The 114,222-nt window shown below is 56.3% G+C and overlaps 6 protein-coding genes across 11 annotated transcripts; 3 read left to right on the forward strand and 3 right to left on the reverse strand.

The window, feature by feature from the left end:
* The first annotated feature begins 2,985 nt into the window (after positions 1 to 2,985).
* LOC134504331 (tumor necrosis factor ligand superfamily member 10-like) lies at positions 2,986 to 11,664 on the forward strand. Its single transcript, XM_063313490.1, has 5 exons — positions 2,986 to 3,732; positions 7,475 to 7,621; positions 8,125 to 8,161; positions 8,366 to 8,476; positions 8,929 to 11,664. Exons 1-5 carry the CDS (start codon positions 3,460 to 3,462, stop codon positions 9,372 to 9,374), a joined length of 1,014 nt encoding a protein of 337 aa, XP_063169560.1. The 5' UTR covers positions 2,986 to 3,459; the 3' UTR covers positions 9,375 to 11,664.
* Positions 10,931 to 27,732, reverse strand: CLCN5 (chloride voltage-gated channel 5). Of its 3 annotated transcripts, XM_063313487.1 has the most exons (13): positions 27,586 to 27,732; positions 18,778 to 18,931; positions 17,089 to 17,240; positions 16,574 to 16,673; positions 16,304 to 16,494; positions 16,061 to 16,183; positions 15,600 to 15,806; positions 15,323 to 15,403; positions 14,628 to 15,170; positions 13,987 to 14,173; positions 12,483 to 12,881; positions 12,145 to 12,361; positions 10,931 to 11,192 (listed from the first exon to the last, which is right to left on the reverse strand). In XM_063313487.1, the coding sequence occupies exons 2-13, from the start codon at positions 18,911 to 18,913 to the stop codon at positions 11,102 to 11,104; spliced, it is 2,427 nt and encodes an 808-aa protein (XP_063169557.1). In that variant the 5' UTR covers positions 18,914 to 18,931; positions 27,586 to 27,732; the 3' UTR covers positions 10,931 to 11,101. The 3 variants fall into 3 exon arrangements, with proteins under 3 accessions (XP_063169557.1, XP_063169556.1, XP_063169558.1); XM_063313486.1 differs by lacking the exon at positions 27,586 to 27,732 and having other exon boundaries at positions 17,089 to 17,271; positions 18,778 to 18,897; XM_063313488.1 differs by lacking the exon at positions 27,586 to 27,732 and having other exon boundaries at positions 17,089 to 17,848; positions 18,778 to 18,877.
* Positions 27,733 to 32,665: 4,933 nt separating this feature from the next.
* LOC134504427 (regulator of cell cycle RGCC-like) lies at positions 32,666 to 36,354 on the reverse strand. 2 transcript variants are annotated; one of them, XM_063313631.1, is made up of 5 exons: positions 36,246 to 36,352; positions 35,136 to 35,294; positions 34,533 to 34,622; positions 34,074 to 34,136; positions 32,666 to 33,455 (listed from the first exon to the last, which is right to left on the reverse strand). In XM_063313631.1, exons 1-5 carry the CDS (start codon positions 36,265 to 36,267, stop codon positions 33,448 to 33,450), a joined length of 342 nt encoding a protein of 113 aa, XP_063169701.1. In that variant the 5' UTR covers positions 36,268 to 36,352; the 3' UTR covers positions 32,666 to 33,447. The 2 variants fall into 2 exon arrangements, with proteins under 2 accessions (XP_063169701.1, XP_063169702.1); XM_063313632.1 differs by lacking the exon at positions 34,074 to 34,136 and having other exon boundaries at positions 36,246 to 36,354.
* Positions 36,355 to 37,173: 819 nt separating this feature from the next.
* On the forward strand, positions 37,174 to 41,995 carry LOC134504278 (ras-related GTP-binding protein A). The gene is made up of 10 exons (XM_063313412.1): positions 37,174 to 37,344; positions 37,620 to 37,653; positions 37,738 to 37,837; positions 38,291 to 38,357; positions 38,632 to 38,854; positions 39,443 to 39,538; positions 39,925 to 40,047; positions 40,546 to 40,637; positions 41,188 to 41,303; positions 41,537 to 41,995. Exons 2-10 carry the CDS (start codon positions 37,627 to 37,629, stop codon positions 41,632 to 41,634), a joined length of 942 nt encoding a protein of 313 aa, XP_063169482.1. The 5' UTR covers positions 37,174 to 37,344; positions 37,620 to 37,626; the 3' UTR covers positions 41,635 to 41,995.
* An 8,333-nt stretch (positions 41,996 to 50,328) lies between these two features.
* Positions 50,329 to 78,364, forward strand: KLF8 (KLF transcription factor 8). 3 transcript variants are annotated; one of them, XM_063313551.1, is made up of 5 exons: positions 50,329 to 50,413; positions 74,148 to 74,685; positions 75,419 to 75,521; positions 75,674 to 75,810; positions 77,726 to 78,364. In XM_063313551.1, the coding sequence occupies exons 2-5, from the start codon at positions 74,184 to 74,186 to the stop codon at positions 77,905 to 77,907; spliced, it is 924 nt and encodes a 307-aa protein (XP_063169621.1). In that variant the 5' UTR covers positions 50,329 to 50,413; positions 74,148 to 74,183; the 3' UTR covers positions 77,908 to 78,364. The 3 variants fall into 3 exon arrangements, with proteins under 3 accessions (XP_063169621.1, XP_063169622.1, XP_063169620.1); XM_063313552.1 differs by lacking the exons at positions 50,329 to 50,413; positions 77,726 to 78,364 and adding exons at positions 68,913 to 69,456; positions 76,771 to 76,840; XM_063313550.1 differs by lacking the exon at positions 50,329 to 50,413 and adding an exon at positions 69,003 to 69,456.
* Positions 78,365 to 85,365: 7,001 nt separating this feature from the next.
* Positions 85,366 to 98,435, reverse strand: LOC134504248 (Krueppel-like factor 5). Its single transcript, XM_063313364.1, has 4 exons — positions 98,015 to 98,435; positions 89,559 to 90,456; positions 88,162 to 88,221; positions 85,366 to 85,571 (listed from the first exon to the last, which is right to left on the reverse strand). Exons 1-4 carry the CDS (start codon positions 98,180 to 98,182, stop codon positions 85,393 to 85,395), a joined length of 1,305 nt encoding a protein of 434 aa, XP_063169434.1. The 5' UTR covers positions 98,183 to 98,435; the 3' UTR covers positions 85,366 to 85,392.
* Positions 98,436 to 114,222: the final 15,787 nt, after the last annotated feature.

Genomic DNA, 114,222 nt, shown 5'->3' on the forward strand with positions numbered 1-114,222 from the left:
CCAGCTGGATGTTGGGGCAGGAGGGGGAATGATTTAAAAAAAAAAAGTTGCCTGCTTTCCAGTCTGGTGGCTAGAGATCTGGCACTGCTGCTGATCTTGGATCAGTTCTACTGACAGGACAGCAAAGCAAATCCTATTTCTGGCGATCTCTCCCCCCACCCCGAAAGTGTTCTGTGCCAAAGGCAGCCCTTTTACCAGAAGAAGCCCTACTCCAGATGTTGGGCTTTCAGCCAGGGGCACGCTGCAAGTCATGCTTTTTTTGGATCAGCAGAAATGCCCGTGGTTGCCTTGCAAAGCCTAGGGGAGGGGGTGGCTGCAGGGCATGCTGGCCCAGGCTGAGATTGGCCACAAGCTGATGGAGGAACAGCAACCAAGGAGAGAAATAAAATGTTTTCTACTTTAAATGGCTTTAGTGCTGCTTTATTGTTATTTTACAAAGGTATCCCACCCTGAGATCCATGGGTTATAACTATTTAAAGACATAAACACATCGGTCTGCAAACAGCCACTTATCATGGTAAAAGAACAGCATTAATCCACAAAGGTGAGCAAACTTCTGTCTTATAAAAACATTGGCAATGCCAGCGGTGTAGTTTTAAGCCCCACATTGCTTCTGGCTGTTGAAGAAAGAAAAGACCTCGGTGTAGTCTATTGCTGCATCATGGCCCTCAACTGAAAACAATAATAACAACAAGTAACAATATACAGAATAGGAAAATAGGCTGAAAAGCTTTTGAGGCAGGCACGGAAACAGGACATGTACTAACTCTGCCCATTATTGTTTTCTGTAATGGAAGGAAAAGGGGTATGGAAAAGACATGTTTTCATTTAATTTTCATCCATCTATTCCCCAGCTGGGGTATAAACTTACTTATGTGCATTCATAGACACAGCCCAACTGAAATTACTACACAGCAGTTTAGACCAGAGTGAATTGCTTTGTGTTTCGAGTTCCAGTCTATCCTTTGGGATCTGGTGCAAGAATTTTCTTCTGGACTGTCTCATTCTGAGCTGCAGCCCTGCAGTTGATGGCCACCACCCTGATGGCCAAGAGTTGAGCATGTGCTGTGCGGATAAAGTTGAGGCTGAGCTCAACTCCGGGGAAAGTCAGGGATGTGTCTGTGCAGTTTTCTTTGCTGCAACCCAAAGACACTTTGCTAGGCCTTCTTCTGGGATGTTTTTTCAACTTCCAAGTCTAGCCTACAGGTAGTCCTCATTTAATGACCACAATTGAGACTAGAATTTTGGTTGCTAAGCGAAGCCAACCCAATTTTATGACTTTTTGTGTTGGTCATTAAGTGAACCACCATGGTTGTTAAGGTGAATCATGCAGGTCCCCATTGATTTTACTTGCCAGAAGCCAGTGGGAAGGTTGAAAATGGTGATCACGTAACCACGGGATGCTGCAATGGTCATAAATGCAAATTGGTTGCCCAGTGCCCAAATCGTGATCACATGATTGTGGGGACACTGCAAAAGTCTTGTGAACACCAGTTGTAAGTCAGTTTTTTCAGCAGTGTTGTAAGTCTGAACCATCACTAAATGAATGGTCATTAAGTGAGGACTACCTGTACAGTGCTGGGATTCTCTGGAGGTCTCCCACCTAAATGCTAACCAAGACTGACCCTGCTTAGCTTCTGACCCCAGACAAGATTAGCCAGATTGTAGTACTGCAAAATAAGCTTTTGAGTTAAGTTGAATGCAAACCTGCCTCCAGGAAATGCAAATGCAAACCTGCCTTCATTTCTGGGGAAAGAAAATTTTTCTGGACCCTGAAAAATTCTGAAGAAATGGAAGCAATTAATGAACTGGTATGTGGTGCAGGTCACAGGGGGTCAGAAGACAATCCTGTACTGCTCACCTAGACTCCCTCCTTATGTTTCCCTGCTCCTTTCCTACTTTTTGTCTGGAATCAGCCTCCCCAAGGAATTCCTACAACAAATGCCCCCGGGGTCAAGGCAAGACTGCCCTAACCACCCCTCTGATCGGTGGAGAAGCTAAGCAAAGCTGGGCTGGGCCAACAGCCGGGCCTCTTTCCCTGAGGAGCCTGCCCGGCCCAGGTCCCCCCAGGCTCACCTCCGTCCTCCTTCACTGGCAGGAGGGAGCTTCCTGCCCTAGTTTGACCGGCCAGTCCTGCTCGGGCCTGCCAAGATCCAGCTCTGCATGTTGGCTTCTCCGAAGCTGCGCTGCCCTTTGGATGTGTCCATGCCCCCTGCAGCAAGGAGGCATCCTGTGGGCCTGGCCAAAGGATTTCTGCTTTGAGGATGTTTAGCACCACTTGGCAGCAGATCAGCTGTCCAGGCAGGGTGAAACAGGTGCAAAGGGTTTGTCACTGACCAGATGTGGGGACAGATGCTTCTGGGGCTGCCCAGGGCCCCAGTCCCTTTGCCAGCTCTGTAGCTACCTGGGAAGAACTGGAAAGGGACATGATGGGCATGTCTTTGTTTCACTTGGCTGCTTTGCCAGCAGAGGAGGCCATGCCTTGGGGCCATGGCCGGGGTGGGGGGAGGGGGGCGTTTTCAGGAGAAGGAAACTGCCCCCTTGCTTGGGGAAAGGCCGGTGTGTGCTGCTGGGGTCCCTGGGGCTCCTGCTGGGCAGCCCAGACTGATGGCTGTGTGCCCAGAAAACTCCATCCCATCTCTTCTACCAGATGCCCAAAGGACCCTCAAGTTGGGGGGCACAGTTGTCAGCCTGCATGGTTGACAGCTGGAGAAAAAGGGCTTTTCTTGGTGCTCTCTGGGCTTGGCTGTTGGCTTGCAGACGTTTCATTACCTGACCAGGTAACATCATGAGTGCAAGCGGTGCGGGATTTGCTCCCTGTGTATATAAAGTGGCTTGACCTGCCAGTGTTGGTGGGGGGTGGTTTTCTCCTTGGTAGTTCCTTGATTGGGGTATTTTTCTGCTTGATTGTTTGCCTGGTGTTAATCCCTGCTTATCTGGGTGTTGGCTGCTTTCCTCTTAAAATTCGGGCGGGAGGCCCTCGGCACCCTCAGACTCACTACGGGACCCTCTTGTCGGTGCCCACCTCGGCCGGCGGGAGGGGGGCGGCGAATCCATCGGCTATTTCAATGGCCTGCTTTTGTCCGGGTGCCGCGGGAGGCGCCGGGCGTCAAGGGCGATTCGTTCTCGCGGCTCTGTTGGGCATCCCGCCCGGCCGTTTCTGGCGGCTCCTGGAAGGCAGCGGCAACCGAGCGGGCCGGAAGAGCGCCGGAGCGCAGGGGAGCTGCAGAGGCTCCCCTTTTGTTTATCGGACGGCCCGACCTTCGCCCCCGACCCGCCCTCCGCGCGCTGCCAAGGAGGCGGGTCCGCCAGGCCGTCGCCAAACAGCCTCCCCGCGCCCTGCGAGGGAGCGCCAGAGAGCGAAGCCGCCCCTCGTTCGCCGGGCGAGCGCCACCGTGGCCGGGAGCTGCGCTCGCTCCTTCCCCGTCCCGTCCCGTCCCGTCCCGTCCGTCCCCGCGCATGGCTCCGTGGCGCGGCGCCGAGCTGGCCCCAGCGGCGGCCCCCGCGGGCCAGCAGTACTTCCGCTCGGACAGCAGCGACTCGGCCGCCTGCATGCTGGGCACTCCGAGCGGCGCCGAGGGCGAGCCGCCCGCCCGCCTCGAGAAGCGCCGCCGCCGCCGCCGCAAGCGTTGCAGCCCGGTCTGGCTGGCCGTGGCCGCCATGGGCATCGTGGCGCTGCAGATCGCCTCGGCCACCGGCCTCTTCGTCTACTTCACCATGTCCATCGCCAAGGTAGGCGGGCGGGGGGGCGCTCCGGCCGGATGTCGGCGGAACAAAGGGCCGGCCCGGCGGCCGCTGCAGACTTGCTCCGGAGCAGGAGCGACCGCAGGAGTTCGCCTTTGGAAGGCCCTGGGCCGGGGGCCTCCGGCACCGGAACCCCGATGGCGCGCCTCTCCTGGGCTCCGCGGCGGGGGCGGGGCGGGGGGTGATGGGCTCTGGGCGAAAGCGCGGGCGGCCACAGAAACGGGCGGGAGGGAGGCGAGCCGCCGCGCCGACAGGAGCGGGGACGGGAGGGCGCTCCTCTCAAGAGCCCTTGGGCCGGCGGGGCGGCGCGCCCGGCTACTCAGCCGCAGAAGGGATTGGAGCGCAGGGGAAGGCGGGTTCGGGTTTCGGCTTTGTCGGGATGGTTTCCGGGTATCCGTACTCGAGAAGCTCTTAGAGTTACGACCTGCAAAACGTTGTGGCAGGAACCAGACGCCAGCACAGATGTGTCAAGGACAGACCCTGCCAGACCAACTTAAGCAAACAAGCCAACGGACCAACTCTGGGGTGTCTTTGTCGCTCTGCTTTGTCCACGGATGCTGCAGACATTTCCGGCCGTGGCGATACCTTCGGGCAAGCGCTCTGTGCTGTGCTGATTCGCTGTCCCTGAAACCTGGGCTGGGTGATCGGGGGACTCAGCTGGTACCTAAGCCAGCCGACCGCGATATGCCCAGAGGCGTCCTCAGACCGGAGAATGGAGTGGGTGCTGGAGGACTGGACCCTTCTCCTCGCAGTACTTTCGCTCACAGCTTGGAGGGTGGAGGTGCATTGCAGACCTACAACTGGCATTTGCTGCAGGGAGCCGGCTAATGCCCTGGAAGCGATCCTGATAGGTTAGCAAAAGCAAGAGAATGAGAGGTAACAGAGGAGCGCAAAGTTCTCTGTTCAGGAAACAAAAATGAAAGGCAGCGTGCATGTGGGGGAGCACCAGCCTTGGCAACTGTACTCAAGGAAAAGCTCTTGGAACAGCAGCTGGCTGCCAGCTGAACATGAGCCAGCAGGGTGAAGTGGCTGCAAAAAAAATAAAAAGCGCAAAAGCAGTTTTATCATAATAACAGAAATACGATTTCCAATCTTGTAAAGCAGTTGCTTCATTTACTCTGCTTTGCTTGGAGCCCATCCCTTCGCCTTCCCCACTGAGCAGGGCAATGAGGACAATCAGGGGATGGAGACTGGGTGGGAGAGAGAAGAGAGGAGCTGGGCACTTTCAGCATTGAAAAATGATGCCTGGGGGTTGGGAGGGGCATAACAGTCCTCTTCAGATCCCCAGAAGAGGTCACAGGGAGAAGGTCAAGACCTGTTCTCTTTCATTCCAGAGTGGGAGAGGCAGAATAACAGCAGTTACAGGAAAGCAGATTCCAACTGAAAGTTAGAAAAAAATTCCTAACAGTGTAAGAACCATTTGACCGGCACCATGAGCCAGAAGTGGTGGGCTCCCTTGGCTAGATGTGTTCCTCCAGCCCATCTGCTTGCGATGATTCAGTATGGATTCCTGCCCAGAGCAGGGATCGGGCTCTGTGCCCCACCCCCTGCAAATCTATTCGATGACTCCAAGCTAATCAGAGCGCAAGTGAGCACTGACAAACATGGACTGGTGGCTCCAAGGGCACAGATAAGGAGCACAGTAGATTAGGGGTCATGAATGATCCCTTCCTTGGCTTGTACAACCCCAGGAGCCCCTTTCACATCTTCCATGACATGCTTCTAGCCTGATCTTTGGCTGCTGGAAGAAACATGGACATGGGTTCCAGTGCAAAACTGTTTATGAGAGAGACTTGGCCTAGTCCCTTAGCAACACAGATCCACCGCCCTGGTCAAGGAGGCCTGACTGACATGTGGGTGGAGTGGGGGCTCCATTAAGAGGGAGGAAGGGGGTACGAGCTACTTCTCCACTGGTTAATGCTGAAGCCTGCAGGTCCAAGGGGGATTTCCACTGCCCAGTGGAGCAGACCAGTCCTGTGTCTTGAGAGCCTGGAGACAGGGGAGCCCGGGGGGGGGGGGCATTAGTTAGGGCAGGGCTGAGGGCTGCCAAGGGGGCAGCCAGAGCATTTGCAGTAGCCTCCAAGGGGGTGTTCCGGTCAGGCTGGAAGGGACTGAGAGCCACCGCTCAGGGCCTCACTTCAGCAAGGTGCTCAGCCGTAGCATCAGACCACCTGCATGTGGGGCCATGGTGTTCAGAGGTGGCCACATTGGGGCAAGCAGGAGGCCAGAAGCAAGTCTTCCTCTTCAGGCACTGGGCCAGCAGATGGCCCTGTGCTGGCCCCTGTGGGTGTTGCTCCAACTTGGAGGGAAACTTTCGGTTCAATAATTAACCTTGCTGGGAAAGGCAGTTCCTTGTCATTTCTTACAGCCTGCCATTAAAACGTTTACAGACCTTCTGAAAGAGAAAATTGCTTTTGCCCAGGTGCAGGGTGTGTGTGTGCTACGTGCACCCCTTTCCCCCCAGCGTGTGGGGCATGGAGGGCTGCATGGCTGCCCTGCACCCCAGCTCGAAGGGCCTGCCAAGGAAAGGGTGAAAGCTTCGCAGGCAGTTGTGCTGGGTGCCAGTTCCACGGCCCTTTGTTCACAGTGTTTACAACCTTCTGTTGGGCCTTCTCCGCCCAGCCCTTAATCCCGCTATCACTTGGGAGAAAGCTGGCAAGAAGTCTGCATGCGTGCGCTTGTTTCATGAAGAGGGAAGGATGGGTGCGGCCAAAGTTTCCTGAATTTAGCAATTTCTGGGCTTAGTTTGGTTTCATTTTCTCGTAATTGCCATGCCAAGTCTTTGAGCTGCATGAAACGTCTAGGAGAGCCTCTCCTGTGGAAAGCCACCTGCCTTGCTCTGTGGATGTTGAGCACTCCTGGCCTTGCTGGTCAGCTAAGAGGCTGCAAACCAAGGGTGGCATTTCCCCCGCCATCTGTTGAGTGGAACCAGGAACAGCATTTACAGCCTGCTGTGGCCTCATGAGCTTCAGTGCCCTTGGGGGTTAAATGCACATCCTGCATCTGCTAAAGGGTTGGGAAGCATCCTGCTATGAGAAAAAGGGGGTCATCTTCTCCATGTGCCCCTTGTCACTTGGTGGGGATAGGCTGCTGGGCCAGGCAGTCCCTACCTTTCTTTGGGGGATCCCTTAGGGGCTCTGGGGTCCCCTTGATTTGGGGGGAGGGGTTCCTGCAGGAGCTCTGGCCCTAAAACTGTGTGCCCCCTGGCATCGCCAGAGCCCAGCAGTAGTTGTGCATGAAGCCCCGCTGGCTTGCGCTTCCCTGTGTTTACAGCTGCTGTTGTTTCACAACGCCTGACCCAGTCCTGGTCCGCAGGCTGGGTGCCCGCCATGCTGACTAGAGTGAGTCACCACTGGGGCATTTGGGCTGGGCTGCCTTCTCCTCGACTGGCTTGACCAAATGGCCTTTTCTTTCTTGCCCACTGGGCAAGGGAGAGGAGTTCATGGCAAGGGGAGGGAGACTCGAGGCCCCCCAGGACTCCTGTTCCCCTGGGGAATGGCATGGGCAGCTCCCGTAATGCTGACCCCAGTGAGCAAAGGTCTCTGCCACAGACATAAATCCACATCCTTTGACGGGCACCCTCCTAGCAAGGCTGGCATGGTGCATCTCCCGGTCTGAACCGGGTATCTGGAGGCCACCTGCCAGAGCAGTGGAAGGCCACTCTCCCCACCTGGCAGCTGCTACTACCTGGGTGCCCCCTCCCCCCTGACCCATCCCCTCTCTTTCCCAGCTCAGGGCCCAAGCCCACGGGAACGCGGAGGAGCTGAGGTGCCTCCAGCTGCTCAATAGGCTGCAGGACGTCTCCGAGGTGGAGGATCTGGTGAGCAGCCAGCCATGCTTCAAGCTGGCGCTCAGCATCAAGGACTACGTGGCCATGGTGAGCCTGTGAAAGGGAGGAGCCAGGATGCTTCGGGATGCTTCCAGCACTTGACTATTCTTTTGTTTCTGCGAGCCCAAAGTCTTGAGCCCAGTCAGGAGGGCGGGTTGTGGGGCTGCTGAGGGGCTGGAGGGGTAGAAGAACAGCCTGCTGAAGCAGGGGGGCAGGGGACAGGCCAGTCCTCTCCGGAACATGCCCAGGCAATCGTTCGCGCTCGGTCTGGGCATCACGCCCCACCCTGTCCTGTCCATCTCTTCCCCCCACCAGCTTGGATCCATAGCTTTGCTCAGTCCAAATTCACCTCCATAAATAAACAGGGCAGTGAATAAGTGGGGGCAGATGGGCAGTGGCAAAATTTAATAAATAAATAAATAGTAAAGATGGCTTCTGCTTGTCCTCCTCTTTCTGCTTGGAGGCTGGATGGGGGGGGGGCTCAGGATGACCCCAGCTGGTGGGACCACTGGACCCTCGACTCAAGTCCCCTCATCTCACTCCCCTTCCAGGTCACTGATAATGCCATCCGAAGGAGCACACCAAAGGGTGAGTCTGGAAACGGGGAGCAAAACCACTGCACTGGACTTCGAAGGGGAAGGAAAACATGTCAGGGTGCAAAATAATGGGCAGGTTGTTTGGAGAGGGGACCCTGCAAGGGAGCAGTGAAATCGCAACTCCCGAGGCAGGCAAGCAGGCCCTTCTCTCCCACTCCCTCTCTCATTCTGCTGCCCGGGGCCCTTTCCTTTGCAGCAAGTGTCTCCGAAAAGCAGAGAAGCTCCAGCCAGCCACTGGATAGCAGGCAGCTGGGCAGCCGGCCCTTGGCACATCTCACTCTCAGGAGGCCAAGCCCTTCCCAGCCGGGTGAGCCTGCAGGGGAGCTGGCCCTTTCCATGGCTTGGGTGCCATACCTGGGGGGTCATGAGTGCTGCAGGGCTGTGTGGGTTCAGCTGGGCTGCACAAGATCCCAGCAGCAGCCACTCACCAAATGCACCTTCCCAGTTGTTCCTTATTGGTGCTCCTGGACCCTTCCTTTGTCTGCCTCTCCGCAGCCCCAGCCTGGCAGAAGAAGAGATGGCAGGTTCCTTAATCCTGGGGTGTGTGACTGCAGCAGGGCCTTTGCTCAGCCCAAGAGGGATGGAGGGAGGGTTGCATGTAAGCTTATTTCCTGGAAAGGCCACGAGGAGGCTGATGGATCTTCCTTGGCTCTTTGCCTTTGATTGTGGGAATACAGCCCCTCCCGGGAGCCCCCCAGTCATACATCCTGTGCATCCTCTCCACCCTCCCATTATGACTTTCTGGCGCTTCCCCTCCAGGAGGGCCAGGACCGGTGTTCCGGGACCCGCAGCAGTCTTGCCAGCACCCCATCCTCCACTGGGCCAGTAGGACCATGCACGCACACCTCCAGAACCTCACCTACCAGGACGGGCAGCTGAGGGTGAGCCAGGCGGGCAAGTACTATGTCTACGCCCAGATCTACTTCCGCTACCCCACAGAGGGTACCAATGCCCGCTCCCTGGGCCACCAGCTGGTGCAGTGCATTAATCTCCAGAGCATTTACGGGCAGACCATCCTTCTGCTGAAGAGCGTGGGCACCAAGTGCTGGGCACAGGATGCGGCCTACGGGCTCCATACCCTTTACCAGGGAGGCCTCTTTGACCTCAAAGCGGGTGACAAGCTCTTTGTGTCCGTCTCATCACTGGACGTCAACTACAACGATGAGGCCGGCAGCTATTTCGGTGCCTTCCGACTAGATGTGTGACGACGGGGGACTGTTCCCTGCTGGCACACAGACAGGAAGCCTCAGTTCTGGGGCCTGTCCCCCAGGCGGAACCCCCAGGGGATGCCCATGTCTGTATAGTTGTTCCTTTTCCTGTTACTGGTAGTGACCAAGCTGCCCTGGAAGACAAGGGGCAGGACCAGGGATCAGCAGCCCTCCTGCTGGCAAAGCGAACAAGGCCCTCTTGCCTTTTGCAGACATTGTGAGATTGCTGGAGCCCCATTTGCTGTGAGCCTCCGCTGCGCCTCCTGGGAAGCAGCAGGTGCAGTGCATCCATCTCCGGAGCATTTATGGGAAGATGCCCCATTACAGCCATGTCACCACAGCAGCCAGAAAGGCGAGGAAGCTGAGCCAACCCGTCTCTGTCTGGGCAGGCCAACTGGCAGCTGCCAGGCTTCCAAGCTCTCCTGGATGTGCTCCATCCTCCTGCTGCCGACCCACCTTCTGGTTACCTCTACCTGGCCATCTTCCCTGCCCTTCCCCCCTCCTCCAGTCATTCCAGCTGAAAAACATGGGGCTCCTCTTTCACGCGCATGTGGAGCAGCCAGCCAGTTCCCAAGACAGACTCCTTGTGTGCACTGAGCTCACTATCCATGTGCCTTACAGGCAGCCCAAGCTACTCCCACTCCAGGAGCAAGGCAGCCATTCACAGCACAAGAGTGTGCAGAATGTAGGTCAGTGTGTCACCAGAGTGAGCAAGCCCCCTGCCACAGAGAAGCAGGCCCACACCTTCCCACAGCCTCTCTTCGATGCCAGTCCTCTTGCTGCAGACACGCTGGGCGTGACCCTGAGCATGCCATTGTGCCTGCAGCCACAAGCCCCTCTGCCCACTTGGCGATGGGGCAGCAGCCCCAACACGCCTCCCAGCCCTTTTGGGGAAGACTGATCTTCAGGCCTCTGCCTTCAAAAAGGTGTGCTCGAGTTGGAAATCTGGCCTTCCTCCTCATGTGCAATTCCAATTTCAGCAGGACTCCCCAGGCCGCATTGCCTGCTACATGCCAGGAGCTGCATTCACCCAACATGGTGAGGGTTAATCTTGGCTATATTTTTGTGGCTCAGCATTTTGCATGACCCCCACTGCTTGGTCAGGGTCCAGTGCACTGCACACACCTTGGCCATGGATTAATTTAGTAGACTGCATTGTGTGAAGGCAATACACCAAACTGCCCCTTCGGAATGCTGAAAGGGTGGGGAAGGGTGACCCCCCCCCCAGTGACCGTCCTGTTGCACCCAGAGGCACAGCCCAGGCAGCATCCTGCATGTCTGGCAGGTGTGAGCCCACATCGGAACTTCGGCACCATTCCTTGGGGCGGGCGGGGGGAGTGCTGCAGCCAAAACTGACCTCCCCAACCCACATTGATTCAAAGAGCACCACTTCCTCCCCCTCCCCTCCCCGGGGTTAGGCAGGAATGACCCTTAAAGCAGCAGCCACAGTTATATCATCTCTTTACTCCAGAGTGGAATCTCCTTCCCAATGCGGCTCCAAAACAATTCTACGATAAGTCTGTCCTTCCCAAGAGAAGATTAATTTCCACAGATTATATAGTGCAATTGGTTATCTTGTAGAAAAAAATAAAACATGATTATCACTTGCTCCACACGGAGAAACCAAAGACAGCTCTGGATTCTCAGTAAAAAGAGAAGCAAAACGGGGTCCGTCCAGCCAGGCTCCGTGGGGTGGAGTGGAACCTCCCGGCCCCTCCCAGGCTTCAGTTGAACAATATGGAGTCTGGATCCTGGTTTGCCATTTGTGCTATGTGCTTTAATACATCCTTTTTGGTAATAATTCCTAGCAGCTTCCTGAAAAAAACAAACAAACAGAGAAACAATTGACCTAAGTGGAGAACGGGGAGAGACAGCCTTCTGACCAGCTTCCCCCCTCCAAATTCGGACTCGGCCACAACCGGGACCTTTTAACCCACGGCCTCAGGAGAGGAGCAGCTGTCTCATTCCCAGCGGACGGAGGGAGAGACGACTCGTGCCAGGGCGCTTTTTCCACCCAGCCTAGAGAAACACCCCCTCTGAAGGCTCTCAGTCATCGGAGCCCCTTCCGGGCACCAGGCACCAGGAGAGAGGCTTTAACTGGGGCCTGGGCGAGAATTCAAGGCCTGGTGGAGGGAGAGCCACTCTGAGTCTTCCAAATGTAGCATTTTAAAGAGACACCAATCTGGGTTCCCCTGAATTCCACATCAGCTCTTCCAGCAGTGGGGAGAATTTGCTATCCTACATGTATACTTTGTATATATACAATATATTTTTTCATTACTGCTAATGAACGGTCTTGTCTCAGTTTCCTGAAGCCTTAAGGCAACTCCAAAGAGAGTCTCAAAACCAGTGAGGGTCCTGGAAGGGCAGGGGCAGCTAAACCAGTTCTACGGCCGGGGGTGTTCTACCCCACTGGGAGAGCTATAGAGTGGGGCCACTTCACCTCCAGCAGTGTAGGGACCAGGAGGGGCCGTGCCCCAAAGCTGTGGGGCTGGCACTGGCCACAGTCGGGCAGACAGGGACTCACTGGTTGTATCATATGTTCTATTTACTCATTGGCCACCCCGATCTATTATGACTCTGGGCGTTCATCAGGCAAAGGCAGGACTTCCACTACAAAGCAACGAATACACCAGAGAAACACGGCTCCCCCACCACACTAAGCCAAAACAAGCAAACCAGCAGTGGGTTAGTGTGATGCGACAACAAGCAGGTTTCCTGTCATGCAAGGGACCAAAGCCCAGCAGAGGGCCCTTCCCCTTCTCACCCGTTGTGTGTGACGAGGCACTGGCGTAGCCCAAGTTTTCGGAAAATGTCCACCACGATTTCCATGGGAGTTTGGTCTGTCACAGTGAACGGGCTGAGGTCAAGGATGCTCCGCAGCTTGAGCATGGAGGGGGAGCAGGGGGGTAGCGGGGGGTGGTGGTCCGTGAAATAAATAACCGAGCTGCTGACAATCCCTTCTTGCTTCTTCCGGGCGCTTTCTGTGGGGGGAGGAAGAGGATGAGAAGTGGGGGTGCAGCCCATACCAGGCCTCCCTGGGCATCCAGGAGACAGAAACGACCCCGCTTGGGGCATTTCCGGGGCACTTCTCTGCTCACTCACCGATGGAGATGATGAGGTCTCGCCTGAGGACGAAGCCAACAAGGCGCTGCGACTCTCTTGACACCACGACGGGGTAGCCGCTGTAGGTGGTCTCACGGATGATGGCCTCCACGTCCTCCACCCTCATGCTGTCCTGAGTGAGGACGGTCAACGCGGGGTCATTGTGCCGCGGCCGCATGACATCCATGGCCAGAGTCTTGTGGGTGAACTCCTCCTTGGCCTCCAGGAAGGGGTAGCCGTTCAGGCGGATGTGGGCGTCATAGATGCCCTCCCGGCCAATGGCATCGGCCACCCATTTGCTGGTCATGGCAGCCGCCATCAGGGGCACAATGTACTCCAGCCCTCCCGTGAGTTCAAACATGATGACCACCAGGGAAACCGTCATGCGCGTCACTCCTCCTGGAACACCCAAACGGCGTGTGAGGTGAGCAAGACCCTCGCCTGCTCTAAGGCTTGCCCTGGCACGCCATTCCAGCCTCCTGTTTTGTTTCTGAGGGCGGCCTCAGGACCTGCTGCAATAACCCCATTGGCAATCTTCCCAATCGTGAATTCCCAGCTGTATTTCTTTATGAATAAGTTTTATTAAAAGAAGAGTTTACAAGGATTTAAGAAACAGAAGAAGAAAGAACAAGAAAAAGAGTAAAAAAGGGTAAAAAAAAAATTGAAGAATAAGAAAAAAGCAGGAAAAAGGTATCTAAAGAAGCAACTTCCGACTGTTTGCAGCAGTTACAAACATAGCAATTGCCATCTCCACCCTCCCTTGTTGCCTATCACAGTTCCATTCTTCCCATAAACAAACCTTTTTAACCAATAAATTGTGAAATCAGCAGTTCATTTTTATCCATTTTCAGCAAAAAAGTCTATAAGGGGTTTCCAGTAACCCCCAACTGCGCTTCAGTTACCAAAAACATAGTGGAGAGCCAGGGCGTCCCAGCACTCTTAGCCTGGGAGGTGCCTCAGTGGTCAGACCATTCCCTGGAGCCAGGAGCCGGATCTGGCCAAAACACTTCTAGCTGACCTTTTATTTCTCAAAATTAAATTGATTAAAACCCAGTCATGGGAAAAGATTGGCACACAGGCTCTTTGGACCTCGGATAGCCCCTACTGGAAGCCCTCTTAACAGGAGCTTTGTTTCTGTCTCAGCAATGGCAAGGAAGGGGGTACAGCTCAGCCAAAGCAGCTCCTAAGCTCATCTTCCCCAGCTTCGGTTCCTGCTGGCTCTGCGGTTGAGCTCGAGGCCAACAACAACCAGTTGGAAAAGCCCCTTCTAAAGCACTCGGGAACACTTAGTTCCAGCGCAGAAGAGCAGCCACATCTGCTATGTTTAAATTAATAGAAAGAAGGCGGGCTTGGGAGTGAGCCGGAAGCCACTTGCTCCCCATTCTCTGCCACTCTGAAGGGTTTGCTTGGGGGGGACTGGCCAGCCTGGGACTCTGGGGCAGCTGGAAGAGCACCAAACCTGAGCCAGGGTGCCCACCCTGTGACAGACTCCGCGGCTACTCACCCAGGCAGGCGGCAGCCCCCACCATTGCGTAGAGGCCGGGCGTGATGCAGTCGGCGCCTTGGCTGCACCAGCCCTTGAAGATCAGCCAGTCGTGGTGGTAGAAGGCCAGCTGCTCCATGCCCACTCCCAGCAGCCGGCCTGCGATGGCCCCCACGGCCATGCTGGGGATGAAGAGGCCCGACGGCACCTGCGTAGAAACCCTCTCAGTGCGGCCAGACTGACACTGGAACCCTCTCAGTGCAGCCTGGAAGCCCGGCCATAGCAGACCAAGCTCAAATGGCAGGCCCAGCCTCAAGCTTCTGGGTCAGCAGGGGAAGGACAGTGGCCCTGCGCAAGATGCTGCATGGTCCTGCACAGAGACGCACCCTGTGGAAACCTCGGGGATCTGACACTGCCTCTCTCCACTCCGGTTCTGCCACCTGACTGAGCTCCTCTCCTCTCAGGATGTTGGAATGCTTCCTACCTCCAGCCACCCAGCCTCTGCCCTAAGGCACCCAAAAGCTTCATGATTCAGGAGGGGGACTGGGGCGGGGCCCATGCCCCCCAACCGGCCTATCCTCGCTTCATGCTCGGCAGTCCCCTTGCCCCCTCCCTCCCCCGGAGAGCAAACCTCAGCGGCTGTGGGACCATCCCCGCCTCACCTTCATGCCGAAAGTGAAGATGGTGATGAAGACCTTCAGGAGGAGGGCCAGCACCAGCTGCCACATGGCCGTGCGGACGCCTGCGCCAGCAGCCCGGTGGGGCAGGTCGTCCCCTTTGGTGCCGTTAGAGGCGCTGAGGTAGTCGCAGAGCTTGGAGGAGTCCAGGAGGCTGCAGTCGTTGAAGAGCTCCGAGATCAGCTCGCTGGTACTCATGCGGGTGTATTCATTGGGAAAGGCCAGCAGGGCGGTGAGGCCGGTGACCACCATCACCTCCGCCACCGGGTACCAGCCCAGCCTGGTAGTCTTGCGCCGCCGGCACCAGGCAATGTTACTGCGGATGAAGAAGGCCCCCCAGAGCCCCCCAAAGATGCCCAGCAGGACAAAAGGCGCCAGCTCCAGCAGGTGCCAGGGGCTGTGGAATTCCACGTAGAAGAGCACCAGGCGGCTGTTCCCAAACGGGTTGATGGAGCGCAGGGTGAAGGCCGCCACCAGTGCGGCGAAGAAGGAGCGCCACAGTGTCTTGAGTGGGAAGTAGTAGCTCACCTGCGTCAAGGCAGAGGGAGGGGCGGGCTCAGCTGCTGGGCCCTGCTCACCCGCAGCCCAAGGACTGCCATCCCCGTGGCTGTCTGGGCATCAAAGGCAGCAGGAGAGCCCCAGCGGGGAGCAGGCCAAGGGCAACCCTGAGCTTTCTTTACCTCTTCTAGACTGAACAGAACGCCTCCGATGGGCGCGCCAAAGGCCACCGACACGCCAGCAGCCGCAGCAGCCGACAACACCTAGATGGAGGACAGCCGTCAGCAGCGCCCCTTGCGGTGAGACAGGCCAGAAGCAGCCGCCCATTTCCTCTTCACCTTTCAGCTTCCTCAGCAGCTTCCTCAGAAGGTGCAGCCAGCTGTGGCCATCCCACCCTCCCCAAGCATGCCTGCCCGTGCCAGGTCTGTGCCAAGTGACGAGCCTGGCCCCAGAGCTCACCTCCCGGCGCTTGGCCTCGTTCTTCCTGTACTTGGTGAAGAGGTGGCAAAGGATGTTGCCACAGCAGCAGGCAACGTGGACCAGGGGACCCTCCTTCCCCAGGCTCAGGCCTGACGAGACGGCCAGCACCAGGGTGACAGTCTTGATGAGCAGCGTCCACTTGCCCAGGTAACCTCGGATGATGAAGCCACTGAGGATGGTTTTGATCTGGAAGGCAACGAAAGCTGCTGGGGCGGGGAGGAAAAGTGTTTTGCCAAAGAGCCCATCAACTTCCTTTGCAAACCCTAAGAGTGCAGAACCACTTGGGAGTGAAGCATGGGCCCTGGGCGAGAGGGGCATCATGTGGGGCAGAACAGGAAGTGGCGGGGGGGGGGGTAAAAGAAGGCAGTGCCCCAGAACCTGCCATGCTAAAGCTTGAGCAGACCCTCCCTCACCTGGAGGGGGGCCGAGAGCGGACTCACCTCCGGGATCCCTGAGCCACAGGCGTATGGCGCAAAGCCCCGGACAAGCAAAACAGCCAGGAAGGAGAAGAGCAGCGCCCAAAGGACGTAGATGAAGTAGTTGAGGGCGTAGCTAAGCGCTCCCTGCAAGGGCAAGAAGCAGCGGGTGGCCCGTGAGGCTGGCTGGGCCGATCCGCAGGGCCAGCCCGTCGCCTTGAGCAACAGGCCCCGCTCCCACCTCCAGAAGCCGACCTAGATGCACACCCCTTCCTCTCTGCCGGTCAGCAGCTGGGCCCAGGTCCTCCACTCCGGGCACTTGTCCCTGTCCTGGAAGGTCGTCTCGGGCGAGTTCCAGCAGCAGTGCTCGTGGTTGTACCAGAAGCCATTCAGGCAGACCCCCTCCTTCAGGTCTGTCATCCAGTGGGCGCTTATGTCGATCATGCCAGCCAATGCCCCTGTGGTCAGAGATGGGAGGGTTGTGGGGGGGTGCGACCAAGCCCGCCCCCGCTCTGCCCAGCAGCACCGGCCGCTCACCTGCAAACAAGCCGATGAACAGCATCAGCAGCCACCCCGAGAAAGCGTCGCTGACGCTGTGCACCAAGGCCCACGTGGATTCTTTGCTCCTGTTGGCGATCTAGGGAGGGGGGGGCATTCAGAGGCAGTCCTCTTCCGTGCAGCTCTGTGTCTAGCCCCCGCACCTGGGACCAGGGTGCTCTGGGAACGTGGGAGAAAGGTCTCTTCCCAGGGGCCACGCTGACGGTGAGCGAGTCACGTGGCAGCGCTGAAGCCAGGACAGACTGGTAGCGGCCTGCTCCCCTCCCTCTGTGCCCACTCTCAGCCCAGCATGTTTCTTGGATGTAGGCCAGCCCCCCTGACCATTTCCGGTCCCTGTCAGAGATTGACCTTTTCCCAGCTCTGAGTCCCGGCCGCTCTGGGATCAAAACATGACTCCCACTGAAACACAAACCTTTGCACGAAGCTGCAGAAGCCCCTTCCCCACCCACGAGGGCCTGGAGGGCAACAGGCCCACCTGGGCAGCCCTGACTGACCTCTCGATGCCTGTCTCGGTCCCGAGACTTCTCGCGCACCCAGTCAATGGTGTTGAAGTCTTCGTATGTCCCCACGCCGGGGAGAGGCACCTCCAGGAAGTCCATCACCTGCCTGGCCCCATTCATCCCGCCTCCATTGTACGAGGAGAAGCCTGCCGGGGATCGCGAGACGCCGCTTACCTCCTTCGCGTCCCCACAGGACGGAATGCAAAGTCCCAGGAGAACAAAGGCGTTTCAGAAGGCGACGACGGGGCAAGTTAATCTTTAAGCAGCTTCCCAGGGAGACGGAGGGGAGGACTGATAAAATGGCTGCAGAAAAACTGCCCAAACTTCACTTCACTTGGAGCCAAGACTAAGACCACCCTCCATGGCAGGTTATTAAAATGAGACCTGGCTGCTGACAGCCCTTCGTCCCGGGGGGCAGGGGGTGGGGGGGCAGGCAAGCAGTCACACCTTTCCTGCTGCCTTCCAAACTCCAGCTTTCCTTTCCACTGGAGCCCACGGGCACACACAAGAAGCCACAATCACTGCTTCAAAGATGGGCATCAGGATGTCATCGCATAACGGATACAATTACGTGGTATTAATTCCATCAGAGGTGACAGGATGCCTCGCTGTTCAGGCTCAGATATTTTCACTCTAGATGTCTGCCCCAACCCTTGCTAAAACTCACTCCTATTCTAATGGGCAGGAAAAGATAATTGGGTTGGGTGGCCCCATTACCTTTCCTTGCTTGGGATTGCTCGGAGCAGAAAACCCGCTCCGATGTCATCTCGGCCTGTGTGGATCCCTGCCAACGATCAGACCCAAACGGAAAGCTTCTGTCTGCAGCAAGCTCTCTGCCACTGGGTTCAGCTCCCAATGCATCAGGCTGAATTTTGTTTAGTCTGAAAGCTCACTCCTTCATCATCTTAACATTAACCAGTCTGGTGGAAAGACTCACTCATTCTGTAAAATCTATAGAGTTCCAAATCATTTGGGATCAGCTGTTAGGGAAGGCAGAAAAGCCAGTGTTGCATACATCTTAGCCACTGGTCCAGGACTTCCCTGTTCAACTTGGAGCAATATTCAGGGTGGCTCTGGGGAATCTGCTGCTCTTTGGAGCACACCAAACACAACGCTACTGTGGTTTGTAGTGAACAAAACTGCAAATACACCCTGGGGGAGTCACTTGCGCCAACCACACCGGTGTAATGTGGTGAGCCTCTACTGCAGGTGATGAGGATGCCATAAATATCACCAAATCTTCAAGCTGGAGAGGAGCTAATAGGTCACCTAAGTCCCAGCACAGATTCCTAATTAGGAAACCTCCTGACCTCTGCTTAAAAATTTCTGCCCAAGGGAAGTCCACTACCTTGGTAACTGGAACCCCAGTTTGCATCCACCCCTCCCAAAACTTCGAGAAACAACTGCTCGATCCTATGTGCGACAATCCTTCAGGCACACATATAAGCAATTCCCTGGGCCAAACCTGCATTGGCCCCTTCAGCCTCTGCCTCCCTCCCTGGCTCTGCTCCACCGGCCAGCGTCGGAGATGGGTGCACAGGGGCCTCAAACTGCTGGGGGTCGGCTGCTCCTCTGCTTTGAACAGCTGCCGTGGCTTGGCTGAACCCGGCACAGGCGCGTGGCATCAGGGGAGTGCCCCAAATGGAGAAGCAAACGAGGCACCGCCAGCCGGCCCCGAGTTACCTTCCATCGCCTCTCTGTCCAGAGGAGGAACGTCATCAGCCATGGAGAAATCCAGCACCCCCCCTGCAACCTCCACCATGTCTTCATCACTGCTGCTGCCTTGGAAACTCCCATGCCGGAACCCTTTACTGTTCATGGCCAGAGGGCGCCAGACCTGCAACAGGGAAGCAGAGGTCACTTCCACCTGCACTTGCACCCCAGCGGGTCACGAGAACATAAGCTGTGCCTGCTGGATCAGACCCCTGGCCATCTCATCCAGCAGCCCGATCTGCAGTGATCCACCACTTTGCATTGTGCACCAGTTGCGCCCGTTCCTAGATTGAGGGGCCCTACTCATGGTCACTTACGCTTTGGTCACCTCCTGGTTGGACCACTGCAATGCGCTCTATACGGGGCTGCCCTTGAAGAGTATCCGGAAACTTCAGCTGGTGCAAAATACAGCAGCCTAGACAGTTGTGTGTGTTTCTAGTAGAACACACATTACACCTCTGCTCTGTGAGCTGTACTGGTTACCAGTCTGTTTCCAGGTCCAATTCAAGATGCTGTTTTTGACCTTTAAAGCCCTACGTGCATGGGACCAGGCTGAGGGACCGCCTCTCCTCAATTACATCTGCCCGTCCCACCAAATCCAGCAGAGAGGGCACATTACGGGTTCTGTCATCTAGGGAGCTACATTTGGCAGGCCCTAGGTGGCAAGCCTTTTCTGCTGTGGCACCTGCGTTGTGGAATATCCTCCCCCAAGGCAAGGCTGGCTCCCTCATTTTTGACTTTCCGAAGGTCTTTCAAGACCCGGTTGTGCCATTTGGCCTTGGGACTCCAGGGGACTGGTGAACCAGCAAGGTGGCTCCATTATTGTTAACATCCCTTTGCCTACTATTTCTTTTTAGCTTTGTTTTTTATGGTTTTTAATGTTTTCAATAATAATTGTTGGTAATAATTTTTTTTTAGCTTTGTTGTACGCTGCCCAGAATCACTTGTTTTGAGAGATGGGTGGCTACATAAATTTGTGAAATAAACAAACAAACTGAACCAGGAAGCCCAAGAGTCTCCCAGCAAATGGCCTTCAGAGGCAGTCCCACCACCAGCAAGGCTAAGAGCCACGGATCCCCAGGACTATAATTGGTCCAACCCGTTTAAAGCTAGCTAAGCAGGTAGCCAGCAAATTGAATCTCATGTTGTGTAAAAATAAAAAAAAAATCCTTTCCTCTGTCCTGATTCTTCCAGGATTCACTTTCATTGGGTGGCCTCTATCCTAGTATTTTGGGAAGGAGAAAACAGCTTCTCCTTGTCCCTTTATCCACCCCTCCTCTGAACCTTCTCCAGCTCCACTAATCCTTTTTGAGGGGCGGCACCCTTATTGTCCCTTCCCTTCCCACCTCTATAGGTCCCTCTCTCTCTCGTGGCATCAACCTGACTTGTTCCTGCAAAACAAAGGATAGAGAAAGATACCCTGAATTGTGCAACACATCTAGGGCAGCAATTTAAAGTACAGTATTTACGTTAGGGGAAGGCAACTTTATCAGCAAATTTTAAATTGTGTGGCTCTCCGGCCAGTTTTTTCAGCTTGTCTAAATGAGCTTGGGGGCGGGCATTTCCAAGATGTGGCATGTGAGGCATCTCCACCAAAGCCCCCCCCCCCATTCTTCAGGCACGTTAACAGCACTGTTTGGAGGCATTTAAAGGGTACCTGCGGGAGCTCAGGAAGCATCTCGGAGAAGTTCACCCAAGGCCACAGAGGCAAGACAGGGGACAAGAGACATCCTCATTGGCGAGAACCGAAGAGCAAGGGCTGCTTTGCCACCACAGCATTGTGCAGCCCAAGACGAAGAAAAAACGCGGGGGAGTGTGCATGTGCAGGCTGGAAAGCCAAACTCGCTCGTACAGTTCTCTCGAACACCCAGCAGGACACGCCCCCCCCCCATTTTGGAAATACCTGTCATCTGCGGCAGGCCAAAGTCTACACAAGGCTGCCCCCGAGCGGCGGACTGCAGGCCCAGGGTCAAACATGCGGCAGGGTGAGCAGGAAGCAGGAGGGAGGGGCTCCCAGATATGGGCTCCGTATAATGCAAACAGACACCCCCCCCCAAAGCCCGCTGCGAAGGGGACTGGGCAGGCAGGGCAAGCGAGCAGTACAGCGAGGGGGAGACCTGGAGCCAGAGAACTGGCTTGTGGTGGCTCCCCACAACTGCATCCCTCCCGCTCTGAAGGATTGCAAGAAACATTTTGCGAAGCTCACAAGCAGACAGATATTCAGCTGGTCACAGGCCTGACTGCAGCTATTAAGCAGGGGGGGCGGGGCATGGAACAGCCGGCAGCCTGTCCCCTTCTCCGGGCTTGGCCGGACACCAGGCCAGCAGCACCAACTGCTCTGCGATCGTACAGCAGCACCCTAGCCGAGACGCTCCAGCCGCGGGTCGGCCTGCGGAGGGCGAGCAAGTTCCAGGCTCAGGAGGTGGCCAAGAGGGGAAGTTTCACCGGGAAATAACCATTTCATCATCACTGGAGGGGTGGTTGGATGTTGTCTTGGCCACTTATGAGGCATAAAGTTGCCTGCAACTGGGAGAGCACCTCATTCCCTCTCCAAGGCCAGGAGGCACGGAGGCGTGCGGGTGTGGGGTCAGAAGGGCTCGGAGCAAGAGCCCAAGCCCCTCACCCTGCTGCAGTGGCCGGTTTCTGGGCCTAGCAAAAGGGGGCTGCAGCGCCTCCGAGAAGCCACTCCAACAGCGAGGCACGGCTACAAGGGGTGACCCGATCATCCTAACTAGTGACGTCCCCCGTTCTGCCCTAGCCCCTCCAGAGCGGCAAGCAGGCTCAGAGCAAGTCCTGGTCCCGGGAGCTATTCTCCGCCACTCCCTGTTGCCCACAGCTGCAGCTCCCGGGCTGGGGGGTCAGGGGGGCAGGCCAAAGGTCCCTTAACTGACACAAGATGGACTTACAGCGCAGGACACGGCTGGGCCAAAGCCGCTCCAGAGCACCACAGAAAAAAACCCGTCAGGCTCCGGAATGAAGCCCAGCCAGGAGCCAGCCAGACACAGATGCCTCCCTTTGGTAGTCCTGGACGTGGCTCTTCTCCTCTTTTATCTCCCCAAAACATCCTGACTTCCAGCATGCATGAAAAGCGCCAAACTCAGACACCGAAACGGCTGGATGTCCAACACTGAAACAGTTAATCAGCCCTTCAGCGGGGTGTGTGTGTGTGTGTGTGTGTGTGTGTGTGTGTGTGTGTGTGTGGAAGCGTACCAGGAAAACGCCGTTCCCTCCCCTCCCGGAGGGAGGAGACGTCTGGGGGGTGGGGACATCCTGTTTCTAGGAAAGGCAGCTGCCTCCAGAAATACTGGCCAAAGGGGCTCCCCAATTCGCAGCGGGGACCTTTAGGGGGTGACATGGCTCCTTGTGGCTCCTTCCCAGTGGAAGCGCCCCTCTCCGCCTGACTCCCCCCTGGGACTGGCTTAGTTGTTAAGGCAAGAAATTCCTTTTAAAGGGCCAACTCACACAACTGCTGGGGTCAGCAGGGCCTTGGCAGCAGAACATGCAAACCTTTGCACTTCCAGCGCAATTTCGCAATAGGGGTGATCTGCCAAAAGCATCCGATTGGAAGTGGCTCACTCACTGGCCCACCCGCTCAAACAGCTGCAGTGCCTCTGTAGCACTCACATAAACAGGCTTTGAAACAGCCATCCTATATCTACCTACCTACCTACCTACTCATCTAGGGAACCTGAGCCAGAAAATCAGAATTTTGGCTGAGGACCCTTTTCAAGCTCAGGAGCTCTACGGCCTCATTGCAGATCAAAGTCCACTGCTATCAGTTTGTGCATCATAACCTCCCCCGCCCTACCAACACATGTTGCAAGATTCTTTTCTGTGGAACAGATGCCCCACATGTGCTGGCCTATGGCACTAACAAACACTGGTTTGGTTTGACCCTGGAAAACTCGCCCATGGACTCCCACACAGAGAGGCCCTCTTCAGCAGTGCCCCACCTGTAACCTCCCAAGTCGATGATGCGTTTCAAGCTGCCCTAGCTACTAACCCTTCACTGGGGGCTCCGTCTCTATCCCCATGCCCGAGAGCATTTGGACCCAGACTGGGCAGAAGCATTTCTCCAGTCCCTGAATCAGCAGCTGAGGGAAAGGGCTGGGCCGGGTTCAAGGCTGCTTTGATATGCACAGAGGCAGCCAAAGAGGTCGAGCAAGCCCAGAACCCCACCCGCATCACAGCTAAGCAGCGTCTCTCTGTTCACAGCAACCCTTTCAAAGGCACTGCCTGCTCCAGAGGGACCTTTCTAAGACAAGGCCACCAAGGAGGGGCGGCAGGCAGGTGGGCAGATTTCTGAGAGCAAGTCACGTCGGTGAAGTTTGAAAGTGAATGCTCCTACGGAATACAGGAAATCCCAAAGAACCCAGATGATTCTCTCTTGCCCCACCCCACTTCCAGGGCCAAATGCTTCCCGGATTGCTTTCCCACACACCGGTCAGGACCTCTGAAGAAAGGACGCTTTGTTTGGTTTGCAACAACTGCGGCTGGACAAGTTCTTGTGGGCTGGCATATCATTCAGAGTGACTGAAAACCACAACGCAGGTTTCAAAGTTTTCGGCCACATTGGACAGAACCTGCTCTGGGAGGCAGGAAGCCTCCGGCGAAACGCTCATCAGGGTCTCTCTCCCGGCACACTGGTGCCTGCTCTGCAACGGAAAAGCCCAGCCAAACCTTTCCCGGGTGGGATACAAGGAAGAAGAGCCAAAGGAACATTGCCAATCTGCCAGAGCCTTATGGCAAAGGTGCTAGATGTCACTGTTTCAGTGCAAGACAAGAGAAAGATGCTGCTAAGCCAATCCCTGCTGTGGCCCCACCAGGAAAAGGCTTCCAACTTCAGGGCTCACTTGGTCTATGCCACCAGCTGCTCCACACATCCTAGAGGGTCTTCACCAGGCTTATCTGAAAGTGCCCAACTGAACCTGACATCCTTAGCGCACAAAGTAGGTTTTCAACTGTCAAATACGACAGCACAAAAAACATCAGACAAGGGGCAGCTCCTTTCTCAATTACATTTTTCAAAGAGTTCCCTTTTTTCAAGGGTAAGATCTAGAGATGCTGCACTGCAAGCCTGCCAAGACCAACAAGGAGTGACATCTATCAAAGGGGTCCTGGGACCTGAAAGATTGGGAGAAGGAAGCCCACCCAGTGAACCCGGGGAAGCCATGCTGTTCAGGTGGGCTGCTCCCTGGAAGACTCCAAGGGCCCATGAATGTTGACCTTTCCAGCTCTGCTGGTGCCATTAACCCCTCACCCACCCCATTCACATCCTAAGAAACAGCGTGGTGAGAGGAACGGATGACTCAAGAAGCTTGGTAGGCTGAAGAGCATCGGAGGTCACTAAGTCAGAAGCTTCCAACTGATCAAAGAGACCGAGGCAAGCAAGATGTGCTGAGGAGAAGCCAGGGACCTTTTCTGTACTGTGTGAACCCCCAGCCAGCCATGCAGAATCAGGTGCAGGAAAAGAAGAGGCCTTCAGGTGGCTGCAAAGACCTTCCCTTGCTCTGTCTACCAATCCAGAGCAAGTAATCAGGAACAGAAGTCACAGGCGCACACTCAGGAATCACAGGAGAGCACAGGCCATATCAAGCTCTTGTTGTGAGCTACAGCTACAAGAGCAGATGCTTAGGAGCCCAGGGCATATGGCAAAACAGGGTGCCCACGAGCCTGGCTTAAAAATACTGGGCAGGGTGCTCTGCTTGCACAGCTTCTCCACCTGCTTTTCTAGGGTGGGGGGTGTCTTTGCAAGATCATGTACAAAGGAAGGTCACTAAGCTGTGGATACCAGGCTTGGCTTCTTCTCCTTCTCTGATCTCTCTAGCCAAGTCCACCTAAACCCCAACATATGTCGCCATTACAGTCTACGTACAGCCTCTGCTTAGTGCCTGGATTCAGTTCCCATTAAATCCACATTAAAACAGCAGGTAATCTCAAGATCACATGCCCACACAGGTCACCATGCTAACCATGTACAAACACTCTGGATTTGAGCCCACAAACGGAGCAAAAATACCCAAGGGCAAAACAGACATAAATCAACAGGGTCAACAGCATACTCCGGGCTTGCAGAAAGGCTGATTCTCATGGCCAGGGAGAAGCAGCTGGGCCCTCAAACAGCTCAGATTTAAGCATATTGATGTCTGAAGAACAGTCAGCCTGAAAACTTTCCATCCAAAGCAGTGGCTTGGTTGTCAAGGAAGGGGCTGAGAAAGCAGAACAGAAAGATTGTGTCCCCACAGAGGCAAATGAGCTCCGAATGTGCTTTCTGTGAAAATGCCTGGCTACCTCCTCCATGGAAACTGGGAGAACCAACTTCCTTCCTCCGTGCCGAGCAAGGCCAAATCTACATTACAGCACATCCGCCATGAGTCAACAGGGACCAGCTGAGGCTTTGCGACATTCGCTTCACTCGCCTAGATATTTCTGAACCGAAGGTACAAGTTGCCTACATCTGCTCAGGGAGCTTCAGCGTCTCCGCAAAGGGCCCAGGAGACAGATTTCACAACTTCATCCGGACCCCAAGCCAGGCTTATAGACTTCCCAGTCTGTAAAGGTTAAGAAGAAAAATACACACGAACCACGCTGGGAAATCTTGAGTAACTAAGTCCATGGAGAAAAGTGGATTCGCTCTTGGTGCGCAGGATGCCAGTTAGGCCCCTCTATAGTCCGAGGCTGAACACTTCCACCCCATGCCTGCTTGTGCACTTCCAGCAACAAACTGGAGCAGCTGCAAGAAGGGAGAAGGCGCCACAGTTCAGGGTCTGCCAACAGTGGCCGAGATAGCTGCGGGGCTGCCTGCATTCCGGAGGTGGGAGCACATTCTGGGCACCAGCTGGCCTTGGGGGTTTCTGACCCTTGCAGCCGATCAGCAACACTTGGCAAACTGAGCCAGAAACAAACCGCATCTCAAAGGCCCTCGACAAGAGCTGTCTTGGATCTGATCAAGGGGCTGCTCACTCACCGCCACTCCCCAGCAGTGGCCAAAGGGGTGGGGGCAGAGCTCCACATTTCAGATGGACGCCGGGGGTCCCTTTTGCTACTAAGAGTGTAAGGCAGGTCCTGCTGCTGGACTGACCAAAGCCCCTGGCCAGAGATTTGGCCCCACTCTGGCCAAGCCCCAGGAGGCCCCTGAGCAAAGACAGGGGAAAGACCAGCCTCTACCCCATCTCTCCAGTAACCAACATCCAGAGGCTCTGATGCACCGAACTCCCTGTAGACCTGAGTGGCTGCAAATTCCATAAGCTGCTGGCAATGCTGCTTCCTTCTGTTCATCTTGAGTCTCTCCCGGTGAATCACTGTGGGCAATTTAAATATTCCCAAGCTGCAAGAAGAAAAACCTTCCACCAGGTCATTCCTACTTATAACCACCTCATCTTTTTTAATAAATTGGGAAGCATCCCCAGCGGGGAAGATGTTCTTCATCATCTGGGCTGATCAGGGGCCCAACCATCTGGGGAATCACAGAACTGCCCGTCTGGTACAGAAGCTCTAATGCTGGCCCTGGGAAGGCAGCCCAGACATCGGACCTGGTGAGGGAACTATTTGTACACAGAATGCCAGAAGATCCGAACAGAACTCGGGAAGACTCTCCTCAGCACAGTCTTTCTTAATCATCCTCCTCTTCATCCACCTCTAAGGATTGTGGGTGGCCAAGTTCTGCCCCAGGCTGTAGATGCACCGGAAAACAAAGCTCCCAGACTGGTCATTAGAGAGCCAGCATTTTGCTCAGAGCACAAGGCAGGAAATGAATGGTACCAAGACTGTCAAGTGAAGCCAGATCACGTGCTAAAACGAAGCAAAGCAGAGTAGCCACCTGTCCAGGACAAGAAGCGGGGTGAAGGCATCACCAACCTGCAGCCTCACTCAGCATTTTGACACTCTTTACTCTTCGTACGCTGCAAAATGGGAACTTTGGTGCCAGGCCTTCCAGGGCCAGCAGAAGAGAGCCCGGGCAAGGCCACGCTTGTTGGGTGATGCCAAGCAGCAGCCTTCTTGACCAGGACAAAGCTGTGGCAGCAGCCCCACTCCTTCCTGCAAGGAAGCAGCCCAGTCGCTCGAGGCGCTGGCCTGCCAGCAGAGAGGAAGTACTCAGCCCGCAGTCCTCCAGGGACAATCCGGCCTTCTGGGGAGGCTCGGAGGAAAACGCGAGGGCGCCCCTGGCCTCAGGGTGCGTCCGGCGGGAGCTTCGCCTTGCTCGCCCTGGGAAGGAAGCAGGTAGCCCAGCGAAGCCTAGACAGAGATCGCCGCGCGCCAGCCAGCAGGACCCGCTCCCGGGGAAGGCAGCGCCGGGCGTGCGGGCAAAGAGCTCGGGCCTTCGCGGGCTCGTCCCCGCGGGAAGGAACGGAAGCGGCGGCGCCCGACCGGGACCGTTTCACCTCTCGCAGCCTCCCCGGCGAAGCTCCCGGCAGCCCCCTGAGAAGCGCCCCCCCGAGACCGCCCTCGCCCTCCGGGGTTCCCGCGGCCCAGACCTGCCGCTGGAGGGAGCGGGGTCCCCGAGGTCGCCGCACCCTGCCTCACCGCCACGGGGCCCGGCGGGAGGCGGACCCCCCAGCAGCCCCCCGGGACCCCCGGCAGCCGGCCGGGACGCCTGGCCCCTCAGGCCCCGCCGCCCCCAGCCGCAGGAGGCTTGGGGGGGCGCCGGCAGCCACTCGTCCCGCCCGCGGTTCAGGGCCGCTGCCTCCCGGGCGCCGGCGGTCTCCCAGGCGGGAGCGGGCCGCCGTCCCGGCAAGATGCGAGAAGAACCCCGGCCGCGGGCCTCCCTCGCCCCCTCACCTGCGCGGGCCGGCGGGGCTCCCCCTCCTCCTCTCCTCAGCGGGCGGGCGGACACTGGCGAGGCGGGGGCGGCGCCATCCGGACGTGCGCGGAGGGGCGGGTCATGTGACTCCCGGAACGGCCGTCTCCCGGGCCGCCGCGGAGCGAGGGGTGGTGCCTTTCCGGCGCGCGTGCGCAGGCGTGCGCAGCCGCAGTCGGCGGGAGAGGGCGGCGCCCGAACCGCCATCTTTGTCCCGGGACGCGTGCGTCGCCCCGCCTCCCGGCTGCTGTCGAGGCTGGTCCCGGGAGGGGCCGTTCGCCTGCTGCCGATGACGCGGTCCCGCAGAGGTGTCCCCAACCCGGCGCCCCCGACGGATCGTACAGCCGCGCCCGCCCGGCTCGGTCCTTGGCGGGCGCTCGCTCCGGCCAGCCGGGCTGGGTTCCCTCGGGCGGCGGAACAGGGGATCCTCCCTCCGGGCGCCCAAGCCCGGCAGTCCCGGAGCCTTTCCCCAGCCGCGCTGGCGGCCGCTTCTCGCCCCGCTTCCGGGGCCGGCGTCTGCGGCCCCGACCTCTGCAGCGGCGCTCGAGGCTGCTCTCCGCCGAGCCTCCCTCGCCTGGGGAGCGACGCCCCCAGGTGCCCCCCTCGCCCGGCGCGGCTCGTGGCGATGGCTGCGGGGCGCGCGCGGGAGAAGCCAAGCAGAGGCCGAAATGCACGGGCGCGATTCTCAGTGCATTTCCCCCATAGGCTGACTGAGAAATCTAATTTTTACATTTTACTACTGCCGGTATGCCGCGGAGATGAACCGGGAGGGACATGTTATTGTCTGCTCCAGTCCCGCCTCAGGCATGAAAGCCGGCTGGGTGACCTTGGGCCAGTCCCTCTCTCTCAGCCCAGCTCACCTCACAGGGTGGTGGTTGTGGGGAAAACAGGAGGAGGAAGGGGTATTAGGTATGCTCGCCACCTTGAGTTATCTATAAAAATAATAAAGGCAGGATGGAAAATAAATAAATTTCCTCACTGGTATTTTCTTTTAAGAAAGGATTATGCATGAACCCTGCACAGCTCTTCCTTGTGGCTGCTACTTGATGGGAGGACTGAGGAGTTGCACAATGCATCTTGCAACTTCCTGGCAGCGTCTGGGCTCCTTCCTTGACCACAGAGACTGAGGTCACCCAGCCACTGCTGCAATGGGCTGGTTACATCCTTGAGATGGGAGCCCAAGACAGTCCTAATATGGGTGGCCCTGGATTGCAAAATGGGGTAAAGACGTCTCCTGCTACCCAGGATGGTGCCAAGAGTTCTGGGAGGACCAAAACAAAGCAACCATTTTCTCACACATTGATCAGTGTTTCTCAACCCAGAATTCCTCAGCCAGCATGGCTGGCTGAGGAATTCTAGGAGTTGAAGTCCACCCATCTTAAAGTTGCCAAGGATGAGAAACACTGCTTTGGAAGCTTCCTCTGATGTTCTCCTTCTGAGAGGAGATGACTTGCTTACAAGTTTTCAAACTAGGGTTGAGCAGGAAGGCGGTTTCCTCTGGTCGGTTTGGATTGGCACTATTTCAGCTCCCAATTCTTCCCCCAACAGGACATCTTCCAGCAGTCTTTAACTTAAAGCTGCTGTCCTGTAGATGAAGAAACTCCCTCCTAATATCTTGGGATTTCAGAGAGGGAGGGGGGACGATGCAAATACTGTAGGTATTTCCAAGGCCAGGCATGGCCACCACGTCACTCCAAAGTCAAGAACACCATGCTCTACATGGAACATTTCTCTGGAGTTCTCCTTTGAACCAACGTTGAAAGCCACTTCTCCCCCTTTCTGTCTTTCATCTTCAGATGGAGTTAGAACTAATAAACAGGCAGCCATCTCTGCCTAGCACCAGTTGAAAAACAGGCAGCAGCAAAGGGAACATCCTTCCCCAGCTTGGGAAGGAAGCAAGCTGAAGGGCTGGCTTTGGGAGGGGATGTGAAGAATCCCCCATCCTTCCCAGACATGATCAGGATGCAGCCCCTTCGTACACCCAGGACAAGAAGCCACAGGAGGGGTCTCAGCCTCCCCCTCTGGCACTGCTCTTCCCAAGCTGGACCTGCTAAGAGAGGAAGCTCCCGTGAGGCAAGTGGTTTCTCTGCTGGGGTGTCTGGAGGCTGAAGGAAAATGGTCTGGGAGCCTTCACTTCTTGACTGTTGTTTTCCAGGAAATGCCCCAATGAATCCTGAACCCAAACTTTTTCACTCAGATGGGACTTGCCGCGTGACTTCTGGCTTCCAGCTTCCACGTCATTCACGATCCTCATGTCCTACTTCAGAAAGGGAAATGCCAGAGAGAAAGGAATTGAAACTGCAGCCTCGGGGAATTTTCAGAGTCCCGCAGAGGTCACTGCACACTCCCCCCTCTAAAACTTTTCACAGAAAGCTTGTCGTGTTGAACTGCAAGAACTCACCACAAGACACAGCAATGGATTACCAGCTGAGCCAGGGAGGTGGCTGGCTATTCATGCTTACTAGCTGTGATAAGTCCATAGGCAGCCCATGGGTGTAGGTGAGTGTGCACACATGTGCACATAAAGATAGTGGGGAAATAAGCAGGGAAGACCCCTACTTTGAATCTTGGGTTAACTTAATGTTTGGGTCTGAAGTTCTAGGAACGTCCTCCCTTAATGAAATTCTGTTTATGAATTCACTTGAAGCACAGGAACCGGGTTCTCCTTAGAGGCAAGCAGCCCCCTGCAGGGCAGTATTAGTGACCCTGGGGAATGTGAGGCTGGGGACTTGTTCTCCCATGCCCCTCTCTGTGATCTGGAAGAGGTAGCCCCAACCATCTTGGGGACAGACAGATGGGACCCTTGTCCTGACCACCCGTGCCAGAGTCATCTCGATGGCAGACCAGCAGGGCCGAGGCTGGCCTTCTTATACACACAGGCAGGGAAGTGGCCCAGAGATGTGGCTGCCAAGCATGGCTGGCTGTTCATTATCCAGGGATGCTTCAGAAATGAGGTCACTGTCTCATGAAGGAGAAGAAAAGGTGGAAAGCTGGACAATCCACACCACCCAGACCCATCAGAAGAAAAGCTCTCTGACCACTTTCAGCCCCTCTGCTTGGATGTCTCAGCCAGAAGGTGGTGCTTTGGCACCGAGCTCAGCCATTGGGCTTAGACACCAAGGTTTCTGGCTTAGCATTTCTGTGAATCAGCCACTTGGGGGTTGTTCTGCACCCGTGGCTTAGGATGATGCATGAACAAGCCACAATGTCCTCCTCCTTTGAATATTGCAGCCCTGTGAGTCTGAACACAGAGCCCTTGGGATGGCGTGGGAGTTGGCAAGGTCCAAAGAACCCTACCTGAGAGATCTACCAAACTCTATGATACTTTTGGAAAGTATGTGGGAGACTTCTAATAGTTATTTGCTTAGAAAAATCCAATGTCAGGACATAAGCCATTTCCTTCCGGTCCTAGAGGTCCATTATGACTACAGACTGAACCTGGGGCCAACAGACCCCCCCCCCATGTGCACGGGGGGCCACTGCAGCCTTGTTACCAGGGCCTGCTGCCTGAATGGGTTCCTTGGGTCCCCTTGAAGGCCATTCTTTGCTGGGACAGCAGAGGGGAGTGAATGCCCCCCCCCCCAGAGCCCTGACTTCCAGCGCCTGAGGCAGACCAACCTGGTGAGCCCTCCTAAGTCTCCATGGGGCCAGCCTCCTTCCCAGCTCAGTGGATAACTCAGTGGTGAAGAGGAGCTAGTTCGAAGAGGAGCTGGTGCTTCCCCAGGATGCCAGAAGAAGCACCAGCCATGGGTCCCCCTCTTCGGCAGCCCCAGGGCTGGTGGGTCTGTCCTCCAGCTAAGGCAGTGTTCTCCTGGTGGGGGCAGCTGCAGGCTGCGGGCCTAGAACTTCTGAAGGCAAGGGCACCGAGAGGCGATCCTCCAGGCAACCACCACCTTCCAATGCAGCCCAGCTGCAAACAGAAGCTGAGCAACATCTCTTCAGGCTGAAGCCACAAAGACCGGCCGGAGAACCACTGGCCACCTTATTCCTTGCGGTGGGAGCACGTGCAGCACCGGAGCCCCCTGTTCCTCGCTCATGCTGAAATAGGACAGTTGCGGGGCCGGAAACCACCTTGGAGCCCTGGAAGGCCCCGGGGCAGAGGTGGAGCCGGGAGGGGCCTCCACACGTACACACTTGGGGGTTCGGCAGGTTGCCAGCGCTCTGCTGCTCTTGCCACGAGTGCGAGAGGGCGGCGCTTGGAGAGCCGGAGCAGCTCCGCGCCGCCCGTTGGCTGAGGAAGTGGCTCGCCGCAAGCGAGAGCAGCACGGAGCCGCGCTTCCCCGCCGGCCGCCCCCTCCTCGCCCTCCCACGCGCTCCCACGGCGTCCCTGGCTCCCGCGCAGCTCCACCGCCTCAGGAAAGTCTCCAGTTGAGGCTGAGCACTTTTTAAAGCAATCTCCATTAGCGGTCAGGCAGCATTCCGAAAGATATTCCGGGCACCGGGAGCCAGGGGCTCTGCCAAAGGAGTGCTGTGTGAGCACCCGGCAGGCGCTGCTTCTGAGAAGCGGTTTGAGAAGCAGCGGCAGCTGGCCCAGCCTTGGCATCAGCGCGGAAGGCATAGTGGCTACAAGTGGGTGCCGCACACAGCCTAGCAAGCCGAGAAAGCTCCTGGGCTCAGCTGCAGGTCTCTGGAGCATAGAATTAAAAGCAGCATTAATGGCGAACAGGGAATAAGAACCTCTTATGATTCCATCTTATAATTCTGCCTCCCCCCAATTTGGCAGATTTCTGCCCTGTAGGGTCTGACTTTGACACCACGCTTCACTCGGCTCCTTGGGCACTTGTGGCTCAGCCGGCTCCAAGGAAGGGGGCACCTTTGGCCATCACAGAAGAAAGCCAGCAGGCACTTAGAGTACAGATCAGCCTTCTGGCTTCTAGCAGAACCATCTCTGCCAGTTTCCCATCCACTTACAGTTTGCATTTAAAGTTGCAAGTGGTTTAATTTTCCTGCAGCTTAAAAACTTTAGATACATGCTCACTTTTCATTTCTATTGTCAGTGTTTATTTCTTTGCCTGAAGTGGTCACCTATGAACTCCCCTACAGCAAACAGCACAAAGACAATAGCATTTTATTTACATTTATTTAAAATATTTATACAGCCATCCATCTTAAAACTAGAACTTTAGGCAGCTCACAACCCTAAGATAAAATAATATACAAAAACTAAAAACAAGAAACAATAAAACCCCAAACCGGGCCCAACCCAACTGCCCCGATGCAACCCACAACACTCTCCCCCGCCCCCAGGGGAAAGCTGGCTCCCCACCCTTGCTCTGCCAAGTGGGCCTTACAGAGCTCCATGCAGAAGCAAATGCAGCAGCGGCAGCAGGCAGACTCCTCCCATGAGACCCCCCTCAGAGTGCAGCCAAGGGAAGGGCTACTTGCCACAGTCCTGCACCAGTCCCTATGAAGGGAGGTTCCCCCAACCCAGGTTGCGGTCTGAAGCACGGGGCTCAGAGAAAGGTGCATCTTCTCAGTGTAGGAGAAAGTCTTTTGAGAAGTATATACATTTCAGAAAATAGTCCATGCTTTCCCATCAAGGTGGAATTTTAAAAATAAATCCCATGGCAGAACGTCATTGGGATTGGGTCTTGTTAGTTTTCTCCTTTGACTTCTGGACTTAAAGTATTTTGGAGACGATTGCGACACCCTCAGCTCCTCTCCTGCAGAGAAGCCACTTGCAAAGAAGGCCAGCTTTGGGGAGAGCAGCAAGAAGCCATAGGAATTTTGGCAGGGGGCTTCTGCCAGGAGAAAAGGGCAGGTGGCCCATTCAGAGAGACATTGGCAGGCAGGGGATGTTCTAGTATGGATTTTCATCTTGAAGGGTGCAGGAGGAAAGCAGGTCACATTTCTGCAAGGAAGGAATAATATGGGTAAAACTAAAAACCCTACACGCCCTCTCCCTTTGGTCCTTCCCAGGCCTACTCTATCAGTCAGATACAGAGATACTACTAATACCCAGGCCCTGCAATCTTCCAAGATGCACCCAACTCTTCATCAGTCACAGATCTCAGTATTAACTGGCAAAAGTGCATGTGGTACCCCTTGACAATGCCTCACTGGCAGGAGGATTCCTACTTCAAAACTTCAGCCCAAATTATAATCTCAGGTACCTTTCCCAGCACATCAGGAGTAATTGAACGTGCACAGGACAGACCCACCCAGTTCTTGCATAGGACAGACCCACCCAGTTCTTGCATAGGACAGACCCACCCAGTTCTTGCATAGATGGTGCTCAGCACAACAGGAGGGTCCTTGATCAGCAACTTGATTGAGAATGAGCCAGATAAGGCTGATCACAGGAAGAAGGGGGCTCTACATCTCTTAATGCCCAGGGATTCTGTGCCAATGCATCTGCAGCAGCTGCACCCAGCGCTTCTACCCAGAAGGTGCTCTCCAGAAGCCACGCTTGACAAAGGAGGAATCCTGGTCCTTTGGGCTTCCTACAGGGGCCAGATCCCCTACCTACCCTCCAGGATCCGGTCCAGGTCTGCAATGAACTCTTCCAGTTCATGTGTGTCTCCAAGCTTGGCTACAAGACAAGAGGTACAAAACTTTCAGCTGGTCTGTTTCCCCATCCTCACAAATCTTGATTGAACCAAAGATCACAGCAGATTAAAGATTGGAACAGTTGGAGCTCAGGAATACCAAAAACATGCCAAATGAAGCCTTCAGTGCTGGTGGGTTTTATTATCTCTTTGTCATGAAGGCCCACACAGGCTGGCAGAATAGGAGGATCAGACTGCCAAGACAGCTGTCCAGGGAGACAAATGGGTCCCTGGGGGAGTTCTTTTGACTCCACTCGGGGGCCTAGCAGTGCCAGGGGACAATGAAAGATGCCCAAATTGCCTATACATGCAAACACAGGTCACACTTGTGGCATCAAGGAGTTTGCCCACACCTTCTCCCTTGAACTTGCAAGCCTTACCTGAGGAGCAAGGGGCATCCGTGGCAGCCGACAGAGCATTGAGGTCTTCCTCGCTGGTGTTCAGGCTGCTGCCGAGAGAGGCGCTCTTGCCTGCAGGGAAGGCAAAGAGAAACCCCCCTCAGCTCACAGGACTTCCCTGCCCCACGCCCAGGGGGGCTCTCCTCAGCCCAATGGCTTGGGGGAAATGGGCTCTCCTCAGCCCAATGGCTTGGGGGAAACCTGTGTTGGAGTGGGAAGCCCAGGGGCATAGCAGCTCATTAGCAGAACCATTTTGCCCAGCCAGAGAGCCTCTGATCTCATCACCTGACTCAAACAGCAGTTAGGGGAAGTAAAGAAACATCAATCATTTATTGGGCTTGCCTCTCTCCTTGCTGACTTCAGTAGCGAATGCATGAACTGGGCCACCAACAGCAAGGCAGCCACCTACGACATTTCCCTGGGTCGTGGAATGAGGCTGCCGAGAGTAAGAACCAGAACGGGGTTGTTTCCACAATCCCGGCAGCAGCACAAAACCTGAGGAGGGCAGAAGCAAGAGGGGTTCCCTCTCCTCCCCTCACCCCCATTTCTCCCCTGGATGGAAGGACGGAAGTGGTGGGTGCTCACTTTCTGAGTCGTCGATGCCGCTATCATACATGCTGGATGAGACCTTTTTCTTTAACTCCTCCAGGTGTGGCTCATACTGAGAAAAGACCCTTTTCTCAAAGTCCTGAACCACGTGGTCAAACTCCACCAAGAAGTCATCCAGGGAGTTGTTGGCCAGCCCTGCCAGTAGGGAAACCGGGTGTTTCAGGATATTCAGAATTCCTTCAGGACCCTCCCCACCACCTTTGGTACGAAGTCAGGGCATTCTGGCCTCTTTCACTTTGCCGGCTTCACTTCGCTTCCCTGCAGGAGGATTAGCAAAGCGCCTGTGAGCAACAAGTGAAGGAGCAGGGCAAAGATGTGAGCTTCCTGGTGGGAAGAGGACGTAGAAGAGTTAGCGTTTTCATGGCACCGAGAACAACCGAGTGTCCTCCAGAGAGTTTTAGGGCAAAGCCTCCATGGATTAATCAAAGCCAGCCAGTCAAGACTGCTGGGGGGTGGGGGGGCATAGCAGAAGAGAAGGAGGGAGGGCAAGAAGCAGGCATGCTGAAGGGGAAGCTGCAGCCAGGCCAGCACCGGGGGCGGGGAGGGGGAGAAGCAGGGGGCTTTGGGACAGGCAAAGCCCCCACCCCACCCCCGCAGCTCCAGCCTAGAGAAAGCAGCCTCTTCGGCCTTCCGGTCAACTCCGAATAGCGCAAGGAGGCGCTTGGCTGCCACCCCCACTGAAACAGGCGTGGGGGGTCAGTGCGGCTGCACCCCCTCCCCAGTGCCACCCAAGGTCCGAGACCAGATGCTCAGCTGGCTGTTGAAGGCACAGATGAGGCAGCAGGGAAGCCTTCGGGGGTCGCCGCAGGAGAGTGTAGGTCTCCAACACCACGAAGGGAAGCGGTAACGCTGGTGGGTTTTCAGAGCGGAATCGGGAAAGCCCCCGTGCTGAACTTTTGCAGCTAGCCCTAGCCGGGTGCGGGGTTGCTTACCGGCAACGAGCCAGCGAGAAGAAAAGCGCGGTGTTTAAAGACGACGAATGTATAGCGGACTTATCCAATAATTGTTTTTAAAGGAACATCTGCCGGAGAAAGCCGCTTCCTCTTCCAGCGGGACCTCGTCCTTCCTACCCCGCCCGGCGCTTACCTGTCTCCGCCGCTGCCTCCATCGCCCCGCGGTCCGGAGCAGCCCCGCGGTTCCCTTTTCTTCCCCAGGTCCCGCCCCCGCGACGCCGGGCCTGCCAATCGCCGCGAGGGGGCGGCCCCCCGGCCAGCTGTTCGCCGTGGCCCGCGCAGCTGCCCTCTCGGCCAAGGTGCTAGGCCCTGGGGAGGAGGCGCGCCGGGGCCGACCCTGCGCCCGCTTCTTCGGAGCAACATTGCGGGGCGACAGCGGTCCGGCGCCTCCTCTGGGGTTCTCAGCTGGGCCTGAGAGGGGGCCGGCCGGCCCGATCCAGCTCCAAGCTCGCGCCTTCGCCGCCGGGAAAGCGTCGCTTGCCGGCTGCTCAAACCGCGCCAACCCCCGCGGCCCTGCTGCGGCGGAGCAAAAATGCGCGTCTTCCCATACCGGGAGTCGAACCGGGCCGCCTGGGTGAAAACCAGGAATCCTGACCGCTAGGCCATTTGGGACACTGTGGGAGGTGCCGCGCCATCCCGCCCCATCTCCGCGGCCCACGTGCCCCGCCGCCGGCAACGGCGCGGGAGCTCCGCCCTTAATGAAGCCTCCCCCTTCAGAGGCAGTGTGCCGTTAGCGCCGCCTGCGGGGCTGCAGGGAGAGAACGCTGATCTTGGCTTCGACCTCGCCGGACGCTCCCGAAATGGCCATGGAGCGGCCGCAGGCGAATCCTCCTAGCCGAGTCGCACATCCCCACGCTTGATGCGATGGGGTGACTGCAACTCCCATCATCCACAACCAGCCCTCGGCCGACGTTCACCTTCCATCGGTCCGGAAGAGCTGGACGCCCTTAAGAGGCATGGCTTCCGCGGCTTCGATCGGGGGTAGCTCTAGGAGCAGCTGCCTCTGTAGTCAGCGAGCCGTCCCATCACCTGACCGGAGGAGGGCGGAGTCTTCGGCGCGGTTGCGGCTCACGTGACTGTTCCGAGGTGCCGCGGTGGGCTGGGCTGTCCGGAGCCGGGCGAGCGACTTACGCAAGGCTGGGGCTCTGAGGCCTACGAGGGGCAGGACGACGACGACGCGGAGCGGCTGCTGCACCCGCGCCTCTCGGCCGCAGGGCGAGTTCGGAGCACAGGTGGGGGGCTCCGTCCCGGCCCGCTGCTCTGCGCCTGCTCAGGGACGCTCTTGCCCGTAGAAGAGGCCGCTCTCCCCCTCGGTGTAGAGGGCCTGGCCCTTTCTGGGCGCCCCGTCCGCGGGAGGGCCGTGGGGAGGCCTCCGGGGAGACCGTGTCCGGCCGCGGGGGGGAGCGCAGAGCGGTCCGGGCGGCCTTGGGGCGTGACGGGGAAAGGGTCTCTGGGGAGGGGCTGGGCCCGTTGGGCGCCCGCTGACCGCTCCCCGCTGTCTTTGCAGGCGTGGGATGCCGAACGCAGCCATGAAGAAGAAGGTAAGGCGCGGCCTCCGGGTGGGGTCGGGCGGCTCGATGTTCCTCCCACGGAGGCGAGCCTTGGCCTCTTCTCTCCCCGACCAGGTGCTGCTGATGGGGAAAAGCGGGTCCGGCAAGACGAGCATGCGATCCATCATCTTCGCCAACTACATTGCGCGGGACACGCGGCGCCTCGGCGCTACAAGTAAGGTCCGAGGCTGCTGCCTCTTGGGGGAGGCTGTTGTGACTCACGGGGCGGGGGGGGGGCGGTGTTGCCTGGAAGCACCAAAGCAGGTGGCTTCCCCTCTTTCCTGTGTAAATGCTGCAAAATCAGCACGGTGTTGAATCTCCTTAAGAAGGGTGAGTAAAGCACCTTCCGAATCCCGTGCTGCATGGGTTTTTTTGCTAGCGGGGCCCTTGCATCCCCCCCCTACCTATAGCATAGCTTGCTTTTGTTTGGCTTAGCGTGTTTTTATGAACAGAGCTCTTGTGGTCAACAGCTTCTTGTGTTGACTCAACCAACTGTGGCTTATTCAGCAGACCATGTTTAAGCAAACCCTGCTCTTCTGTGGTTTACCAAAGGTTCCTCTTGATGCTGCTGCTGGTGATTTCATGTCTCTGTAATTCAGTGGTCGCATTTCCCTTTTTTTTTTTCCAGTCGATGTGGAGCATTCACATGTTCGATTTCTGGGCAACCTGGTATTGAACTTATGGGACTGTGGCGGGTAATCGTTTTGTCTACTCTTTCCTGACTTTTGGGTCCAAGGATTTTTCCCGGAGGAGTGGTGATGAGGGCCCCGGGAGAACTCAGCTAAGGGCTTCCAGGGAGCACAGAAGGGCCATCCCTGGGACCCTCAGCTGGGTGGGTCAGAGCAGAAGCAGCTCTTCTATCCAGAGATGGGGAAGAGATTCTTCCCCCGTGGGGCCCCCCAGCCTGAGCACCCCTCTCTCCCCCATTCGGCTGACTCAGGCTCTGATGGAGGCTCTTCTCCTTCCCAGCCAGGACACCTTCATGGAGAACTACTTCACCAGTCAGCGGGACAACATCTTCCGCAACGTGGAGGTCCTCATTTACGTCTTTGACGTGGAAAGCAGAGAGCTGGAGAAAGACATGCACTACTATCAGTCCTGCCTGGAGGCCATTCTCCAGAATTCGCCCGATGCCAAGATTTTCTGTCTTGTTCACAAAATGGATTTAGTACAGGAGGACCAACGTGACCTGGTGAGGAACAACTCATGGAACAGTTCCTCAGACACGACGGGGAGATGGCTGCTTTCGGTCCACGGGGAACTGCTAGCACTGCAGCCGTCGGGATTACAAGGCCATCCTCCCGGTTTGCTTGGATTTGCACTGCCTCAGAGCTGCACGTGGGTTACTACAGTTCTACCTGCTAAACATCTAAGTTTCCATCTTTTAGAAACCGCTGCTTTTCCATTTCCCTTTTATTGTAGGTTTTGCCAAAATTTCTGTCACCTCTACCACCATCTAAGTGTGTAAATGGAGGTCTGCAGAATACATAAACTTTCTAGCAGCAGAACCTCCTGAGTCTGGCAGGCAGCTTTGGGTACATAGGCCTACCTGTAGTGTAGATATGGTTCCATTTTTAACCAGCTGTTGAGTCCTCTGCGGATCCTCTCCCTTTTCCTTTGCAGATTTCTTGCTGGCCTGGGGCCCCTCCAGCTTGTCTTTTTTTTCCAGCGGTGGAAACTTTGACATGACTTTGTGGTCCTCATTCTCAAAGAGAGCAGCTTTATTGGCGAGGGCTGTATTAATTGGGGGGATTTCTCTCCTTTTGTTTACTTTTGCTAGATTTTCAAGGAACGGGAAGAGGATTTAAAGCGGCTATCCCGCCCATTGGAGTGTGCTTGCTTCAGGACGTCCATCTGGGATGAGACTCTCTACAAGGTCTGTGCTTCCGTGCCATCATGGCAGCTAACCATGATTGAGTTATGAGTCATAAGCTGGAGGAAGCCCTGGTTTCAGATCCTTGCTCACCTGCAGACTCTAAAAGTAGAGCTTTCAGTGTATGAGTGGTAGGTAAAGCTTTATAGCAGCTTGACTTCTGCCCCATCAGTAATTTCGCAAATCTCTCTGGGCTGAGGGGTAGCAGTGATGAAAATTAAGCAGTTTTGGCTGGAGGTGAGTCCTTCCCTTAGAAGTTTGGTTTTCTCCATTTGCTGACTGCCATGAGCAGGAGCCTTGCTGCCCCCTTCGCTTTGGGTTAATCTTGCCTGCTGAGTTGCAGGATGGAGCCAAGAGCTAAGCTGCCTGCTGTGTTTCCTCTTCGGCAGGCTTGGTCCAGCATAGTCTACCAGCTGATTCCCAATGTCCAGCAGCTGGAAACAAACCTCAGGAATTTTGCTCAGATCATCGAAGCTGATGAAGTTCTTCTGTTTGAAAGAGCCACGTTTTTGGTGAGCAAGATGATGGGCTGGTCTCCAAGGTGCAGGATGGAGCCCATCATGGATATGGGCTGGGGAGGGGTCACCCAAGCCTCCCACCTGTCATGCTCTGATTTCCAGAAGGGAAAGCCAGGATGTTCACTTGTGAGAATTGGCCTCCTCCTGCCCTGTTTTTGCCATAGCGCTGATCGTCTTATGGTGGGGGGCATGGCTATGCTTGAGCTCTGGCCACTGGGAGAGACATGGTGCACAGCTGTGCTTGGTGGTAGAGTCCTTCCATACAGGCTTGCTGGGAGGAATGCCCCCCCTTCTCCTCCATGGGTCTGAATAACAGGCTTGCCACGATGGTAGATACACGTGGGTTGAGGTGGGGAACGGCCTCTTGAGTCCCTGAAGGCATGGCACGCGTTAGATGCTTCACCCCTTCTCTTAGCTGAGCAGTTAGCCCTCTGCTGAATTCTTGCCTGGCTTAGAAAGCCAGCCTTGATGTTCTCGTGCCTCTTCTTGCAGGTCATTTCGCACTATCAGTGTAAAGAGCAGCGCGACATCCACCGGTTCGAGAAAATCAGCAACATTATTAAGCAATTCAAGCTGAGCTGCAGGTGAGAGTGGAAGGTGTGGAGGGCTGTCCTTGGAAGGTGCCTCGGTTGCAACCAGATGCCAACCTCCACACGAGGATTGATTTTTGTCACAGCTTCCTCTGATTTGGCCAGTGGCATGTGGGCAGCCCTTAGACCTGCTGGGCTGGGTGGGGGTAACTTCTGTGTGGAGGAAGCGGGTAGCTCCCCCAAGACCTGGCAGGCAAGAGTGATGCTGCCTTCTGGAAGAGGCTGTTGCGGGCCTGGGTCTGTTTTCTGAGGGCTGAGCCCTCTGCACAGGCTAGCTTGTCTTCTGCACATTAGCCACTGATGCTCGTTGCTCTTCTCACGGACCACGTTGTCATCTTGGGTGCGTGTCCTGGAGTCACATCCAGCCACCGTGTCTCAGCCGTTCTTGACTGAACTTGGCAGAAGGATGTATTTCATTGGGATGGGACTGCCTTGCTCTGGAGTTAATGAGAAAAGGTCATCAGCACAATGTGGGGGGGGCCCTGAAGCATAAAGGGGGCCTGTTTGGGGTGGAATAATTAACGTTCTCCCCCCTCCCCCCCAGTAAGTTGGCTGCGTCTTTCCAGAGCATGGAAGTGAGGAACTCCAACTTCGCTGCCTTCATTGACATCTTTACATCGAACACTTACGTGATGGTTGTCATGTCAGACCCCTCCATCCGTAAGTCAAAGGACAGGGCTCCTCTGTCCAGCCCTGGCTCAGCCTGAGCTGTGTGGGCCGGCCATGGGAGTTGTGCTTTGGAGGCTTTTAATTTCACCGGCACTGCTTTGCTGCCCTGGAGGGGCTTCCCGAGGCATGCCGTTCCACTCCTTTCACTGCACCTGTCCCAGCACACACACCCCGCCGTGTAGACGGTCTGAACTCCCCCCCCCCACCGTCCTCCTCTCTTTCAGCTTCTGCGGCGACACTGATAAACATCCGGAATGCCAGGAAACACTTTGAGAAGCTGGAGAGGGTGGATGGGCCAAAGCATAGCCTGCTTGTGCGCTGAGCCATCTCCAGGTGTGGTGGCGGACGGGCCCTTTTTCTCAGAGACTCAACCATGGTGGGTGTTTTGTGGGCTTTGAAATGCGTGCGCTGCTTTCCGCTGCTCTCTTGTTCTTCCCATGTCGGATGCTGGTCTCCCAGGCGGTGTTGGGCACACGGAGGACCTCCTGGACCCGCTGCTGCCACTGGAGTGGTGGGGAGGGTCCGAATGTCACGGACAACCTAACCCTTTCCTAGTTTCCCGTTCTGTTCCAATGACAGTGAACTACAAAGTTGGGATACTTGCTGTTTTATCAACAAGTTGCTAGAGTACATTTATAAACCTTCTTGTCTTCAATCATGACAATAAATTTTGTTACTGGGGATATCTGGGTTTCCAGAGCTGCACGTGTTGTCTTTTCCTCTCTGTCCTGTCCTGCCTGCTGTGTACAAGAGGCTGTGAACTCGTCCCCGCTTCCTGGCTCTGCTGGGTGCCGTCTGGCTCTCTTTTCCAAGGGCCAACACTGGGCCCTTCTCCAGGAGGTCTTGCAAACTGCCGGAGGACCCAGAAACAGCCGCCAAATCCATGGGGGGCTCCCAGAGAGCTGGACCCAACTCAGTTGCATGCTCTGAGTTCTGCATTACAGCTAAATGGTTCAAGTATTGTGCTGACTCCATTCAGAGGAGTTAGGATTCCACCATTCCCCACCCAATTAGAACAAAAGTTACAGTGGGTGATCCAGCCCTGCACATGGGTCCATCAGATCGGAATCTAGGTGAGCCCCCCGGGAGTCCTGACTGCTGGAGAGAAATGGGTGGATTTGTTCTAGGCTCTGGCTGGGGCTTCACAGCAGGGCTTCTGTCTCACAGGAGGATGCTTTGCTAGAAGATCACAGCTTGGTGGTCTTGGTACCAAGCCTTCCAGAGAGCTGAAGCAGCCACGGTAGGTGAGGATATTTCAACCACCTTCCTGCACATGTTTGTCTTCAGACAGCCCTGGTGGTTACTCCAGTGTCAGCAAGTCAGATCATGTTGGACCACCACCATCACGCTTGCTGGGGGGAGGTGCCATTAAAGGGGAAACTGCTGCTGTTGGGAGCAAGAGAGTAGTGGGCTGGTGGGAAACTCTCTGGAGTAAGCTGTCCTTTCCTGCCTGCGTCCTGCTGCTCTGCAAAGACGCACAATGTCCCAGGGCAATGGCTTCCCAGCGCTGTCCCGGGAAGGCTGACAGTGGTGACTCTTGGTGAGCAGGAGGGCGTCAGCTCTTCAGCTTCAAGCAGGTGGAACTATTGCAGAGTTAACCTGGCCTTAGGGAGTACCTGTTAAAGAGGGATGTGCACCAGCACCCCAGCTTGGCCAAGTGGGCTTTGCATGGTTCAGACCTGGACAGAGAAGTCCTCTGTGCAAGGGTCACCACAGCATACACCAGCCCAGGAGGGGGCACCCCTGGTCTCCACTAGCTTGGCTGACATAGTTTGGCAGATGGGGCAGAAGAGGGAAGGCTGGAGTCCACCTGCCAGGGCAAGGGGTCTGGTCACTTCTGAAAGCTGGAGTTAACTGAAAGAAGGGCCTCAGGCCATTTGGGGGGGGAGCCATTGGAAGAGCCATCCCATGCCAAAGGTGCTGGGCCGTGTGGCTGTTTGGAACCTGCCCCCGTGGCAGCCCAAGGCTGGCTTAGCTCAGTAGGAGATGTGCCAACCTGTGGGCCCCTTACCACAAAAGAGGGGTGTGGATGTTCCAGGCAGATGTTGCCTCCAAGTAGGCCCCCAGACCTCTTCCCAATGGGGCAGGTTCCCCTGTAGTCTGTGCAGCGGAGGCAGGGCTTGGCCTCGCATCTCCCACAGCCTGGCCTGGTTGGTCCTGAGGGGTTCTGCTGCCCGCCGCAGTGAAGCATCTGGAGGGGAGAGGTGGTTGCTCCTTGCAGAAGTCATTCTCAAAGATCCCAAGCTGCAAGAAGCAGGGTGGGGCAAGGAATGAGGAAGAAGGCTTCAAAACTGGAGATATTGGCAACTGCTGAGTCCTTGGCATAAAAATGGAAGAGATGTGAAGTATCCAAATGCACCCTAGGTGGTTATGTTCAGACCTTGCACTAAGCTAAGGTTTAAGAAGCCACAATAGTCTAGGGTGATGTGTATGACTCTAGATTGTCCTCTTTCCTGAGGATTTTGGTTCTCTTGCTCCCCCCTCCCCCCATCATGTTGATGGGCTTGATTCCCTGGAGTGCTGTATATGCTCAGGAGGAGGAGCTGGTCCTCCCCAGCTGATGCGTGAGACCCCAGGGGCTGTCTCCTCCCTCCCTCCCTCCCTCCCGGGATCTAGAGCCTGTCTTCTGCTGGGCATCTCTAAAGGGGCTCCTTTGATTTGCAGGCAGAGCCCAGCCTCACTTGCTGCTGTTGACAGTCCAGAAACTGTCCATCTGCAGAAGGGCTGCTGTGTGAAGCTTCCTGCAAACCACACCAGAACTGAAACTTGCAGAATGATATCAGAGACATATACTTCTGCATCCAGTTCCAGGGCACTTCCCAGGCTCCATCGCCGTACGATTGGGCCACACTCATTCTGAAAGGAGCTGAGAAGCCCACCAACTGTCTCCTCCCAGAAGAATTCCATTTGAGTCTAATTAGCTGGCCAAGCCCTCAACGTCCTGTGGTTAAGATTACAGCCACTGGTCCAAAGGACAAGCCCGGTAGGGGGGCTTTGTAACTAAGCACAAGGGGCACCTGGCCTGGTTCCCGGCAGGACGAAGGGAGCTTTTGGGCAGGTGGCAGCTTGGCTTCAGAAGCAGGTCCCTTCTCAGGTTCAGAAGACGGTCTCATGCCTCTGCAGAATCAGGAAGTCTTGCTGCAGAGCTGATGGGGAAAGGTCAGGAAATTCCCCAAGCGTTTGATGGTTTCTCAGGTTCTGGGGTAGATCCACAGGCTGAGTCGCACTTCCTCACACAGGCAAGGGAAGTTCCCCCTCCTGACAGAGGAGGGTCCCGAGGACTTGCTGCCTCAGCAAGGAGAACCCCTGGGCTGAAAAGTGGCTCCTAAGGAGCAGGAAACCCCAAGCCCCACAGGACCCCTTTTCCTGGGCTGCCTCCGTGCGTGGGTTGTTCAGTGCCCTCTCGGCTGTGCTGGGCCACCTTTAACATTCCCATGGAAGACAGGAAGCCTGACTGGGTCCTTCCACATCTGCAAGTTACGGAGTTTTCTTAGAGGGGTCAAACAAGTCAGGGACTAAAATAGACAAGACTGACGAGATAACGCAACTCCTGGTTGATCTACTTTTCTCTGGAAAGAGGAACTCTGATCTGTGATAAAGACAGAGGCATCTGCAGAATCCAGTGGTTTCATCAGAATGACAAAACAAGCATCACAGTCTTGTAACACCAGCCCCTCCCCTCATGTCCCTGTGTGTGACATCACATACCAAAGGGGAGGGGGTTATGCCACGAGATCACAGTGTTCGTGTCACTTGTCCTCTGCAGATACCCGCAAATAGGAAGAGGGCCTCCAGGGTGCATCTGTCATTCACCCTTTGGGATGCTGGGAATGCCCTGTGTGGAACCATATTCTGAAAAGCCACTCAGGCTTTTATGCTGCTTCTAAGCCTGCACTGCCACCCCGTGGCACAGATGGTGTGGAAGCACCCCGGTCCTTCTGAGGAACAGGCAGGAGGTCTTCAGCAAACAGGGAAGGTTCACCCCTGTGGAAAATCAGTCATGGGCAGTGACTGTGGTTGCAAAGGGAGATGGTTGAGCTGCAGTTGCAAAACCACTGCTGTGTGGAATGGTGGTTTCACATTTGGCATGCCCAGCTGCCCATCCCCACCTTCCTGGAAGCAACTCAGCAGCCAAGGTTTGCTCTGAAAAAAGGAAGAAAAGCAGTTGGGGTGGGGTGGGGTGGGGTGGGGTGGGGGGGCTCCTGATGCACCAGGATACTTCGCTGGCTGTAGTACAAAGTATGCTAAGCCAAAATCAGTCTAAGCACCTGTGGCTAGCAATAGAAACTCAACCCCTGGGGTTGACAGACATGGTTTATGGCTTCATATAAGCCTAGTTTAAATCTTGCTTGTTGAATACAGCACAAACTATGCCTTAGGGTCTTCAGGGTCTGGGCCATAGAACTCGATGCATTTGAGAACAAAAATGTCTCTGGGAATGGCTGTAGGCACACCACTTTCCATCTGTTGTTAAGTAACTGCAACACTGTACCAACTACCTGGTTGATGGGTTGTCAGAAGTCCACTGAGCCATCACCCCCTACTACCTGGAGTGTCTCCATCTCTCTTTGTATTCCGCACCTGCACCCACACCTCTTCCCTGTCCTGCAGGTACAGGCATGGTGCAGAGGGAGGCCTGGCCTCATCTCACCTCTTCTCAAACAGCCTGATGCCCCAGAAGGCAGCAGGTGATGCTTTTTTCAGGGCATGGGAAATTCACAGCTACAACAGTCTGCTGAAAAAGGTGTGTGGGGCATTCGGAGTCTGGAGGGGGAAGAGCACAGCCATTTGATCCAATGAGAATGCAAATGGGACCCGTGACTCGCTGTCCCCTCTTGGTGAGAGCAATGGGGGCTGGGGGCAGAAGCTGCAGTGCCACGTCCCTTGCAGCCAAGGCACAGCGGGCCATTCTCCTCGTGGCCTGCCTTCCAGTTGCAGGCTGCTTCTTGCCTGCTTAGCCCATGCCCTTCTCTGCTTCCTGACCCATCTCCAGTTTGCACAAGAGATGATCCAGCAGAACAGAACTTGGAAGGGCACATCTGTTGCTATGGCAACCCTGGGTAGACACAGAGGCTTAGGATTGGCTGCTGGTGATGTCACCTCTTGGTCCTGCCGGACCACTGGAATTAAGAGTTCCTGCCTGCATTTCTCTGTCCCCACAAACTTCTGACCCGGTCCATACTGATTGCAGTTATGCTTCTGACACACTCCTCTCAGATTCAAGAGGTTCTGCTTCATTATAAAAAACATCTGGAAGGAAAGGTTTCCAATGCAGGGTATCGGCATCGCTTTGCCCTTCTGCTGGGACATGTGTTGCTTGGCTCGCTCTGGAATTGTCCAGGTGTGGCTGGCCCAGGAAACCCCATCAGCTCTTGAACATTGCTGCTCTTCTGAGAGTCGGGGAAGAGGACTGGGGGGTTGTTTAAATCAGCCTTCCCCAGCTTGCTGCCCTCTAGATGGAACCGGAACTCCCAGAATTCCTGGTCAGCAGGATAGAAAAGGCTGGACGGTATGATCAAATCTCTCCAGATGAGGTTGGCATTGAAAGGATCAAGTTGCTTGTGTCTGCTTGCCGGGACCCTCCTCAGGGATCTCTTTCAGGACCCCACTAAACAAAGAGGACACCCTCAGCAGCCGCACCCCATTTATGGAGTGCCCCCCCACCCCAATAGCAAGGAAAACCCTTCTCCTTTGCCTGCACCCAGATTTCATCACCGGGTTCCAGAAACGTTTCGCTGCCCGCAACACGTCGCACCACCAGCTTGCAGGCTGTGGGTATCGCTCTCCTAACTGATGTGGACTGTGGCGCTTCTTGCTTGGGGTTTGGGGGCGGGGGCCCATCACTGTATTTATAACCAGGGAACTTAAGGGACCTGCTGAAAGAAATAGGAAACTACAGTATATGAGATAGAAGCACATTCAGTAGGTTGGCCAAAGGCTTCTTAAACTGGGGGTGACAGCTGCAACTTCTTCCTTCAGTTCTTCAGAGCAAGGGGGCCAAAGTGAACGTACGTTCCCCCCAAGACCGAAATCAAGCCTATTTGCTCGCTTGTAATTTAGCCAACTTCCACTGCCTTTTCAGGCCCTGAGCCTGCTGATCCTTGGCTGGGGAATGGGCTCCTCATCAGAATCCAAAGCTGCGAAAGAAGCGGGGGGGGGGGCACTGCCATGAGAGGACGGGCCTGTCCCTGCTGTGCCAATGACAAGGTCTGGGACTGACCTCCAAGCGCTGGCTCTCCGCAGAGCAACCATCCTGCTTCTACGCAAAAGAGCAACTGTCCATCAATAAGAGCCAAGAGTGAGAGAGCGCACAGCAAACCCCTCCTTTCGTCAAACTTCCTCGGAACAACAGCTGAATAAGCAAGAAGTGAGGCACCCGAAGGCCCTTTTGCCCAGCAGATGACAGGCTTTGCTGGGGGATCTCAATTACCGGGCGGTGCAAGAGGAGGGCCACGTCTAGGAGGATGGAGTCTCACTGTGGTGGTGAGCAAAGGGAGTGTGACATCCTCCAGATAGTTTGCACCACAACTGCCATAGTCCCATGCCATACTCATGCTGCTTGGGGCATCTGGAGGACATTGGCCTCCCTTCCAGCCCTGAATTGTTGAGTTGAGGGTGATAAAGGTCAGGAAGGAGAAGGTCTTCATGTATGCACCCATTCAGCCATTTCCCAGCTGCGGCACCAGAGATACAAGGTTGGGACGAGCAAAAGAGGAGAGGACCCTGCCCTGCTGCCAATGAGCGGGACGCCAACCTTCTGCTGGGGCAGCTCAGGAGGATTCCATTAAGCCTGTGCAGCGCCAACTCATATTAGCCTAAATCCAGCCAATGTGTCCTATATTTGGGCATCTGCTGTATTTTAGCCCAGTTCCCCAAATCATCCTTGCTCTTGGTTCTGCCCTCAAGGGGTTGACTGCCAATCTGATGACTATCTTCTCCGCCTCCCTGATCCAGCCATTTTTGGAAGATGCTGGCTGGACCCAGGCTGTGGCACTCTATGGGGTGGGTCTGTTGGCAAATCCACCCAATGGTACTGTCATCTTGCCCACACCATCCTTGCCTTCCACATCTCTCTTCTGGCATTCTGGGCCCATCCAGTCCCTGAATCTCCATCTTTCCCACCTTTCTGGAGGCCTCTCTCCACAGTTGCTTGAGGTTCACACAGCAATGAGGGCTGGGCTGGGCTGGGCTGGGCTGGGGGAGCTTGTTTCCATGGGAAAGATTTGTGGAAACTGCTGCCTCCAGTGTTGCTCGCTGGGGTTGCTATGGAGAAGCTGGCAGGATCTGAGCGGAGTTGGTACTGGGCGATACTGCAATAGCAGGTGTTCACCAGCCACTGGAAAGATGGTGGGGACCAGCGTGTGGAAAATGGGTGGCTGACTCTTCCATACAAGGCTGTTGGGTGCAGCATCTGCTGGCTCAGGGCGTGGCTGCTGCCCGCTGGCTTCCTCTCCACATTCCCAGCCGCCCATTCCAGGACCTCAAGTGAGGGCGAATTTTATGCCGTTAACACACAAGGGTCCTCTGGGACGGGTCAGCAGGCAAAGCAGCAACCACCCCGAGCCTGAGCCCAAGAAGCAGAGGACCGCCTGGCTCAAGGCCAGCAGGGGCTCTGGCCCACGTCCACTCAAAACAGGGAGGCACCCGATGGGCAACCATGGCACCTGGGGGGCCTGCTCTGCGGTCACAATGAAGAGAAGCTGACAGGGCCAGTCTTACAGGTGACGGCTGCCCAGTTACCCAAAGCTGCTGCTGTATTCCATCCACTTGGGAAACGCCAGAGGTTGAACCTAGGACTGTTTGCACACAGTCTGTCTGATGGAGCAACACGAAGGGCTGCCTTCCTCTGGCAATGCTGGGCTGGCGGCTGGCGGCGTCCAGGACGCTGCACCTGGGCCTCCTGCCTGCAAAGCTCTGGGGAGCTCTTCCCAAAACAAGAACACCCCAGTTTTGCTGCCTGGAGACAGGGAAGCTTTCAAGGGGATTAGCGGGTGCTTATTCCAAGCCAGAGGCCTGACCCCCAGAGCCGGGGGGGGGGGAGGCTTGGGGCGCTGGGCAGGAAGGGGATCTACTGTACCTGAAGATAACTTAAACGAGCTGACTCTGAAACTTAGCGACTAAAGCTGACCTTGACCTAATTGGCCTCAAATCAATACCGTTTCTGCCGGGGAGGTGTCGGGCCAGAAGGGTGAAAAGCTCCCACCGGCCCAAGCTCTTCTCTCAACTGGGGCCGCAGCTACCCTCCTTGACTTCCGCGCCGCCTGGCCGAACTCCTTTCGGCGGGCTCGGCCGGAGATTTTCCGCCAAGGAAACCGATCTGGGCTGCTCTCTCCCGGCTCGGGTTCGGCCACCCGGCTGCCAAACGGACGCCTGTGCGGCTTTCGCGCGCATCTCCCCGCGGCGTGCGAAGGCCCTCCCGGTCCTGGTCCAACTACCGGGCTGGCCCTTTGTTCGGCGGGTCGCCGGGGGAGCCGAGCGCGCCGTGGGCGAGGCGTGGGCGTGGCTGCCCGACCCAGGGCCGGAGCGCGGAGAAGGCAGCGCTGCCCCCGCCCGCGCTCACCTGGCCGGCCAGCCCTGCCGCGCGGCCCGTCTCCTCCCGGCCGCGGGAGGCGGGGCCAGCCAGGGAGGAGCGGGCGGGCGGGGTGGCGGGCGGCCCCTCCTCAGCTTCGGCCGCCGCCGGTTCTCCGGATGGCGGCAGCGAGGCGGGGCTCTCCGCCCGGCCGGCTCTGCGGAGGACGGCGGGGGGTGGCTGCCCTGCCCGCGCGCCGAGCCTCCTCCGGAGCCGCCGGGAGCAACTTGGCCGCGGCAGCCTGCAAGGGGCTGGTGATTGACAGCGCGTGTAGCAGCGGCTGGGTGGAGCCCTGGGTGGGGTCAGGGACTGGCGGCTGGGTGGGGAGCCGCGCGCGAGGAGAGCAGAGCAGAGGCGAGCAGAGCCAGCCAGCGGGTGGACGGGCGGACGGACGGACGGACGGGCAGCGGCGCCGGAGGCGAAGCCGGGGCGGCGAAAGGCGCTCACCAGCCGCCCGCCCGCAGCCCTTCCCCGCCCGCTCCGGCGCTCTCCGGGCCTGGACCGGCAGCCGCGCGGGAGGAGTCGACGCAAAGTAAGTCGGCGCGGGGTGCGCGAGCCCGCGAGCGAGCGAAGCGGAGAGGCGGGCCGGCGGAGGGTGGGGGAGGAAGAGGAAGCGGCGCCACCCCAGGAAGCGGCGTCGGCGGCGGCAGAGGGCGCCTGGCACCGGCGGGCGGAGAAGGCGGCAGGCGGCGGCGGCTCCGCAGAGAGCCGCGGCTCGGCGCCCGCAGCCTCCGCCCCCGAAAAGACAGGGCGGCCCCCGAGAGGACAGGGCGGCCCCTTCCCGGCGGCGGAGCCGGGCCGTTCTGCGAGCGGCCCCTCTCCAGCTGGGCGGCTCCGCGGGGCCGGCGCTGCTGCCCCCGCGCCCGGGCTGCTTCTCCGGAGAACGGCTGGGAGGGGTGGCGGGCTTCTCCAGGCCGGAGGAGCCTCTGGTCCGGTCACCGCCAACGCCACTTGCGCTGCCTCGCGGGCGCGGGCTGCTGCGGAGCTGACAGCTGGAGAGGCTGCGCGCGCCCCCGACGCCCCTCTGGCGCCGCGGGCGTCGGGTCCCCGAAGGTGGGAGGACCTGTGGTTCCTGGCCCGGGGGGCGGGTCCGAGCAGCAGGTGGGCGGGGCCGGGCTGTGAAGGGGCGTCCCTTTCGGCTCCGGCCCCTCCCGGGTGCCTGGCTGGCTTGGCTTGGGCGGCTCGCGCGCTCACTCCGTGGGTGGGAGAGGCAGCGCTCGGAGGGAGGTCAGCCGCAGAGTTTGGGATGACGCTGGCTGCGCGTTTCAGGGCGGGACTCGCCTTCCTCCAAACCGCGGAGCGTTCTGTACGCGCCTAGGAGCGCTCTTGCGCCGCCCATACCTTCTAGCAGAGTGTGGTATTGGTTTGTGCCGGGGGGGGGGGCGGTAAGGGAGCTGCTGTAAAGGTGGAGTCCGCGGCTTCTCCGGGCGACCATTTCCTCCAGCCTCAGTTTCTCTTTTCCTCCTCCCGGGTGTGCGGGGAGGGCTGCACAAATATTCTATGGGGTCCCCGGAGCACCTCTAAGAGTTGCCAGGAAACTGACATTTAGTGTGATTGTTGGAGAGAGTCAGCGGGGCGCAGAGTGCGAAGATGCTGGATGTGAGTGGAAATTCGTGAAGTTAGGCACGGTTTTCATGCTGGGTCCCCTGAGCCTTTGCCCTTCCTGCTTCGTGAGTCCCCCCTCCCACCCCTGGTTTAAGGATGGGGAGGGTTTGGCTCCTGCCACGGGCATGAGCTCCTCCTGGCCTCTGAATTGGGGCGGGGGGTGCCTTGAAAGTCTGAGAGCCTTTAGCAAATCCTATTTTTCCTTTTGTGGGAGCCCAGCAGATCAGGGCTCCAGGGCGGGCTTGGCCTCAGCATGTGCCAAGTGTGTCATTGGCATTGGGGGGGCATGATGTGGGTTCCTCCATCTGCTTCCTTTCCTGCAATTTACTTTCAGTGCCCTCCCACCCCTTGGCGCTCTGGGGGGAGCTCTGCTGCTTTTCTGGGTCAGGTGGGGGAGGGCTGGCCAAGGTGGCCTTTGGTGCCCGTCTGGGGGCTAACCGGCTGCCTGATCCACTGGGGCACAGGAGGCTGTGGGGAGGAGCCTTGTGGCTCAGGAGGGTTTTCCCTGTGTGATGGTTCAACTGAGGCTGGTGATTTTTGAGGGCTTTCCCCGAGGTCCCAAGCAGAAAGGTCTCCATGAAACCATTGCATCTCTGGATCTGAAAAGCCCCAGGTGCAGCTGAGGGTGTAACGTGGGGCCGCTTGGGTTCCCTGCTCCAAGGCCGCCTCTTTGGATTCCCACGGACCCATTCCGGCAGGACCCTTGTGGGGGTCAGACTGCTTTGTGGCTTGTTGGAGGGGGCAGAAGAGCCCAGGGGGCTCCTAAGATCATGGGGCTACTCAGGAGGCTGGGCTTTGATGGTGGGCAGCTTCTGGACCTCCTATGGTTTTGGGGCCCAGGGGTCCATGAACCATCTCTGGGTGAGCCCTGATTCTTGCAGCGAGGCCAGCTTTTGAGAGCTCAAGGAACTGTAGGTGGGGAGGCCTCTCCTTCCATTCTCCCCACAACAACGGCACTGTGAGGTAGGTGGGTGGTCTGAGAGAGAGAGGAACAGTCCAGCATGTTCTGGGGGCACTGTGGTTGACTAGGGGCCGGTCCCCAGGTCCAGTCCAGGTTCCCTAACCACTGCACCACACTGCTTACCTCTGTTCTGCCTTTCTCCTTTTGAAGCTCCTCCGTGGCAGCTTTGCTCTCGGAAGGGGTGGCCCTTCTCCAGCTTGGTGCTCTCAGGTGGCCACGAGGGTCCAGAGGTTCTTTGCTACCATTACTGGGTGTGCTTCATTTGCACAAGTAGGAGCCCAAAATTCCAGCAGTTCAACAGAAGAAATCTGACCTAACATACTTTCCAATTTATGGCCTCTCGGCTCAGTCTTCCACTTGATCATCCAGGACCACCTGTGCCATGTTTGACTCTGTCCTGTCCCTCGTTGTTCCTGGCCAAATGGCAGCCACCTAAAAAAGAGGAAAGAATGTTGTATCTTTTCTTTGAATTAGTGGTGCGAGCGTTGAAATGTGTTTCTTTCAGGGCTAAAGGTGTGAGTGTTTGGGAGGGCCCTGGGTGATGTGTTGCAGCCCTGGTCAGAGAAAAGGCATGGTGAGCTGGGGTCTGCCCCCTCCCTCCCTGGCCCCTTCCTCCCCACGAATCTTACCTGGGGCTGCAGCTCTCCTTTCCTGCTCCACCTTCTGCTCTATGCTCTATCCCCGCTACCTGTCCTTGCTTGCAGGCTAATGACTTCCTTGGATTCAGAGGCATTTCTTTTGCTTTGAGCTGTGTGTGTTTGGATCTGCGCGGAGTGCCCCTTATGAGGCGGAAGAATGGCTTGGGCAGTGCCAGCACCTGTCCGTTTCAGAAGCATGGAGGGGACGGGTGTTTGTGGCTTACTGACATACTCTGAAGAGACCCATTTGTGTGCAGTCCTGTCAAGTTCCTGCTTCCTGAGAAAGACCAGGAAGCCCGTGGGTGTGGGCATCGGGGTCGCTCCCACGGTGCCATTGATGAAGTCCTGCCTGACTTCCTCGGCTGTTCTTCTCCCGGCCCAAGCACCTGCCCTGTCTGGACAGAATCAAAGCAGCCTTGCCCCCCTCCCCCCAGTCGCTGAATTACTCTCAGTTTTACTGTCTGCTCCCTTTTCTAGTGAACTCTGGCCCTTTCAGCAGGAGAATCTGACCTCCCTGCTGGCAGCTTGTCCAGATAAGAGTCATGTGGAAAGAGGGCTTGGCATGTCCTGCAGCTGACCCTGCGGGGCAGTTCTGCTTGGAGTGGGAGCGTGAGAGATGCTTGCCAGGACCATCCCAGCAAAAAGCAAAGTCTAGGCTTAAAGAACAAGCAGTTTGAAAGGACCAGACCCGCTTCTGGAAGCTTCTAGGCCAGAGTTTTCCAACCTGGTTACCTTCCACATGTATGGGCTTCAACTCCCAGAATTCTCAGCAGGGGTAGCAGATGTGCTGGCTGAGGATTTCTGGGGGTAAACGTCCACTCATCTGGAAGTTGCTGGGTGGGAAGCACCATGTTAGGCAGCGCCTGCAGCCTCCCTGGCCAGTGGACTGTCCCCTACCATGCTGTCCAAGGAGCATAGAGCTTGACCCTTGGGTTTGTGCATGCAGGGTTGTCCCTAGCTTTTGTGCCCAGTGCCAAGGTTCACTGTATCTTGTGCCTGCTTGCCTGGCAAAGCCCCAGGAACTTGAGCTGAATTCTTGTTCATGGCCTGAAATTGCAGGAGAGATTTAAAAATATTTTGCATGGAATATCTACCCATTTCTGTGCCACAGCTGGTGCCTGTTCCTGCTCCATGTGGCATTCTCTAAATAAAAAAGGGTTAAAATTAATAAAGGCGGGATAAAAAAATCTATAAATAATGCCTTCCCCCCCCCTAATTTTGTTTTTGTTATTTTGTGAAGGTGAGCTGGGACAGGGCAATAAAAATCTCCACTTTTGAAAAGAAATGTGTTTTAGTGTTCTGGAGTGAAGGGGTCAGGAAGGAATGCCTCCTCTGAGATAGAGTTTTCAAAGAAATCTCTTGGTTTCTTTCATTCATTTGTTCTCCATTGACCATTTATGGTCAAGCAAAGACAAGTGGCAGTTTTTCAGGGTCAGCTGTCTGAGGATAGGGGTTCCCTCCTGCTCCCCAAAGGCTACTGGGCTGCCAAGATTTGGGTCGGTCAAGTGGACGTGTCCTCTTCCAGCACTCGCTTAGCACCTTGGTCCAGTGAAGGGTTTCCTGGCACTTCCTCCTACCTCACCTCAGGACAGCCTTTTGGGGTTAGGGTTAGAGCTAATTTTATTTAGTTTAATTAGTATTTATTAATTGAAATCACTTATTAATTATAAAATAAATAATTTAATTTATTTAATTAGGGGTGGGTTTTGTCTCTCTACCCTGAGCAGTTGGAGGTGGTTGTGTTGTTTTTAAATAATGTGAAATGGTTTTCAGGCTTCCTGGACTGTTTTTGCCTGTCTCCTGTCCCCAGTGGGAGAAGCCACCTGGCCAACGGTTTGGGCCAGAGCAAACTCCCGGTGGCCATGGGGACGGGCTCACCACCCCAACCCGGGAATTCTGGCAGCGGCTCTGAGTGCACCTGGCCTGGCGGAGACAGCTCCCTCCCCTTGCTTGCTTGCATGCCTCAGGCGTCTCAGGGGGAGACTTTCTGCGCAAACCCTTTTTCCTCGATAGAAGGCAGTGGAGATGCAACTTGGCCCCAGATGGGGACCCTTTCTGCCCCACCCACCTGTGGAGGGAGAAACGGGCAGTTCAGCTGTCTCCCCCGCCCCCTCCTGAGCAGTGCTTCCCCCTGGCACAAGGAAGCAGAGACACCAAAACGCTTAGAAAGCCATAGCTGTGAGCAGGAGGGGCAAGTGTGGAGCTGGGGGCCGGGCAGGGAGAGCTGCCCCAGGGAGGTGGCTGATGTGCCAGAGATGCTCTGCCTGTGGAGAGGGTAGCTCCACCCCCACTGCCTTCCAGGGGCTAATGCCAATGGGTGGGAGGGGGAACAGCCCTCGGTGGTCCCATTCTCAAAGTGTCACTTGGCCATCAGGTGGCACAGGAGGAGAAGCCCCCCACACCCTTGTCCCAACATGGCACCCGGCTGACACTCGGGCTTCTGTACCCAAGGTGAGTCTCTGTGCACCCTTCTTGCTGCTTCTCCCTGCCTCCTGGGGATGTGGGCGATAACCCCTCCCATGTGCTCTGCCAGCGGGGAGGGGGCACCTTCTGCTGTGCAGCTCCCTGGCAGTGACCCTTCGAGACCTTTTCAGGAGGAGGTGGTGGTCACAGTGATTTAATCCCTTTTATCCCCCATTATTTGTTTCTGTCCTCTGTTTCACTGCTCTCTGCCATGAATGCTTGCAGGCAGAAAGGAGGGATAGAAATAAAAGGGGAGACTCCCCCAGTGGTGCGGGGCAGCCGCCTCCTGCACACCTTGGCTGCCCGACCTCCTGGCGAGATCTGCCTGGCTGCCTGAGAGCCGCCTCTGCTGCTGCGTCTCCGTGGCGCCTGACCTCCATGTGCATCAAAGGTGGCCAGAGAGGTGTTGAGCGCCCAGGCTCAGCTCCAAGACTTGTGCGCTGTGCCAGCGCTCAGCTGCCTGGAACATTTGAAATGGGACCCTGGATTCATTTGGGCTGGTGGGCAACTCCGAGATGACAGTCCCTGAGCTTGGCTGCTCAGTTCTCAGGGGCTGTCTCATTCCTTCTCAGGGCTGGGCCTGCCTCTGGAGCTCCTGGGCCCTTGAACCTGTTTTTCAGGCAGGGTGGTGGGAAAGTGGCTAGAACAGTGTTCTGGCTCAAACCTAGTAGGTCCTGGCCCAAGCCTCCACCTCGACCAGTGGCTGTTAGCTGGGGGAAGAAGGCAGCAGGGTCGGCATCGTCTGGGATGGCTGGATCATGGTGGGGGTGCAGAGTGCTGTTCCATGCCCTCCCTACTGCATTCCTGTGGTCTGGATCCAGTGCAGCGGTTATGCCAGGAATTCACACAGTCTCTGCCGCTTCTCCTGCTTTCGCGTCACCCGGCTCGTTGTGCCTCATTTGTTCCTTGTGCCCATTCCGTTCCATCACTATGCAGCAGAAATGCACCTGGGCTCCCCCGTGGGCTCCCCTGGTCCCATGTGGTGCGGGCAGTGCCCTGCATGCCCAGGGAACAATGTGCACTGCACAGGAGCCGTTCTCTTGCCAACAGATTGCTTTTCAGCCGTGAATATTTCAGGTGCATGTGCACGATCCTGGCACAGATGCCTTGCGATCCCAAGGGACACTGCCCTGCCAGTAACTCCTCCCACTTGCATTCCACAGAAGATGGAACTTGGGGGGCAGGGGGTGCACTCCTGCAGAGCATGGAGCAAGAGGATCAGGGGGGGTGAGCCTCAGTTGCGATCAGCCCCTCTGGGTGCGAAGGAGCCTTTTTCACGTCAGGCACTCATATGCCTCTGGCCCACAGCCGGACCAAAGCGGGGTGTCCAATGGGTCATTTTCCTATAGATCTGGACCTGCTGGGAGGGGCTCCAGGGCTGGTAATTGGCTGCCCTTCCACGGATCTTGTCAGCCTCCACCTGTCTTTTCTGCGTGGCAGGAGCACGGTTCAGGGTCTGCAGCCCCTTCGCTGTGCTTCTGTCCTTGCAGCTCGAGCAGCTTCTGGGAGCTGCTCGCACTATTGCCTTTCAAGGCCGCGGCAGCCCTTCTGGCTGGGTGGGAGGCAGCCCTCAGAAGCTCGGGTCAGTCTGTCCAGGCCGGTCGGTCCTTTGCCCGTCGGACGCCTCAGTGGAGTTCCCAGGCACCTTGATGCCACAGGCCCCCGGCCCGTAATGGAGAAAGAGTCACTGATCAAAGCAGGACAGTTTGCAAAACGGGCATTCGCCCAAAGCTCAGGGGTGGCCTCAAGGACTGGCACAACCGTACTTGAGCTCCCTGGTTTTAGCCTGCAGCTCCCCACCCCGCCCTGCCCCGCCAGGCCCCACCCTCTCCACTGTCTGGGAAGGGCTTGCAACTTTGAGGCCTCACAAATAGGAGGAGGGGCTGGGGGCCAGTTCCACCCCCTTGGTTGGGAGCAGGTGGGCATCGACCCCACCCCCCTCTCAGTTCTGGGTGCAGCACATCACTGGGAGGGCGTGGGGCTTGGAAGAAGACGTGTACAGGGGGTGGGGCTGTGCTCGGCCCCCAGCTCTAAGGAAGGGACATCTCTTACTGCCCATTTTTCCTCCTTGAATAACTCCCCCTCCTGCCATGACTGTTGTTTCTCGCAATCTAGGAGGAAAGGAAGTGAATGCTCCGCCCTCCGCCTTCCAAATGCGGGGGGCCCAGAGCCTGGCCGCAGGCCCAGCCTGGCCACCTGGGGTGGGGGCGGTCAGTCCCGCAGATGCTCGCAGTGAGGCTGTCTGTTGCTGGGAGCACTCAGGCCACCCAGGAGGAATCTGTGAGGTGGAGGGGCCTTCTAAACCATTCAACCCACCCCTCGGCACAACGCAGACAACCAAGAACCAGCCCAGCCTTGCCAGTGGGTGCCCTCTGGGTGGGCTTGGCCTGCCACCCCCAGGGATCCCTGCCAGCATGGGGAGGATGGCACTGCAGCACTCCCAGCCAAACACTGCTTGGACGCCCACCAGCCCAGGCCTGCCTTTATAAGCAGGACATTTTCCCAGGAAACCCCCTTCCTGTTCGGTGCAGCTGCCTTGGGATCCCACTAAGGGGCACCCCACCCCCAGCTGCCTTCCTTCTTGGGTAGCCAAACCAACGTGGGAGGAAGTGGGGCTGGGCGGTGCCTGGGCGTCTGTGAGCACCGCCGCCTGCTGAGGCCCAGTGGCACCGAGGGCGTGCCCTGACTCCTCCTAAGGTGCCTCCCACCTGCAGCGAAGTAGGGCTGTGCTGGGAACAGCAGGCTGCTGCTGCTGCAAGGAAGAGGCCAGCAGTGGGGTGGAGAGGGTCTCCTGCAGGGGGCTGGAGGGAAATTGGGGGGCTTGCTGCTCTGCCAGTGCATGGGGCGGGGCAGCCTCTTTGGCCAGAGGATCAGTGCTTTCTGGGCACCCTCTCCCCGGTGTGCCTGTGCCAGTGCATTTCCTTCCCTCCCTCCTTCAGAGATGGCTCTGCCCTCACAGCCCTCCACATGCCCCACGCAGTGCCAGCCTGTAGCGCAAGGCCTGGCACGCAGAGGCAGCCTGGGGTAGCAGGGCAGAATGGGAGGCTGAGTTTCCCACTCTCGGCAAGGCCGGGAGCAGGGTGGGAAAGAGGCTGCGGGGACAGGAGGGCTGCCCCGCCTCGCCCTCCACCTGGGGCTGGGCTGGCTGTTCTCTGGTGGGCTTGGGCTCCACGGCACTCCCTGGGGGCTGCTGGCCCTGGGCAGCAGGTAGGATGGACCCTGCTGCCCAGGCAGCTCTGCAGGGTGGCAGGTCCAGGGCTGTGCGCCCCGAAGGGCTGGCAGGTGCTGCTGCTGCTGCTGCTGCTGAGCAACAGAGTCCTGGGGGGGGGGCCTTGCTGCACCGACATCTTTGGCACTGTGATTCATTTGATTTCTCTTTCTCCCACAGGATCACACAGTAAGTTTCTCAGTTTCTAGCAAAGCCATCAGCGTAACACAATGCCTGAAAACAATAAACACAAACATAAAAACCAGATCTTCTCTGTCTGTCACTAGCAGAGAGGACCCCTTCATCCGCTGCTCAAGGTGGGGAGGGGAACTTGGCAGGTGCTGCCCAGGCCCTGGGCGGGTGTCGCTCCTTCCTGGGAATTCTCCAGTTGCGGCGGCAGAAAAGGCGATGGAGTCCAGTAGAAGTTGGTGGGCTCCGACACTAAGGCCACAAGAGCCGCAAGCCGAGGTGGCTTCCAACCGGGTGAAGGTGAATTGGAGGAGGAAGAGAGCTGAGGCCTCTAGGTAGAGCACGGCCCACCAGTACGGGAGGGCACTGAGTTGGGTGCTGCTGGTAGAGGGTGGCAGGCGTTCGTTGGACGGGCTATCCGATTCCGCACCAGGACCGAGCTAGTCGTGTCTGCCAAAGGGGGCCTGGTGGGTGGGCTAGCCTTCATGATGCCTGCTGCTGCCAGTCTCAGCTATTTCCAGGGTGAGCAGTGCCCTCAGCCGCCTGATTCCTTGCCTTGGGCACCTCAGGTGATCCAGCACCCTGCCGGCTTGAAGCTGCCAATGGGTGCATTGAAGAGGGAGGGGTCTGGCCTCTGATCTGGCACTGTATCCCCCCTCTCTTGCGGGAGTTGGGAAAAGGAGAACCTTTTCTGGTCTGGCCAGAAAGCTTTTGGGGGGCGCGAGAGCTGGGCCTGGAGTGGGAAAGGGGGAACAGCACCACTGCACTAGCAGAGACTGACTAACTAATTCCATCGCCGCAGAAATTAATATAATCCGGCATTGAAACTGCTCCCCCACCCCTGAAAATGGTGCTTGGATAGTTTTGTGGTGGCAGGTGACTGCAAGGTGAGAGGTCCTTGCTTCTCCCATTGCCCACCAGTAGAGAGGTGGGGCTTGGTTCTTCTCTTTTATATTCTGCCCCCCCCCCAAGCCTCTCCATCAAGCTGCTGATTTCTTCTGGCAGCAGGGATGCCCGGCAGTCCAGGGTGGAAGGAGCCTGCGTTGTTCCTCTGCCCTCTTCGCAGCCCGGGCCACCACCCTGCGGGTTTCGGAATGTGGCTGGGAGGGGTTGCTTGGCAACTTCCAGTGGCGGGCCTCCCCCTCCCACCTCCCCCTCAGTGCCTGGCTCTGGACAGCTTGACAAGCTGCAGGCAGGTGGGGGAGGGGGAGGGGTGGCTGGGAATGGGCATGCTCCCCCCTCCAAGAGGGTGGCAGCAGCAACCGCAGCAGTTGTAGCCCCCAAAATCATCTTTTCTTGCCCCCCTATCTCCAGAGGTGGTGGTGAAGCATGTCCTGTGGTTGCTTAGCAACTGCTCCCTCGCGCACACCTTTCCTGCAAAGGCGCAGAGGCTGCTGCCTGGCCAGGCAGGAGGGGATGGGCTCTGTGGTCGCCTTTGAGGGCCCATGCCTCGAGAGAGACCCTCGTCTCTCCCCCCTTGGGACAGGAGCCCAGTTGGCCCCTGGGCCCCTTTTCCAAAGCAGATTAAGCAGGTCCAGGCAAGCCCACTCAAAATGGGTATATGGGGTTAAGTTACTATTCTGACACTGGCCCCACTACTTCCACTTCTCCGGGGTCCCAGCAGGCAAGAGGCTGCTGGGCAGGATGGGTGGCCTTGAGTGGGGAGGCCGTGGTGGGCATCAGTGGGCAGAAGAAGAGGGACAATTCCAGTGGCAGGCCCTTTGGCCCTGGGTGCAAGACTGCCCTGGCATGGCCAAGGGTACAAGGGGCCTGGACAAATCTGCCTCTGCCCTGAGCTGTTTGGAGAAGTCCTTCAGGTGATTGTCCCCGGCGCTTCTCCAACGTGTGCCCCCAGCCCTTCCTGCCTGGGAGGTGCCAATTTGAAGCAGCCCCCGGAAGCCTTCGACATGTCTCAAGGCTCTGTAAAAGTTTTCAATTGCATTGCGTTCGTTAATGCGACAGAAGAGGAAAACAATCAAGGATATCAATTCTGTCAATTGTACTAATTTCAATTAATGCTAAATAAAGCCAGTTTCAGTTTTTTTCTTTCATCCCTGCTTTCTGAATACAGCCACTTGAAGCACCCCTGTGAGCCTGATGTCCCCCACCCCGTGCCTGCTTGCTCTCCTCCTGTCCTTGCCAGCAAGGGGATCCTGGGGCTCTGTTGAATTGCAAAGTCTCCCCACCCCCCAACCTTGGGGACCTTTGTTTTCTCCTCTCAGTGAAGCTGATTTGGGAGGGGAGGAATAAGGATAGATACAAGGGGGAGGCGGATCTTTTGGCAGGCTGTTTTCAACACCCCTGCCCTTAATGAGGTTGGGATAAGAGAGCCCTCAAGATTCCTGGAGGGAGGGTCCCCAAGTCACTCTCTCTCTGCAGTTTTGTGTCCAGAATTCCTCTCCAGCTGTCCTGAAATGCAGCCAGCCCAGCCTAAACAATAAGCCAGACCCAGCTCGCAGTTGCAAGCAGCCTAGTATTAAAAGCAGTGGGGGCGGGGGGTGCCACCTTTTGCAGCTTTGTGTTCCGGATGCCACCACCGAGGGGCCCCTCTTGCTTTCCAAGGCCATTGGCCAGGGTGCTGCTGGGTGCAGAGAAGGGGTCTGGAGCAGCCTCCTTGCCTGCCTGCCTGTCTGCCAGCTGGTGCTCCAGCAGTCGAGGGCATCCAGAGCCGGTACTGGCCCTGCTGGGCGGGTGAGTTCTCTAGGCAACCGTGCAGACAGGCTTGGCCACCCGCCTCCTCCCTGCCTCACAGTGCCATCTGCCTCTGCCTGCCAGCATCTCCTTTGGCGGAGGAACAGGGTGAGGCCACACTGGGCCCGGGAGGAAATTCCTGCCGGAGGTGTGGGCACCAGAGAGGCTGGGTGCGTCCCCTCCAGCACAGGCCGGCTGCCGGGCGGTATCTGGGGCTCCACCTTGCCGGGCTCAGGCTCTGGAGGGAGCCGCCCTCCTCCCGTCTGTGGGCTCCCGGCCTTTGCTGCTGCGGGCCGGCTGGGTGGGGCAGGGTGGCTCCTGCCGGCTGCCTGTTTGCCAGGCGGTTCCCGTTCCATTAATCCTGGTGGGGCACGAGCTGCTCTCAGCTGGGCACTCCCTCTGGACCAGTTCTTGCCCAGCAAAGCCAGGGGCTACTCTGTATCTGCTGCAGAAGCCCACTGGTGGGAATGTGGCTGCTGGCTCCCGCCGCGGAGGGCAGCTTTTCAGAAGCAGCCCCTTCTGCAGCGCCTCTTTCTTAAGGGGCTGCTTCTGAGAGAGTGGCAGCTTTCTTAAAACAAAAACTTGTGGTTCAGGTCGGCAGGAGATAAGCGCTGGGGAACAGTCAGCAGGGATGGGGTCTGGCGACCTTCGGCTTCCTTCAGCGCCCACCTGGCACTTGGAGCTTTGGCGTCTTTGAAGCAGAAGGAAGGAACTTTGGTTTCTTCCGGGGGCCATGAGAGGCTACCTTTCTGCTCTGGTGGGGTGGGTTGCTCTTTCTCCTTTCAGAGACATGGGCTCCAGACTGGAATGGGTTAGAAGACTCCTGTTGGTGTGAGGGCCCCTGAAGAAGGGGCCAGGAGCCTCCTTCAGAAGTACCAGGAGCAAGTGAGCGCCTTTGTGAGGTCCCTGTGGGCAGCTTTCCCACCCAAGCCTTCTCCAATCAGGTGCTCCCCAGATGTCCTGCAGTTCCCAGAATCCCAGGGGGTGGAGATGGGGTCTCAACATCAGCAGAAGGCGCCAGGATGGGGAGGGTTGTACCCAAAACCCTGGCAACTCCGTGAAGCAGCCACCCTCCCAACTCCAAAGAGGCACTACCACCATCACCCGTAACCTCATTCCCACCTCTTCTTCCAACAGGAGGTGGCTGAGAGGCCCTCTGAAGTTCCACGTGCCCCTCTTCCATGGCCCAGAGTGGGGGATGCTGGACACTGGTTCTGGGCTACAGGGTCTTTGTCCCTGTTGAACATTTCCCTGCCACTGCCTCAGCCTCGAGAGGGAAGGGCATCAAGGCCAGCCTCCTCCTGGGACTGTCCACTGTACAGGCACCTTGTGGGGACCTTGGCCATCCCTTTTTCTGGAGCTGGGGCACTCCTTTTCAGAAATTGGGTCAGTACGCCCTGCTAGCTGGCATCAGTCCTGTCCTCCGGGTTCAGCTGGTCTCTGGCACTCAGCTGTGTCCTGTGTGAGAGCCCATCCTCACCAACGAACATGCAGAAACAGAAGTCCAGAGAGGTGCACAGCTTGATCACCCATCCACTGCAGCCACAGCGTGTCGCTTGAACCTGACTGGGTATAATGTAGGATTATTTTTTCCAGTGAAGTATTAAAATACCTCTGAAAGCAGATAATGCTGCTTTCTCAAGAGTGCCAGCGCCTGAGGTTTGGGGCTTTGGAGGTTGATCCCCACACCTGCCTCTCCAAATCCAACCCCGCTAGTGGCCCCGAAGGTGATGGACAGGCCGTTGGAGAGTAAAACAAAGCAAGGTGCCCTGCTGGTGGTGAAGGTTAATGTGTAACTGGGATGGGGCGTGCCTCTAGCCGTGATTAGGGGATTGGGGCCTTCTGAGCAGGGCCCTCTTTCCAACCACATAGTGCTGGTGCCTCTGCGAGCTGCCTTCGGGTACTCTATTGCCAATGCCTGCTTCCCAGAACAGTAAACCCCAACGTGCCTTGTTGGTGGAAATCCATGCATTATGGTTTAATATTTTGTGCCAGTCAGACCACCACCACTTGGTTCAAAGCTTGCGACAAATGTGGGAGAGCGCCTGAGCTGCTTGTGTGGATGCCCTTAAGGGGGTGCCTGGGACGTTTGAGACTGGCACCGGTGGCACCAGCCCTGTGCTTCGGTGGGAGGGGACCACGGAGGCTGCGCTAGGCCCAGCAGAGGAGGCATACCCCTTCCACCTGTACGCCTTTCTGACAGGGGTACCTGCTCCTTCTGCTCCCCCGTTACAGGGTAGCTCAGGAAGGCACACAGCCACAGCGTCCTCCGAAGTGGCACCGAGAAGCCACCCACCAGCCTGCCCCTCCTGTGCCTGGTAGCATGGCCCCTTCTTGCTGCTGTTGTCTTCTGGGCTGGGTGGCCCCTTCGTGGGGGCACAGAGCAGTGAGCTCACCTTCCTCCTCTGTTTCCAGGGCAGCCAAGACAGCTGCCCTGGTCCTTCTTCCCCCCCCCCCCCCCACCTGAGGGGGTGCTGCCTGTTCATGCAGGGGGGCCGATGGAGGGGCGATTGATTGATTCCTGGTGGGCAGTGGGTGCTGCCACCTTTCTGGGCAGAGAGGAAGTGACCTCTTACTCTCCTTATGGAAGTGAGCAGGCGAGATGATCTTCCCTGCCAGCGAGGGACCAAGCGCTCAACATGCATTCCCTGGGGAAGGGGTCTGTGTAGGAAATAGGAAGTGCAGCATGGGTCTTGTTATATGGGAAAAGTGGAAGCGGGAGATCAGCTCTTCCATCTGGGCAACAGGGGAAGGTCTTTGGAGGCGGAGAACTGAAACTCACTGTTGCAAAATGCGAAGGCCCCTTGCTTCAGTGGCTCTCTGAAAGAAAGGCTGGGGAGGTTTTTCTTTCACGGTTACACGACCGCAGCAGTGCTTGGGATTGAAAAGGAAACCTCCGCCTCTGGAAGCAGTCTACCACTGGGTTCCAGCGAGGGGGGGGCAGAGAGAGAGGAAGCACGTGCTGTCCCCTGTCTTGCTTGTGGGTTTCTTTCTCAAGCGTGGCTTTTGTGGGGAGGGGCGTTGGCTTGACTAGACTTTCAGTCTGCAAACTCTTTTAGCTTCTTTTGTTTGAATCTGGGGGTGAGGGGGCTCCGTGGCAAAAGCTGAACTGCCACAAGTTCCCCCCACCCCAGCCAGAAGGCGAGTCCCGGAAGTCTGGGGGCTTGCTTTCTTAGCAGCGCGCCTCTGCTCCACGGAGGGGAGGGTGTGTTTCACGGCAGAAAAGGGAAGCCTTGGCAGCAGGGTTGGGGGGGCTCAGCTCAGAAAGAATTCTTGTGCAGCTGAGCTGAGGCTGAGAAGAACTTGCTGCTTGCTGGTGGCTCTTGGCCCATGCTCAGAGGAGGCTCAGCACTTCTCCCTTTCTGGAGGGGGGCCCTGGTGGGGGAGCCTTGTCCTTCTGCCCACCCAGCCCGGAGGCAGTGGAGCAGGTGGGCAGCAGGGTCCAGAGTCAGCCCTTCCTTTCCAGCTTCAGAGAGAGAGAGGTCCGTCCCTGGCTCCCTTCAGTGGGTTGGGCTGCTACGTTCCTCAGCCTGCTGGCCTGGCCAACACTTGGGGCACGAAAGTTGTAGATTGACGCCTGGCATGAGAGCTGCCTGGGGCCCAGCCATCATTTGCACCTCCTCGATGGGCGAGCACGTTGCTTTCCTACTCCAGGAAGCGACAGTTGCGGGTGTCTGCACCCAGGAAGAAGACGTGTCTGTGGACTTGCCTGCAACGTCCCCGGCTTTGCTTTCCGATGACTGCAGCGCTAACTCGCTCCCTGGCTGTTTTTGCTACTCTTTCGTTTTGTGTGCATGAAGAAGTGCAGCATGTGTCCCCAGGCAATTGTTGCTCTAGGAAACAAAAGTGCTTGTTCCTCCAGCCCCCAGGGGACTGCCCTGTGGGGAAGCCCCCCGGCCCCCCGGGCAGATCTGCCACAAAGGCAGGAGTGGCAGGGCCAGTCTCTGCCCACGGGCACCCTGCCTGCTTCTGAAGACAAGTGCTCGCCACGCAAGGTGGTGTGAGTGGTGCGGAAACGTTCGTTTTGGTTAGAGAGAGCGCCTTTGCCCGAGAGCTGATGGGTGAGGGTGGGATAGATTTCCGCTTGCTGGAGAGGGGACAGAAGGCACGTCCTCCCCTCTGCTCCCCTGCTGGTGGCCGAGCCCCTGTTGCTGGGGGAGAGAAAGGGGCGCCTGGAAGGAAGCTGCTCCCCAGGGCCCCGGGGCCCCACGTCATCCCCAGACCAGGCGTGATGGGAACTGTGGTAACCCAGAAGATCCTCTCCAGCAGGGAAAGTCAACCTTGGGGGGGGGCAGCACAGTGCAGAGGGAGGGGCCCTCTCTTTTCCCACAGAGTTAAGCCCCTGTTAGGGTGCAATCTACAGCTCCCATGCCATCCCCACCCCCAAATGGCAGGAAGCTGTTCAGCTGGGTTTTCAGAGGGCACAAAGTTAAACCGTGGGGTTGGGGGGGGCAGCACTGCAGGTGGGAGTTGCTGCCCTTCTGTGATAGGGACCAGAGTGAGAGCCAGGGTGTTCTCCTGGTGCAGGAAGGTGGGAATTTTGCCCAGACACGCCTCCCACCAAGAAGGGGAGGGACCCCTCCCAATAGCCCCCACCCACCCAGCCTTCAGGGCTGGAGGAATGCACTCCAGCCCCATTCAGCTGCCTCACTCCCTACGCCCTCTGCTCTCTGGGGAGGAGGCCGCCTGCCCGCCCGCCCGCCTGCTGCGAGGGGTGGGGCTGCTCCTCCACTGATTGGCCCGGGGCAGGGCGGGGGCTGGTGTGCTGCTTCACCCAAGCAGGCAGGAATTGCCTGTCCACCATGGGCGGAGGCGGCAAGGTGGGGGAGGGGAGGGGAGCCTGGCCGTGTTGTTGCCCTGCTGCCACCAGCTGGCCTGGCCCTCCTCCTCCTCCTCCTCTTCCCTCAGCGTTGGCTGCCCTTGGAATAGTGGCCCGGCCTCCAGAGTCAGGCATTGCTTGGCGGTTGCACCAGTGGTGCAGCACTTTTGCACAGGACCACAGCAGGTGAAGGGAATGGGCACTGCAGCACAGCCTTTCCCACCTGGATAACCAGGGATCTCAGCATAGGCCAGGGGCTGGTTCAATTAGCACAGCTAATTTCAGACACGGGCTCAAAGGTGGAAGGAAAGCCCTGGATTCTTGTGGGGGGGGGGAGGTGCTTGGCATTTATGGAGGACTCCAACTGCCAGGCTTGGTCTTGGCACAGCAGTCCCAGAGCCGCCTATGGGCACAAGTTCAGCAGAAGAGGAATTCTTGCTGCCAGGGCATAGCCTGGAGAATCAGGGCATTCTGGTTCCCCCCAGAAGAAGACAGGCCCTGTTCCATTCATTGCACCCTTTTTTAAGCAGATAGAAAGGGGAGGAACCCAGCCAATGAGGAACCAAACCGTTGGGAACTGTGGGGGTCTAACTCCAGCACCTGTCTTCAAGAGAGGACTTAATTTATTTTCAGCTTTCACCTAATCGAACACCCAACCAGGTTTTGATTAACTCATCTCCGGACACTTACCCCCAGCTTCTGGCTACATTAGAAAACAAGTAATAACTGGGGAGGAGGGGTTAAGATTTATGGCCCTAGCATAGACTTCAGTACCTCTACTGGGGGGATTAGTGACTCCTCTCTGTTCAGATGGAAGAACAGACACCCCATCTGTTCTTTCTTTTAACAGTTGCCCTTTCTTTTAACTGGATGCTTTTTTGGCGGGGGGGGGGGCAATGCAAAACGGGCTTCCCTGCAGGGCTAGCAAAAGCTGGGGGTGGGCATCTTCGTATTTCAGCAGCCCTGTGCAGGGACTTGATGGGGTACCTCAAGTTGCAGGGAGGATGGCCAGAATCATCAGTAGCATGAACCTTTGCCCTGCCTTGGTTCCCACTGCACCTGGTGAATTTTTGCCTGCAGAAGAATACAGTGTTGATGGTGATAGCCAGACCAAAGGCTGGCCCAGTCTTTAGAGCAAAGTCCATTAAACCTGGCAAAGGCCTGCAAGTGGAGTGGGAGCCAAGGAGGTCACTGCAGTCCAGAAGAGTTTCTTTGGTTTTCTGAAGCCCCCAAGCAGGGCTGGACTCCCTAGAGAAAGGCTGAGAAACCAGGGGATGGGTGGCATAGTTGGGGGCACTGCCTCCGCCTCGCCCCCTCTGGTGGGCAACCAGAATTCTCAATGTTCTGGAGAGGCTCTGGCCTTCCCCATCCTGGTGCCCTGAGGTGCATGGGGCTTCACCCTCTGGAAAGTCCAGGGTGGCCAGCATTGCTCCAGCTCAGATGGTGCCACCAGGCTGAGGAAGGGGTGCCACCAAGAAGGGGGCAGAGATGAGCTGGCAAAGAGCCCCCCCCCCTTGCTGAGGAAGCCCATTCTTGCTGCCTTGCCAGGGTTCTGGAATGCAGGGAAGCATCTCTCCTTTCACAGCGTCTGTTTTGGGGCTTTTCCTGTCGCCTCCTGCTGCATCTAGAGCAGGGAGCCCCCCTTAGAAAGGGCTTCTCTGGGCTCAGCCCTGGGAGGCGATTCAGGGGCCTGGGACAGGGAGAGATGCCTCCCAGCATTGGCACCACCAGCCTGCCACATGGGGTGAGTGGCCTGGCTGCCGTGGGGTGTAGGAAAACATCTGCTGCTCAGAAGCTGCTGCCAGGCTGCAAACTGGAGCGACGGCCTTGCGCACCCCCTCCTCGCCCCCAGGCAGGGCCCCTTCAAAGCTTCCTTCGCTCAGCTCAGAGCAGAGGCGGGGCTCCCTTCGCCGGGCCGCTCCCTCGCTCCGTCTCGCCCACCGCCCACCCAACCTGCCACACCAGAGGGCGGGGCCGGGCGGGGCGGTGTCTGCGCGATAGATCTCTCGGCTACACTTGCCTTATGAGGGCGGGGAGAGGGGCGCTGGGGGGCGGTGGCTCTCCGGGGTCGAGCGGAATTGGGGGCGGCGCAGTGTCGGCGCGAAGTGCTAGTGGTTACAGGAGGGATCTCCCCTCGGTGCCGGCTTCTCTCGAAGGCGCGCCGCCTTCGCCCCAAGTAGGGGCGCCTGGCCGTCCAGCAAAGCGGGAGCAGCTCTTCGGTGCCAGTTTGGGGTCCGGCGGTTCCAAGGACGCATCAGAAGCAGCGGGGTCCGTGGCCGGGGAGCCTTGGCGCGAGAGACAGCCTTTCCCTGCGTCGACTGAAATGGCTTGTGGGCGGGCCTCTGCCTCTTCCCTGGCCCTAACGCTGAGCATCCACACGGCCGGGAAGTGCACGTGCAAAGCAGCCAAACGGCCGCCCGCGTTGTTGGGGGACCGTTCTCGTCGCTAGTATAGTTCGCGACTGAATGGGGCCTGCTAAGCAAGCCTTGGCACACGCTCCCAGCGGTGACCCACATCCAGCCGACCCTTAGCACGTCCGCCCGCACCTTGGCCGCCTTCGCCGGGGCGGGTCCGTCCACCAGCCGGACTCGGCCAGCGGGACTGGCATGTCCGCCCGAGCCTGGCTGCGCTCCGCAACCGTGGGCGGGTCCGCAGGGGCGGAGAGGCACCGAGGATCTGGCCAAAGTCGCGCAGAGGCCGGCGGAGCCAGTCCCAGACCACTTGGCTTGCCGCGGCGGGAGCCGTCCGGAGCTCCCCAAACGCCGCCGCCGCCTCCTTGGCCGGACCCCTCCCTAGGGTGGGGCTGCCGTGAGGGCACACCCACCCACCCAGCAGGCGCCGGAGCCAGAGCGCGCAGCCGGCTGCGGAGTGAGGTGGAGGAGGAGGGCCGCCGCCGCCGCCGCGAAAGCCCCTTGCGTTGCCCGCCTGCCAGCCCGCCGCGCACCGGCTCGGGATGATCCTGCCCGCGGAGAGATCGAGCGCCGCGCAGAGGGCCTGGGCGGTGAGTGCGCCGCGGGAGAGGCGGAGCACCTCCCCAGTCCCGGCGGCGTCGGGCCGGCAGGAAGCGGCGCGCGCGGGAGGCAGATCGCGAGGCCGAGGGGGATGGGAGCGCTTGGCCCCGCGGCCCGCGGCCGGCCGGGCGCCGCCACCTGGGCGAATGTTACGCCGCCCGCTTGGGCTCTGCTGGAGCAGCCCGGCTGTGCTGGACCGCGACGCGCTCTCCAGGCTAGCCGAGACAATTGGGCATGGTCCGGGCACCCGGGGTGGCAGCTTCTCTAGAGCGCCACAGAGGTGGGGAGGCGAGAGTGAGGGGGCCCGGTGAGTAACCGCTCCCTCCCTGCCGCCCCGCTCGTGCCTCCTCCGTCCGGCTGAGTGCTGAAACGGGGCTGTCAGGCTGCCCCTGCCTCCGGCCCACACCCTGCTCTCACCCTCCCCGTAGACCCGATCTGTTAATGACAGGGAACATCCATGACGCTGGGTGGAGCCTCCATGGGTAAGGGCAGTTCCCCTCTGAATTGCTGGCAGCTCTCAGCTCTCCCAACGGGAGGGAAGAGCTTTTGATTGCCTGGGGTGCCCCTGCTTACCCGGGCCTTTGCCCAGAGGGCATGCTGAGGCCAGAAGGGCATCCGGGTGAGTAGGTGGGCTTTTTCCTTGAGACAGTGGGCCATCAGCCTGCCCCTGCCCCTGCTCTCCAGTTGGCTCTGTGCGGGTTCAGCTGAAGGGAGGCAGGATCCCTGAATTTTGTGTGGTGGGGGGCAGCTCTCTCAGGTGGGTACCCTTTGGCTGCAGTCTGGAGAAGGTGCAGGTGTGTTAAACAGCTTAAATGTGGTGCTTGGAAGTGCCCTTTGGCTGTAGATGCCAGTTAAAAACCAAACGTCTGGCCAGGTGGGCCCCTCCCTGCCTGCCCCCCCCCCCATACAGGAGACACACCTCAGGTGTGAGAAGACCTGCAGGGCCTTCTCTGTTTTGTGAAGTCCTTTTCCCTGGAGTTGAGCAGACAGGGTGCCTCACCATGCTTGGAGATTATTCAGGACCACAGAACACTGGGGGGAGTTGCAGTCCCTCTCTTAAAAATCCAGTTTTAGTTACCTCCTCGAAGTCAACCGAGATGCAGAGAGGGTTTCTGTGCTGCTGGTAAATGGCTGGTAAATGGCTGGGAGACAGAAAGCACTGCCGCCAGAAAGCGCTGCCAATGTACATGGAGATCTGCAGGGTGGGGGTGGGGGAGTTCAGCTCTATCCAGCCTGGCTCAAGAGTAGTAATCCCCCCCTACTGGAAGCTCATTGGTTGTGCAGGGCAGCAGCCTTTTCATTAGTCCCCCTTCTGTCCTAAGAAAGCTTCTGCCCAGCACTGGATCACCCCCTTCCTGCCTCCTCCTCCTCCTCCTCCTCCTCCTCCGGGCCTTCTGCTTTGGGCTGAGCCCTGTCTCCGCTGGCATAAAAGAGCTGCTGGGGCTACACCCCCAGGTGTGAGTTCCTCAGCAACCTGTGTTGGCTGGTGGGAAGAGGCTGCTGGACATGCCCCTTCTCCTATCGGAAGGGGCACTTTTCTGGGTAATTTGCCTCTGCCACCCAGAAGCAGCCAAGAAAAACTGTTCTTCAGGGGAAGTGTGGATTGTTCTGGCATGTGGGGGGGGGGATTGCAGGGGTCCAGCATTGCTTCCCCAAACCTGCCCCTCCCAGAGCAAAAGGGTGCAGTGTGTGCATTGCCTCCCAGCCAAGGTGGGAAGCAGGTGGTGGAGTGGCATCCAGCGGCTAGGATGGCTGCCGAGCTTGGGGGCTCCTGCCTTGCTCCCCTCCTGTTGAGGCTGTCCAGGCTGACCCTCCTGAGGAGGAAGGGGGTCCTTCTGTTGTGGGTGCTGGCTCAGGAGCCATGCAGCCCTGGGGGGCTCCTGTGAGAAGCTGCCAACCTTGTTCTGCTCCCAGGCTGGGGCTGCCCAAGCACCAATGTGAGTAAAGATTGCAGTGGAGGAGCAGCAGCAGCAGCAGCAGCTGGGGGCTCTGCACTAGCTTGGCTCCCCTGTCCTGCAACTCCTGCTGCCTCTTGCGGGGGGGAGGAGCCACTCTTGTCTGCTCTTCTGCCAGGGGGTGGTTAAAGGTTCCTGGCGAGGTGCTGATCCTCTGCAGGAGAAACCAGCAAAGCCAGGAGGCCGCACCTCCTGCTGTTCCTCTCCTGCCTCTCTGGGGCCGAGGGAGTCCAGAAGCTAACCTGAGGCGGGTGGAGGCCGTAGTGTTGGCAACCAGCATGATCTGGAGGGTTTCCAGGCAGGGTGTGTGTGAGGAGTGATGGGCCAAGGGGAGATGCGCAGCAGGCGGGCAGGCAGGCTGTGGATTGAAGCATGAGGGAGGGGAGGGAGCAGCAGGTGCTGAAGGGAGCCTGGTGGAGGTGCGGCGGGAGGGAGGGGTCTAGGGATGGAGGGGGGAGAAGCCACCCCATCTCTGTGGCCCCTGCAGGGCTTCTGGTACCCCTTTTCGAAGAAGCCAGCAAGACACTTTTTAATCACTCTTTTCTTTTTAAGAATAGAGAATAAGTCTGAATAGTTATGTAAATACACTCAGCTTACTGTGGCAAAAAGCGCCCTGTGATGGCACTTGTCCTCTCTTGCCAGTTTTAAACTGCAAACAGCAGCAGGTTGGGCCATGTCTGCCTTCCCCTGCTCCTCGGCCTAAGGACTAAATGCTGTTGGCATAATAGTGATGCAGGTGGGCCAGGCTTCAAAAATCCTGAAATGAAATTAACACTCGGATATAGCAGTCCCAGAACTGGAGCAGCATTCCCCTGCAGCTGCTCCGGATCTGGAGGAGCAGCGCGGTCTCTGCGGAGAAGCAGAGCGAGGCTTTCAGCACTGCCATCCAGGAGCAGCCCCATGCGAGGGCTTGCAGTGACTCAGCTCTGGCAGATGCAATGCTCTGCAGCTGGCGTGCTGGGCCAGGCGAGTGGAGGCATTCCTGTAGTGCTTCATCTTTCAGAAATAAAGGCGTGGGGGGGGGACTCAACTGGCTTCTTCCCCCCTCCACACAGACAGCTTGATCTCAGCTGGTCCACTCCAGCCTCCCTCCATGTACTGCGTTCGTCCACAGCCTTGGACCCTGCTTTGGTTCAGTGCACCAAAAGCCTTCTCTCTCCGAGGGGCCCCCAGCAGTGTGTATCCCAAAGGCAGTAGGGGAGCAGGACAGGAGGGGAGCCAGTGGAAGACCCCTCCCTGCAGACCCTTCCATGCCCCTCTTTCTGGGGCTTTCCATGCCCAAGGGCAGGGCGGGCAACACAAAACCCTGTTTTCCCTGCCCAAGGAGGGGCTACGCCAGGGCTGCAGGAAAGGGGGGGGGCTCTCCCTCAGAAAAGCTGCTCAGCCTGCTCATCCTCTGCTCAAAGCAAAGCAGGGAAGTGATGAGATGGGGGTGGGGGCCCGCGGGGGTGGTGCTGCCTTGTCCTGGATCCCGACAGGCCAAACGGCAGCCAGAGCCCACCCAGAGAGTTTGGGGGAAGGGCACTGCCTGGCCTGCCAGAAGAGAGGCTCCTTTGGAGCTTGCCTGCTTGACAAGTCCTGGGCGGTACTGCAGGGCCCCATAGGGAGGGGGCACCAGGGCAGGGCCAGATCAGAGACCAGAGACCTGCTCCCTTCTCGCCCCTCCCACAGCCTCCTGCCCCACCCCACTTTTTGTGCTTCGCATCCCAGCACCTGGAGAGCAGCTATGCAGATCCCTGGCCCCCTCCCCTTGCCGTCTGGCCAGCTGGGGCAGCACCTGTTCTCCATCCCACCCAGGCCAGCCCTGATCCAAGGCCAGTCCCCTTTGGACTGCCTCCAAACACCCAGCCGGCCGGCTGCGGAAGGAGCTTGCTGCCTTTGGAGGCGGGGGAGGTTTTTCTGTGGCCCAAGGACTGGGTGCCCTTCCAAGATGGCAGACACGGGGGGCGGGTCTCCTCAGCCTCATGCAGCCTGAGGCTCGGAGGGGGGTGATAAAGGGCTGCTACTCTCCAGCCTGGCATTAACCCCTCCACCCCCCACCTCTCCAGCCTGGGGGGGATCTCTGGCTTTGTGGAGGGGGGGCACTCAGGTGACATCCCCTTGAAGCAGCGGGGGGGGGGCTGAAAAGGCAGGTCCTTGTTGGGGAGAACACCCCCCCCCCAGGAAGCCAACTTAGCTCCCCTTGCTGTCATGGAGAGGGGTGGTCATCAAGCCCCCTCCCTGTGAGAAGACCACCTGCTCTGCAGAAGAGAGGAGGCGCTCCAGGGCCCCTGATGGTTGTCTGATGGCCTTTGGGTCTGCCCAGAGTTGTGGGAGCGGAGCAGCGGCTTTAGGGGATGGCCTGGGAAGCAGCCCGTCTCCCAAAAACGTGGTGGGCTGCCCTGGGAGCCTTTTTCCCACAGGGAGCCATCACCTTGTGGGTTGGGGGGGCACCTTTTGGAAGAGGCCGGCCCCCTTTCCCAGACCCCTTTGGGGCAGGAGCTGTGACCCTGGTTTGGCGGGTCTCAAGGATGGCAGGGGCCCCTCCTGCGGAGGCCGCTTCATGCCTTTGGAGGGCTATGAGGGGACCAGGATGGCTCACGTGGGCTTCCTGCACGTTGGGCAGTGGGGCGGACTAGAGGACCCCCAGGCCCCCTTGCCACTCCACGACGCCGGGGGCCGCTGGCCCATTTCTGTGCTGGGGCCTTTGAGGGGGTCTCTCACACACCTCCCCTTCTCCTCCGCAGTCCGCCGGGCTGGCCCACGGCAAGGCCGGGCCCAGGATGAGCTCCTCCTCGCTGCTGGAGGAAGGTGCCCTCGAGCCACCACCGGTGCTGCTGAGCGACATCAAGACGGAGCCCCCCGAGGAGCTGCTGGCCACCGACTGCAACCAGCCGCAAGCCGAGCCAGTGGACCTGTCCCTCCATAAGCCCAAGGGCTCCCTGCAGCCCTCCTCCGTCCGCTCCTCGCCCATGCTGGCCGTGCCCCCCGCCCCGGCCCCCGTGGTCTCTGTGGCACCCCCGGGGCTGGGCTCCTCTGCCATCCCAGCCGTGCTCTCCCCTGGCTCCATCCTGGCATCGACACAGGGCAGCGGTGGGCAGCAGATCCTGCACGTCATCCATGCCATCCCTTCGGTCAACCTGCCCAGCAAGATGGGCAACCTCCAGACCATCCCGGTGGTGGTGCAGTCCCTGCCTGTGGTCTACACAACCATGCCCAGTGACGGCGTCACAGCTGCCATCACAGTGCCGCTGATCGGGGGAGATGGCAAGAATGCCGGATCGGGTGAGCCCCGCTGCCTCACCACTTCCTCTGGGGCTGGCAAGACTGAGCCGGCCCCAGTTGGCCCCCTTTCACAGGCTGCCTGTGGCCAGATTCTGGCGGGGCCTGGGAGCCGAGAGGGAGAGCAGGGTTCCCTGAGCCGGCTTGAAGCCCCTCCCTCCCTGGTCCTGTCCCCCATATGGAAAAAGGGGACAGCTGCTTCAAGGATGAGGTCCTCTCTCTCCAGCTGGGTCTGGCTGGAAGGAGGGCATCCGAGGTTGCGCAGTCTGGGATGGACCTCGGGAGGGAGGGCAGATGCAGATTGCAGGCCCCTGGTCATGGGTCTGAATGTGCCGTGCCTCTGTGGTCTACCTGCTGGCCTGTGGAGGGAGATGAGGAAAGCACCCTGTGAGCAGAAAGATAAATGGGACCTCCCCCTCCCTGCCCATAATTAACATCCATGGTCTGCCATTTACGCCTGGAAGCGGAGTGCTGCTCTCTGCCCCTCCCTCTGCCCAAGGCCCAGGCCGTCGCCTTGCGTCTTCCCAAGAGGCAGAATTTTCCAGGGAGCTGAGTGAAGGAGCTCAGGGTAGGGCGAGGGTTGATAGAAATAGGAGTCCTTTGCCCTGGGCATCTGCTGGCGAGGGCGAGGGCACCTTCTATGGTTCGGCCTCCGGCACCACTCCAAGGGCTGGTATTCTGTTTCCTTTGAGAGCCCGCCAGCTTGATCTCTGATGGGTTTCTGTTTCTTCGGCAGTGAAAGTCGACCCCAGTTCCATGTGCCCCGTGGAGATCAACAGTGACAGCGAGGACAGCGCCTCAGAGAGCGGGCCGGCCTCCTTTCCCGACCCACAGAGAGAGTGAGTCACGGCCTAGTGGGAGGCGAGGCTCCGGGGGAGGGTTGCTCAGCGCGAATGGCCTCAACCCGCAGAGGAGGTGCTTCTGGCGGCAGCCCTCGGGAATCGTGGCGCCGTCTGAGCACCGGCTTCGGCTCTCCCAATGTCTTTGACAGGCCCTCGGTGGGCAGACCGCCGCGGACGGAGTCCCCCGACCTGAAGAAGAGGCGGATCCACCAGTGTGACTTCGAGGGGTGCAACAAAGTGTACACGAAGAGCTCACACTTGAAGGCACACCGAAGGATACACACTGGTGCGTGCCTGGGACAAGAGAGGCGGGTCAGCCACGCCGGGCGGGGGCGTTTCCGCGTGGTCTCACCCTTTTCAGTATGACCCTCTTCCGTTCCAGGGAGCCCCCAAAGGAGCCGCTGTTGAATTGCCATTAAGACACACCCTCGTGCCTAAATCATGCCACCCTGCTTTGCCCCACCTGGAGTCTTCAGATGTCTGGGACAAGTACGGCTGGCAGCCTCAGGCTGGCGGAGCCTGCCCTGTTTACTCAAAGCCAGACTGGGGTCGTGGGTGTGCCTCCCGCCTCCCCGGCTTTCCCCTCTCCTTCCTTTCTAGAGATCTCATGGGGTTTGGGAGCCATTTGCCTCCCACCCGGGCACTGCCACTCTCCTGACTTCGCTTTCTGCCGCCCCTCTGGGAATACCCTGGGTACCGGGTGCAGGTAGAAAGGCGTTTTATGGCTGGGCAGAGGGCTGAAGGGCCGTCCAAGTAACGCGGAACGGTGAAGATGCGGCTACCCCCGTTGCCCCTGAAAGGGGCAAGGCAAATCTGGTGGCTTGGTTTTCAGACTGTGCGGCTCCTGGTGCCGCTCCCTGGAATCCCGAGGGGCAACGCTTCGACACAGGAGGGCTCTTGTGGGAGACCCCAGCCCGGTGGGCCACTTGCTGCTTTCTGCTGCTGCACTGATGAAACGGACCGTCACAGGGGGGCATCCCTTCCCTCCCCAGCTCAAGTGGACTGGGCCCGGGAACAAAGCCTTGCAGCGGACCCCCTCTTGACCAGGTGGCTCGCTGCGGATGCCCACAGCCAATGCCACACCCCTGTGCCAAAACCGGAGTTGGCTTTTCTGAACTCTTCAGCCCTCTCTGCTCCTGTGGGGCGGGACTGCTGGTTCTCCCCCTTGCCCACAAGCCATCCTAGCAACTGATTGGTCCCTGGATCCTCCCACACAGGTTTCCTAGCAACCTGTTCCATCCTTCAGGCTGGAATCTTTTTAGCTGAGTATCCTAGCAACCCCTCCCCACTCCATCACACCTGCTCTCTCTTCACCAAGTGCACCCTTCCCCAGCTCTCTGGATCCCTCTGTTGCCTCTGGAATACAGGTCGGTCGGCCAGCACCCAGACCCCCACCCTAGGGGTGCTCCGGGAGGCTGCCTGCTAATGGGGCATGCGCCTTCCCTCCCTGCCCTTAGCACAGACCAGCTGCCTTCCCTCCCGCTGCTCCTTGGCCCCCTCCCGGCATCCGTCTTCTATTTAGCTCATCGGATTTCAAAACACGTTCTACTTCTTGATGCTGGGGGTACCTCACAGGTGGCGGGCAGCAGTCTGGGGCGGGCACACAAGTGCATGCCATCTCAGTATTTTGGAGGAGGAAAAGACAACCATCTTAAAAAGGCCGTCTGCTCTTCCCTTCTCCCACAGTGGTCAAGTGCGGTCCAAAATGGGGGGTGAGAGGAAGGGGTGAGCATCGAAGCTCTTTGCTGCACCAGCACCAGGCCATCACAGGCCAGCTGGCCATGACCCTGGCAAGAGGCCGGATTCAGTCCTCAGCATTTCCAGCTGAAGAGGGTCCTGTCCTCCTGCCTGGGAGTCGGGGGTGGTGGTGTGGCTGTCTGCCTGTCAGATCCACATCGCTTGGCAAGGTGGACCAATGACTGGCCTCCCTGTCTCAGACTTTCCCCACATCAGAAGAGTGCGGCGAGAACCCAGTTCTCTGGAGGGCTGTCTCCATGGGTCCCCTCAACAGGGCAGGGTGGGAGGGGTTTGCGGGGGATGCCTGGCCCCAAGAAACCTTTGTGCAGTGGAGGGCATTTCAGTCCAGGGCTGATGCGCATCTGCAGTGCCCCCCCCGCCAGCTGTGTTGCAGGGAACGAAATGCATCAGGCGTGGACTTGTGTGGAGCCCAGATCTTACCCCCCACCCCCTTTCTCCCACAGGAGAGAAGCCCTACCGATGCACCTGGGAGGGTTGCGCCTGGAAGTTTGCCCGCTCAGACGAGCTGACCAGGCACTTTCGCAAGCACACAGGCATCAAGCCTTTCCGCTGCTCGGACTGCGACCGCAGCTTCTCGCGCTCCGACCACCTGGCCCTGCACCGCCGGAGGCACGTCATGATGTGAGCGGGGCGGGGGTGGACAGCCCCTCCCCTCCGGCCCCGAAGTGGCCCCCCTTTGCAATCCGGGCCCCTGCCAGCCTGGCAGCGAGTCAGGAGCCCCGCCCAGAGATTGGCACGGAGAGCGCAGCGCCATCCTGCGGCCCCCAAGATTGGCCTTTGGTCTCCATGGGCTGTGGAGGTGCAGCACCTTGGGAGAGGCCAGACCACTGGAAGCCGAGCGGGGGACACCAGGTTGCCAGAACAGGCCGTTCGCTGTGCAGATGGTCTCCTGCGGTCGGACCCTGGCAAGGAATGCACCACTGACTCCACATCTCTCAGGGGGCACAATGCCATGCCCAGGCACAGGGCCCTTCTGTACGTGGCGTGGGGCTAGGAAGTTTCAAGCACTTTGCCTGCATTTCATGCTCACAGCACAAAACCAGAAATCCCAGAATACCAGGAAGCAGTGTGTGTGCTGGGTGGGGGGGCTGGGGTCGACTGCTTTTAACCACTTTTTTATGAGCACTGAAGCCTGAATCTGAAACTTGGCCTGGAGTCTGCCCTGGAGACCCCACAGGTGGGACTGATTTGCTTCTGGACTGACCAACTGGGCAGGATTGCACGAAGCCCCCCCCCTTGCATAACTGGGGGGCTGCAGCTCTCCTCTTGAGACATTTTGCTGGACGTTTTGAACCCAAGATCAAGTTTTTTTGAATTTTAAAACTTTATTGCATTCAGGGGAAGGGGGAGAGGGAGGGGTGCCACTCTGATCAAACCGTGGCAGGGCCGAGCCCGTCCCATCCCACGTTTCCTTCTGCTGCCTGGGACAGGCAGAGGCCTTCTCAAAAGAGATCCGTTTTCGGCAGGGAGGGGGCGGGGGGTGGGTGGGCTGGGATCAAGGAGGAAGAAGAAACTCTTGGAACGCAGAACTGTGACCCCCACTCAGGCTGGGGTGGGGGGGAGCAGTTGCTAATTCTGCCTACTAGGCCAGAAAGGGCAAATAAGGCAGATAAATATTTTGAACCTGGAGATCTGCACATTAATGGATTTCTGTATTTTGTTCTGCAGGAGGCGCTGTAGGGAGGTGTGCAGGATTGGCCCCCTGCGCCGGGATGTTTAGAACTCGTTTTCCTTTCTGTCACTTTGGGGGAGGTCAGATTTGGAGATGATGTTCCATGTTCAGATTGTCTGTGTGCACACAGCCGTGTGTGTGTGTGTGTGTGTGTGTGTGTGTATGTGTGTGTGAGAGAGAGAGAGAGGGGGGGGGCTGTTGCTACTTGGCCTTCCCCACTTTGTACTGAACGGTTGGCTCTTCACGAGGAGGACGCAGGTTTTGGGGGAGGGGAGGGGAAGGAAAGAGGAGGCTTCTCCAGGATTTCCCTGTTGGTGCCGGTGTTCACCTGGGAGTTGGGGGGGGGGGCAAATGGGCTCCAGATGGGAGGATGCAAACTGAGCCCTCGGACCTGCTGGTCCCTTCGGTGCCTCTCCCCGCGCAAAGGGTCGGCGCTGCCACGGCGGGTCTGCGGCCGCCTGGCCCACTGAATTGCAGCTGGAACGGCGGAAGCGCTGGGAGCTTGTCTCCCGGTGCTGCCCTGGCTCCTCCCTCCCGAGGACGCCTCTCTGCAGCCGGCTCCGCACGACCTTGCCGCGATGCAGGGCCTCGCCAAAGCAGGACAGGGTGTGACCCCCCCCCCCGCCCCGCCGTCCTTGCGGGTCTCCTCTGACCCTGCCGCCTCCGGTCCCCTTCGCAAGTCAGGAACGGCCCTTCTGCCGCTCCCCCTTCGGAAGAGGAAGAGGCCGAACCCGGGAAAGCGTCTACATCGCCAAAGCGCCCCTCGGCGGGGGAGCCAGTCTGCCCTCCGGCCGGTTCTCACTCACGGCTCTCTGGCCTCAGCTGACTCCCCAGGGAGGGGGCTTCGTTCCGTTTTACAGAGTCAGCCCTCCAACGCGGTATTTCTGCATTGGGAGAATGCATTCCCAGCGGCTGGAAACCCAGGCCGCCCTTCGGGGCCGTCGCAACGAAGGGCGCCGAAGGCTCCCCGCTTGCTCCTCGGTTCGGGGCGGTGGGCCTTTCTGCCGGCAGAGGGCGCTCCTGGCTTGTTGGCGTCCCTTGTCTGCTGAAGGCGCCTACTGCGCCGCCCCTCCCCCTCCCCCTCCCGCTCCCCCCCACCCCCGGCTCCCAGTCCCCGCAAGCCTCTCGGGCAGGAGAGCCGCTGGATGGAGCTGGCTCCTCGCGTTGACCGCGTCTCGGCCAGCCGGGAGAGAAACTGCCCCTCCGTGCGACAAGGCCATTAATACACTGCCGGCTGTCAGCTTTAACGAACGGCATCTCCATAAGTGGGTTTTAAGAAGATCGTCCCATGCATTCTGCCTTGTGGGGGGGGGGCAATTTGACAACCTGTGGATTAGGGCGCAAGGTCTGGCGGGGGCGGTCCTTTATTTTTGAGCCCCTTGCAACATTGTGGGTGGTCAGACTGCCCAGCTGGTGAAGGCTTTGCTCCGATTTTCCATTTGATTTCCAGGTAGACTGTAATTAAATTGCAAATGGAGTATTAGTGAGATCAGCAGTATTACAACCTTTGCAAACTATTGCCCCAGGGCAGAACAGCAGCCCCCCACGGTTGCCCTGGCGCCAGAGGGCAGCCCTGTGCGGAATGCAAGGGGGCTGTCTCTCCCCCCAAAGTAGATCTGCCCCCCGCAGGGCCCACCATGCCTTTTAGGGGGCCTCCCTCAATTCCAGGGAGCAGATAACCAAGCAGCTGTTAGAGCAGGCTTTCACAGCCTAGCACCCTCTGTGTGTCATGGCCTGTATTTCGATCCTCCTCTAATGCTCCCTAAAAGTGAAATAAGCATGTTTTTCTCTGCGCTATGACCTTTTGGGAGAGGGTTATCTTTGCACTGTTGCAGTATAGGAGTACAGCATTGTCACTCCCTTTTTCGGAAAACAGCAGGAAAAAGGGGGGGGGGGTGAATGCGCTCTGTGTTGTGATGGGCTCCTACTTCATTGTCCACTGAAGAAGACAGAAGAAGGAGGCCCATGGTCTCTGCCCCCACGCAGAGGTGCCATTTCTCTGTCCTTGGGGTCAGAAGCCACCACCGAGAAAATGCCGGATAGGTTCCCACGGCTGCAAATGAGCCAGCTGTGTCCTCTCCCCACTGAGACCTCGCTGTCCTGCCTCACGTAGCTGGATGCTGTGAAAGGTTGGCATGCCAGCTCTTCCTCCTCCATTGCCTCCCTCCTTTCCTGGTGTATTCCCCATTACTTTCCTCTGGCTCCAACTCCTGCCCTGCGCTGCCAAGGCAGTGAAACCACCACTCCCCCAGGCCGAGATGCAGAGATGGGGCGGGAATGGCTTTCTGACTCTGGAGCAAGCTGGAGGGAGATTGGTGCCCAGGAGGCTGAGCTGGACCCCCGCAGACCCTCCCCAACAGTGAGGGGGAGAATCTCAGAAGAGGGGGCAAACATCCCTGGGAGGGCCCATTGCTGTAGGAGACCTTTGAAGGGGAACAGTATATGCAGTACAGGGGATTATTTAACCTTAGAAAACACAAGTGGAGCTGGTTGGGAGGGGTTGCAGGAAATGTTTAACATGAGGTCCCTCCCTTCAAGCAAATGACATCATTATGTGGGGTCTTTACCCACCAGATAATAAAATGACTGCAGATAATTTTTGCAGGATCTTGAGCTGGAATTGTCCAACAGAAAACCAGTTGGTTAGATGCCCCCCCCCCCATTGGTCAGGGACTCTTCTTCAGGCACTACCAGGGAAGGGAAGGGAAGGGAAGGCCTTGGCAGGCAGTGAGATAGAGGAGGAGCCTTCCCCACCTGTGTGGCCTTGGGGTGGGTCCAAAGAGGGCAGCTTGTGGGCAGAGTAGATAACCCAGCAGATAGAGGAGATGCCGAGCCACGTGTGTGGAAGGAAGGGGCCGGGGCGGTGACCAGCAGCACCAGGAGCAGGGAGTTGCAAGCGTGCCCCGCTTTTCCTGGTGCTTGGGAGGGTGGGGGGCAAATATTCCTCCCCAGAAGCTTCCTTGCACCCTTTAGCCCAGGGCCAGAGTCTAGTCTGCCCTCTGCCCCACAGTGTTTTTGCGCTGGGATATCAATGTGCACCCAGTAAAGATGCAGAAAGCAGCCTGCTGCCGGATAAGCTCCAGCCCCTTGGGGAGGGTCCGGGTCCCTCTCCTGCCCTTGACCAGAGTGTGGCGGCCACAGGGCCAATTTCAGCCAAGCCCAAAGGGCCTCAGCTCACCCCTTCCCCTGCCAGGAGCACCGGGAGGAAAAGGGGCACCTTATTTCTCCCCAGCTCTGAGGGGAAGCCACCCGCAGGAGCGTGATCCTCAGGCCAGGCTCTCTTTTCATTTATTCTTGAAGCAAAAGGTGGGGCGGCAAGTCATTTGTAGCTCGTCTGCCAGATGCCAGGACATGGGAGAAGGGTCCCAGTGGAAGGAGAGGAGACGAGGAGGGGGGGCAAGGGGTGGAGCCGGGCCTTTGGGAGCAGGAGGATTGCCCCTGTCATCGCCAAAACTGGGGACAGCAACCCTCTGCCGGAGTTCACCCCAGGTCACGCGCCTGAATTCAACTTAAATATGTAGAAAAAGCCATATAATCCTTTAATGTTGCACATACAAAAATCTGTACAATTATCTTTCCTATATGTAGATTCCCCACTTTGGGGGGGAGGGGTGTGTGTCGGCAAGCAACGAAGCCACGGGAGGTCATTGGAAGCCTTTTTTATACCAATGGCCTCCAGCTCTTTCCTAGCTCTGCTGACATCCCAGATCTGCCTGCCTGGAAACTGGGTTTTGGGGAGCTCGCGATGGGCGGAGCAGAGATTCGAGGTTCGCTGTTGCCCAGCCAACCGGCCAGGGCAGCTTTTTTCTTGCAAGCAAGAGGAGAACTGGGGGTCCATGGGCCTCGAGCTTTCCAGGGATGGCCCATGCCAGATGCTTCCAGAAGACCCACCCTTCCATGCAGGGTTTCCTTTTCCTGGGTGCCCCTGAACTCTGAGGACCTTTAGTTCATTGACTAGCACTGGCGGGCCTTGCCATGTTTACGGTGGGCAGGAGCTGAGCTGCCTTTTCAAGGCAGGGGTTGTAAAGCCCCTCCTGGCCCCCTGAAGCCACTGCCAGCATGCCAGGCCAGAAACAGCTCTGGTCACCCTCGGAAGACCCTTCCCTGCCTCCTGGAACTGCTCTGTGGGCCTTTCTGGTGGGTTGCTGTGGGCGCATTGGCATTGGCAGCTGGCCTGGCCGGAGCGTGTGTGTGATCTCGGAGAGGACTTGGGTAGCACGGCTAATCTATGCACTGCTGCGTCAGCTGAACACAAAGCAAAGATGCAAACATTGGGTTGCATGTTTGAGATGTCAACAAGTTTCCTGGAAATCAGTTAATGAAGGAAGTGCCGTGAAGAAGCATTTGGGCAGCAAAATGAAGAGAGATGTTTTCAAAATGGCAACTCAGTCGAGCCCGTTTGTCCAAGATGTCTCCCCAATTCCACTTACAAAGGCTACTCGATACGCTTCAAAAAGGGTTGATCCGCATAGTCAAAAGTTGTGTGTGATTAGGAAGAGGAGAAGAGAGTTATCTGCTGTTTTAGAGAAGGTGATTGAAACAAATGGTAAGGAAAGGTAAACTTTTGCACAAGCTCGAAACTTGCTAAAGCCTTGAAAAAGCACATTTCTATTTTTTTTCTGTCTCGGTTTCGCAGGACGCTTGGAAACCAACCAATTAACCAGCCAACCACAGCTATGATCTGAAACAAGAGTTTTGAAATCCCGCTGCCTTTTAGCATTTAGCGTGTGCTCAGCTTGCTGAAATAAAGGAAACTCTCACATGGACAGACTGAATCTAGCCAAACATAGCACTTCTGAGGCAATCCTGTTCAACGCTGACATGTTCTATGAAGAACAACACTCTTTCCCTTCTCCCTGTAAACTGCAAGGATCCGTAGCTGGAACATAAAACAAGACTTCGGCCGGGACAACAGAAGCTGCATTTTGGTTGGGGAAATGGCCTCTGTGCAGCCAGAAAAGCAGCTATGCCATTTGCAGGGGTTGGGAGCTGCCAGCCAGCGATTCAAAGGAGACTGTACCAGTTTGTGCAGTTGTTGCAGAAGACTTGGCACTAAGTTCCCCCACCCATGTACCAGCTGTCACCAGCCTCTTTTGCAGCCCTTCCCAGCAGAGCCAAGAATGGCTCTCGGCTACGCCAAGGTTGGCAAGATGCTCTGGGCCAGAGTTCCCAAGGCTGGCGGGGTCTGCAGATGGGACAATGGAAGCCCAAGTGCCCCAGTGGGCAAAATCAAGGCAAAAAGGGACATGCCAACCTTGGGGTCAAGCCAGCCTTTAATGGCCCCTGCTGGCTGGCTTAGAAGCAGGCCTGGCAGTCCTGGTCGGGATCGAACGCAGAGCGTAAAAGGAAAGGCGTGGGTTGCAAGAGACAGCTAACTTGGGTTTCTCCACAGACAGTCCAGGCAACCCAAGGTGTTTGTCTGCATTGGGGGGGGGGGCAGAATCTTGCAGCACAGAGGGGACATCTCCCTTAGACATTCCTGTGAGGTGTCAGAGTCTGGAGCATTTGTTTCATATTTTGTTACCGCTCTCCTTACTGCATCTAACATGAAGGTTGAAACAAATGTCTCCCGTGCATTAGGACCTCCCACCAGAGTTTGCCATGGCTGTGAGGCTGTGAGGCCGGGGACGCAGCCTTCCTCCCCTGGAGAGGAAGGCTGGCTAGGAACTGTTTCCACAGCTGCTTGAAAATTGTAAATCTGGTGCAGCAAAAGGGAGGGAGGGAGGGAGAAGTTAACTTCTTTTTATTGCAGTCATTTTCCTCCACTTGCACGCAGAGGGCAGATTCTCAGTGCAGACTGCCAGGCCAAGGGGCAGCTAAGGAGAGCACCTCCCGTGAAGTGGGTCTTTCTTCCTCCATGATCCATCAAGAGATGAAACTCCAAGGCAAGCAAGAAGGTGATGGGTACGTTTTCAAGAATTTCTGGCACAAAAAGAGAATGAGCTCCACGTCCAGTTTTTTCTGCCAATGGGGACGCTTTGGGTGCAAAACGTTAGGATTTTTTTTCCCAGCTGCAGAATCACAGCGACACCCACCATTCAATTTGCACCACTCTGATCCTTTGAGCAAGCCAAGGCCACCAATATTCCACATGATTTCTGGACCACAGAAGAGCCAAGAAGTGGATTTCGGACAGCAGCCCCACAGCCAATGGCCTCCTGCAGCTCCGGCCCAGCGATGCCAAGGGAGGGGCTGGTCCGGACCCGCTGCTTTCATGGAGGCAGAAATAAACAGGCTGTGTTCTGGAGCGCCACCTAGTTGTGGGGGAGGCACTTTGCCAGTGCCAACCCCATGTTCCTTTCCAGGCATCGGCAGAGTTTGAGCGCCCAAAAAGCAACGCTGGTGGCTGAGCTGGTGGCCTTTGATCGCCACGCAGTGGAGCTGCTTCTGTGCTGGGGGAGCAGCGGGGTGGCCCTGCCAGATGCCATGCTTTGGCGGCTAGTTCTGATGCCTCTTCATGTGCAGAGCCAGGTGGTCTGAGCGGGAGAAGCAGCGGCCGCAGGCCAGGCACTTGAAGGGCTTGGCTCCGGTGTGCTTGCGGTAGTGCCTGGTGAGCTCATCCGAGCGGGCAAAGCACCAGTCGCAGCCATCCCACGTGCACCGGTAGGGCTTCTCACCTGGAACAGAGGAGAAAAGGGAGCCCGTCAAACCGTTAGGAAAGCTGCTGAAAGCCCCCAGCCCTGCTTCCCTTGGAAGGGTGTGGGAAGATGCTTCTGCCTTCACTGAAATCTGGTGGCTCTGACTGGCACTCACTCCTTTTACTAACGGTTCCGGAGAGGGGAGAGGATGGCAAGTGGTGGAAACCGAAAGGACCAGGAAGCTGCTAGTGGAAGAGCTGGGAATAACTAGGAAGGAAGCCCAGCTGCTGGCGAAGGAAGAATAGCTGGAATTCTGCCCCTTGTTTGAAAAAGTTGGTGTTTTCCAAACACAGGGAAGGGAGTACACCTCCCTGATTTTGGCTTGTCCCACGTAAAAGCTAAGCCCGTTCTGACACGGTTTTCTCAAGCTGACCCATGAGAGCCTCCTGGGTGAGGTGCCAAATCAGACGCTGGCCAGACTGGGGTTGCAGGAACCCGCTAGATGCCCACAACTCTGTTGGTCTGATCCGGCCAAGAGAAGGAGAGTTTGTGGCTCCCTTGTCTGCTTGCTCGCAATAGGCGGTGTTTGGGTGTGCCCGTTTTTGAGTACTGGAGTGGAAGGTGGTGTTATCTTGAACACAGACTCTGCTGTTTTCACACTGTTGCAAATTGCCCCACATTCTTGCCCTCCTTCAGATAACTAGCTGGATCTCTAACTGCTAATGCCTTTTCAGGGACAAGCAACTGGGGAGACAACGGGGCGCTCTGTTCTTACAGAGACACCTACTCCCTGCCATGTCCTTCATTACATTTTTACTCCCCTCCTTCCAAGGGGCTCAGAGTAATACCAAAAGTCTCCCTCCACCCCAGTCTTTTATTCCCAGAGCAATCCTGGATGAATGGGAATCTGAGATGGGAACTGGTGATGCCACAAAAAAAGATCTAAATCAGAGTCAAAAGATCCAGGTCGGAGGCTTTCACCGCCATATGTAACAGCAGCATGTATCATGAATGTTCTGCATGGCTCACTGGCATGCACTTTGAAAACCATGGCTGCATCCTGGCAGGCAGATGCTGCATGTTTGCTCCTGCAGGTGCAAAGGAGTCCTGAACCAGATCAGGCCCGAGCAGAATTGAGCCCTCTGGCCTCGAGGGAGGTGGAGCTTCACTTTGCAAATTGCAGAGCAGTTTATGAGAAGCCTCTTGAGAATTTTACAACCCGCCTGGGATCGTTCAGATTTGTGCAGAACCAAACTGGCATGTTATTTTCTGCCTGTGCGGACGGGGTTGGCTGTGCGAGTCAAAGCCATTGTCCCCAGGAAGGTCACACTCTGCTTCGAACAATAGCCAAGTTAGTTTCCAGGATTGAAACCAAACGCTTTCCATTGTCCCCAGAAGCAGCTGCTTCTCCCAGGGCAACACGGCAGAGCAGCCACAAACAATGGGTACCGTAGCTGCTGGGAGCTGCTCGGCAGCTGACTATATGTTTACTCCCCTGAGGCTGGTGGAGCAAAGAAGACCCCCTTGCGGATTAAGGGTGGTGAGCGAGTCTGCCATAGGAAATGCTTCCTTTAGGCACTGCTGAGGAAAGGCTGGAGGAAGAGCCCCCCTCGCCCTGCCCTTCCTAGCAGCAGAGACCCTCTGCACTGCCTTGATGCCACCTGTGTTGCGGGCGCTCCAGCGTGCCACTTTTTTGGCACACTCCTGTTAAAAGCGCAGGATCCGCTGCAGCTCTCTTGGGACCTTCTTAGGCATTTATCTTCCCCCTTCCCTCACAGCAAATTGCTGGCAGATTGACCCTTCCGAGGGCAGCTGAGCTCCTCCTCCAGAGAAGGTGCTTGCCACTGGCCAGGATGCCTTCCAAGGCGTGGAAGAGAAGGGCCTCGGAGAACCAAGTGGCAGCAGGAGCTGGCCTTCCTCGCTGTTCTTCCTCAGCTGCTTTCTCGTGCTGATTCCCTCAGATGGCCATCAGCCGCTCGACGGGGTTGAGGCTACTAATTGCACAGCCGAGGTGGCAATCCCTGGCCGTGTGCAGCTGCTGAGCATCCAGAGAAATTTCAAGGTTAAAATGGCCCCTCTGGAGCAGCACAGCCTTCTTCAACATTGAGAGCCTGAGTGGGAACAGGAGGCCCCTGGGAAGCGAAGCCCTTCTGTTCCCACTCTTCAGCCCCAAGTATGGCTCAGAATCATGCTGCTGAGATCTGGCCCTTTCAGGGCTGAAAATGGTGTTCAGGCCATTTTTCAGGGCTGGAAAGGAAAGCGGGAAGGGGGGGACTCCTTGCTTCATCCCTTCCTCATGAAACAGCAGGCTGAAAAAGATGGGCTGCCTCTCTTGCAGGGGCGCCATCAAGTCACTGGAGCGCTTCCTGCGGCCCTCCCTGAAGGTCAGAGGCAGAGCAAGGGCCAGCCCACCTTCCTCTGTTGCCCACCTCCTCGCTCTGCCCTTTGGCAAGCACTGATTCTTCAATCAAAAACATCAGTCTGAGTTTTGGTTTTCAGTGCAAAGAGCAGCAGCAGCTTTTTGGAAATGGAAACACCCTGCCCTCAGAGCAAATATTCTCCACTTGAAGGCTTGGAAAGGTGATTTACATTTTGGAAAAGGGTCTGCACTCCTGCCATGTCAACCTACCAGTGTGAGTCCTCTGGTGTGCCTTCAGGTGTGAACTTTTGGTGTAAACCTTGGTGCACCCTGGGAAAAAAACAGAAGGAAGGATGAATGGCAGGGACCAAGGGGCTGCTGGCCCAGGGCAGGGACTGGAGGCTCGAGGGGATGGTCCGGATGGGTTTTCCCAGGGCTGTAGCCTGCCATCACTCGGGGGGGGGGGGGCTGGACTAGAGGGAACTGCTGCCAAAGGGCTGACAGTGTCCAGGAAAGATCCCTCTCTACTCATCCAAACGCCTTGCGGGCCATGTAAGAGGATCCATTCACTTGCCAACATATTGACCGCTGGGCAGAGCCCCTGTTCTTAAACAGTTTCAACACCCCTCTTCCCGTGATGTCTCGGGTGGCCTCTAGTGCAGCCATTTAAAGGATGTTGCATCTTCCATCTGTCCCTGTTTGGTGGAAATTTTGTGGAAAGGAGAAGGATAGAAGAAGCGGTGGAGAAACAGGAAGATAAGCGGGGGGCGGGGTAATAATTCATTGTTAAGCACAGAGTAGCTACAAGGCTTTGGGTGTTCTGCTCTCTGCTTCTTTCTCCCCTTTCTTCCTCATTTCCAGAGGTCTAATTAGGATGCTGGCAGCAGGGTCTCTACTTGAAACTACCAGAAGGCATTCCCCCCCACCCCCTTGCATAAAACTTGTACTGCTCTGCACATTTCCCAGAATTCTTGTTGCTTTAATGGAGAAGCGTCTGGATTCAAAGAGTGGGAAAGAGGCTAGGAGGTTTCTCTGCCCTTTGTGGACCAGGAAGTAATCACGGAGGGGGACAAGATCTAGGACTGGATGGGAAACGGTTTCCAGGCAGGGATCTTGTCCACAAAGGATCCCGTCCTTCCAGGGAAGAGTCTGAAAGGGCCAATTAAAATACAACCCTAGTGAAAACTACCTTCCCAATCTGGCACCCTCCTGATTATTGGGTTTTTGTTCCTCTTGCTAAGTGGCTAAGAAGAATGGAGGCCCTTGTTGGGGCAGGTGGAGTTAAGGGACGGGAAGACCGAACCCCATGGGCCTCTGAGGATCGGAGCAGAGGCCTTTGTTTCTGAGTCAGCCAGGGCAGCCAGGGGCCTTCGGTTGCTCCTGCCGGACTTTACACCATCCCGCGAGGTGCTCAGATCTGATGGTGGCGGTTTTGCTGCCTCTGCATTAATAGCTGCCCTTTGAACAGCGAGTGATGCATCTGACTATGTACACCCAACTCCCTAAAATCTCATCCCGCTGCCACAAGAACTGAATTCATGGTTAAGGGACAAAACATTGGTTGGCTTTCCCGGGAGAAAGTCAAAATGCTGCCCCGTTTACGCTGACCCCAACTGTGCACACCCACATGAGCTCTGCAGCCAGATGAAAGGTTGCCAGGCTCCTACCGGGATAATCACAGTGGTGGATCCTCCTCTTCTCCAGCTCTGGGTTGTTCCGCCGGTTGTACTTCGGGGTCTGCGGGACGAGGTGTCCCTGGGTGAGGGTCCCATGGGCACTGGGCACATGGCTGATCTGGCCGGGGGTGGCCAGTTTCAGTCCGAATGTGGCCTCATAAGGGGGGGGAGGCGAAATGGTGTTGATGGGCTCGGGCTGATTCTCAGGGCTGCCAGGCTGTGAGTTGGGAGGCGAAGGGGGCAGGCTCACTGCCGGGACGGGGTAGAACTCCTCCGGCACGCTGAAGCCACCGAGGCCTTGGGAGGCAGCCGGGAAAGACTTGAGCTGCCCAGCTGGCCGCAGGGGCCGGGGAAAGGCTCTGGAGTCCACCCCGGGGCTGCCAGTGGACATGGCCACCCCGCTGATGCTGCTGGTGGCTGTGGTGCCGCAGGTAGAGTGGGCCATGGTTGTCATCTCCCCCGGCAGCTGGTAAAGCAGGCCTGGCTGTGGGCTGACCGAGTGGGGGATTTCGGGGCAGGCCAGCTCTTGCTTGACAAAGATGCTGCTGGCGGCCACGGACTGAGGCATGCTGAAGACGCTGGTGAAGTCTGGTAGCGTCTGGGTCGCCCCAGTGCTGGCTGGGCAGGCCTGGGCAAAGCAGGTGCTGGGTTCCATCTTGATCTGGGGAAAGGGCGCGAGGGGCTTGGTGGGCCGGTAGATCCCCGTGCGCAAGTGTGTGGTATCCGGAAGGATCACATTGATGTTGACGCTGTATGGTGCAGATGGAGGCTTTTCAGTGGAGAAATACTCATCCACCACGGAGGCACTTTCCCGGCGATACTTCTTGTCTGCTGCCATTGGCGTGGGGGGCATTTGGCCAGAGAGGTACTTGTCCATTTCGGTCCGTGCCTGAGTGGAAATCCAGAAGAGGAACAAGCAGTGAGGAAAGAAGGGCCAAGGCCTGTGCGCAGCTCAGCATCCCCCCTGCCCCATGTCCACCCCAAGGTTGGTGGCCGTCTCTATCGTTGCTTGCATTAATAGGTGCCCCCCGCGAGCAAAGACAGTGAGCAGCTTAAGGGCCCCCCCTCACAGAAAGGCTTTCTGTGGATGGAGCACGCCATGAGATTCCTGCGGAAGCTGCATCCAAGGAAGGCCTGCGCCCAACTGCTGAGGAAGCGTCTCGGGGGCACCAGACTCAAAGCCAGCACAGGCATCCCAATGGATGGCTGTTTTCACAGTTTATGGTCACCTTCCCTTCCCTTCCCTTCCCTTCCCTTCCCTTCCCTTCCCTTCCCTTCCCTTCCTTACAAACGCAAGGAAAGGAAGCTTTTTTAGGTGAGCGGAAGTTGGGTTGTGCAATGGCTGCTCTGTGACCAGGTGCCCTGGGGGGTGTTTGCCTGCTTCCTCTTTTCTTCTCTCACCCTGAGGAAAAACTGTTTTCCTTGGAGCAGCCTCTCCATTGCCAGCTTCCTAGTGTGGTCTGGGGCCCTTCCAGGCAGTTGTTTTTAAACTCAGGAGCAAATACCTGCTAGGCAGTACCAGGAAACCACCCAGAGGCTCGAATGCCAAGCATACCTGGATGGAGGCACGGCCCGCTTGCTCACCTATGGCAGTGCAGACAGCAAGCTCTGAGGGCCCAGACACTTGGTCCTTCCAAACACGCCCACCATGAAGGGAGCTGGGGAGCACCAGGTCGAGGAAGGCTGCCACCCCCTCTGGTCCTGTGCTTCCCCATCTCCCCCAGCCATCCTTCCTGCGGGCCAGGCTTTGTCGGCCACATTCAGGCTGTGGGTTCTCAATGTCCTCTGTGGAGGAGGCGGACCATGCCCAGCCCTTCCCAGGTGGATTGGCGTTTGATTATGAATGCTGCGGGGTAGATCCCCTCCATGCTCAAAAAGAAGGCCGGGGATCTGAAAGCACCAAGAACTACTTGGGAAGACAACTTCTCCCTGTGGAAAGAATCCTCTTAGTTCATTCCAGAAATGCTCTTTTCACATTCTGCCCATCAGCAGGAAAAAACAGCACCTATTTTCCGAAGGGTACCTAACTTACTCTCATGCAAGCAAAACAGAGATTGCAATTCAGAACTGACCGGCCTGCTTTTCCTATCAGTCAAGAGCAAGGCTTTTACCATTCTGTGTTGGTTTTGGACATTTGGCGAGAGACTTGGTTCTTCTCTGGACCTGAACACGGTACAAACATCCTGCTTGCATTGATGAGGACTCCAGGACTGGCAAGCAGCAGCAGGCACTGATGGCAGGTTCTGAATGGCGCGGCCGGCAAGGCAGGCTGCAGGGAGGGTGAAACACTCTGCCCAGTTTCAAGCTAGTCCAACAGAATAATCCTGCTTTGGCTGTGATAGTCTTCACGCTCTGTTGCAAAAGTCTTTGTCAAGTCCTGACAATGAGGGCCATCTCTCAGGGTCCTGGTAGCCCATGATCTACGGGCATCCATCAGCTCACGTTTGGTTTTAATTCTTTGGTCTAGCTTGATACCTTTTAATATCTGCTTCTTATTAACTTGTATTGTTTTAAAAAATGAATTCAGTTGTCTTCCAAACCTTCCTAAATAGTTACAGTTGGGTACAAGTTTACAGTATGTATAAACAATGATACTTTTAGGCCCTAGAAAAATCAAAACAAAGCTAACTGAAAACAAAAAAGAAACTAGATAAACCCCCCCACACACACACACACAAAACAAAGCAGAAAAACAATCCATTGGACAGAAACAAAAGAAAAAAATAATTTTAAAAGCCCATTAATAAAAAGCAAAGTTCAAATTGCAAAATTTCACAACTGTTCCACAACGCCAAAATCTTAATGTTATGTTCCTACAAAGCCATTATGATTCCATTTTTAAGCAGTAAACTGAACCCAGAAGGCGGAAATGCCTGGCCTGATCTTCCTCTCTGCTGAAGCAAAGCCAGTTCAGAGCCTGAGGGCTGAACGGATGGGCTGCCCAGGAAGAATCCCCCCACCCCGTGCTGCTGCTGCTGCTGCTGCTGCTGCTGCTCCGGGCCGAGGGTGTGAGGGTGCCAGCTTAGCACCTTGCACCCAGCAACCCCCCTAGCCAAACATTCCTGGTGGATTATCCCACATAATAGGAGATCACGGCCTTTGGTCCCCTGATTGTGGCAGGGCCCAGCAGATAGCGATGGGGCAAGGTACACTCCGGGAGGTGGGGGAGGGAGGAGCCCCTGTAATAACTCTCCCTGGAATCAGAAGGCTCCCCTTCCCTGCCCCCAAGTGTGTATGTGAGAAGAGAAGCAGCGTTTCCAATCTCTAAAAAAGGTAATTAAAGAGATTTGGGGGAAGAGCCCCGATTAAAAAATCCATCAATCTCTCTGTCTGCATTCCTTCAAAAGAGGCTGGATTTAAATAGAAAGCACTTATACTTTTGTTTGGCTCAATGTCAAGCTTTATTGTCTCTCTGGTAAAAAATTGACCAGAGTCAATATTTGCTTCTCTGATCATTCAGCCTTGGTATTGACCTCAGACTCAGCCGGGGCCTGGCTTCACGCCAGTCTTTCTCCTAGAACTCTCGGGCGCGAGTTGAGCCCGGAGGGGCGCCTGGCCCAGCCCAGGGAGACCCCCCAAAGTCTAACCATTGATGCCTGAGGCGCCTGGCAGAGGTTCAGCACAGCCTCTTCCAGTTTCCTTGGCTTCTGAGCCTTGATCTCTAAGGAGGAAAAAGGTTGTTCTGCCGCTGTGCGTTTCGCTGACATATCCGGAAATCAGCCTCAACAATAGATGGGGCCCAACTTATCCCTGTTCTTTCAAGTTGCAAACGTTGTGCCAGGTTCCTGTCTGATGACGCCAGCAGAGTGTTCAGTGAAAATCTCTGGGCAGAAGCAGTGCCACTCCTTTGAAGCTGGGCCTGGCAACGCCCACTCCAGACTGCTCTTCCTGGGGCACAACCTGGCATCTAGCCAGGAACCTCCAAGGGGACGTGGATGTCGTGAGCCACAAGCCTGCTTTCCCGAAACCAGACCTGAGCCCTCCAGCTGGAGATGCTCTCCGGCTGAGATTGATGGGGGTTGTAGTTCCACTCATCTGGGCAAGGCAGAGTGGCTCAGACGGATAATCAGCCAGATCTCCCTTGCAGTTGCAGGTAACTACAGGTCACCCAGCCCTCTCGCTTCACAGGCGAAAGCTATCTGGCCCTTGGAAATCATCCTGCCGCCCCCTCCCCAAAAGAAATAGATGCCCCTATGCCTTGACACAGAACAACACACAGAGAGAGAAAAGCACCCAGGAGCCCAGGCAGCGAAGGAGCCGTGCATTGCAGAGCCCCGATCCCTCTCTTGCCACCACTGCCGCAGATATGGAGAAGACCTAGGGACCAGCTGGCATTGCTGAATTGCTTCCTACAAGGAAACAGCAGACTTGCTTTCTTGGCTTGTGTGGCATTTTAGCAAAATCAGTCCGCAACCAAAATGGCACTGGGGTTACCTTTGCATTAGATTGCCCGAGTTTTATTTCAGAACTTTCCATAATCATTGGCAATCTAGAATTTGATAAGCTTTTATCTGTCTTTTATCCAATTGTTCTCGCTGTGATCAACAATCTGAAAAATGCTTCATCCTTTTGATTTCACATTTACATTTTTGATAGGTCTTTTCTGGTTGGAGAAATAAATGTTGCTCTGGGTAGGGAAGGTCAAGTAAGGGAGATTCACAGCTACCACAAACGTGGAACCTTGGTGAGCCAGGCCACCACAGCAACTTTCACCCAGATCGGTGCAAGGGCTACCTTTACCAAGACAAGCAAGCTAAGGTCCCAGGATCCAGCCAGGAAACAGGAAGTATTGCTGAGTGCGAATTCAAACACTCTGACAACAGTTACGTTGGACCTCTGTCCTGTTGGTTATCTGCATGTCTACCTGGTCAAATGTCTACTCAACCTTGAAGCAAACTTGCCAACTGGTTTTAGGTGGAGTTCAAAATCCTGACAACATTAATAATCTTGGGGGATACCACATTATATGTACAAGAACAAGGGTGCACAGTATATCTACCAGGTCTAGGTGAGAAAATGTACTTCTTTGCTATGGGCCACATCCATTTTGAAGATAGTATTTCCAAAACTGTTTCAATCAGCCAGCAAATCATGAGATGGTTTGTTTGGGACCAAATTATGAGCCTATGTTTATTTAGTATCAGGCACACAGTTCCCTTGGTGTGTTTTCCCATCACTGGAAGACCTGCAGCTCTCCTCCTGCACGGTCTCTACTGCCAACGCAGAAACCTGTCTCTGGCGCTTCTGGAATGAAGTGTGGTCCAGTCATGTGGTTGCTGGAAGGAGGAACAAGCCAGGGAGTCAAGAAAGTCTCTTGCAACCTCACATGGAAATGTAAAATATGAACCACCTTCTATCAAGATACACCACTGGCCCATTAATCCAGTCTGCAGTTATGGACTGACAGCAGATTCTGAACAGAGGGCGTCTTGCCAACGTTTGGCTTCCCAGGACCCTCTCCCTGCACACTGAGCCTGGGACTTTGAAAGCATGGGCTATCTCTCCTCCCTACACTGCTAAAGAGCAGCCCTTCTACCGAGGCCACCTCATCCCTGGAAGGAAAGCCAATTCAGTGCATGTTTAGTGCAGGCCTAGATTCATTGCAGGGTGCTGTGCAGTGCTCTGAGACAACTCCAGCTTGGTTAGCTGCTGTTCTGGTTGCCTGATCTTGAGGGCAGGTTTCCTATAAACAGTTTGTTTTACAAAAGAGTAGAATGGATGTTGGGACAAAGGAAGGCTATTCTAAGGCACAACTCTGCCCAATATTGAGACTGGAACAAGGGGTGGGAAGGTCAAGATTTGAGAGGGAGAGGGAGAGGGAGAAGGGGAGGGAGGAGCTCGAAGCAACACCATTTAAGTTTCAAAAGTGGGAAGTTGAGCTGGAGGCTGGCAATACGTTTGTCCCGGTGAGTTTCCAGAAGACATACATTGATGACCTTTGTAAGGGAAAATGCAGCTGCCAACCTCCTAAGCCACCTTGTTTGGCAAGTAAAACAAAGTTTTCAGTTCACAGATCAAAAGAGTAGGAGAATCTGGCCAGATCTCAACTCTGAAAGATGTTCTAGACTGTGCATTCCAGGAAATCCCAGGAACAGGCAATAATGGCAGGCAGGAGCCAAGGCCTCCATTCTGCTTGTGCAGCATCCTACTAACCTAGTCTAGTCCTTTAGCTGTTCCCCCCTACCCCCCACCCCCCGATTTAGGAATAAAGAAGAATATGGGCCCACCCAGGATCAATCAGGCCTTACAAACTGACATTGCCAAAAATATTTTTCAAATGGTGACGAAGGAGGGTAGCAGGATATTACAGTATTGACGAGGCAGTCGTGGAGACAGATGTTCCCCTCCATAAACTCCGGAATAAGAAGTATGCTGATTCTTTAAGAGGGGAGGGTGCAGTCCGGTGTGACCCGAATGTTATAAATTCAAGAGTCCTCATAATTTCTCAGAGCTGCCTTCCCTCCAAATGCCAAGAGGACCCCCTTGCTTGCCAGGACACTTCTCTGCTCCTTCTCCTTAGCCTTCTTTACTGAAGACCCACCATGTTCTCTGCCAACAAGATGGCGCCAGGAAGCCTTGCACTTGAGGTTAATTATTAGCTAGTTTGTTGGGCAGATTGAGCAAGAGAAAATGGAGGGAGAGTTGGCATAAAATAAAGAATTCTCTCAGGGTGGGAATCGCGTACCTCTGAGATGGAATATGCTCTGCCAGCGGGAAACTGAAGGGCCAATTCTCTTGAGATCAAAATTTCCTTTGGCGTTATGCAAACAGAAGACAAATTTCAGTATCACTGGAGAAGGGGACCCATTTCTGTTCTTCTCCAGAGTGGTTTGTTCCAAGAAGTGCCCATGAAGGAGGCCAGCCACTTCCGTCTCCCAAATGGCCCCACTGAAGATGGATCCTTGGGGGAGGGGGGAGTGAGCTGCTCCTCCTCTTTGCGCTCATGTCAACAATTTACAACAAGCAAGTTACAGTGGCTGGTTCCTTTGAGAAGCCGAGGCTGGCTCATCGGTCCCAGGTCACAAAGCCCAGGTGAACAAGCAGACTGGCTTGAGAGGGCAAGGTCCCCGGGAGAGGGTTCCACTTGTTATCTCCCACCACATGACAAGCTGCTAATATGTGGGGCAGGAGGATTCCTCCATCAAGGCAATATGTCTGTGGGGCTGGGAAGATCTTTCCATCATTGTGGTCACCTGCAGGTCACCTAAGCACTGACCCTGAATCCCAGAAACCTTTCCTGAGGTCAGGTGAGTTCTGCTGAAGTTCCTGCCTTGCCCTCCATAATGTAAGCTGCTGCTGACACTGCCTAGACCACGATGGGGCAGATTGGCCAACCCTTGGGCCTCCCTGCAGTGGAGGCACTGAGGAGAACCTCCTCCCTCCATAAGAGGACCTCTTGCTTTGAACTGGCCTCCCTTTGGCTTGAAAAGAGGGCCAGAGGAGAACTTCCTTCCTCCCCCCCTCCACAAATGCCAGGCCACCCAGTTCGGCAGCGGGGGAGAGAGTCTTACACACACACACGATGGCACAACCGTCTTCCTGCCTTTGGCCTAGCTCTATAAAGCATGAGGCTGCCTGTGTGTTTCTTTCAGAAATTGGAAGGAAGCAGAAAGGATCCACCAGCATCTTTTCCCTGGTGGAAGAGTGACTGTGCCCAGCAGTGTGCCAGTCAGGTTGGCCTCCACCTCTTTATCCAGCCCTTCATCTCCCGGGGGCGGGGGGGCACGGAGCTGGGGAATCTCAAGGAGAATTCCATTCTAGTGATTTCCAAAAACAACAACCCGGATGGCAAGAATGGCACGTAATCTCAGTGGGCCCTTTGGAGGAATGTTTTTGCTCTTTGGCTCAGAAGCTCCCAGCAGGCACCTGGTCAGAGGACCTGGCTCTCCCTAAAGAAAGACACGCCGCCCTTCCCAGTGAGCACGAAAGAGAAGACCCCAGAGAGGGTTGGGGGCCTTCTCTTGATCTCACTTGCTCCTACCAGCCCTCCCTAAAATACAACAACACCCCTGGGATCTGCATACCAGGCACAGTTGAACAAGGCCAAAGTCAGACTCCCTATTTCTCTAAATCAAAGCTTTTGTTTTTCTCAGCTGCTTGTTTCAATCCGTCAGAAGTTGATCTATCGCCTGCTTGTACACAAAAAATTATTCACATTTTCCTCCAGGCCAAATCCAGACCCAGCATAAATTTTGGTGAACCCCTTCATTTCCAATAGCCTAAAATCTCCAGTGACTTCTCTGCTGATGCCTACCCCAAACCAAAAATGAGAGGGAAAAGAAGGATATGGTTGATTTCAAAACTTTCTGATCTCATCCACATTTCTGATTAAAGCAACATTCTCAACTTTCTTGAAAGAATGTTTTTCCTGCCCATCCCAAATGGAATGTTATTTTTTGTTGGACCCACCTCCAGAATGTTCCGGTGCCATTCCACACCTCTCTTACCTGTGCCAAATCCTGTTGATTCTCCAGTATTCGTATGGGCGGCTTGATGTCTTCAAAGACGGCCATGTCGTCACTGGGTTCCCTAGCCATCGCAACGGGCTTCAAGGGCGTAAAGGCTGCACTTTCATCTGAAACTGGGGAGCTTAAGACAAGCCCACTACCACTCATCCTGTCTGCGTGCCCCTCTCCCACCTCGCTGAGTTGTGAAACCCAGACCAGAGAGGAAAAACAAGTTTTTGGACGGGGTGCCGATCAGGCGTTCTGAAGCATGCCTGCCTGCTGTTCCTGGTCTTGAGGAATCCAGGTGCTCTGTAGCCTTAAGAATCCCAGTCTCTTTCAGCAAATCTTCACCTGTCCTGGAGTGGGAGGTGCTCCGACCTGGCAAATGTCTGCAACAGCCAATTGGGGAGGAAGCAAGCGCCACCCCAGCCAATGGCAGAGCCAAAAGCCTCTTCCTTCAGGCACACAAGATACAGGGTGTAGTGGAGACTGAGCTGGACAGATGGACAGATGGACGGACGGACGGCAGGAGTTGTGGCCATCAGCCACACTATGGGGAGGGAAGAGGCAAGGGAGGCTGAGGGGTTCCTGCCTGGTGCCTCCAGGAGGGATGGTTCCGCTGCAGCGGGCTGGATTGTTTGCAAACCATCACCAACCTCCGGTTTATCTGGACCATCTCACCATCTTTGAGGCCTAGATTAGGTGTGAAAGGCTGCTAGGCCTTTCAAATGTCTTCCCTCCGGACTTTGTCCTGAGCCAGAGCATGTTCCGAAATTTCCTTCGCAAAAGGCCCCGGCGCTGGAGAACCAAGGCACCCGTGGATCAATCATCTGGTGCCCCAAGGAGCCACACACACGAGGAAGTGTTCTGCTCCTGAAGGGGTCTTTCGAGAGGCGGTCAGGGCAGCCAGACAGGCCTGGGGATACTGGGGTCAGGATGGCTGCCTTGGCTTCCTGCGAGCTGGCCTTCATCTGCCTCGCCCCAAACCTGAGCATCCTTCCTGCCTCGCTGTCCATCTGCTCGTTGGCTTCAGTTAGCAAGACTAATGGCCCATCCCCCCAATCCAAGAAGGCCTCCTCCTCCTTCATGTAAATCAGCTTCTTGCCCTTGATGTCTCTGGCCCTGGACATCACCCTTTCAGGGGCCAATTTTGTCAGGCAGAGAAATCAGGATGCAAAAAGGCAGTGGTCCAGGCCCTCCGAAGAGCCTCAGCACAAGAGGTAGTGCCTTTCTGCAGCCCTGAAAAAATGCCAGATTCCAAAATTAACTGGCAAATTCCAGAAAAAGTCCATGTTTCAAAACATGAACAATTGTGGACTTCAATGTTGTTCCAAGAGTTTGTTTAGCTCTTATCTAGTTGCTATTTTACACAGGAGTAGCCAAGGATAGAAACTCATTGTGCGCGCAAGGCCAAAGAAGAGAGGAATTGAAAACAGACGTGTTCTGTGATGAGGGTAACAGGCCTTAAAGTGCAGAGGGACCCCAGTAGGTTTTTTTTAGTAAAATCTGGGATTGATTCATAGGCCTCGTGATTTACTTTAAAGCCCTTGTCTGATATTCAGTTTGGAAATCCGGATCTCTATATCTATCACTGCCTATAATTGGGGGGAAAAGGGTACATGTACATATACATATATCACACACATATATATGGAATTGTTTGAAATGCTCAGGAGTAACCATTAACGGGGAAAGAATGGTACTGAATTTCAGACAGATAAGAGGGGGATGTACCAGTAAACATTTTGAAAGGAAAATGTTTACAGACATTCTTTATTTCTTACTCAAACTGGATGAAAGCAGCAGACCAAGCTTTCCCTTCTGAGGGAGGGGATTAATCTGGCCAAATTTCATGGGCATCTGGGCAAAACCAGCCTTTCCAATCTGAGGTTTTCAAGGTGCTTCTTCTCAGCAGCTGCTTAGAGAGTGTAACGCAATTGTGGAGGAGGAACAATCCTGTGCAAGGAACTGGTACAGCGTCAGAAGGAGAGGCAGGAGGGATTGATTTCTGATCCAGGAAAATGGCTGAGGGCCTTTGGTGTGTCTTCTGCTCACCTGATGCCACGTGGTAGAAGCTTGACAGGATATGTGTGGCTGATGATGGTGGAACCAATGGCGGCATTGAAGAGCATCAGGGAATCCAAGTTTGGAAAAGGCCCAGCAGGCCAAGCTCCCCCACCCCCCAGCTTGGAACATCCCAGAATGCAAGCATCCCCAACAGGTGGCCGTCCAACCTCTGTCACCACCCTAGGTCATCCGTTGCATTGTCACACTGCCCGTAGTGGCAGAGACAAGAGACCAGGGCACTCAGCCTTTCCCAGATGAATTGCTGGGCTTCACCGTCTGCAATTCAGCCAGAGCAAATTCTTTTTCCTTCCCTTGGGTGAGAAAGCAGTAGAAGTCTGAGGGCCTTCCAGGCAAGTGGGGTTACTGCACCAGGGCCCTCCAGCTGAACGTGGGGCGGCCCCATGCCCTGGATACACAGTATATGGTGGGATTGCAAAGTAGGCATCCATACCAGCGAGACCAGCAGAAGCCTTAACCTCCATGCAAGGTGGCCGCTGGCTGCTGCTCCTCCCTGCCTCAGCGCGACTTCACATCTTCCGGAGTACTCCAGTGGAGGAAGAAGACTTTTCCGACCATGCTTGGCAGAGAGAGGAACCTGAAGTACAGCCGCTCAGGCCACCCAGCAGCGGTTGGGGGCATCTGAAGCACAAAGGTCTGCCAAAGGCTTCCTTCTGGCCGTTTGCCTCTTCTTGCAGGCGAAGCCTGCCCCTTTTGACAGTTGCCTCTCACCCTTTCTCTGGGGAGGCAGACTTGTCTTGCTGGCCGAACTGGGATCTTTGAAAGGGTTGGCTCGTTTGGCTCTCAGGCCACATGGATAATGGGCGCAACAGGTCCTCTTCAGCAGGGGGGGCAGAGCTACCCGCTCCCTTAGGAGAGAAGAAGGAGACAGCAGCCACAGCAGAGAGCTGTGTAGGAATATGGAGGAGATATTTTCACTGGGATCCAAATGAAGTGATATGAGACCTGTGAACACACCTCCCGGGCTGGTGTTTCCAGTAACAGAGTTTGAACGTTATCCTTATAATTCTCCTCTAATTTCTCCTGGCAAATTTATTATCATGAACACTTGGCATCCAGACTTGGATATTTAGTGACTGTTTATGACATTCCAACTTCAAACTGCCAGTTCTTAGATGTGTAAAGAATGTGCTGGCAAACCATTGCCAGAGGTGAGGACAGGGATATTGTTTCCCTTTGTAGACCTGGTTGCAGGCTCTGCCGGCTGCTCCTGTGAGCGCCATGCCCCTCGCATCTCTTCTCCCTCTGGGCCCAGGTCTGTGTCTCAGAGGGCCAGATTTAGTCCAGGGGTCCTTCACAAAGGACCCTTGGATGGGCTCCCTGTGCAGCTTGCATGGGCACAATTGGCCACAAACGCTGCCAACAGAAAATGTCCAAGCAGAAGATAATTGCTTCACGTATGTGCCCCTTTCTGGAAGTCCAAGATGTGAATTGCTGATAGGATCAAGGCCATACCTTTGCTGGCAAATCTGCAGGCAGATAAGATATTGACACATTGCTTTGCTTCTATTGCTGAAATGAGACGCTCATTTTATCTGAGAAATCATTTACAGAGTCAGCATGGGGCTAAAGGGGAAGGGGCTGGGTGTGGAGCAAGGTGCCAGGCCTGGCAACAAGCTAGAAATTCCCACAGAGATCAAGGAAGCAGCAAACGCTGGAAAACCCATCATGCCATTTGACTGATTGCTGTTCGCTCCAGTGCTGGAAAAGGGCAGCGCTGCTGTCCTGCAAGGAGCCAGTCCTTTAGTGGACTACTCCCAGGCTGGCGAGTGTGCTTTTCACACCTCCTGACCCCCACGCAGGATCCTTCCTGGCTTTGACAGCTGGGCCCTGCAGGCTGCAGTGGGAGAAATGGGGCAGAGAGAAGCCTTGAGGAGAGGCCGTGGGGAGGCCTCAGACAGACACTTCTCAGGGTGAGAAGAGGAGCGTGAGCCAGCATGAAAACATGCACGCACTCTCTTGCCAAACCAGTCTTGGGCGCTCCTTAAGCCCACTTTCAACAATCAAAAGGAAGACAATGGAATGGGTGCCTGTGAGCTGCAGGCCAGAATACAGATGGGTCAGCAAAGAAAGCCAGCCTTGCCACCAGATTCCTTTCCCCCCTAACTAGGCTGGCCATGGGGGGGACAGAAATCAGGGGGCACACTTTGGATGCCCTGCCCTCCCGTGGCATCCTGAGGCAGCAGGGCTCCCTGAAGAAGAGGGGACCTCTTTCCTTTCACATCCTGCTGACGTCAGGCTATACCCCCACCCCGGTACTTCCCCCCCACCCTTGAAGCTGGGGTCTGGGGCAGAAAGAAAGCAGGACTTGGCATTACTGGAAAGCCGGTTTCCCCGAGCTTCTAGTTCCCCCTCTGGACCTGACCTCTGTTTGTGCTCCTTGGCTGTAGGAAATCCAGCAGCTGGTCTGTTGGGGGAGACCTGGGAAGGGGGTGTCATCTAAGCGGATTTGAATCTGATGCAAAATGTTTTGTCTGGATGGAGGCAGAGGGAGCCCTCCTCCTGTGAGGTTCAGCCACACTCTCCCCTCCCCTCCCCTCCCCTTGCCCAGGACCAGCCTCAGGCTTGGCCTTGGAGGGGTGACTGGCTGGCAGGAACCCTTTACTTGGGCAGGGATGAGGAGATCGCTGCAAGGAGGCCTGGGGTGTGGAAGGAAGTGTGTGTCTGTGAAAGGTCTGCACGAGGCAAGAAACATCTTCGCAACCGTTGTCCTAATTAGCCTATTACAACTGCTGGCTATTTAATAGCTTTAAAACAGTTAAACACAACAGAAAACAAATTAAAAGAAAATTAAATTCCAGCAGGCTGAAATAATGAATGGAAAGCCCATTCCAGAGCACGTTTCCTCCATTTACGTGATCGATGGCAGTCTGAGCATTGGGGATCCATCATGCGCTGGTGCTCGAAACCCTTCCAGGTGGGGGAGGGCTGCAGCGCTGGCCGGGAAGGGAGAGAAGCCGAGGGAGGACCAGCTGGGGCTGGCGGGAGCGCCAAGGATTGGAATCCCACAGCTGCAAACCAGCCACTCGACGGCAGCCGCCGCAGCAGGCAAAGGGTTAAGCTCGTGTGTGCGTGCATGCACATGTGTCATGTTGCAGGAATGTGCCTATTATTCCTTTCACCTCTGGCCTCCTCTGTGAGGTGTGTTTGCAAAGCTGGTTTCTCATGGAAACGATTCTTTAAAAGCAACGAAGCTTCAAAACACAGGGTAATAACATTTACCTTGGCGGTACATCTTGACAACTGGCTGAGGCTGGAGTGGAGAGCAGTCCCGGCCCAGGGCCAAGCAGGCAGCCATCGTTGAATCAGTGTGAAATTCAACACACGCACAATGGAGCCTCACTGGCACCAGTCAAGCACCCAGCCCCGAGCTCCACCCTGGCTTCCCATCAAAAAGAGCCTTGATAGTTTCTTCAAGAGGGGGGCAAATAGCAACCAGGGGAACCCATAGCTCATCAGCTCTATGGGCCCTGAACCCTTTTCCTGGCCCGTGGGCACCAGACTGGCAGACAAAATTGAAGCACAGCAAAGCAGTGGCCCCAACCCCCAAGCCCACATAGCCCATCTGCTGCCTGGACACCCTAATGCCACCCCCCACCCTCTACAGAGGCAGGAGGGTGTCCTTCTACTGGCCCACAATTGTCCATCTCCTTGGACACTGAGGCTGGGTACCAAGGCGCCCCAATCCCCGTGGTGGACGAGCGCAGGCCCCGCTGGAGGCTCAGGAAGGGGGCTGGGGCTGGCATGCTGGGGCTGCAGGGCTATGGTGGACTTCAGCTGCAGCCCGGGCTTGGCCTCCGACTTCCTGCCTAACTGCCAGCACCACCTTTCCCACAGTTGCAGTCAGACCTCAATGTTCCCTTGCGATATCAACAGGAACCTGTGTGTTTACCGAGCGGCCCTGGTGCCAGGAGGGGGCAAGGCCCACCTGGCAGGAGGAAGTGGCTTGCCTGGGGCCAGCAGCCAGCTGGTGGGCACTTTGGCTCCATCTTCCAGCCTGCTCTGCCTCTGCCTACCCCTCGCCAGCCCTGCACAGCCCCGGGGAGCAGACCCTCCTCCTCCCCGAATCCTGCTTACTCATTCCCTAGATGAATAGTATCTCTCCTCTTTGAAAACAACTCTGGGGGCAGTCAAGCATCTAGATCCAGATCAGCTCTTGGGCAGGAGCTTCCCCCCTCCTTTTCCTCCCTTCTAGTCTGGGGAGGGGAGGTGGGGGGCTGCCGTGGTGGGGGAGGGATGGCCGCCGTCACAGGATGGAGTTTCCTCTCGGCTCACAGAGGGGCTCAGCCTCAGCAGTGGGGAAGGACCCCAAGGAGCTACCCACTGGGCTGGATTCCTGCTTGCTGCAGGGTATGAAAGCGGGGCATCCGCTCAAAATCTGCTCACAGCACAGAAAGCCTCATATGACAAGAATGCACCTCTTCTCATGGAAATAAATACTGAGTTCTGTGAAAATGTGCATGACTGGGTCTCGTGGGAAAATCTTGCGAGGGTGGCTGACTCATTGCTATCGGCTGCAGGGTTTGCTCCCGTTTGCTCATCACTGCCCCGGAAATCTGTAGGGGGAGCATTGCCCATCCTCCGCCTCCTTGGCTGAGTCTCCCCTTCCCTGGAGGGCCAGATGACTCTCAGCTGTGACACGCCCAAACTTGTGCACGGTTTGGGGTGTGTGTTTTCCTCCTTTTTTGGGCACTGTGTAGAAATCAACGATGCTGAAGTGGGTGAATGCAATCCTGCAGTTCCACACTGGGACCAGCCTGCACTGAGCAGAGAAAGTGCTGTGCCACGTAATCTGTGACACACGTGACCTGCTGCGCCTTATCTACACGCAGTTAAACGTATGTAAAAAAGTCTACATTCAGACCAGGCAATGTGGAGAACGTGCCCATCGCTAGTCCCAAGGAGGAACTGCGCACGCTGGCCAACCAGGGTGGCTCAGGAGTGCTGTCGTGCAGGGGCAGGGCTCTCTTGGCATGCACCCGGTCCTGGGTTCAACACCCCCTTGGGCCCCCCTTGCTACAGCTGGGGGAAATGCTGCAGGGGACCGGACAGAAGTACAGCAGTCCAAGGCTTCCAGTGGTAGACTTCCCTTCCAAATAGTGTGAAAGGAGACAAGTCTTTTGTGTTTTGATCGAAGAAAGCGACACACCCAAGAAGAGCGTAAACCCAGTGACCAGAAAGTTGGGAAGCGACCCTGTCAGTGCTGCCAGTCGTGCGGATTTCCCACATTCCTTTCAGGACTGTTCACTCTTTTGTGGCCCGACTTCCTAGAGGTAGCAGGCGATGGGCAGCCTCACCCCCCCACGTGCTGTCTGTTGTCTGCCTTCCCTGCCACAGAATGCATCGCAGGTCATTTTACACGTTCTTCATTCAGCTCCCCCTGATGTCAGAAAATGCAGCTGGCTGCAAGTTGGCCGTTTCCTCTCTCCCCGTGGCCTGGGCCACCAACTCGCCTGCTGCAGCACAGGAACAGTCACCGACTCCCTAGCCGAGAGGAGGAAGATTCAGGCCACGGCCTGTTGCAATCCCAAGCCTTTCTGCTCCCAGGTACGACTCTGGCACTGCAGACTGCGCCCTGAGCGAGCAGGACCGCCGACTGTGTACATTAAAAACTCAAGGGATGACTTTCAAAACTCTTGCAATATTATCTGCAGCTCTTTATGCTCAGTCTCCCACTTCTTGTTTTGGGAAGTGTATTTATTTAACCTCTTAGCTCAAAATAGCTGGAGTCTACACTGGAAAAACTGCACAGAAGCCAAATATTGCTCGTGAACTTTCCCCCCTCCCTGCAGCCCATTAACTCTGCTGTCCTGGGCAGGCACAGCTTCTCCAATTCTTGCCTTAACAACAACTTGGCACACAGAAATACTGTACAGCCGATGAGTCAGTTCTCAGTAGAGTTAACTGAGCGGGGTGGGGAAAGCTTTACCTAGCTGGTCAGTTGCAGCCGAAGGCAACAAAAGAGGAGGAAAAGATGCTGCAAACTGCAGCTACCAGCAAGTATGTTTCAAGGAAAAATATCTGGGCAGTTGGCAGTTTCACCCTCCTGCATCCACAACATCTGCCTCCTGATGGAGCTCATTGCTTGCAACAGCTGGCCCATGTTAGACCTTGCAGAGCAGACTGCAAACTACTGACGAAGCCCCACAAACATATACATCATTGAAATCAGCATTGTGGCTGATTATGTTACCTTCTCCTTCCACAACAAGCAGCCATGCATTCTGTTAAGAAAATAAGAATATTCAGAAAGGGGAATATGATTTGTGAGTGCAGTGAACCCCAGAATTAAGTGCTGGTATAAGTTCATTTTCACTATGAGTCTGCTGCTGTAGCTGGCAAAGCACGTTGTTCCTTGCCTAAAACCGCTCACTTAATTGCTACCTGGATTAACTCCCCCCTCCCGTTCTTTTTAATCTTGTCTGTACTGCTGGAATGTTGACCTCAGTGGGAAAAAAAAGTACAGAACGAGGAGCCATCGAGAGCACCTTCTCTGATTACTCATACCATCCAAGGGGGCCTATTGATACCTCCACCACACAACCGCCCCCCCGCCCCGGTTTCCCACACAAGCTGTACTGAGGCTGGGGGTTCCCTCATGGGTCTGAGCTCTAGACTGGGAGCTCAGCGCCTTTTGCTCGTGGGTTCTTCTCAAGAGACATCTAAGAGCTTCTTTGAGAGAAGACCACCCACATTTCATTACACAAGCCACATGCAATTGGTCTGGAGGCTCTTGATCACCTCACGCAGCTCTTTCCAACATGGATACCCTTTCAGAACGATGTGTTCCCACTTGCCATTGCTGGGAATTCTGGGAGGAGAAGTCCTCCCATATTATGGGGGGAGGGGGGTGGAACTCAGACTGGGGAAGGCTGTCTCAAATAGCCCCCGCACATCACTGAAGTGTTCCCAAGACCCTGAGAAGGAAGGGCATTCCTGTAGGAATGGTTCGACTGTAGAAACCTCTTCTCAGGGCCAGAAGGTCTAATGTGCTTCGTTCTCATATAAGCTTTGGAAACAGTGCAAAGTGGGTAGAAGAGGGAAAGAGATACAGCTTTTGAAATCCACCACAAAATCAGGTACAGAGTCTAACAAACATCATCAAACAGATCAGCCCAGAGTTCTCACTCAAGGCACAAAGGACCAGCTTCAAATTATCCTACACTGGATACATTATGTGGATACCAGCTCTGTGAAAAGCCCATAATGGTGGGAAAGGTGGAAGGAAGAGAAGAGGACCAACAGCAGAGGGATGGACCCAATTGTGATGACGATGGGGGCACCGTTGGAAGACCCGAAGGACCAGGTTAAGGACAGATCATGATGGAGGAAATCTCTCTGTGTGGTGGCTGAGTCCACACTGACTTGATAGCACATAATCCAATCCAGTTGAACAGAATTAAATTCTTCTAGTTGGGGGAACAGCAAGGCTTTAAGGAAAGTGAACTGGTCCTCTTTGATCCTGAAACTCTGCACGTGACCTCAACTTCCACGGCACACTACTGCATGCTGCCCTCAGATCACTTCTGAAGCTCAATCTCTTGTCCCATCCTTGAGGGTCGCTAAATATCTGTTGAATATAGGGCACCGTTGAATCTAACAACTAATTACTGTGTTTGAAAATTGAAATTCAGAAATGGCAGGACATGAAAATACAGGATCTAGGTTTGAATAGTCAGATAAAAAGATTCAAAAGTTTGCAATAGATGTATGCAAAAATATCTACAGGTTTGAGAAATGCCCATGCTTGCATTCAGCTGGCCCAAAGCTTTGCTTGAGGAGGGCCTACCCTGCTTAAATGTACGTATGTGCATGAAGGAGAGAGATGCCCTCTTGGGGCTTTGTGCTTGAAGTTCTCTGGCTAGTCCAGAGCCAACAGCACAATTGCCAGCCATCCACAGAAGTAGCAAAGAAAACAGCCCCCAACAACCAGTGTCAGGGAGGAGAAGCTGAACTCCCTTTGTCTGGCTTGCAACAACTTGCTAGAATGCTCCCTTCATTGGTTACCATGGTAAATATTTTTGCTTGGTTGCCACCCACAGAGTGATGGCTGTTCACAAGTCCTCAGTGCAGAATTGTTGCACAGAACCTCTCAGGGTGGGGGAGCAGGAGGGAGATGTCTATCTTCTTCGTTGCACACAATGCTCTCATTCCTTTGGCTGATTTACAAGGAAAAATATGTATTTTCTGAGACTTGTGTGGTGAGGATGCACCACTTGAGGGCTACACTCTCCCAGGTAGGTGGAAAGTCAAATTACCTCTAACAAGCAATGTGTAATTAATTAAATGCTGTTCCTATGATTAGAGGTAAAGGTTTCCCTTGACATTAAGTCCAGCCGTGTCCGACTCTAGGGGGCGGTGCTCATCTCCGTTTCAAAGCCGAAGAGCCGGCGTTTGTCCGTAGACACTTCCATGGTCATGTGGCCAGCATGACTAAACAGAACGCCGTTACCTGCCCACCGAAGCAGTACCTATTAATCGACTCACATTTGCATGTTTTCGAACTGCTAGGTTGGCAGGAGCTGGGACTAGCAATGGGAGCAAACCCCGTCACGCGGATTCGAACCACCGACCTTCCGATCGGCAAGCTCAGCAGCTCAGTGGTTTTAACCCGCAGCACCACCACGTCCCTATGGGTGTTCCTATGATTACTCCCTATGAAATAAATAAATTTTCCTTCTGCCACATGGCTACGCACTATTGAGGAGCTATGGAAACCACAGGTGGCCCTGAAGCCTCTAACTGTGCACTCCTGCCTACTGGATAATTTTAAAAAGTATATTTACAAATGCAGCAACCCTGGGATTTTTCAGGGATGGGAGAGACCTTCATAGGTTTCTGGGCATTCAAGCTCCAGGTGAAATGGGGAAGAAGCTGCTGCTCAGGGTTTGGGTGCGCTCATGCAGGTCCACAAGCAACCCTCTGCCCATAATGCCTTTCCAGCTGCAGACACTGGAGCAGCGTTTCTCAGCCTTGGCAGCTTTAAGAGGTGTGGACTTCAACTGGCTGGGGAATTCTGGGAGCTGAAGTCCACACCTCTTGAAGTTGCCACAGTTGAGAAACGCTGATCTGGAGGGTGTCTGGGCTGCAGAGCATTCTCTTCAGATGTTATTGGTATTTTTAGGCAATTATAATCTTTTGATTCCACCCCCCCACCCACCCCCCAGTAAAGTTCAAGTTGGGTTACACATTCCCTTGTTTCTTTACAGGAAAAAAATCTGCCCAAGAGCAGCCCCTTTTTCATTTCACTGGATTACTTTTTGTCCCCCGCTGGAGTGAAAAATGGAAGCAGCCTAGAATTCCGGCAACAGAGGGAAAGATTAAACATTCCCGGTAAATAGAGACATTTAAGCTCTCAGAGAACCCTAGTCACCAGCCGCTTTGCGCAGGCCCTCTGAGCAAAGCCTGACACCTCACACGCCTGTTCGCTTCAGCCTCTTGGTGAGCGGGAAAAGCCCCACGGGCAGCCAAACGTCGCCAGGGTAAAAGTGAAGCTGGTACTAAAAGAAAGAGGCAAGGACAGGTTAGTTTTTGTGGGAGAATTAAGATTAGGGAACAGAGTGGGTGGGGGGGCAGGTGTCTGCCAACCGAGGAGGTCCTCCAGTGCATTCAGCCTTTGGAACTCCTTCCACAGGTATGTGATTTCACGCCTACTTGCATGAACTTGCCCTCTTGAGCTCTGAGTGCTGCAGATTTTTTGCGCAAGCTGGGCACGATTTCCTGGTGTTTGGGTCACCTCTGCAAGGAGACTAGACCCTGACCTTTATTGTTTTTGGAGCACACCATGCCCTCGCACCCACTCTCTTGAAAAGAACCCGTCTTTCCATTTTGTTCAGATGATTGTTGTTTGCCCTATTCTTAATGGCACTCACCGCTTTGCTCCCTAGTCACTAATAATATATAACATAATAATAATAATAATAGTAGTAGTAGTAATAGTAATAGTAATAATATCCACAATTCTTTTCAGAATGCTGCAGGCTCCTGGAAGTGGACATTCAAAGCATCCAGCTGAGCATCTGCTGTGTTCGACCATGTGCCGGGCTTGGAGCCATCTCAGGGTGGCCCCTGCCTGCGCACAACTGCCAGCTTTCCAGAAGCCTGACCGGAACAGGATCTCTGTTCTTGGCCCCATCCCACTCGCTCAAAGGGCTCTTGAAACCCCAGGAGCTGAGAAGAGGAATTCCACAGGCTGAGCTGCACTGCCCATTTTCAAGAAGGCCTCTCTTTCTCTTTTGTTTAAACAGCAATTGCCTGGCTACAGCAAACTGGGTCTTGTGTTCCTCACTGGGTTCATGAGTAAACCATGAGAGTAAACCATGAGTAAACCATGAGAAGGAGGATCCTCGGCCAAGAAAAACAAGTCGAAAGCAACACCGGGGAAGTCCCATCTTCTTGCAGCGTCCCCCTCCTGGGGACAGATGTCTGTTCTTCCGGTTGGCCCATTTTGCCCTGTTTTCCTGGAACAGCGGGGGCTGCTGAGCAGAGGTGTTTGGGGCTGCATATGAGATGGCTCCGCTTTCTTCCCTTGCACTGGCAATGAAGGTCCACCTCTGGTTTCCCAAGTTGGCCTACGTCCCAAATGCCAGGAGGCAACTGGGCAGAGCCTCCTTCTTCCCACACCTGGGCACTGGCTGACTCACCAGGGCATCTGGGGGCACAGCCACAGCGGGAGGGAGATCATGAAAGAGCACAGAGGCAACTTCCTCTGAAGTTCCACCATGAAAAAAGGGTTTTCTGTGGAGGTTGGAGGGCCCCCCCCCCGCAACCTGCCTGCCGGCTGTTCCCTCGCGGAGTCTGTGCAGATAGGCTTCCTGAAGCCACGTGCCCCGGGAACAGAGGAGAGAGGGCAGGCACCACACACACTCTGCTCCGCATTTCATTATAAGTAACGCCAACATCTGGAGCAGGTTGGACCACCCTCTCTGGCCACTACGGCTGGCCTAAATCCCAAACCCCACAGAATGACGGCCAAGAGGATGAGGCGTCAGTGATGCTTTCTGTAGCAGGAAGAGGGGATGGCCCTGGAGGATGGGAGGAAGAGGTGCTGCCGAGGCAATGGTCGTGCTGACCCACAAGGCATCCCTATCCTGGTTGGTCCGCCTTGAAGGGCTGACGCTGTCCCAAAGGGCAGGGGCAGGAAACAGAGTGCAACATTAGAACTGTTCTCCTGGGTCTCAAGCAGCCTAAGGAATGGCTGGTTGGACAGTGAGGATGGACTTCCCTGAAGCCGAGGGGTCAGAGCCCAAAGTCCTAAATCAAAGGAGCCTGGAAATGGAATGGCATCAGGTCAGGCAGATGAGCTCACCTTGGCCTAATCCACTTTTCCGGTTTTTAGGGGTGGGGGGCAATGGATCGAATGAAAAGCAGAGCTGGACAAGCCCTGCAGAACCAGTTCCCTGTGGAAATGCTCTGGAACACCTGCCTGGCAGCGCCTCAGCGTTTGCCAAGCACCTCCATTTTGGAGCCGGGAGACCTTGCTAGAGAAATGGCAAATGGCGGGGCTGGGTCAGGGAAGAGCTGACCTCTGGCAGAATTGGGAGGAGTGGCGAGGGCAGCCGAGTGCCTGCAGAAGAGCCCAGCCCGGCTTGCCCCCCTCCGCCTTGCCAAGCGAGCTGTGCCCTCCCACTGCCGTGGGGCTGCCCATAGGACCAGCGGGCAGGCAGTAAGGCTGGCGTCATCCTGGGCTTCCCCTCCTCCTGCAAGGGCCCAGCCTCTCTTTCCCATCCCACCCATCAGCACAAATGGAAATGGGGCCAATCCTCCAGTCACAGCAGGGGAACCGGATTGTGCAAGTGCCTTAGCCTACCTGTGAGGAATGCTTCCTGAAGCCTGCTGGGTCGCCATGGTGATGGAGCATCTGTGGGCTCAATTTTTTTTCTCGACTGTGCCTTCCTTATTGCTGACTAGTTTGTGCTTTAGAAATGTTTGCTGTGCCAGTAATCCAAAGCTTGTTAGCAAACGGTGAAAAAACAATTGCCCGGCTGGCTGTTTTTGCTCTGGGGCCAGCTGTCCCGAAACAAACACCCCTGTGCAGATCAGGTGTGCCCCTCCCCCATTTCAGTTCTTGGGTCAGTGGGAAGAGGCTGTGCTCAATCCTGCATGACCAACTGCCACGCCGCATCCCAGGACAGCCCCCCCCCAGCCCCGCCCGTCCCTCTCTGGGTCTTGAGGTAGCCCAGCAGAGCTGTCTTCTGTCCCTCCCTGTCTTACTTTCAGTGAGCACAAATGCCCCTTTCTGCCTCGAAGCCCTTGGCAGTTCGGTGGCATCTCTGGGACCCCCCCCTTTCTGGGCCTGCAGCCCGTCAGTCTTGCTCCCTCTGCTCACTTTGCATTGCCCCCCTTTTTGTAGGAGGCAGAGCCCGGCCCCCACTTCCTTTAGCCAGGGCAGTGTCTGCTAAGGGCACTTTCTTTACACGTTAACCCAACCCAGTTACTGGGAAAGTGGTCAGAAAAAGAGCTTTCCTTCTTCTGACGTAATCCTGAAACCTAACAGGATTTATTTATTTACTTTATTAAAGAGATTTATATGGCTGCCTAACTCACTCTTGGTGACTCGGGAGAAAGTTCTTCCAATGGCCACCTCCCGCCCCAAACCTGGAGAAGGGCTGGCTCAGGGAAATGGTTGGCACCTGCAGTCCCCTGGAGTTGGGCAGCCCATAAATTTAAATACATACATAAACTTGAGAAGAAGACTAGACTATCCACAAGGGCTTTGATGCAGGAAAGCAGCCTGCAGACAGTGTGGGCAGAAAGGGTGCTGGCCCTCCCACTTGCTCCTGGGTTTAAGCCCAGAGGGAACTGGTGCCCATCAGCCTGGGCTAATCTGAGAGGCCCTTCTCTTTCATCCCAGGCCACTGGCTTATCCCATTCTCTTGGCACAGATTGGAGCAGAACCCTCTAGCAAAGCCCCAGTTAAGCTAGCGAGATGGACTTCCCCAGTCAGCATTTGGGGGTGGGGGTGGGGGGGCTGTCCTGAGTCCCAGCCTCAACTGCCCAGGGAACAGCTTCTCACCAGCTGGCAAGCAGTCCTAAACCACTAGCCACCGCAGTGTCACAGGGGCCTTGAAGTGCCCTTCTCACCGGGGGCTCTTTGCCTTCAGCCCCCTGTTCCCTCTGGGTTCCCACCGGTGCCTTCCCAAGAGAGGACAGGGCTGGGCTGTTCAGGTTAATGATTATCCCTTGGGTCTTCTTAATTGGGGCAATAAAGGCCCAGGGAGAGGGAGGAAGGAGGAAGGGTGAACCTGGCTTGGCAACATTCGTGCCAGCTGCAGGGCACCAACTCTCTGTGGCCTTTCCCCTCTGCCTCCTCTTTCTGCAGGGTTATACAAGATTAATGTTTAAGAAATGGGCAATAAACGGCCTGTTGGCTCTGTCCGGATGCCCGCCTGATGCTCTCTGTTAAGCCAGGGGACACAGAAGGGGGCCATGGCTGCCCTCAGCCTCCCTAGATTGAAAAGAAGGGGTGCCGCCGCTTGGGTGCCCAGGGCAGGCAGCTTGCCTGGAGAAGCAGACTGACACCTCTCTGGGCCCTTCTAACCGCCGGGAATCTGGGGCACAGGAGTGATTTGTTTACAGCACAAATGATTTAAGATATGATAACAGCCAAGACCAAGCCTGCTGTGGCATTGCATCATCAGGCGAACCTTCCTGTTCTCGTGCAGCGCAGGCCCTGGTGGCTGATGGGAACAAGGAAGCTGCCCTCCTGAATCCACCCCTTCGCCTGTCAGGTTCAGGGTCTCCCCTCGGGCAGGCATGGGCAGGGAGAACGTCCTGATCCCTTCAAAGAGCGCTTAGAAGGTGACCCAGAATGCCCATCCGCAAGTAGCTGTTCGTCCACTTGCTGGCCCCTCACCAGCCATGCTCTGCCACTCCTCCAGGGCTAGAAAGCTATGGGCGGCCATCCATACCTGGGCCAAGCGCCTCCCTGAGGAAGCCTTTTAGCAGAAACCAGAGACGCTAATCCAGGCCTGGACATTCAGGCAAAGTACCCCCTGCTGGCTCTCTTCTGACAGCCATGCAGACACGGGGCCGCCTCCTTCTGCCGCCCACCGGCAGCAGGGGCCGAGGCAAATGAAATGCATCCCCCCCACAACACCCAAAGGCCGGCCGAGCACACCCAG

This window comes from Candoia aspera, chromosome 12 (assembly GCF_035149785.1).
Source record: "Candoia aspera isolate rCanAsp1 chromosome 12, rCanAsp1.hap2, whole genome shotgun sequence".
Lineage (NCBI taxonomy): Eukaryota > Metazoa > Chordata > Lepidosauria > Squamata > Boidae > Candoia > Candoia aspera.

Excerpts from the sequence above, each read along its gene's own strand:
- LOC134504331 (XM_063313490.1), top strand. The coding sequence starts at position 3,460 with ATGGCTCCGTGGCGCGGCGCCGAGCTGGCCCCAGCGGCGGCCCCCGCG. Across the intron at positions 3,733-7,474 it reads TCACCATGTCCATCGCCAAG|CTCAGGGCCCAAGCCCACGG; the intron begins GTAGGCGGGCGG and ends TCTCTTTCCCAG. Across the intron at positions 8,477-8,928 it reads GCCAAGCCCTTCCCAGCCGG|GAGGGCCAGGACCGGTGTTC; the intron begins GTGAGCCTGCAG and ends CTTCCCCTCCAG.
- CLCN5 (XM_063313486.1), bottom strand. The coding sequence starts at position 18,891 with ATGGGAGTTTCCAAGGCAGCAGCAGTGATGAAGACATGGTGGAGGTTG. Across the intron at positions 16,674-17,088 it reads ACCGAGACAGGCATCGAGAG|ATCGCCAACAGGAGCAAAGA; the intron begins GTCAGTCAGGGC and ends CCCCCTCCCTAG. Across the intron at positions 14,174-14,627 it reads TCTTCACTTTCGGCATGAAG|GTGCCGTCGGGCCTCTTCAT; the intron begins GTGAGGCGGGGA and ends GTTTCTACGCAG.
- LOC134504427 (XM_063313631.1), bottom strand. The coding sequence starts at position 36,267 with ATGGAGGCAGCGGCGGAGACAG. Across the intron at positions 35,295-36,245 it reads GGAGGCAGCGGCGGAGACAG|GGCTGGCCAACAACTCCCTG; the intron begins GTAAGCGCCGGG and ends CCCTACTGGCAG. Across the intron at positions 34,137-34,532 it reads GGATGCCCCTTGCTCCTCAG|CCAAGCTTGGAGACACACAT; the intron begins GTAAGGCTTGCA and ends CTTGTCTTGTAG.
- LOC134504278 (XM_063313412.1), top strand. The coding sequence starts at position 37,627 with ATGCCGAACGCAGCCATGAAGAAGAAG. Across the intron at positions 37,838-38,290 it reads GCGGCGCCTCGGCGCTACAA|TCGATGTGGAGCATTCACAT; the intron begins GTAAGGTCCGAG and ends TTTTTTTTCCAG. Across the intron at positions 40,638-41,187 it reads CAATTCAAGCTGAGCTGCAG|TAAGTTGGCTGCGTCTTTCC; the intron begins GTGAGAGTGGAA and ends CCTCCCCCCCAG.
- KLF8 (XM_063313550.1), top strand. The coding sequence starts at position 69,409 with ATGATCCTGCCCGCGGAGAGATCGAGCGCCGCGCAGAGGGCCTGGGCG. Across the intron at positions 69,457-74,147 it reads CCGCGCAGAGGGCCTGGGCG|TCCGCCGGGCTGGCCCACGG; the intron begins GTGAGTGCGCCG and ends TCTCCTCCGCAG. Across the intron at positions 75,522-75,673 it reads TTTCCCGACCCACAGAGAGA|GCCCTCGGTGGGCAGACCGC; the intron begins GTGAGTCACGGC and ends TGTCTTTGACAG.
- LOC134504248 (XM_063313364.1), bottom strand. The coding sequence starts at position 98,182 with ATGAGTGGTAGTGGGCTTGTCTTAAGCTCCCCAGTTTCAGATGAAAGT. Across the intron at positions 90,457-98,014 it reads ATCAACAGGATTTGGCACAG|GCACGGACCGAAATGGACAA; the intron begins GTAAGAGAGGTG and ends ATTTCCACTCAG. Across the intron at positions 88,222-89,558 it reads CCACCACTGTGATTATCCCG|GGTGCACCAAGGTTTACACC; the intron begins GTAGGAGCCTGG and ends TTTTTTTCCCAG.